Source organism: Elgaria multicarinata, chromosome 13 (assembly GCF_023053635.1).
Source record: "Elgaria multicarinata webbii isolate HBS135686 ecotype San Diego chromosome 13, rElgMul1.1.pri, whole genome shotgun sequence".
NCBI lineage: Eukaryota > Metazoa > Chordata > Lepidosauria > Squamata > Anguidae > Elgaria > Elgaria multicarinata.
Window position 1 is genome coordinate 2,970,492 of NC_086183.1, and position 144,179 is coordinate 3,114,670.

Below are 144,179 nucleotides of genomic sequence, written 5' to 3' on the forward strand. Positions count from 1 at the left end.
CTTGGCCCCATTTGCAGAGCTTGAAACCGGCGCCTGGGACAAGAGGCATTTCAGTTATCTTTGAGGGTGCTGCTGGCGAAGGGAAACCTACTGGAGTCCTCTTGCTCCAATCACCTGGTGGCCCCCATCTCTCCCCATTCAAGCGGCAAGAGGCATTTTGGGGCTGCAAAAGCATCACGGCTGGCTGATTAGTGAGCTGTGCTACATTTCACCCCCAAAGAACTGCACATCCTCACCCCAAGTGCAAAAGAGGGGAGGTGGTTTTGGCCCTGACCTCCCTCGCCGCATGGGTCAAAAATTCAACCCAGACTTGGCTTGCATCCTTATTTAGTTCTTCTTCGTGGCCTCTGTGCATCACACTATGGGCTCTGCGCTTGCGCCGAGCCTGTGCCTCGGAAAGGTTTGTAGCTGAGAAAAAGCGTTATTTAGGCGGGAACCCCTCCCCCACCATCCACTGCGCATGCGTAGCGTGTTCCCGCCTTACCCTCAGTTCCTTTGCGACCGCCTTACCTAGCGCCTCGTCGAAAGGTTTCCTCCTCGATTTTTTGCAGTAGCTGAGTTTTTTCCTTCCAATCTTACTCCTTTTTCCTACTCCAATCTTCTTCTATATTCTCACGCCTTTTTTCTCCTAAAAAAAAAAAAAAAAAAAAAAAAAAGAAAAAAAGTTAGTTAGTTATTCATTCTCTTTCTATCCCTCTACTAAATCCTACTTTGTATGGCCCTTAAGGCCCCTTTTCGTAAATGCGTCCGCTGTAGCAGTAAGCTACCTGCAGCAGACGGACATTCTCTTTGTCTCCTTTGTCTCGGAGAGACACACATCGTAGAAACCTGCCATCATTGTCAGGCTTTCTCCAAACAAACCAGACGCCATCGCTCAGACCGCTTAAAAGCGCAACTTTGGAAGCAAACCCTCCAACCCGTAAAAATGGCGTCCCCTACAACTTCGATACCTAAGGCTTCGACATCGACCACCACGTCAATACCGACAACAGTTCCACCGTCAGCATCGACCTCGCGATCTCTTACTGTATCTACAGCAAAGAAGATTTCCAAAAAGGCGAAGAAAGCCAAATCTCCTCCAGAACCTCGTCCAAAGAAACAAAAGAAAGCATCACAACCTCAATTACCAGCAGTAACAGAGAGTTCAAACCTGGCTAAACGCCCGACCATTGAACTTCTCTCTTCCACGTCCGACGGCGAGATGAGGGAACCTCTGTCTACAGCAGAACCCCTCCCGCCATCTCCCGCCTCTCAACACGATAAGCAAGGCGAGGCAATACCTCCCTCCTTTACGTCGGCACATCGTGGACACCAACGCTCTCCAACTCGACAACTATCGAACAGAGAAGCACCACATTCAGACAATCTCGTACCCATACAACGAGACCACGACTTATACTATCGTGATCGATACTCTCCTAGATCGACTTCACGCCAACGCTCCCCACCTCACTATAGGGAGCATTACAGCCGGTACTACCATGTACCACATCGCAGTCGGTCTAGATCCCCTCATGATTGGGATAGATATTCTGACTACTATTATGCACACAAAGACTACTCTCCCCACTATAGGAGAGAAAGATACCATGACCCATATCCGGATACACATCACCGGCAACATTACGTTCATGAGGTTGGACAAGATACACAACTACCTCCAGTTCCACCACGCTCAACTTCGCTCATGGTTTCCTCCCAACGGCTTCCTCAGCTTCCGGCGGCTACGACACCAAGACCTATACTTCAACCTTCCATTGAAGATTATGACTCGGACGCATCTTCCGCACCCACTTCTCCCCCGTCGATGCCGTCCCCAGACGACGCAGTCGGAACTAAAGACCACCCATCTCCATCGGAGGAAATGGGGTCTTTTGCGGAACAAATTCTCCACATGGCTACAGCATTGGGAGTCGATGCTCAACAGCAACAGGAACAGATCCAGGACCCCTTTTTCGATGCGATATACCCGGAATCGGCAACCCCAGTGGAGATTCCTTTTTCACCCATCTTACTTCAAACAATAAAACAAACTTGGACGTCACCCTCAACGATGGCACCGACTTCACGTAAGTTAGAATCTATGTACAAAGTTCAAACTAAAGATGTAGAATTCTTATTCTCACATCCAAAGCCAAACTCAATTATCGTGGAATCCTCCCACTCTAAGTCCCAGAAGACACATACTGCCCCAATAGATAAAGAGGGGAGACGCTTAGACTTTATGGGACGCCGCGCCTACTCAGCCGCAGCTCTTGGTCTTAGAGTTACCAATTATCAAGCATTAATGTCCCGTTACCAACTGTTTCTGTGGGATAAAATCGGGTCGCTTTGCGATTATCTACCCGAGGACCAGCGAGAACTTGCCCGCGCGTTCCAGGCTCAAGCCTCTCGACTGTCTAAACTCCAGACTAATTCTACCCGCCACCAAGCAGACTGCTATTCTAAACTGATGACTGGATCAATAGCTTTGCGCCGCCATGCCTGGCTTCGCTCAGCTACCCTTACTCCAGAGACTCGCTCTCGCATCGAAGACCTTCCGTTCGATGCCGAGGGACTCTTCAATTCTAAAACAGATGAACAACTCGACACCGTCCAAAAAGCACGGAATACGGCAAAAAGAATGGGCTTAACCCCTTCTCAACAACAACACCAGCCCCATAGACCAAGGCGCTGGCTTCGCCCGCAACAACAGTACAATCAAAGACCTACCTTTGATAGGACGCCAAAATATCAACCCTCTCAACAGTTTCAAAGAAAACCAGCCAACTCCTCATCAAAATTCCGTACTCAAAAGAAAACGGATACTTTTACCAAACGCCGTCTTTGACGCCATACCTCCTCAACCTCACATTTTCCAGGACCGCCTTGCCTCTTACTTCCACACATGGGAAAACATCACTTCCGATTCATGGGTCTTAAACATCATCCTTACAGGATATCGCATCGAATTCGACACCATACCACCACTCGGCGTCGTAAAACACACCACCCCATCGCAGACAATATTACAAGAAACCCTTACTCTACTACACAAGGGTGCAATCGAAAAAGTCCTCCAACATCTTTACAAAGGATTCTTCTCTCGGTACTTCACAGTACCCAAAAGGGATGGGGGCCTTCGACCCATATTGGACTTAAGAGGCATCAACAAATTCATCCGTCCCAAGAAATTCAAAATGATCACTCTCCAATCCATCCTCCCGCTCCTAAGAAGAAACGCCTGGTTTGCAGTCATAGACCTCAAAGACGCATATTTTCACATTGCCATCAACAAATCCTTCCGTCATTTTCTACGTTTCGCCATAGGAGACGACGTCTACCAATTCAGAGTCCTCCCGTTCGGCCTCTCGACAGCCCCGAGAGTCTTTACCAAATGCATGGCAGTAGTATGCGCACATCTCCGTTTACAAGGCATCGAGGTATACCCTTACCTCGACGATTGGTTGATCGTATCGGATTCCAAAAACGACCTCCACAACAACATATCATACACACTCACCCTCCTCAACAACCTGGGTCTCTGTATCAACCAAGAAAAGTCGGTCTTGCAACCAACCCAATCAGTACAATTCATCGGAGCCCACCTCCATGCACCTACAGCCAAGGCATATCTCCCTCGGGACCGAGCACGCATTCTCACACACAAAGCACTTTCTGTGATGACTGCTCCATGCTCCTCTGCCCACTCCATCCAACAACTCTTAGGCCACATGGCCTCTACAGTAGCCGTAGTCGAATGGGCCAGATTCCATATGAGACCACTACAGTTGTGGTTCATCCTACATTTCAACAAAGACTGCAACGCAAGGCGTGTTTACCTCACGCCACCTCCCGACATCGCTCACTCCTTACACTGGTGGACCATCATAACACACCTGCTGAAGGGCATCCCCTTCCAGCGGCCACCACCGACGAGAGTTCTCACGACAGACGCCTCCACCATAGGCTGGGGAGCACACTGCGACACCCTCCAGATCCAAGGCCGCTGGTCCCTGCAAGATTCAATGAAACACATCAATTTTCTCGAACTTCAAGCTGTCAAAAAAGCACTATCAGCCTTCGAGAATTATCTTTCTCACCAACATGTGCAGATCCTCACAGACAACACTACTGTACTTTGGCACATCAACAAAGAAGGAGGCACTCGCTCACCCGACCTCATCAATCTTACTCTCCGCCTACTCAAATGGACCATCCCTCGAGGCATTCGCCTCACCGCTCTCCATATTGCGGGATCAAACAACACCCTGGCAGACTCATTAAGCCGTCAGTTCCATCTCCATTACGAATGGAACCTCGCACAGCAAGTACTAGACACCCTCTTTCACACCTGGGGTCACCCATCCATCGACCTCTTTGCATCAGAAGAGAACAACGTATGTCCAGCATATTGCTCCAGAGCAGGAATAGGCAACAATTCTATGGGAGATGCCTTTCTCCACACTTGGCAAGGCACCCTCTTCTACATATTTCCACCATTCCCACTACTTCACAAGGTAGTCACGAAGATAATCCGGGACGATACAGACTGCATACTCATCGCTCCTCGATGGCCCAGACAAACTTGGTTCTCCCCCCTCCTCAAAGCAGCGAAGGGAGTATTCTACCCTCTACCTCTAACACCAGACCTGCTGTCGTGCAACCAAGGCCTCATTCACCACCCGGATATCCAAACTCTCCATCTAACAGCATGGAGAATCCATCCTCAGAGAACCATCCTTCCTTAACACATCTCTCATCACAGATAAGAACCGTACTGTCTGCAGCCATAAAGCCATCAACCAGAAAGTCATACCAAAGAAAATGGGAATATTTTACACAATTCGCAGAACACAACTCCTTTTTACCAAACACCTGCTCTATCAACCACATCCTAACATTCTTACATCACCTCTATGATAAAGGTCTCAAATACACTTCCATCAGAGTGTACCTTGCTGCCCTATCCGCCTTCAGAGGAGAGATTAACAACAGGACTCTTTTTTCCACATCTATAATCAAACGGTTCATGAAAGGATTGAAAAATCTCATTCCACCCATAAAACCAATAACTCCGAGTTGGAGTCTCTCCGTGGTTCTGAACATACTCACCACAAAACCTTTCGAGCCTCTCGCTACAGCTCCCTTACACCTCCTAACATGGAAAACAGCCTTTCTAACAGCCATATCATCTGGAAGGAGGGCTAGCGAACTCTGTGCCTTACGCATCGACCCTCCCTTCACTATCTTTCACAAAGATAAGGTGGTTCTCCGACCAGATTTAACGTTCCTTCCCAAAGTGGTTACTGATTTCCACATTAATCAACCAATAGTTCTACCCACCTTTTTTCCATCTCCATCTTCCGACTTGGAGAAAAGACTTCACTGCCTGGATGTACGTCGCTCTTTAGCATTCTACAAAGAAAGAACACAACAGTTTAGAAAGTCACAAAGACTCTTTATTTGTTATGGGGGAAAAGAAAAAGGTCAAAATGTTTCCACTCAACGCTTTTCAGCTTGGATAACACATGTCATCAAACTGGCATACCAATTGTCCAAGCTCGAACTCCCACACGGAGTCAGAGCGCATTCGACTCGAAGCCTAGCCACGTCCACAGCATTCGCCAAGGGAATCCCTCTCATCGACATCTGCAAGGCTGCCACATGGTCACGACCACTGACCTTTGCCAGACACTACAATGTTGATACCAGGTCTCGCAATGATTCTTCCTTCGGCAGAGCAGTCCTCTCGGCAGTCCTACAGTGACACCAACCCTCCACCGTTAAGTCACTAGCTTTGTACTCGCCCATAGTGTGATGCACAGAGACCACGAAGAAGAAGAACAGGTTGCTTACCTGTAACCATGGTTCTTCGAGTGGTCATCTGTGCAGTCACACAACCCACCCACCATCCCCTCTTCGGTGTCCCTGATGCAGAAGAGGCCTGCCTTTCTCTCGGTTCATAACTATGTCGCAAAGGAACTGAGGGTAAGGCGGGAACACGCTACGCATGCGCAGTGGATGGTGGGGGAGGGGTTCCCGCCTAAATAACGCTTTTTCTCAGCTACAAACCTTTCCGAGGCACAGGCTCGGCGCAAGCGCAGAGCCCATAGTGTGACTGCACAGATGACCACTCGAAGAACCATGGTTACAGGTAAGCAACCTGTTCTTATTTATTCCATTTATATCCCACCTTTATTTTCCTCCAAGAAACCCAAGACAGTGCATACAATCCTCCTCCTCTCCATTTTATCCTCACCACAACAACCCTGTGAGGTAGAATCATAGAATAGCAGAGTTGGAAGGGGCCTACAAGGCCATCGAGTCCAACCCCCTGCTCAATGCAGGAGGTAGGCTGGGCTGAGAGTCTGTGACTGGCCCAAAGCCCCCCAGTGGGTTTCCATGGCCGAATGGGGGTCAGAACCCGGATCTCCCGACTCCCAGTCCAACACTTCAGCCACTACGCTCCTTACGTGCCTGGAGCTCCTTGGTTTGCATTGTTCTGGATGGTGCTGGGCTGTTTAGCATCATTCCCTTTCGGAGCTCTGGCTGCTTTGCTGCTATTTCAAAGCCGCTGGTATTCTGGAGAGAGTCAGGACAGGCGGAAAGGCGAAGGGAAGTAGGCTGGGAGACACAAGGGTGCAGGGGAAGCGGAGGCAGGGGAATGGGAGAAAGAAAATGGTGGGGTGACTGGGCCAAGAGGAGACCCCAGGGGAATGGGAAAACGAAGAGCAGCGGGACGGAAAAGAAAAAGGGGGTGACAATAGGCGGAGAGGAAAGGTTCCCATAGCCAGAGGTGAGGAAGGTTGATGTGATATTGATTTGAAATAATCAGCTCAGTGTTTGGCTACAGGCCTCTGGTAATCATTTGTGAATAGAGACGGATTCCTCGAGTGGCAAGGCCTCATGTTATGGCTTGTAGCAATCCCACCGATCTATTGAGGGCCATTTTTAAATCTGTGACTGAAGATTTAGCCAGTGGAGGCTGGTGGCTCTGATGTCCATGGGGTAGTGAATCTGCACCGGGTTTCACTCAGAACCCATCAGAACTTTAAAGGATGAATCCACTGACATTGGAGCCACCAGCCTCCATTGGATTTAGCTGACGAAGGATGCCCCTTAGTCACTTAGGGTGGCCGTCCTTTATCCCACTGATCCGGAAGTAAGACCAATTTCGGACTTCCTTCTGAGAACACCTGCCTAGTGCACCTGCCTGGCAAATCTTCTCTCATTCGGCCTCCCCTCCATGGGCAGCTTCAAACCCTCTCTGGAGCAGGAAACAGCTGGAGACATTTTGTCCATGAACGGCTTTTTTGTCCACTGTGCTGGAGAGTTTATGGGGTTGTTAAAGGAGGCAGCTGGTCTGGTTTACAGCTGAGAGTCCTGCTCGGTTTACCTGGGGGGAGGGAGGGTAAGATTCTGCGGCAGGCCGTTCATGCGGCGATCCTACAGGGGGAAGAATATCCTGTCCCTCTTCTACTGTTCCTTTAGGCTCCTTGAAACGAACCTTCCAAAATGGTGTGGGGGTTGCGGGGCTGTAAGGGTACTATTTTGTCAGATTGGTTTGAGCTGATCTCCTCCAAACAGCTCTTCTTAAACGTAATAGTTTCTCTCCCTTTGTTCTCGAATAGCAGAAATCCAGAATACTTTTTATTGATACATTTATTTATTTTTATTTATTTATTTATTACATTTTTATACCGCCCAATAGCCGAAGCTCTCTGGGCGGTTCACAAATGAATTTGTTAGAGGCATTTCTATTAAAGGTATTCAGAGCTATTTACAATTGATGGATCAAACGCTGGATCGTAAAACCCAAATTAAAACCCCAATTTTTTAAAAACACCACTTAAAAGCTAAAGGGGACAACATAACACCAGCTGATGGCCATCGCCAGGGGTGGGGGTGGGGCTTGGAATCAAGGGAGTCTCCACTTCTAGGCAAAAGCCTAGCAAGGAGCTAACCTAGGGGCTCTCTTTGGGCAGAGGGGTCCTGTAATTGGGCTACCTGAAAGAAGGCCCTGCTCTGCTCTCTCCCCCTTGCAAAGAAGAATAGAGGGAGAAGGACTAACAGCAAGGTGTGCTCTGGGTAGCTGTTCTTCAGCACCCCCAATCCCCAAAGATCAGTCGCTGGAATTGGAGGAACTTGAGCCTGATGGGCAGAAGGCAGGAGGTCTGGCTCTGGTGTCCAAGTTCCTGGTATCTATGCCAGGCCCGGCTAATGCAGAGGCTTCACACGGCCTCTGAATCACACACCCCTGTGCCCTATTGGGCCCAGTGCATGCTCGCGGGCCTCAGCCCATAGGGCCGCGTCTAACACCCCAGACTCCGCCCCTCTGCTGCTCACAATGGTGAGAGGACAGTGCAGGGACAGCACCAAGAGCAATGCACATTGTCCGCCTCAGAGTCCAAGAAGGGCCTAACTGCATCCTGAGGGCAAGGGTCGATGGCCATCTCCCTGAGGGTCCAGGATCCCTCCTGATCAGCCTCAAAGTCCCCTAGACTAGGAAGCTCCTCTGTGATGTTTGGTTCAGGGGGCTCCAGGTCATCCTCCAAAGAGGAGTCTTCCATTGGGGGAGGGGCATGATAGCCCCTTGAGATTCAATAGTCATATTCAGACTTTGGATTGACCTGTTCTGGTGCAAGTCAATGGTGGGCGCTTGACCTTCTGCCCTGGCCTGGTCAACATGGCAGGATGCACAAGGGCTTCTGCCATCTGCTTCACTAAGTCTGCTACTCCATGGCCAATGTTAGGCTCAGTCACCTTGCCCTGGAGGATGCCTGTCCTCGGCATCCAGCTTTGCTGTTGTCCCTTGCAGCCTTGGCATCATGACATGGGGCTATTCAGGGCAAAGCTCAGCTCACTGCCACGTCTTTTTATATCTGATACAGGCGAATGGAATGAAGATGGCACCCTGCCCCCAGCTACAATGGGCCCTGCAGCGAATTGCTGGACTGGGAACTTTGAGAGGGGTCCCTTCTGTAGACTAGATGGCTTTATCTTTTTTTTTTTTTTAAATGTGTTGAGAGAGTAGGGTAAACGAAAGCGAAGAACCCAGTGCCCCCCTCCCCGGCCGCCTCCCTCCCTCCCCCTTCGTGATTTGCAGCTGAGTACGCATCTTTGTCGGGCCCTTACACGTTCCTGTTAATTTCACGCAAAGTGCCCTTGATAGATCTCTTGTTATTTTTCGTGAGCTGAGCCATAAATTTGTGACATCTCACTGTAGCAATCTGTTAAGTGCATGTTGGGGGTGGGGAGGACAAAGAAGTGGGGGGGTGGGGGGGGGAGAGAGAGAGAGAGAGAGAGAGAAGGGGTTAGCAGGAGAGACATGCCTTCCTTTGGAACAGCTTTCTCTAGAAGTTTCAGGTTATGACTCCCAGCATTCCTGACCACTAGTCATGCCAACTGGGCTGATAGGAGTTGAAATCTAATACATCTGGATCCTGCCTTGGACTTGAATTGCTTTTAGAACCATGGGCAACAGCCCTGGAGCTGTAGTGCGGACAAGGTGCCCCAGTGCCACACAATGTGAATGTAAGGTATAGCGTTGCTGATCAGAATTCATTGTGTTTCATAGGAGTGCTATTCCTAATTATCTGTATATATTGACTGTAAGTGGCGAACTCACAGATGTGGTGAGTTCTGTGTGTCTTCTGAGATAACTATGAGTAATATAATGTATTCTTAGAATTGAAGGTCGGGTTCTGCCACCAGTGGGTAGGTTGGGTGCTGGAAGCAGCACGTAGTTTAGCTTAGCAGAGATACCTTCATCAGGGTGATACTGGTGTCAGTGGCAGACCTCGTTACATTGAGAGAAAGAGAGGAATAGTGGAGGACTACCTCTAAGATGAGGTCATCCACAACAGAGTTATAAAAGGCAAGAGTTAGATCTGGTGGCCCAAAGAAATCCTGGGAGAACGAGACGCCTACCCAACAGGATGACCTAAGCTCTGCAAACCGTGTTTGCCAGATGGGTAACTATAAGATCTTAATGATGGCTGTTTTGTTGGTTGAGAGGAAGAGAACTTTAATTTTACCAAGGAATGTGCTAGCCAGGATTTCTATGATGCTCCTAATCATCCTAACTGCATTGGATGTAGTAATGTGTTTTGCTGGTTTGATCGCTGCATAATTTTGTTATTCTCTAATACCGTTTGAGCAATAAATGTATATTTTGGCTTGAGAGATGTTTCAGGGACCACGAGCCCATATAAATTAATTCTTGATGCCCAGAACAGTCAGCTGGGGTCTGTCCTTTAAAGCTGTTGTATTCTCTCTTCATCTGGTGAATCTCAGATGTACCTGTTCAAGTCTGGGAAACAAGCTAGTCAGTTGGAGTGCAAAGGAGTTACCTGTCTCACCAGCACTGGCTGGGAGCAACAGGCAGGGATTCATGGTCAGGCCAGGAGAGTTTTTTGGAAGCTCCACCCCCTCAGATGCTGCATCCAGCTTTTAAAGGGCCAGCAGACTTGTGTTGCAGGCAATTGTTTTTCCTGGGGAGTGGAGGAGTGAGGAGTGAATTAGGGGCTGCTCCTCAGGGTCTCCCTACTCTCTGGAGGAACCCAAGGCCCACTTCTCAGAATCAGGGGGCAGTGGCACCTCATGAGGGCCGTGTGGGTAGGACCCAAGAGCTGAGGCAGTGGACCCCAGTTCAGCAAGACCGGGGACTGGGACGGCTGCCTCCTTGGAGTCACTGTCTCTGGAGGCTCCAGTCTCCGAGGGCTCCCAGTTCTGGGCCATTACACTTGGCCGCAGAATGATGTCTTTGTCCTCAGCTGCTACCGGAGTCTTTCAAAGCTGGAGATGGCAGGGACTAGATGTGAGGCCTTCTGTCTGAAAAGCACATGCTCTAGCCTCAGAACTCTTCAAACTGTGTTCTGGTCTCCAGGGAGCTCTGGGATGCTTTTGAAGCTCATTAGGCCTGCTCCCCTGAAAGACCACCTTCTGCAAGGATATTGGTCTTCCCTAGCAATGTGCAGCCGCAGGGCTCGTAGGATGTGTTCAGCGTAGGGTTCTGTCAACTTCTGTTTCTCTCTATTTCTTACCTTTTGAATCTTAAATTCAATTCACATTCCAAACCTTTGAATTCGTATGAAAATTCACTTTCAAAGGGATATTTATTTGGATATTAAATCACTTTTGTTGAAGCCTATGTATAGTTGCCAGGAAGTAGGATACATTTCATACAAATCATATATATATAGTGCCCATAGGCATGCTGATGGGGACCCTGTTGCAGGTGTCATTGGGGCTGCCCACAGGCTGTGCTCAGAATGCCCCGTAACACTGAGAGCACCCATGGCTGGGCATAGCCAGGCAAGTTGACGTCGGAAGGGTTCCCTTGAGGCAGGGCAGTTTGGAAGCCACTCTTCCCAGGGGCACCTTTGCATTGCTGGAAGGGGAAGTAGATAACATTCTGCACAGAGTAGCAATGGGCCAAAACAGTCACCCCATTTGCAGCTGGGGGGTGGCTGCTTCCTGGGTTTTGGGTGCAGACTCTGCACTTAAAAATAAATAAAAAAGGAAATAAGACCCGTGTGACAAGGCGATATAGATTCTGTGCCTTGTCTAAACTATGCCAATGGGGTGAATCGGCACCATTTCTCTTTGTGTGATGTCTCCTGCATTTCTTCGCACACTGTCTAGATCGGGTTGTCATGGGGGAGGAGCCCTGCTGGGAGACCCCTTGCCTCTCATAGAATCATAGAATAGCAGAGTTGGAAGGGGCCTACAAGGCCATCGAGTCCAACCCCCTGCTCAATGCAGGAATCCACCCTAAAGCATCCCTGACAGAGGGTTGTCCAGCTGCCTCTTGAAGGCCTCTGGACGTGGATGTGCCATTTGGGGCCGCTGGCCAGAGCTGTCCCTCTCCACCCGTTTGTCTCACCTCTTCTCAAAACCCACACAGCTCCTGTAGGCTGATTGTACATCATGCGAAGAAGTAGTTCTTTTTGTTTTGTGCTTCAGATTAGTTCTGAGACCATGTCCCTTCGGGTGCCGTTATTTCAGTGAAAAGTGTGGCTTATAAACACTGAAATAAATGGCAGTGCCTCCCTCCTAATCCTAGTGAAAGTTAGTTTCATTGGAAAGCTCAAGAGTCTGAGGGCCTTGCTAGACCTACCTTTAAATCCAGGCATGTGGAGGGGCCAGCCCACGCTAGAAGTAGCGCAGGCTGTCGCTCCTGTCTACACAGTATGCGACGGGGTAAAGGAAAGCCCCATCGCGTTGGCCATTTTTTTTCACTTTAAAGGGGCCATGTGCACAGGAGCGCACCAACGATAAAGGTAGGCTTTTAAAAAAAGGGGGGGGAAAGGGTTCCCCACTCCCCCTGCCCCGATTCCCCACCGCAGTCTGATGCCCCCCGACTGCCCTGTCCGATGCCCCCCCCCACCCACCCGCCATGTCCAATGCCCACCCGCCCGTGATCTCCAATGCCCCCCATCGTCCCTGGGCCGCGATCCCCCCCGATGTCCCCTGGGCTTGCGATTTCCCCCCCCCCCATCTTCCCTGGCCTCCGTTTCCCACCCTCCATGTCCTGTAGGCCACGATTCCCCCCCCCCCCCCCCGGTCCCCACCATAGCCCTGATGAGCACTGTGGCCCGTCCGCCACTTTTCCCAGCTACTCAGGAGTAAAAGCAGTAGCCGGGAAAAGCGGCGGACCTGGCTACATGCCTGTGGTCTCGGGCTCAGGCCAGAAGCGGAGCCGGTTACCCCGGGCCCAGGGAGGGTTCACCCAGGATCCCCTGTGCGTCATCTGGATGCTAAAGCCTCGTCTAGCAAGGCCCTGAGAGTTCAATCCTTTATCTGTAATTTGTGTTTCTGTCATTTCTGGAACTTCTCTGTTCTTCCCCTCCTCCTTTTTCTTTTTTTAAAGATATGTGGGTGGGTGGGTGGAGCTGCCTAGAGAAGCTTACAGCTGGAGCTTCCTCCTAGAACACTTGAGAGGTGGCATTTATCTCCACATCTGTTCAGAAAAGAATTCCCCAGGCCTTCTGCTATGCTGAAACTAACCCTAAATACAGGTCACTAAAGTAATACATTCCTATGCTTCCAGTGTTTTATTTATTTATTTACAATATTTATACATCACCCCACATCCAAGAGATTTCGGAGTGGTGAAAAACAGATAGAATATCCAGGTTATCTGAAAGATCATATTCTCCCTTACAAGCCTGCCCATGCTTTCAGGGGAAGCCCTTCTCTCAGTCCCACCACCATCACAGGCGTGCCTGGTGGGAACGTGGGAGAGGGCCTTCTCGGTGGCTGCTCCAGTGCTCTGGAACTCTCTTCCCGGGGAAGCTAGACTGGTTCCCTCCTTGATGGGCAGGCAAAGACGTTTTCGTTCCGGCAGGCCTTTGGTGAATGATCTGGACCTCCATCTGTGCCAAGGAGTTTTAAAATTGGGATATGTTTTATATACTTTTAACTTTTGTATATCTTTATTTATAGGTTTTAAATGTATGTGTTTTAAATTTTGTAATGCTGCCTTGAGGCCCAGCATTGGACAAAAGGCAGGATATAAATAAATATAATAATAATTTATTTATTTATTTATTATTTATTACATTTTTATACCGCCCAATAGCCAAAGCTCTCTGGGCGGTTCACAAAAATTAAAACCATTAGGAACATAATAAAACATCCAACAAGCTAAAAACCCAAATACAATATAAAAAGCACAACCAGGATAAAACCACACAGCAGAAATTGATATAGGATTAAAATACAGAATTAAAACAGCAAAGTTTAAATTTAGATGTTAAAATACTGAGAAAATAAAAAGGTCTTCAGCTGGCGACGAAAAGAATACAGTGTAGGCGCCAGACGGACCTCTCTGGGGAGCTCGTTATAATAATAGAATAATGGAATAAAGATTAAAAACACCATATTAAAATTACTGTTTTTAAAAGAACAGAGTTCTAATAAAACCCAAGTTCTGGTAAATCTACTGCCAGTCATTCACGGAAAGATTCCTGAAACAACATTTTCAGAGAAGTGGCAGCAAAACAACGTTAGCACCTGCCTGACTTCTAAATGCAGGGAATTCAATAGGAAGGGGGCCACCACACTGAAGGCTCCTGGAACCACCAGGAACATGACCTCAGTGACCAGGCAGGTTGGTAAGGGAGAAGGCCCTCTCTCAAGTATCCTGGACTCAAATTGTTTAGGGCTTTGTACACCAGTCCTCGAGGCTTAAAGCTGGCCTGGTAGTGAGTAGTTATATCCTCAGTGTCCTCTTTCTATCCTCCTTCTATGGTTCTTCCTGGTTTGAGATTTAGATTGCAGATGTTTTATTTAATATCAGAAGAGAAGAGTGTTCTGCACAGTACACACAAGCCTACTGAGTTGTATCACTAGTGTGCTCTGCTCATTCACCCAGGCCAGAGGTCCCTACAGCTATTTCATGGTTTCTTCCATCTTTCAGGTGATGCAGGTGTGCAAGAGGATCAGAAGGTGAAAACACAGTGGCCCAGGTCAGCCGATGAACCAGGAGTGTACATGGCACAAACAGGTAACAACAACTTTTGTGGACACATGATGGGGAGATGTTGGAAGTCATCAGGACTTTTTAAGGCATTCCTTTCTTACAGGCAGTTTCATTCTTCAGGATTTAATGTTTTGTGTTTGATTTTTAGTTGCAAATGTTTAAATAATGGGGTGGGAGGGGGCAGGAGAGACACAAAAATATTACCATAAAGGAATTGCAAAGTGTTTCAGATACAAATATACAGATTCCATATTATAGAATCATAGAATAGCAGAGTTGGAAGGGACCTACAAGGCCATCGAGTCCAACCCCTTGCTCAATGCAGGAATCCACCCTAAAGCATAGAAACATTGTATAGAAGCATTAGAAACATTACAGCTTAGCTTTAGGTCTCTATTTAGGACCAAGACTTGATAGCAAGATGAAACTTACCAGGCATTTTGAGGAAAACTAGGATTTATGATATTTCTTAGGGTGGGAGCTAGTGGTGGGGAAATGCACATTCCTAGGTTTTTACCAAATTTCTCCAAAAATGAATTTTGAAGCAAATTTGGGGGGTTCTTCCTCAGATTGAAAACATCTGAAGATTTTTGAAGGAAACTTAGGCCGTAGCTAGACCTAAGGTTTATCCCAGGATCATCCCGGGTTCGTTCCTGCCTGAGCGCTGGATGCCCTGTGTGGCACTTAGATGAACAGGTTTGACACCAGGACAAACCTGGCCTAAATGTTTTAATGACTGAACTCCCCTCAGCTCAGCTTGGAGCTGGATCAGGAATTACGACAGCCCAGGCCATAGCTAGACCTCAGGTTTATCCCTGGATCGTCCAGGGGTCAAACCTGTTCATCTAGGTGACACACAGGGGATTCAGTGCTCAGGCAGGGGCGAACCCTGGATGATCCCGGGATAAACCTTAGGTCTAGCTGTGGCCCCAGATAGAGCAATCCAATCCACCACTACCCCTCCAAGAATCCAAAACTGTCTTGTAATGGCAGGCTGGTGCTTCAGGTGTAGATGGACAGGCTCACCACTGGCCGGTTTTGCCAAGATCTCGCTGAACCGCTGCCATTGGTCCTTGCTCACCGTGCCACACAAGCTGCCGGATGGCATGGCAAGTGCACAACGAGCACTGCAGGGCCGCCCGTCCCCTCAGTGAGCCTCCATTCTGCATAAAAATGGTGGCTTGGGATTTCCAGAAATGTAAGGTTATGTAAATAGTGGGTGTAAAGGGACAATTTACGCATTGGAAATCCCTGAGCTGCCATTCTGACGCGAAATGGCGCGTGCAGACCATGCGCGTGCCCAGCAAACAGTGGCTGAGGCTCATTGAGCGGAGGCTGGAGGCTGAATGTGGGGAGAGGCCACCGGACGCCACCCCCACCCCCTCTCGGACTCCCCTGACATTTTAGCTCCAGCTGCTTTTTTTGTCCAAGCTATCTGCACTACAGTCTGCTACCCAGACAGAGCCAAACCCAAGCCCTGAAGGTCCATTAAATTGTGGGCAAAACTCAGGAAACTCCAGAGCTTTGGGGGAAATGAGCCCTGCAGTTGCTGAGCTTGTCCGACCAAGAGCTAAGAGGTTTCTCAAGATGGACGGATCCGTCGGCTTCGCTTTCTCTTTCATTCATTTTTTAAAAAAACAAAAACAAATCTCAAGTTCTTTCCATTCTAAATGTGAAGAACTTTGCAAATGTTGGTAAATCCTTATCAAAAATGAATCTAAACTAAATTCTCACCCATCAGCAACAGCCAGATTCAATAGGTACAATGAATCCTAGCATGGAGGGACCATGATGCACCTGCATTCCCATGTAGCTCTGAAACATGAAGAGCCTGCCAGAAAAAAGAGGTGGCAGCCCTAATTCAGCACTAATAGGCTCAAATACAGAAGGAGTCAAACCCAGATTTTAAGAGCAAACCCACTCAAAACCTTGAGCTTGGATGTAAAAATGCAGGAGTTTCAGTTTCTCCCAGGTTCCAATTTGTTAAATTTCAAGTTATTTCCTTCCCATTTATGGGGCGGTGGGTTTTTTGCAGATTTTGATATGAACCAAACAAAATCCTCACCCCTATCTAGCAGGTCTCTTGTCCAATCGCCCTGTAACTTTTCCAGAGGCCTTTTCTACGTTCTCTTGTCAGCCATCCCGCTAGCTCATGATGAGGCCTAAAAGAACCTTACATTGTGGAAGCCAAAGTGTTGTGAAATGCAAATTACAACATTTGCATCACTGGCTTAATGGGTTTCTGAACCAGGTAATTATGCAGTCTGGCGACATCACTAATTTTGATGAAGACAAGCAACATTTTTCAGATAGCTTCTGCAACTGCCAATTTGATGATAAATTTGAATGCCCGCTTTAGCATTCTCAGGACAGCTCCCTGAACATTCTCAGGACAGCTCCAAGGCTTCTCGGTTGAGATACGGCTCATGAGAGATGGCTGTTTATTAGGCCTAGGCTGAAAGTCTGATATCCCAAATGTCCATCTCAATAGCCTTGGCATGCGAGGAATTGGGGTATGCATGCAATTCTGGATGCTGAAATTCATCAAAATGTTTCAGGGGTGGCATTTGCCATCGTAGTGAGTGTTAACAGCCCCTCTCTTTTTTCTTGAAACACGCACGCACGCGCACACTCTTTGAGAAGTACACCTTTGCAGTCTGCTAGCAGCAGCAGAACGGTTCTCAGTGGCCAGCAGCAGGGAGGTGGGAGAAATATGAAACAGATTCAAATTCCTTCAGATTTCTTTGACTCAGCCTTGCAGTTTCCACAGTAGACCAGCGCCTTCTGAGTCACACGGATTCTGCAGGCCTGCAGATAATTTTTTAAATTTCCAGAATTGTCTGCACATTTAGTTATACAGTGGTTCGAAAGTTACGGGGAAATGCACTCATATATTCACCATGAAAAATGTACACAACATTTTATATGTCTCTGATCTATCGTCAACCTCCCCTGTGAAGCACTCTTTACGAGGGGTGCTTTCCTCATTAGCTAAGAAAAATATGCAAAATGTGACACGCCACCGCAAGTTACGTAAATCACAGCTGGATTTTTTTAATGTAATTTTCCAAAGCGGGAGGGGAATCCAATTCTGTCAATGATCAGACGACGGAGCAAATGACACCCGATAACCCACGAAACACACATGAAACAGAGTAGACAAGATCCATACATCTATACAAGATCCATACATCCGTACTCAGCGGCCACCCTCCCCCCACCCACCCCAGAATGCATGGGAATGATGAACCATAGCTTCGTTCTGAGGCAGGCTTCTGGAAAAAGGTGGCAGCCAGTGGCTCGATGCTACAGAGAATAACTTTAACACCATCAGAGAGGGGGGCAGAATGCCTTTTAAAAATATATATTCTTAACCATAGGGTGGGGGGGTGGGAGAGAGGAACCACCTGTCACTCACAACCAAGGTACGTTCCCCCACCACCACCCGCCAAACGTTTTTTCAACAAATGTTGCCCCTTACTAATATAAGTATTTCTGTATTTTAAATTTGAAAACCTGTCCAGGAATCATTTCAGATGAAGGGTAGCATAAAAATAACAAGTGAGAAAATGGCCTCCAAAATTTGTCACCTGCAGATGGGGTGGAGAATTTTTTGGGAGAGGGGGCATCTTGTAGTAAACTTTCTTTTGATACATTTCTCCATGTGCAGCAACATTCAAAGTGATCGAGTTAAGGGCTGAACTCAGAGACACCATTGGGCTAACCCTGCCTTGCACTCCAGATACCGGAGTCAGCAAGGAAAGTTGCCCCCCAGCCTCGCATATACCCTAGAATGTAGCTCATTTACATTGTCTTACAGAACCCAACTGCAGCCATTGCAAACTGAGCCAGCCTCACATCTGTCAAAACGCACTATTTTATTTGGATAGATTCCCCTATTTAATTGACTTTGGTGGGGAGCACACATTCACGTATGACAGAACGCAGGGAGAAGCTTATTCCGTGGTTTTGCCAAGAACATCACCAGCACCAGGTTTTTGAGGACCCTTAGAACAGGCAGGTTGCAATGGTGGAGAAGGAACTCCTGGGAGTGGGCCCTCAGCACGGGCCCAAACATGCTTACCCCTGGTCAAGGTGGCAGTTTTTGACAACGGCCCCAACAATCTTGTATAATTCAATGATAGCCAGTTTTGGGGCGAAGGAGCCTGCCAGATGTTAGCTGGGTCCTAGCTGGGACATGCCATTCATCATCTGCTTCTCCTCCAGCTCTAATAATCACATGGAATTTAATTAAGATGCAGCCTCCAATGACCGAGGCGCGTGCGTCTCATCTTCAATCCCCGCCCGTCCCCTGAGCACCATCATTTTCATGGCGACAGCGGATTGAGAGGACGCACGCTTCCCTCCTTCTTCTTCTTCTGCCTCCCTTCCTGGTGTAACTGAGTTTAATTTGCTCCATTTATGCGTTCTCTTAGCACCTTCCTTGGAGACCAATAAAGAAAACAAATGTATTAATTGTTTAGCTCCTATGTATTTATTTAGCAAATTCGTCTGGGTAATATGAACGCCATTCCCTTTCCCTTTCCACCACTCTTCTCCTTGTCTTTGATTTATACTCTCTGGGCCGTTGTGTGCATTGGCATGGGAAGACAAATGGAGCAAAAATCTAGGAGTGTTTAGAGGGACTGGCTCAGCCAGTTGTGCAAATATAGATACCGGTGGGTGTTTAGACCTTGCCATTTAAGCTGGCTTGATGCAAGAGCAGTAGCGTTTGGTTGGGGCATAAAAGACCCAGCTCAAATGTCAAATTCTTGCTTGGCCATGTTGCTTGCAAAGTGGGTTTGGACAAGTTAGTAGTGCTGAGCCTCACTTCCCCCATTTGTAAAATGCAAGTAAAGAGTGCTTTCTTCCATACGGGAGTTTCAACAACAGCAGCAGCTACAACGATAACAATACACTAGAATTCAGTTTTCTGAGCTTTCGAGTGGGGCAGAAAGTGATACTGAACAATTAAGGGCACAATCTGATTCAGTTTTAGACAAAAAGAAGCCCTACAACTTCCAGCAATCCAGAAGTTTTTTCCTGGGTTGGGCCAGCATGGCCCCCAGGAATAACAAGACATTGGTTAATTTCCCCCAATTCCTTCCCTTTGACTCTCCCACCCATCTTACAGAATCAGGATTTATGTTTTTTTCCCTTTAGAAAAAGTGCCAGCATGATGTTGGAAGTTTCCCCTCCCCCATTGTGACCTTGAGGACTAGAAGTCTGTTTTTAAAAGGAAGGAAGGAAGGAAGGAAGGAAGGAAGGAAGGAAGGAAGGAAGGAAGACAGCTGCACTTCTCAAGATCCTGCTGAAGCCATTGGTTTCTGGTCCAGGGTCCTATTTCATAGAATCATAGGATAGCAGAGCTGGAAGGGGCCTACAAGGCCATCGAGTCCAACCCCCTGCTCAATGCAGGAATCCACCCTAAAGCATCCCTGACAGATGCTTGTCCAGCTGCCTCTTGAAGGCCTATAGTGTGGGAGAGACCACAACCTCCCTAGGTAACTGGTTCCATTGTCATACTGCTCTGTCAGGAAGTTTTTCCTGATGTCCAGCTGGAATCTGGCTTCCAGTTCAGACTTCATGATGAATGCAGCTCTCTTGATGTCCTTGGGATTTCACCCACTGCATTTCACCCGCAGTCACTTGGGCCTGTGATTCTCTAGTGGAGCCATCCCTCTTTTTGCTTTTCTCCGCTACAGCCTGGGAACAGACGGGGCTCCACATCTCCGTACTCCTTTTGCCCTCTATTTGAAGGTCAGCCTTCTGCAGGGTGAGCTTCTCACATAGACGCCCATTTCAGCTAATATTTGTTTTCTCTTTCTATCTTCCACTTTGGAAAATGGGAGCCCCCCCCCCTTGACCTCCTCCTCCATCTGTTCCTCCATAATTTAAATGGATGTCCTTTACTACAGGCCTGTCCAATAATTTCAGAGAGATCATCAAGTCTAATCAAGAACCAGATTGTTACAAATGCCAGTGTCTTGCTTCTTTGGGGCAGAGGGAAAGAGGGGCTGTCTATCTGAGCCAGGCCTCCGCTTGATAGGGCTTCAGAGCACAGGAAGGGTGGGTCTCGGTGTTACCTCCACAGGCCAAACATGGCTTTTGGCGGAGGGGGAGACAACTGCATGTCTGAAAATGCAGGAAGCCTTCAGGGGCAGAGGACAGGCGCCCCAGTGATGCAGAAAATACGCAGTTGTCTGATGAAGGAAACAGAGGGGCAGGGATGGGCCGTCTCTGCCGGGCCCTGTTTGTGCTCTGAGTGCCAGACTCCTGTCATTTGCCCCACCCCGGCGTGCATGTGGGGCAAGCCTCCAAATGGTCTGCAGGAATGCAGCAAGAGTCCACGGCTTCTTCTTTTTTGTCCACGTGCTGTGATTTGCACAAATTCACAGCCAGGGCTATTTATAGAAATTTCAATTTGTGCAAAATCAAGGCCATAAATAGCACAATTTGCATAAAAATGCAGGCGCAAAGCACCATTTATGTCTGCAATTTTGAACAAATTGTGCTATTTTTGGCTGCAATTTGCACAAATTGCAATTTCTATAAATAGCCCCAGCTGCAAATTTCTGCAAAACAGGATTTGCACACACCCCCAAAGTGGGAAAATGTGAGCTTCCCTGACTCTGCATGCGCCACCAAGCTGGTAAAAAAATCACTGAACTCCACCCCTGAAATGGATTCCTCCAATATTCCTCCCTCTCCAGGGGCAAGGAAAGGCTGAACAGGGGAAACCTCTCTTCACATCACCATCTTTTGGGTGGGGCTGGTGGCTTTGCTGAGAAATCTCTAGATGTTTTCCCCAACTGGGACCTCCGAAGGAAGATGTAGGAAAATTTTGTTCCTGTTGACAAATCAGACATGTCCTGTTCGCAATCCTGAACGTGAACACGAGTAGGGGTGGAATTCCCCATTCCTGCTCTAACATTCGTGTCCAAAAGTGCCCAGTTGCGCAATTGTGCACTTCCAAAAATGTGCATTCCCTCACCCCCTCCAAACTGCATTTTTACACTTTAACCTATGGGAGTGGGAGTGCAATTTTGGGGTGCACGCTTAGAAAGTATGCATTTTTTACGTTTGAAAATGCACATTTTTCCTGTCCGAAAGCAGATATTTACGTTCGTGACGGTGAACCAGGCAAGACGAGCATCGAGTTGGGAAATGGAAAACCTAAATGTGCGCAAACATCCCTTTCATTTGTTGAGAAATATGGAGCCAACCTAGGGATTTGCAGAACTCCTGAGAGATTTCACTAGCTGCATTTAATCTCTTTTTTCAGGGAGAAGCAACCTTCCTCCCAAAATTCCTCCGAATCCTTTGCCCGAGGAGCCTGCAAATAGGTGACAGATCTATTAGAATATGGGAGGGGCATCTTTTCAGTCAGATACAGTGGAGGCTGATGGCACCAATGTCAGTGGGGCAGTGGATCGCTCCTTTCGAGTTCCGACTGGTTCTGCCTGAAACCCAGAGTGGATTCACCACCCCACTGGAATAGGAGCTGCCAGCCTCCTCTGGTCAGGTATGTCCTCCCTTCACGGTGCCGTTCAGCAGGACAGAGCTCGAACTTGCTTTCCTTACCTAGTTAGGGTTATCCTAAATTCCCAAGGGCCAAACTAAATGTTAAATGCATTTTTGCATTGCAATGCAAATAGCAGCATTGGAGGAGGAGCCATTTTTCTCAGGAGTGTGTGTGTGTGTGTGTGTGTGTGTGTGTGTGTGTGAAAATTCCCTCTCCCTACATGCCACGATTCTACTTGGGCATATACATTAAATGCAAAATTGCATTTGATGTCATATTCATGTACTGCAATTTTTTTTAAAAAAAAAAAATACATAAGAAGTCCCCAGAATTTGGGAAAAATGTGTTTCAGCCCACAAAAGAAAGTTGAGTTTAGTGTGTTGCAGAAGCTCATCAAGCCCCCAAAGGGCTGGGTTTCCCAGCGATGAATATCCCTAGCCAGAAGAGGTCAGGAAGAGTGGAAAGGGAGTGTGCTCTTGGGCAGGGGGAGAAGCGTGGGCACGGAAGTTTCAGAAACATCTCTATCATCTAGGGATGTTGTGAAAGTCCATGTGGGTGTTGGAGCCTGACAGACGCCCCCTGCACTCTCCCTTCCTGACCCTGCTCACCGCCCCATGGGGCACTCACGGACCTGCTTGTTGAGCACCCGGCAGCCACCTGCCCCCGTAGTCAGCTGCCATTTTGCGCAACAAGTGCGGCTCAGGGTTTTCCAGGAAGGTAATGTTACAAAAATGGCTGCTATAATGAGGCCATTTATGCAACATTACAGGTCTGAATAGAGCTTTTACACCTGTAATGTTGCGTAAATAGCTCCTTTACAGTGGCCGTTTTCATAACATTACATTCCCAGAAAAGACCGAGCCGCCATTGTTGTGCAAAATGGTGGTTCGCTAAGAGGACAGACGCCCCTGTGGCTTCATCAGATGCTCACCGAGCCATCCAGAAGCTCACACGGTGCTGCGAGCAGGGGCCAACGGCAGTCGGCATGCACCCGGCAAAGCCTGGTGCGAGTGAGTCCATCCATCCCTGCCGCCACCTGTCACCCATCCACTGGAAGGTTGGGGAGCAGGATGGGCCGAGAGGCCTGTCTAGCTCGAGACAACCACATTGGAGGAATGGGTGGCTGTCAAAACCTCCATCCGCCTCCTGCCCTGCATGGCTCGTTCAGCAGGGCTTCAAATAGAGAGGCGGATCCAATCTTGGAGCCCTGCACCTATGGACAGAGCAATCCCTAGGACTGTGGACTTAGTGGCGAACTTTCAGCCTGTCTTTCCTCATGGTTGTATTGTGGGGATAAAATAGCAGAGCTGATGCTAAGAGACTTGTGTCTGCCAGCCTGGGATCTCTAGAAGAACGGGGGGTGGGGGGGTGGGGAGGGGGGGGATAAAAAACTCATCTATAGTCATAAAACTGGGTAAAGTTATGCCAACAGTCTGAAGATGGGATAAACACTCTGGAAGTTACTCCAAGCCACATAACGGGGTGCGGGGTAGAAGGTGCTCTTCTGCCTCAGGCATGCTGGAAAATATCTGTTGGAGAAGCAGTTTGCTTTTCCTGTGTTGAGACTTGATCCAGTTGGGTTTAGCGGGACCAGAGTCGGGGTGGTCGCTTATACCTCTTGTGCTTCCTGAAGCCTCCCCCCTTCATTCCCGCCCAATCTACCGGGCCGTAAATAAGTCGCTTCTTCCAAAAATGCCACTGCCTTTGCTGGTGTTCTCTCCTCCTGAGACCCGTGACTCTGCAAAGGTGGCCTCTGAACGTCCTGCTGCTTAAAAACGATGCACAGCAGAACCCCTGCCCAAAGATGGCATCCTGAAGGGCCTCGGCAGACTGCCAGGGGCACCTTTGGTCAGTTCCGCTCCAGGAGCCTTTGCCTTTGGGGTTCCAAGCTGCCCACCTGGGTCACGGGGCCGAGTCACACACTCAGCTCTCCTCTTTTGCTTACTCACTCGGCGGCTGGCAGAACGAGGCAGTAGAATTCTGCACTGTACCACTTCATGTGGCAGGTGAGGTGGGGATCGGACTGGGGCATAAACGTTTTGCACATAGTAAACTAGCATATTGTGGGAAGGGGATTTTAGCATAATCCGTCCCCGATGTACTAGTTTGTTTTCATGCAGCATGCTTTATATATGAGGAACAATACAGAAAATGACCCCAGACCTGAAGTGGTACCGTCTAGAATCCATCCTGTGTCATTTGCAAAGCAAACCTATGTCTTTGAGGTGATTCGCAAGGTGCGGCTGTTCCGTCAGTGGGGCGTAACCTGTGCTGTTTTCCACAGTTCGATGTTTGCAGCTGCACTTTTCAGAATAAATGTCCGTGTATGAAACAGTCAATGCCTAATTAGTCCACCCTCCTCTTTGATAAGTATAGACAACCAAGAGCATAAGCAGAGTGGAGGTTACAGTTCCTTGAGGTATGCAGTCTTTGCAGATTCCAGTATGAATTTACCTCATCCACACACCTCATAATCACATGTGGATCCCAATTTAGTTATCCACTATCTTTTGCACATTCTGACAATTCTTTTAAAAAATGTAGCACAATACATTTAAAATGCATATTTGGAGGGGGAAATCTGTTGAGAGAAAATATATTTAGAAATGCATATTTTGAGAGAGAAAATGTGTTTTAAAATATGTATTTAAATGAAAATTTCCATGCAAATTCTAGAACATTAAGGGTGCAATCCTATGCATGTTTAGACAGAAAGAAGTCCTAGAACTCCCAGCATGGCTGGCTGGAGAACGCTGGGAGTTGTGGGACTTTTTTCAGTCTAAATACGCACGGGGTTGTGCCTTAAATGACAAATTATAACAAATACTGGATGGAATTGGCTTGTGGGTGAATCCATGTGAGTGGTATGGAGAAAACCTATTCATCCAAATCTTAATGCTTCATCATAGGGATAGGGGGGAAATTTGCTCAGTTCGCATTTTAATTTTAATGCCAACTTACCTAATTGGGCACTTTCAAACCAAAATGCAATCTCCAAATGCAGCTCTCCTTTGATATTTGCTCTTCTCCAAGTTTTGCAATGCAGTTTCCCACTCAAAACATGTTTACAAAACATGGACGTTAGGGCAAAATGCAGATGAAAATTGATTCTATTAGAAAAGCAGCACACAAAAATGCATTCTACTCAGAAATATTCCTTGCAAAAAAGCATAGGTTAGGCAAAGTTGTGTTTCAAATAGGCATCCCAGAAATGCATGTGCATATTATTACTTTTTAAAATCTCCAATGTACGTGGAAAAGGGGCTACCCGAACATAAGACTGGAAAAATGAGGCCATGAGCTGGGTGGGTGCCGGCATTCCTAGAGCATCCACGTGGCAAGCAGCTCTTGGCCCGTTGCCTGTCAGTCTGTTTTGGAGATGGCTGAACCACTGTTTCCCTGTGTCTGTGTGCTTGTGTGTGTCTCTTTCTCCCACAGGAGACCCTGCGGCCGAGGAATGGTCCCAGTGGAGCGTCTGCTCCCTGACCTGTGGGCAGGGTACCCAGGTGCGAACTCGCTCCTGCGTCTCATCGCCTTACGGGACTCTGTGTAGCGGGTTGTTGCGGGAGACCAGGATATGCAATAATACCGCCACCTGCCCAGGTAGACCGGAAGCACGGGGGGAGGGCGGGTGGGGCTCCTCCTCCCTTCTACCCCCTTTCTGCTCTTGCCTTCGATGTCCTAGGCTGTTTTTACCAGCGATACTCTGTTGGTTTTTATCTCACCTCCCCAACCTGCATGATTAACATTCACACGTTAACACTTCCGCACTCATAGGAGCAGGAAATCGCCTGAAGTATTCGGTTCTGTTTTGGTTTGAGCTTTGCTTTGTCTGCATTTCCGTTGGTTTTAGCCCCCGTTCAAGACTATTAAGATTTAGTAACCCATCCAGCCCCCACCACCCGGAGACTGTTGGTTCATGAAGGGAAGCAAGTTAATAGATCTAATTTGTTCTAAGGGACTTTCATCCATAATCCGTAAGTACTGTGAAGAATTAACGAAATAAAAATAACCAGAACGGTTCATAGCAAATTAGCAATATGTCTTTAATGTGCACTATTTAATTAAAGAGTATTTTACCCTTAGTACAAGAGGCCTTTTCCCCCTGCCTCCGGATGTCCGCTATGATAATTTAGGCACCAGGCAAAAACAGTTCTGTTTACCCAGGCTTTCAAAAACTGTCAGCCTTGGCATTTTTAACTTAGAGCAGTTCGATTTGGCCATCAGTTTTGAACGGTCTGTGGCTGCCACCGCTTACTTTGTATGCTTTATTCCTTAGATCATTCTTTTAATTATACTTTTATTGTTTCTTACTACTTTGCTAGGATCTGGGGTAACAAATTTATGCTGAAGCTGTGGGATATAAATTATGTAAATAAATGAATAAATACATAAAATGTATAAAAATCCTCCCAAATGTTGCTTTGACATGCCCTGAATCTGTTCTGATTGGGGCCAAATAACACTTTGAGGGCCAAATAACACCTTATGCAGGAGAACCACGTTTGCCGCTCCTGACATCTATTTCTTTTGACCTGCAGGGCAGCACAACCTTATTTGTGTTTACTCAGAAGTAAGTCCCATTGTGTTTCCTAGGGCTTACTCCTAGGTACGTACACATAGGATTGCAGCCTTAAAAAACAGGTGGAGGGTGTATTGAAGCAGTGGTGCTTAACTAGGGTGACCCTATGGAAAGGAGGACCGGGCTCCTGTATCTTTAACAGTTGCATAGAAAAGGGAATTTCAGCTGGTGTCATTTGTATGCATGTCGCACCTGGTGAAATCCCCTCTTCATCACAACAGCTAAAGCTGCAGGTGCCCTGCCCCCTTTTAAATCTGGTCACAGTATAGCTGCAGTATAGCTCCTGCAGCTTTAGCTGTTGTGATGGAGAGGAAATTTCACCAGGTGCGACATGCATACAAATGACACCAGGTGAAATTCCCTTTTCTATGCAACTGTTAAAGATACAGGAGCCCCCTGTCCTCCTTTCCATATGGTCACCCTAGCTTAACCCTTTCCCCACACTGTTTTCCTTATCTCTCCTCTCCCTTTTTGAGGGGGAAATCAAGGTAAATCCCCTTGGACCCTTAGGCCATCTTCAGAGGCTCTCCATTGGGTGTCCCTGCCAAAGGAAGCTAGGTGGATGGCTACAAGACACAGGGCCTTCTCAGTGGTAGCAGCCCTTATGGAATTAACTCCCCAAAGAGATTTGCCTGGCACCGACATTGATGCCTTTTGGCGCCAGGCAGAGACCTTTCTTACCTCTCAGGCATTTTAGAGACGTAGTTCTAGGTTATTACTGCTGCTTTACCAATTCCTGTGCTGTTTATTGCTTTGCATTATATTGTATTTTATTCTTTTAAGTATTTGTATTACATTTTATATTTTTATCTGTTTTATGGCATTTTAGTATTTAAATTGTTTGTAATCCACCCAGAGAATATTGGTTATTGGGTGGATTAGAAATGTAATAAATAAACAAACAAACCAGAGCTGGGGGGGATTTGAGATTGGGGAAAATGCTACAAGCGCAAGATTCAAACCCCTGTCTCCAGCACTGCCATCCGCCCCCTCGCCAGAACTTCCCACCCACTTTCATCTTATTGAACAGTAAACACACTCAGATGTCCTGTGGTGAATCTCCTGCATAAAGTCCAATTTGGCCTTCACTTGGCAGCCTGCAACCCTATGCACGTTTCTTTGGGTTAAGTCCTGTTGAACTCTGGGACTTACATCGGAATATAATGGCATAGGGTTGTGCTGTTAAAATTGGAGTTCAGTTCAGGATCAAGAGAGACTTTCAAGGAAGTGTTTTGGTTTTCTTAAGCTGGAGAGGCCATGTCCCTGGCAGGGAAACCTGGATCCTGAAAATGACAACTGATGGCACTTGCCTTTAGCATGGCAACTTAGCATGAGATGTCCTGTGTCACGGGCTACAGGTTTCAGACTTGCAGTGGGGCATATATACTTAATTCACACGTTCAGGTTCAAAAAGGTGCTTTAGGCTGCAATCCTATACCCACTGGTGTGGGAGCAAGCCCTGTTGAATGCAGTGGAACTTACTTCAGAGCAGATTTGTATAGAATGGTCTGTTAAGCATCACTTGTGAAGGTGTCCTTGGTCTCTCTGCTTTTTGTAAAGTCATACTGGCTTCCGCAGGCCCTGAAAAGCTGAGGAGCTTGTACAATCTTTGCTTTAAAGGAGGTTGAAGAGTTTACGCATTAATTAGTATTCAGAGCCCACGACAGCTAATCGATGGCAGATCATCATCAGCTTGAAAAATCTGTTTTTTGTCGGAAAACATTGAATGCAGTTGAATTAAGAGAACGCAGGAGGTCAAAAACAAAATCTCCCCCCCCCAACCCCTTGGAAAAGAAGATTTGGATTCATCACAGGCTAGATTCCCTGAATTTCTCATGAGCGTGTCGTGATTGAAGACCCTTAGCCAGACCAGCTTCTAGGTTTCATTATCTGTGTTGTTGAATGGATAAACAATGCTTGTTTGGATAGATATTTTCTGGAGATTGTTGAGCAAATAAAACTGTACAATTGGCATGTAAGGAAAGAGAGCAAGAAATATTACAGCTTGAAAAATTTACACAGGACCAGTGGAGACTGGTGGCTCTGATGCCAGTGGGGTGGTGAATCTGCTCCGCATTTCAGTCAAAATGCTAAAGGGGCTGGTTTGGCCTGAAACCCCATGGATTCACCACCCCACTGACATTGGAGCCATCAGCTGCCACTGCACAGGACTAGTAACATTATTTATTTATTTATTTATTTATTTATTTATTTATTTATTTATTTCATTGCTGTACCGCTCAATAGCCAAAGCCCTCTGGGTGGTTCACAAAAATTAAAACAGTAAGTACAGCTTAAAGTATAAAATATAGAAACCTAAACCATAACGTAATACTTTTCAGAGTAACTGAAAACCACAACGTAGCAAAGTGGTTTCTTGAGTTTCGCCACTGCAAAGCCCCTTGGCTAAGCCCCTCTAGCGTTCTGACTGAAACCCGGAGCTCATTCACCGCCCCACTGACATTGGAGCCACCAGTCTCCACTGGGTGTGTGTGTGTTTGAGAGAGAGAGAGAGAGAGAGAGAGAGAGAGAGAGAGAGGCAGCTGGACAGCCATCTGTCAGGGATGCTGTAGGGTGGATTCCTGCATTGAGCAGGGGGTTGGACTCGATGGCCTTGTAGGCCCCTTCCAACTCTACTATTCTATGATTGTATGAATAAGTGTGGTGTGTGTATGTGCATGTGTCTTTATGAGAGAGAGAGAGGCCATGGCTAGACAAGGGCTTATCCCAGGAATCGCCCCGGGATCATCCCTGTGCATCCAGATGATACACAGGGGATCCTGGGGGCAGAGAGGAATGATCCCTCCATTTCCCTGGGATTTTGCCCTACCCTTCTAGCCCAGTTTTTCTGCGGTCCCAGGCTGATCCAGAGACCGCGGAATGTGTGGCCGGGCATCACAGTTTGTCTTGGCTCTTTGCGAGGAACCGCACGGAGCCAGGCACAGGGCACAGAGCTCCTCAGGACCAATGTGCCCATCGGGGGTGGGGTGGGGGAAGAGGGGAAATTATTTTTTAAAAAAACCTTACTGTTTCACAGAGGAGTGCTTGTGCGCTCCTTCTCCTTTAAAATCTAAAACAAAATGGCGGAGAGAGAGAGAGAGAGAGAGAATGAACGCATGTGAATTGACTGCAGAGAAGTGTGTCAGCACCGTATTCCAGCAGTGGGGTTGGCCCTCGTCCACTCTGGACTTGCCTCATCCAATTCTTGTTTGTGGCACCCAACTTCCTTGTCCGCAACCAGTTTGACACGCCTTGACTACAGGGTGTGCCACTAATGCTGACGCATTGACACTTGGCCACCAATATCTGACCCTTATTTTGGTAGATATTTCTGCTTTCCCACATGTGTAGCATTGCACATTTAGGGATGTCAGAGGAAACCATCTTGGGGGAGGGGAGCCCACCCAGCTTTCATCTGCTCAACATCCCAGAGTTCAGCTCTTTTCCCTGTGAGCTGGCCCAACTCAGGGCTCAGCTAGACCTAGCGGTCTAGCATGATGGAGGGGTGACGATCCCGTGATATTTTTATCGCAAGATCTCCTCCTCTGTTCACACATGGTGTGTGACGACCTCAGAGGGAGAGGCGTCGTGCCTGCCATTTTTTTTTTAAAGAGACAGGAGTGCACGAGTGGTCGTGCGCAAAAGGCAAGTCCTTTTTTAAAAAACAACACCATTTTCCCTGCTCCACCCACCCCACCCCCAATGGGTGCAGAGCTCCTGAGGACCTCTGCGCCCCGTGCACAGGTCCCGGCTCCTCGCAAGGAACTGTGAAGCGTCGGGCCAAATCGCGATGCCCGACCACACGTTCCGCAGTTTTGGACTCAGCTCGAGACCGTGGAAAAACTGGGCCTAAAGTGGAGGGTGAGATCCCGGGGCAGGGGAGGAATCATCCCTCCCTGTTCCCGGGATCCCTTGTGCGTCATGTGGACACACAGAGACGACCCCGGGGATAGCCCCTGATAAAGCCCCGTCTAGCTATGGCCTCAGTCGGCATTGTCTCGAGCCAGCTCACGGTTTTTTTCCCAATTTTTAAAAGTTTACTTAAATAGAAATATACACAAATTGTGGGGCACAATTTGCATGATTTACACAAATTTAAGCTGTAATTTGCATAAAATGTGACTGCAATTTGTGTAAATTATGGAATTGGCCATCACAAATTTGCATACTATCCCTGTGCACATCTGGGATACTTATCTGCGAAAGGGAATGTCCCACTTTTTGGAGACCATGTACAAATGGCATCACGCTGTCCATTGGAGAGCAAGAGCAGAGTAGGAATCTGAATCCTTGTCACGTGCTACGTGCACAGTTAGGAACACCGGCAGCTGGTCTAAGTCAGACCATGGGTCCACATGTTAACTGGGAGCCTCTCTTCAGGGTCTCTGGTAGAGAGCTCTATCTGGTAGGGTGACCCTGTGGAAAGGAGGGCAGGGCCCCTGGGTCTTTAACAGTAGCATAGAAAAGGGAATTTCAGCAGGTGCCATTTGTATGCATGCAGCACCTGGTGAAATTCCCTCTTCGTCTCAACAGTTAAAGCTGCAGGAGCCCTGCCCTCTTGACCGGATAAAAAAAGGGGGTGCCAGGGATTGAACCTGGGTCCTTCTGCATGCAGAGCAGGGGCTCCAGTGCTGAGCTCCAGCCCCATTTTGGACCAAGTTCCCTCATTCATAAGCTCCCAACAGGAGTATAAACAAATGCAGATGTGAACAATTCTTGTGTTTTGCATGTGCAACTGACTTAATTTCACATCATGTTCATCTTCATTCAAAAAACACTGCCTGCAATATACACTTATGCAGATCCAGATAATTGTTGCACATTTGCATGCACAATTGGCTTAATTGTACAACAATCTAGCCTGCCGCAGAAGTGGAGAAAGTTTCATTTTCTGGTACATTTCTTGTTGTCATGCTTCACCTAATTATACTTGAACAAGATTTAATTTTGCTATCTTAAAATCACTAAAAAAAAAAAAAAAAAAAGCTTCAATGTTTCTGTGAATGTTGCAGTATTCGTACTCCTGAAAAGTAAAACACTTCAGGTCATGTTTCTGGTTTAAATTTTTAAAGTGAAGAGTTTTCAGCCAGCTCTCAGTGAAAGCTCAACCCATGACTAGGGTGCCACTCTCTCATGCATGCTGGCCATTTGATTTGTCTATTTATTCCGCCCTCCACCAATAACATTCCTAAACAGGGCCTGAGCAAGCTGTCATGTTTGAAATGTGCATTCATGCTGATGTATGTTTTCATAGCCGAGGGAGTGGGACAAGCAAGGGAAGAGGAGGAGGAAAGTGCATTGGGTTGTTCAACAGCTTTGTCAGGGGGCTGGAGGGGCCGCCATGGGACAGAGGAGGTAAACAAATCTACTTCTGCCAGCGGAGTTGATCCCGCTTAAATCTGGATTCTACCTGTAGTTCATAATTTTGGAACGTTGGTTTTATGCGCTTTGATTTTCTTGTAGTTTTGTGATGTTGTTGTGACAGTGGTGGGTGGTGGTGGTGGAGTTCCTGCTGAACAAGCAGCCAGGTGATGTTGATGACTATCTTCTGGCATTTTATTTTCCTGAATATGGTGCTGTGGATTATGTTAGGCTGGGTTCCAGATTTAAGCCCAGATGAGCCGTGGATTTGCATGGCGGGTCTGTCCGATGAATATTGCTCATTGAGGGGTGAAGATGGTGATGGAGAAGGAAAAAGAGTCAAGGCTTCCACCTTTGGAAGGGAGAAGAGAGAAGAGAGAAGAGTGAAATCTCTAGGGACGATTGCTGCAGGTTTGGTGTTTGGAGTGAAATTCCTTGGATTCTCATGAATGGTTTAGGTAGGGTGACCCTATGAAAAGGAGGACAGGACTCCTGTATCTTTAACAGTTGTATAGACAAGGGAATTTTAGCAGGTGTCATTTGTATATATGGAGAAGAAAAAAGGAAAGGAACCTCTCGTGCAAGCACTGAGTCATTGCTGACTCTTGGAGGGACGCCAGCTTTCGCTGACGTTTTCTTGGCAGGCCTTATAGCGGGGTGGTTTGCCGTTGCCTTCCCCGGCCGTTATTACCTTTCCCCCAGCTAACTGGGTACTCATTTTACCGACCTCGGGAGGATGGAAGGTGGAGTCGACCCGAGCCAGCTGCCTGAAACCAGCTTCCACTGGGATCGAACTCAGGCCGTGGGGAGAGTTTCAGCTGCAGAAACTGCTGCTTTACCGCTCTGCGCCATACAAGGCTCATATTTCAAGAACCTGGTGAAATTCCCTCTTTATCACACCAGTTAAAGCTGCAGGTGCCCTGCCCTCTTTTAAAACTGGTCACTCTAGTATAGTTCCTGCACTTTAACTGTTGTGATGAAGAGGGAATTTCCCCAGGTTCTCCATATATACAAATGATACCTAATGAAATTCTCTTTTCTATGCAACTGTTAAAGAGACAGGAGCCCTGTCCTCCTTTTCATAGGGTCCCCCTAGTTTAGGGCAACCTTCCCCAATCCACCACTCTCACATATATTGGCCTAAAACTCCCATCATCCCCAACCCACATAGCCAAATGCCCTGCAGGCTGTGGTGATGGGAGTTGTAGTCCAATGCATCTGGAAGGCACCAGGTTGGGGAAGGCTGATTGAGTGCACATTTACGCTGCAGTGAAAATACATGGTCACCCCACCACCACCACCCCGCCAATCCATGTCTCTTCATTGCATCTCCTGGTAACAGCTAGTTGCGCTCAAGGCTGCTTCTGTAGGGATGGGTGAGAAATCCATTTAGTTGGCATTTTAATGTGAACGTACCTAATTTTGCACTTTTGAACCCATTTGTGAAACCCAATCGTTTCAAATCCTCACTTCTCCAAATTTTGCAGTCTCCAATAAAAAATAACTTATAAATCTGTTTATTGGGGGAAACGCACACAAAATGCATATATTTGTGAAGAAAATGTTCAAAAATGTGTTTTGTTAGGAAAAGTGCTTGCAAAACCTTTGCATATTAGGAAAAATTGCAAACAAAGCAACTAAAATTGCCAGATTCGTCCATCCCTATGCTTCAGTGGCAAGGCCGGAGAAGGGGCCAGGCAGAATCTTGAATGGCAATATCACATCATAAATCTACTTTAATAGATGTTACTGAGAGATGTGAACCAGTTGTTTTAAGCAGCCTGTATGAACATATGAAGAGCCCTGCTGGATCAGACCATGTGGCTACCTAGTCCAGTGTTCCGTTTCCAACCGTGGCTGCTGAAATGTGTCCAGCAAGTCCATTCGTCAGGCCCAATCCCTCTCTGTCCGTCCGTCCCCCGCCACTCTACTAACTGGTATTCAGAGGTGTTCCCATTCTCCTTTGGCCATCACAACTAATAGCTGCTGATAGACTTGTCCTCTGTAAATTTATTTCTCCCTTTTAAAAGCTGTTGCCGTTAACGGCTATCATTACATCTTACGGCAGTGAGTAGGGCATGCTGAATTCAAGTTCTAGTGCGACGAGAAAGGACGAAATGTTTCCTCATATTATTCTTAATTTTATAAGACGTTTATCATGACCCACACACGCCATGTCTCCTCTCTTTAAGACTTGCCTGATGTGTGTCCCAACTCATTGATGCTTTTGGCTGACCCTTCCTGTACCTTTTCTGGCCTACTTGGACAGGAGCATCCAGCATTACGTGCAGGACTCCAAGTGTGGCCACCCCACGGATGTACATCAAAGGCATCATGACAATGACTTCGATTTCCAGGCCTTGCTTTAATCATCTTTCACATGGAATTTGCCAGCATGCACCCTGCACTCATCTGACCAGTGTCTAAAAATACTGAACCAGACTAGCAAATACAGACCATCATCTACTGGCCATTGTCAACATTAACTAGGGTTTTAGCTGAATATGTTTCAGAGATTCCCCAGATATGCTTGGGATCAATAATATTCCTTGGACTGTGACGATTGGGAGTGGCGGAGGATGCAGTGAAAGTCTCCGACGGGAACACTGGAGAATTGCACCCTACTTGCTCAGACCAATAAGTTAGCTAGCTTGAGCTGGAGGATCAAGCACACATGATCTGCTGTGGCTAATTGTTTTCGAGTGGCTGGTCTAGCCTGTCTCCTTGCAGTTTGCTCCTTTGACCAGAGATGGATGGCTGCTAACAATGTCACAAGAGTCCAGGGAGAGGGTGCAGCTTGGCAATCTCCCCCTCGCTTGCACCTTCCAGACCCACTCACTGAGCAGCCCCATGCCCGGTGAGCGGGTCCAGCAGCCACCAGGTCCCTTATCGAGTTGCTGGGAGTCGTCGTCACCACCCTCCAACAGCGCGTTCTCTTCTCCTTGCAAGGAGCAGAGAGCAAAGGGTTGGGGGGGGTTCCTGCAGCCTCTCAGGACTTGACAGGTGGAGGAGACAGGAGTTGCCCATTAAAGCCCTTGGACTCCCCTCCTTGCAAGGGGTGGAGAACAAGGCGTCCACAGGGAGTCTGTCAGCTGCCATTGTGTGCAGCATTGAAAATACAGAAGTTCCAGAGCCACCATTGTTATGCACAATGGCAGTTTGCTACGAGGGTGAGTCACCATCGGGTGCTTGCCAGGCTGTCTAGAAGCACCACGAACAGGGCGGGGCAGCGGCAGCAACTTGGAAAGCAACATCTGACGAATCCGGCGCAGGTGAGCCTGTCTGTACCTAGTGGCTGCGCTATGGAACATGGGGAGCTTATACCATAGAATCATAGAATAGCAGAGTTGGAAGGGGTCTACAAGGCCATCGAGTCCAACCCCCTGCTCAATGCAGGAATCCACCCTAAAGCATCCCTGACAGGTGGTTGTCCAGCTGCCTTTTGAAGGCTTCTAGTGTGGGAGAGCCCAGTTCAGATCATTGGTCCTTCTGGGCCAATATTGTCGATACTGACTGGCAGCAGTTGAACCTGGGACCCTTTGCATTCAAATCTGCTGCTCCCCCACTGAGCTAAGGCCCTTTCCCTCACTGAACCCACTCCTGAATTCCATCAAGCCCCAGGTCCACTTCCTGGCAGCATTTCGGATGCTCACTGTGATGGTTTGAGAGAGAGAGAGAGAGAGATCTGTTGGATCATCTAATCCACCATCCCTGCCCCAAGGCAATTTATAAACAGGAAGTTCTTCATAATATTTACCCTAAATCCCCATTACCACCTCCTTCCTCTTAAACCCATGGCTTCTTGTTCTATCGTCAAAAGATAGAGCAAACGGTTATTCATTTTGGGCAAACCATTGTTCACCCTCTTCTCTATATCACTCTTCCCTCCGCCACCCCCACCCCCCAGTACTGTAGCCTACCCCGCCACACACAATACTTTTCCTGTTCTTCTCCCCCCAAGCACACACCCAGTGGGAAGGTAAACCCAGGCATGATTGCTGTGTGGTGTGTTGCAGTTCGTGGCCTGTGGGAGGATTGGTCCCCCTGGAGTCTATGCTCGATGTCTTGCGGGCGAGGGTCCCGGACCAGAATGCGCCATTGCCTTGCTCCACAACGCAGCAGGAAGGCCTGCGAGGGGCCCGAGGTGCAGACTAAGTCCTGCAATATCGCACTCTGCCCTGGTTAGTAACCAGCTCCTTGGACTTCCCCCCCCCGTCGATCCCCCTCCCACCTCCAACCCCATGCAATTTCCCCCAGTCCCTCAAAGTTGATGCATCTTTTGGCCCCCAACTGTATCAATAGCTACAAACAGGCCAATTCACACGGCCATTTCTGAGCATGCTGAAACAGGTCTTATGGAAGCACAGACGTTGTGATACAGCCTCCAAACATGCTCTTCTGACATTTTGTAGGACGGAGTTCATTTGTGATTTTTCAATACCTGTAGAGGGGAGATGTCATGAGCAAGCCTTTTCCACTTAGTGTGGGGGAAGGAGTTTCAGGCTATCAATCGGAATCAGATTCTGAAGCAGAGGAGACAGGACTAGAAATATACCAGCCTACACAGGAAGTGGGGGCGGAGATTCTCCCAGGCTCTTCTGCAGCTAGGGATGAATCTTCACCAGACCTTATCAGTGAAAACGCTAACCACTCAGAGTCTGTGGAAGCTCCGCAGTCCTCAGAGGGGGAAGGGACTTCAGAGTTGGCCGATCCCAGAGTCTCCCACAGATTCAAACGGGCGGAACTAAAATAAGGCGAGAGGCAATCAGCTTGGCTAGCTTCTTGCCAAAGGCTTCCTCAGAGGAATCCTCCCTGAAGTTAAGGGACCCAGGGGAAAAACCCTCCCTTTTGTTGAAAGGAGAATTGTCTTGCTTAGTTAGCCAAGTTTTAACCCAGAGGAAAGTTCTTAGTGTTTAAGCTCTCTTCAGGTGCAAAGAGATGTTTATTTGCTGAATAAAGTTTTGTGGATTACTTGGCAGACCTCTTTATTGCCTTGCACTGTAGCAGGAGGGCTTGAAAACATGACAGCAGAGAGGGAAAACTAACTACGGGTAATTTTTCGCCTAAAAATGGTATTTGGGGTGGATGGGCAGGGGAGAAGTAGTCAAGTTCTTCCTAGACATGAGGAAAAGTGCATGGTTGAATGTCCCACACAGACATGAGGAATCCGCTCCATTGGAATTAGTTAGTTGAACACACCTTCCAATCTCCTCGCTACTGGGCCAGAGGAGGAGACTGGGACGGGGGTATGTGAGCCCATGTCTCAACCAGGTTGTCCCTCTAGCATTTAAACGGGGGCAGAACTTCAGCCTCAAATCCAGCTTGCCTGGGGTCCAAATCCAGCCTTCTGAGGTTCAACACACACACACACAAAACCATAGGTTAGCATCAAGTCTAAACTTTGCTCCTTTCTTCCATTGGCTCCGATGTCAGTGGGATGGTGAATCCGCTCAGGGTTTCAGTCAGAACTGGTTCACATCTTGCATATCTCCTTTAGAGTTCTGACTGGTGGAGCCACCAGCCTCCACTGCCTTTATCTATGATTAAATCATGGCTAGCAGAGGTCATATTATGGACTGATCTGGCATTCAAAAGCAGCCCCGCCAGACCAGAGGGCAAGTTGACAGGGCAGGCCCTGGTCGAGGGTGGCACCGGAAGAGGGATGCCTCTGAGATGCCCCAGCCCACTTCGCCTCTGCTGGCTTAGCGGACCCCCCTTCCCCACACCTCCTTCTCCTGCCTGTGACCACTGAAAGAGGTGCAGCCCGACCTTTCCCCAAATACCTCACTGCCCAGGCACATACTGCTACTGAAATAAGTGCACAGACAGAAGAGCAGAATAAAATGCAGCGTCCCAGAATACTAAAAGCAGTTCGAGCTTAAAACACCACTGAACAGAAGGTAAGCCAAAGTGCGATCAGCTAGAACCCTAAAACGCAGAGTCAATAAAAGTGACGCCTCAGTGCAATACTCTGGCAATGAAATGCTGAAACAAGGCCGCAATAAAGAGCGAGAGCAATGCTGCCGGAGTAATAAAGTGCAGATTTCGAGCAGTCGGAACTGTCCTAATATGATGCTCAAACCTGATACACTGGCACCTCACGACAATAACCATGAGACCCTTTCTCCACTTCCTCCGGTCTCTGACCCAGGAGGCGGCCACCTGTTTAGCACAGGTAAAGTCAATTCGAAATCAGCCTTCCAGCTCCCGTTGAACAAGCCACAGAAAGTGCTGCCCTCAGGCACGTCCAAAGGGGCCGTCCTTGGGTATCGCCCTCTTCACAGTCATCCCTGCTGGCAACGACTGGGCTTTGACAGGCCCTGTAGACGTGCTCCCTGCCCCAGAAGTATGGACCAAGAGATTCCTCTCAGCTGAAAACAGGCCACAATCCTGGGGCAGTCAAAGATCTTAGAGGACAGTAAATAATTAGCAGAAACGGTATTCCCAGCTCACACAGGTATTTCTAATCTGCTCAGTTCTAATCTGCTACGCATTCTATACATGACACAGCAGCAAATACTGGAGAGGGCTAGTTGTCAAAAGCAACAACACTCACCATTGTTTCAGTCCCTGCGTTTCCTCTCTGAAAATCCAAATAATTAAATTCAACAGAGATAAATGTAACGACTTGCACAAATATAGAATGGGAGAAACCTGGGTTGGCAGTAGTACATGTGAAAAGGGCCTCGGTGTCCCTAGGGGCTCACAATTGGAATATGGGCCCGCAGTGTGATGTAGCTGCTAAAAGAGCCAATGCACTCTTAGGCTGCATTGACAGAAGCATCATGCCCAGATCAAGGGAAGTAATCATTCCCCTCTGTTCTGTACTGGTCAGCCTACATCTGGGGTGCTGCACCCTGTTCTAGTAAGGAGGACGTTGAGGACTGGAATGTGAACAAAGGAGGTTGATCAGGATGGTGCAGGGTCCAGGAACCAAGACCTCTGGGCAAAGGAAGAGCCATGTGTGTCTAACTTGGGAAGACATGATAGCAGCCTTGAAATGTCGGGAGGGCTGTCACACTGAAAGTGGAGCAGAGTTGTTCTCAGTTGCTCCGGCGGACAGGACTAGAATCAACCTGAAGAAATTGCAGGAAACCATTTTTCAGCTAAACATTCGGAGACACTTCCTAATAGTAAGAGCCGTTCAGGAGTGGAACAGATCTCCTTCATTGACAGCAGTTAAACAGAGGCTGGAAGATCATCTCCCAGAGATGCTGCAGGTGCATCCTGCATTCCGTTGAGCAGGAGGCTGGACTAGAAGACCTCCCAAGATCCCTTCCAAATCTATCGTTCTATGATAAATCTTCATTGGATTCCTGGCAGTGGAGTCTGCGAAACAGATTGGATCGCTCCTTTAGTGTTCTGACTAAAACCCAGAGCAAATTCACCACCCCACTGGCATCGGAACCACCAGCCTTCACTGATTCCTGGTATTTCCGTGTGTCATTCCCCCCACCCCACCCCACCCCACGCCACACACATTTTTCTGCCCGCTTTAGCAGACCCAAACATTGGCAGACTGCGGCCTATTTCTGACTCCACTGAGGAGGGCCATGTCTCTCACTGATCGCTGTAAATTTCCCCTGGAAACCGAGGCTGCTTCCTGTTCTGTTTTTCCTTGTTTTTTTCCTATGCCTCTCCTGTCCATTGGGTACCGTGTGCTTTTCAGAGCAAGTTTGTAGGCCAGGCTTGTACAACATGCAGCCCCTTGGGCCATATGCTGCACACCGGCCATTTATGGTGGGCTGCCAAGGTGCTTCAGGCCACAGAAACAGAAAGGGCGGCGGGGGCGAGCGGCGTCACGTGGCCTTGTTGGGAACGACACCTGCCTCGCTGGATCGGTTCCTGTGCTAAAGAGGCCTTCTGAGCGATTGATTTTGTACGTGCTCCTGTCGGCCCTCCGTGCTGTGCGAGGCTTCTTGGAAATACAGCCATGTGTCAGGCGCAGTGGGGTCTCTGGCTGTTGGCAGGACCAGTTCCTGGCAACGGAGAAGGATTTCTGGCTAGCTAGGTACAGGCAGAGGCAAGTGTGAAGTCTCTGAATGCAAGTGAGGAGTCCAAAAGTGGAGAGGTGGCCTGCAGGGTAATGAGGGCAGGGTAAGGCAAGGTAGGCGGACAAGAAAGCAGACAGGTGGCCTTTGTTCGTTGGTTTTTAAGCTAGGGCAGAGATGTAGCCGGTGGCTTATTCCGGCCCAAACTGAGGAGCGGAAGCAGAGCAGAAGAGCACACTCACAACACAGAGCTGCTGCCGCTACCGCTGCCGCTGCCCCCTCCCTGCTAGCCCTCTGCCGTAGCCAGCATTTGCCGAAGCCTGGCTGTTGGCAAGGGCCCCCTGTCTCCACAGAGCCACCATTGCCCCTTTGCACTAGGCACTGTCCAGTCATGGTTTGGACAGAACCCACGGATGGGTGGGGAGGAGGTCAACAGGCTGGCAAGGGCAAGGCAGAAGATGATGAGTAAGGGAGTTGGGTACAACGCTTCCAGGACCGCGGGCAGACCACAGTGACTGCCAACCTTCAGTAGTGACTGCCAACCTTTTATATAGTGCCTGGCCTGCCAGGCTCCACCCCCTTTCTTAGGAGCGGAGCGCCTTAAAGGGGCAGGCCTCTGGCCTGGAACCTCACCCTCCTACCCACTGTCTCCCCCCAGGCATGCTGCTTGCATCCGTGAGTGGACTTTGTGGGGCATGGTGGAATTTGGCTCAATGGTTACGACCTAGGAGGAGGGGGCAGCTGGGAGTCTCTGGCTTGGGAGATCCCTGTTTGCTGGGCTATGGCTCAGGGCCCTGATCCAGCACCTCGGCGGTCGATACGATTAGGCCTCCTGCCTGAGCTGCCAGCATGAGGGGGCTCTCATTTCTCGCCACCCCGCCCTTTCCATGGTCCCAGGCTCACACAGGGCGCCTTTCCTGGGATGCCCCCTCCACCCCCCAGTCCTGCTCAGGCCCCCTGAGATGCCCTCCCAGCAGTGGTTTGTGAAACTTTCTCCAAACCCAAATCTGCATTTCCTACCTCAGTTCTCTGTTTCCAGGTCATGAAGGCCAAGAATCACAGGCCATAGCTAGACCTCAGGTTTATCCCTGGATCGTCCAGGGGTCAAACCTGTTCATCTAGGTGACACACAGGGGATCCAGTGCTCAGGCAGGGGCGAACCCAGGATGATCCCAGGATAAACCTTAGGTCTAGCTGTGGCCATAGAGTCTCGGGAGGAGACGTGGCTAGTGGGGACAAATGTGACAGAAGCCACAAGCAAGGCCCCCCCTCCCCCGAGCAAAGGCTGGTCATGGCAGCAGGGCCTCCAAGGTGCAGCTCTGTGAGACGCCTCTTGAGCACCTTCCCTGGGGTCACCATCTTTCACAGACACACCCACTCCTGTCCAGATGTTTCCCTGCAAACATCAGGGAGAGAGACCTGCTTTTTCCCTTTGTCCCTAGTAGGCTTACCAGTTAGGAGTTGTAGAGGCCGTGCCACAGAGAGTCGCCACTTGGCTCTGGCCAAGGAACGGAAATGTCCGTGAGCGTGTTTTGGTTCACGCATCGGCTGGAACGTCTTGTCACGTTGAGGGTGCGGCTGCTGCTGGCGAAGATGGCACGCGGGCGTCTGATTCTCCCCTTCATCTCTGTAACGTCAAGGACTGGAGTTCCTAGAGGGCCAGTTTAACTGTGGAGTCTGTGGCGGGGGGGGGGGCAGGGCAGCAGCCTTTGAGCCTCAAAAACCTGTTGCCACAGAGGCGTGTTGCTCTGCACCCCTCTTGTGTGCCTCGGGTGTCAGCTAAGGGGCCAGAGAAGCAGTTAGATTTGGCCCATGGGGCTCTCATTGCTAAGCCCCAATCTGTGACAATGCAGCCATGCTCCGGTGCCCTAATTTATTCATTTATTTATTTATTACATTTTTATACCGCCCAATAGCCGAAGCTCTCTGGGCGGTTCACAAAAATGGTTTTGTGTTTCCCTACCTCTCACCAGTAACTGCCGCTGGTGATGGGTGTGGAATACACAATGCTGTTGCATCAGGCTACAGGCAAGTAATTGCCCGAGACGTGCCGGAGAGGGACCGAGGCACGCGGTTGCCTTTCGGCAGCAGCTGCCCATTGAACTGAATGGGTAGTTCCAGCCTTGGAATCCAAACAAGCACCCAAGTTTTGTCGAAATCACGTTGGCCTTTTGACTTGCCTCCCTTTCCCTTTGACTGCCTTTTCTATTTCCCCCCTCCCTCTCCCCCTCTCTGCCCATGGTGCACGGCTTGGCTTGCTTGCAGGAGCCGCCTTTGTGGCGTTGCTGGGCTGTTCCGTGCCAGCAGGTCACTTCTCACAAGGGGAACCTGGCTGAGCATTGCAGCTGGGAGAGGGTGGGCTGGTGTTTGGAGGATCCTGCTGTAGCGTAGGGAGCCGGATGGGATGCTACAAGGGGGGGGGGTTGGGTTAAAAGGGGGAGGGGCCGCTCCTCGCAGCTCCCCCACCCACTCTCTGCTGCCCCACCATGGACTGATGGGTCTTTCCCCCTGTGCTTCTCCATCACAGTGGAAGGCCAGTGGCTGGACTGGGGGTCCTGGAGCCGCTGCTCCGTGTCGTGTTCCAACGGGACTCAGCAGCGCAGCCGCAAGTGCAGCGTCTCGGCTCACGGCTGGGCGGAGTGCAAAGGAGCTCACGCCGACGCCCGGGAGTGCTACAACGCAGAATGCCCAGGTAAGGGACCCGCACGAGGCCTCCATCCAGAGGGGAAGAGGAAACAGAGGAAGGCCCACTCAGGGCGCCCGAGGAACGACAGGCCCTACAGCCCTACAGGAGTGAGCAGGCTGGTTGGGCGCCGGGCGAGTTTTCTTGTGGGTGGGGCTCTGTTGCTTTCCGGGCAGTTCTTGGGGGAGTAGAGAAGAAGCATGTTGCTGCGGGTCCAGCTACTGCAGAGAGCTGCAGACCCAGTGTGGTGTAGTGGTTAGAGTGTTGGGCTGAGGCTCAGGAGATCCGGGTTCCGGTCCTCACTCAGCCATGAAGCTCACTTGGGTGACTCTGGGCCAGTCTCCGACTCTCAACCTAGCCTACCTCACAGGGTTGTGATGAGTTTACAGTTATAATGATGATATATGCATTTACGTTTATGATGATGATAGACTTGCGTATGCGCGAAGGCCTCAGCGCCCTCTTCAGGCAGGAAAGGGAATAAGTGGGTGCAGTAGCAGCTCCTGCAATTGCCAGACAGGTGCAGTGTGGCGTCTCTGGATCAAGGTCTCGTTTCAGGTCCAGCTGCCCATGCTCAGAGCAAGCCGGAACTTTTCCTTACTTTAAAAATGGGCACGCTGCCCTATCGGCTTCGCTCTCAGATTGGCTCCCAGTTGGCTCAAAATCTTTAAAACAATCATGAAAAAGTTTAAAAAGCAAAATTAACAGCAGGAGCGTAGTTAAAATGGCCAAGTTACAACTGCAGAAATGCAGCCCATCCAGTAAAACCAACTGAGCTCGCATTTTGAAGGCTGGGCTGGGGGCGGGGGCGGGGGTGGGGGTGGATAAAGTTTTCAACTGGTGGCAGTGCAGGCTGGTGGCTCTGATGTCAGTGAGGTGGAGAATCCGCTTCTGGTTTCGGTCAGGACCAGTCAGAACTCAGCTGCGCACCTTGGATCGCTCCTTTAGAGCTCACAGCCCGCTGTCATCAGAGCCACCATCCTGTCACAACCTAAAAGGTCTCATCCCAAGGGCCCTTATCTAACCTCCAATGGCAGGAGCACTTGGAGAAGCATCACCAAAGAGGCTTTTCTAACAGGTTTTCTAAAAGGTTTACATCTACACTATGTTGAATTGAAGCCGTTATGCTCTTAGATTTTTGCAATCCGCATCTGTACAGCACAGCATCTGTTATTGGGCAGATTAAACTTATCACACACACATATATATATATATCTCCTACAATCAGAGCTGGAGTTTTTTTCCCCCAACCCTGGAGCCTTTCCTTGAACGAGAGGTGCATCTTTCTTAGCATTTGGTCCCCGATTTGAAACTGGGCTGGAAACTCTTGGCTCGCTCCTGCCCCGTTCTCGGGTTGTCATCTTTGAGCTTGGCAAGGCATGCCTTGACGTAAGCACCCCGCTCTGCCAATCTGTCTGGAGCGACAGCTGCTCTCCATAAAGTCACCACCGCTCCTAATACGGAGGGTTCGGAGACGCCAGTCATCCGGCAGCAGTGACAGATGGCCCCCGGCTGCTGCCTTTCCCCCTACAGCATCAATTTTCATTTGCCAGTTTTTATAGAAGAGTGACAGCTGGGGCCTGAGGCCTGAGGTGGCTATCCAGGAGCGGGATGCTCCCAGGCCTGGTTGTTGGGGTGCTGGACCCTCCAGCTCTTTCTCTCAAGCGATCAGAGTGATTTCTGCTTTTCTCGGTTGTCCCTTTCTCTCTTTGCAAAAATGTGGTGGGTGTGGGTGTGTTCTTGCATTGACCCTGCAGGGTGGGGTGCTGCTGCTCCTGGTTTGCAATGGATGAGTGTTCAGCTTGCTTCGGCAGCCACATGGCAAATCTGTAATGTGGGACTTGAACCCAGATCTCCTAATCTGATCTGACCTGGCTGGTGATTAGATTAGTCCTGTGGCAGCCTTACAGCTATGTTAGAAGATGTTTCCCCTCCCAGTTCATCGCTTCAGAGTAGAGATGTCTGTCGCTAGGAAATGTGGTTGGTTTTGGGGTTGACCGAGTGTGTATGACCCAATTTGTGCCTGCAAGTCGAGCTGCAGGCTGTTTCCCAAACTCCAGGAACTTTGCATATCTTTTAAGATTCTGCAATTGGTACAAATTATAACCAGATTTACGCAAATTGCAACCCAATTGCACAAAATTGCCTGTAATCTGCGCAAATTTGGCTGTAATTTGCACAAGTTGCTAAGAAATTTGTGCAAATTGCACAGCTTTTTTTAAAAATGCGAAATTTCTGGAAAAATCCGCAAACTGACCTGAATCACTGCAGATCAAGTTGAGCATGGCAGCGAGAACCAAAATGAAGTCCTGTGGGCCGAGCCGAGGAAAACCAAACCCGCCCCCCACAAACAGTTTTCTCCAACATGCCAAATTCAAAATAATATTGTAACTCGAAATGCCTGTTGGCTGGTTAGTCAAAACTGTGCTGAGACCCACTGCCCTGCAGTGTGATCATTAGAGCAGTGTTCCCCAACCTGGTGCCTCCCAGTTGCATTGGATTGCAGCATAGCTGGCTGGAGGATTATGGGAGTTGTAGTCCAGTGAATCCAGAGGGTACCAAGTTGGGGACGGGTGGATTAGAGTGTTGGACTAAGACTAAGACTAAGACTGGGGAGAGTCGAGTTCAAATCTCCACTCAACCACGAAGCTTGCTGGTTAGCCTTGCTCCACTCACTATCTCCCTCAGCCTAGTCTACTTCACAGGGTTGCTGTGAGGATAAAATGGGGGAATGTCAACCACATACACTATGCTCCAGGTGGAGCTCCTTGGGGGAAAGGTAAAATATAATGCCATATACTAAGGAGGACATGTGAGAACTTCAGGGCCCCCATATCCTGCCAGGGCCTGTTCCCGGTGACCCCTTTGCTTCCTGACCTACAGAGCTGCCGTTCTCGGCTTGGCTTGCCTCTTGACTTCCTTTCCTCCCCAGAGTGCTTCCTATCCTAAGGTCCTAAAAATGCAAGCTTCTGCGCCAGCCCTTCTTTCTTCAACTCCATGCCTCCAATACTTATTCTTTCTTCGAATCCCTTCTTTATCGCCCACCACCTTCTTTAACCCACTTCTTTTTCACTCCCGGCCTCTTAGCCGACCCCCTAGTACTCCCCTCGCCCGTATCCTGCCCGCCTCCACCGTCCACCTATCCAGACATAAGCATTACAAGTTTCCTTCAGAGCTGCCCTCTCTCGTTAGTCCTTTCGCTCATCCCCTTCTCCTCGGCACCACCCTTCCCTCAGGACCTCCTTCTCCGCCCATTGCCTGCCCTGCACCCTTTCTGCAGCCACCTGTCCTCTGAGCTTCCTCGGCCATTAGGTCTCCTAACTTCTAGGACTTCTGCCCAAAGTCTGGGTTATGTGAGGTGTCAGTCCCAGCCAAACGGACAACCTTCCCTTCCCTCATGGAAACCAGACTGCAAACATTCCACCAGCAGAGCGTTCAGGATACTGGAGCATTTGTGAACATTCAGTGCTTTCACACCAGCCCAGCCTATCAGTATGTCAGAGGCTTCTACTGCCACAAGCACAATCCCGTATAGATCACAAGAGCAATATCTTTGGTTCTGACGGAGAGTGTCCCTGGGGCTGGAGAACTGAAGGGAAGCACACGCTGGCTTTTGCCATTAACCAGAGGACAGGGGGCCATTCGGAGGCTGCACCGCCCCCCTGCTTTCCCGTAGGCACAGCGTGACGCCAAGAGGGAGACCAGAGAAGACGCAACTGCAGAGAGCTGGCTGCTCCCTCCCCGCTAGGATGGACACCCAGCTCCAGCTGGCAGTTGCCCTGCTGGGACCGCGGAAGGAGGGGGCATGGATGAACGCTCTGGCCCCATCCATCGGCCGAAAGAATGAGAGCTACCAGTTGCTCTTCGTGCAAGAGCGCCAGCAAGGGGAGAACAGCCCTGGGCCAGAGTGCACTGAAACAGCCACTTGTAGCTCCCCGTCTTGCTTCTGGCCTGGGAATGCTGATGCCTCCCCCGCTGCCTTGTCCCTCTGCTCCGCTTCCCCTGTGTACGTCTTGTCATTTCGGTTTGGGAGGCTCGCAGCAGGGCGCGTCACTCCTTTTGATTGATGCGAGTCGCTTTGGGTGAAAAGCAGGATAAAAATGCCGTAAATAAATAGATAGCCTTCACAGAACGCCTCCCACTGCCGCCCTGGGCTTTCGCTTCCAGCCATCCTCCCCTTGCTCACACTGGCTCTGCCTTCCAATTCCGAGGGCTTCACTGACCGTTAGGTGTGTTGATCTTTAGGTGTTCAAAGCCAACAGAAAGGGAAAAGCCCACAAGGACTGCCAAAAAAGCCGAGGGCAAAGAGGAAGAAAAACATCCTTTTTTCCTACCCCTTTATCCTTGGATTTTTGGGGCAGATCTTTAGATGTTGCCTCTTGGCTGGCCGGGTGGTAGGAGTGGAGCAGAACCCTGGCATGGGAGATGCCTGGGTGCTTTGGTCTATAGCAGCCTTCCACAATGTGCTGCCCTCCTGGTCTTTTGGTCTGTAGGTCCTATCGTCTCTGACTGCTGGCTTAGGCTGGCTGGTGTTGATGGGAGTTGCAGCTCAAAAACATCTGGAGAGCACCACACCGGACAGGCTGGTCTCTGTCAGTTGCTTCTTTGAGGCCTTCGACCCTAGTTGTTCTCAGTGGAGGGCTGTTGCTCATATTCATGTTTACGGATGGCAGCAAAATTAAACCCTCTTCCTCCAGCTGGTTGAGATCTGCAGAATTCAGAGCCTTGAGAGGAAGACCCCTCCTGAGGAAAGGAAATGAATCCCATTTGTTAAGGGCACCCTTGCGGTCACGGCCTGGTTGGGAAGGGGAGAGGGGGCATTTTAGCTTAAATGAGATCTGGATTATTGATAAATGGGTTTAATCATCTATGGAATATTTGATTAAAGTCATTATCAGCCGGCACAGTTGCAACCCAGTGATAAAGAAGGGATTCTTCTATCTCCCTGGCATTCTCTTTGGTCTTCCAGCTAATATGAATCTAAATTGGGAGTGTGCGTAAAAGTATGAGAAACGGAACGTGTGTGTATGTGTGTGTGTGCTGTAATTGTGCTCCCTTTCTCCTTCTCTGAACCAAAGCTGACAGCAAATGGGGCCCGTGGAACCACTGGAGTTTGTGCTCCAAGACGTGTGACACAGGCTGGCAGCGACGCTTCCGTATGTGCCAGGGGACAGGCGTGCAAGGCTACCCATGTGAGGGCAGTGGGGAGGAAGTCAAGACGTGCAACGAGAAGAAATGCCCAGGTGTGTGTCCTGACCTTTGAGCGGGTCCCCTCCAAGGCACAGTGCTCTACCGGGTCACCCTGGAAGGAGATGACCCAAGGGGTTCTCTCCCTGCCTCTGATAAGAAGATGCTTTGCAATGGGGCCCATGAGCTCAAAGCACCCAGCATCAGCCGAGATGCCCCTCCCTCCGCCAGTCCATCTCCCCGTGCTTCAGAACTCTCTGCTGGTCCCTCAGCTGGGCAGTTGCCGGCCTGTGTGTTTGCATCTCTGCAAACCACCTCCGTTTGTTTCAGGGTCCATCTTTCACTTCCCCTCCCATCCTCAAGCTCAATTTATTCATCCACGAGACCAATTTGCTTTTCCCCTTTCAGCCCAAGGGCTGGATTCAATTTCAAAGAAGCTTTGGGGGGTTCCTGCAGCTTCAACTGTTGTGATGAAGAGGGAATTTCACCAGGCGCTGCATGCATACAAATGACACCAGCTGAAATTCCCTTTCCAATACAACCATTAAAGTTCCAAGAGCCGTGTCCTCCTTTCCATAGGGTCACCCTAGCATAAAGCCATGCCCACTTCCTCTGGTCTCTCCGCCAGCCATCAATCACTGCGTACTTTACCAGCTTTGGAGCCATATTTTCCCCATTGTAATAGGCTGAAATGCCTCTGCTAAGGCTTAGTTCCTGGCAGCCAGAGCTTTAGGCTAAAATATGCAGGCAGTTTTGGCCCCGCCCTCTTTTGCCTCTGGCCCCGCCCACCATTGGAATGCGGCCCCCAAGAGCTTCTCTGACATGTAATTTGGCCCTTGGACTGAAAGCAGTTCTGCACCCCTGATACATACGCACGCCCAGTTGCCAACACGCCTGCTTTCTTCCCGTATCAGCCCATTCACATTTCACACTCACACCCACCCACCCACACATACACTCTCCAGGCCCGGGCCCGGCCTTTCCTCATGGCCGTGTGCTCTGGGGGCCCTGCACTGCCCCACTGCCCCAGCCAGGCTTGTCAGCCATTCCCTTCTTCTCCTCCCTCAGCCTACCATGAGATGTGCAAAGATGAGTATGTCTCCTTGATGACTTGGAAGAAAGCTGCTGCCGGTGAGATCGTCTACAATAAATGCCCATCCAATGCCACAGGTAGGCGGCTGCAGGGGCGGCGACCCACATTTTACAAGCCCCAAACGGGAGTCTAGACGACTGCAGCAGAAAGGAGGCGGGAGAGGGGAGGAGGAGGAGAACAGGGTGAGATGAATGCCGGGCCCCCGAGGGATCTGCACGCCCACAGGAGTTTCCCACTGGAAGCGGAAGGCCACTTCCTGACACTTCACAGGGTTGGTCTCCACCAGTCACTTATGTTCCAGGTCATTGCACAGCCCTGTTCCAATTTGCATTGCAGGACGGCTGGCTTCTTCAGTCTCAAAAGTAACACACACACACACACACACACACACACACAGAGAGAGAGAGAGAGAGAGAGAGAGAGATGAAAGGTGCCCTGTGATAGCTGCCAGTTTGCATGGATTAACGCCTGCAACTTCACACACCACAGGTGGGCGCTACCATGCCTTCCACCCCTTTTTTAAAAGCAAAATCTGATTGCACACACATTCATCTACACATTTTTTTTAAAAAAAAATCTCTGCAACTCTTATTTCCAAATTTGCACAGAGCCACGTATTTTAGACGTCTCCTACAAAGACACTTTTGGGAGCATTCCCTATGCTCCCCGCTCCGCCATGCTGACTTTGAATATTTTGCACATGCTTGCACATTTAGCAGTGTTGAAAGAGGCACACATCTGGCCGCATGCAGCTTTGGCACATTATGGGTTGTTGTTTTTAAAATAACAACACTGAATCCACACCCCGGAATAAAAGAAGAGCTCAGTTGCTCTGGGAGGAAGAAGCCCATATCTAAGCAGAATACAGTGTCCCAGGCTAGTGAAGGATGCGGCACGTAGGGAACCAGGGCCATTGCGTTACGGAAGAACATGAATCGGCACTAGAAGCAGGACCGCGCTGTGTTTGGCTTAAACCCATGTGCGTCCTTCCAGGGAGCATATCTACTAAAGCCGCTTTCCCTAACCCAGTACCACCCCCATGATGTGTCAGACTGCAAATCCCATCACCCCACCCAGCATTGGGTGTGCTGGCTGGGGATGATGGGGTTTGTAGTCTGACACATCTGAGGAGCGGCAGGTTGAGGAAGCTATATTAAAGGTACCAGCTGGATATTGTTTAAGCTCTCTCTAGTGCAGTCTCCAGAGTAAGCACGTTTAAAAACAAATTTGGAAGGGCGGTTAGTGAACAGATCAATATTTGTGCTTTAAAAACAAGAGAGAGATAACACTGGTTAATAGGTGTGGGAGGGAAACTGTCAAGCATGCAAAGAGTTGCAAAATGTTCATCCAAATAAAGTCAGATTAAGCAGCGTCCCAGTGAGATTAGTCCCGCTAGCATAGAGGTCCTTCCAGCGGAGACCGGTGGCTCTGAGGTCAGTGGGGCAGTGAATCCGCTCTGGGGTTCGGCGTGAACCTGCCTGAACTCTAAAGGGGTTCTCCAGGGTGCGGCGTTGGGGCCACCAGCTTCCCACATGTCCTTCTTGCACAATTCCCATTCATTTCAATGTGGTTTGGGCTGGAGAACTGTACTCCAACATTTAATTTTATTTATCTTAATGGAAACCTTTTTATACGACCCTTGAATTCAAGACTTGCAGCACGGTTTATGCCAAAGCGGCAATAAAACTGTTTGCAACAGTAAAACGCAGCATTAAAACAATTCACGGCAAGAACAGAAAATGCATCGGAGGTCACAAGCTCCGGAAGGGACATGCTAAAGGCTCCCCCTGGCACCTAAAAGACCGCGTTGCCCGCGCCAGGCGAGCCTCCTTGGGGAGGGACACCCACAGGCGCAGTGCCGTCCAGGAGGCACGACCCTCCGCTGCTGCCACCTTCCTGACAGGGCAGCTTGTTGTGGCTCTGGAGGGGGGCAGTTCAACCCCCTTTGCTTGCCCTCTCCTCTGCTCGGTTGGCTTCTTATTTATTTATATTAATTTATTTATTACACTTATATACCGCCCCCATAGCCAGGGCTCTCTGGGCGGTTTACAGAAATTCTAAAATTGAGATAAAAACAAGTACCGTATTTCTTCGATTGTAAGACGCCGTCGATTGTAAGACGCACACTCATTTCAGCACCACCAACAGAAAAAAAAACCCTAAGACACACCCGCGATTCTAAGAAGCACCCCATTTTTAGAGAAGTTTATATGGGGAAAAAAGTGTGTCTTAGAATCGAAGAAATAGGGTACACAAAATTTAAAATGTTAAAACACAGAACGTACACACATAAAGCATTAAAAACCGTTCAAAAAACTGAACATGTGGGCGATTAAGATGTGCTGCCATATGCCTGGGCAAAGCGTTGCTCTCGAGGCCTCGCTCAGTGGCCCTCTGGGGCCCGGGCCAGTGTGGTGGGCCTCTTGAGCCGTGAGTGCCATTTGGTTGTTTGCCTTCTCTCTTAGGGTCTGCCAGTCGCCGGTGCCTGCTCAACTCCCACGGTGTGGCTTACTGGGGCACGCCCAGCTTCGCACGCTGCATTTCTCACGAGTACCGATACTTACATCTCTCAGTAGGTGCAGCCTTGGCACGCAAACAGGCCGTCTCAATCTCCCCGAGGGAGGGACCCGCCTGTGCCCGCCCTGCCTGCCGCTCGTCAAGCCTCCGCCACCTCCCCGACCCCAGTGAGCAGGGCGAGGCGGACGGCTGAGTGGGTCACGGGAGCTCAGCAGGAAGGTGTTGGAGCCCGCTCCCTTTCTGCAGACATGGCGGCTCATTCCTGGCAACCTTGAAGAGGCAATGCACACAACAGTACAGGTGTTCATGCCTGTAATGTTGCATACATCACCCCTTTAAGGCCAGCATTTACACAAATGGGATATTACAGACAAGAACAAGCCCAGATTTCTGCAGAAAATAGTGCTGCGGGCAAGTGCTGGGGTCCGTGGACTGCCATCGGGGGGCGTGGGGGAGCAGCTAGCTGTTTCTTGCTGGGCTTTGAGCCCAACCGGACTCCCACGCCATCCCTAGTCAGTGCCCCTGATCATCGTCTTGAGAAAAAGAGCCACCATGCTGCACTGCATAGGGTACAATTCAGAGGCAGGATCTACATGACTGCTTTAAAACAGTTCATAACAGTTTTGACAACTGTTGGGGCCCAGGACACACTCCGTATACAGTTTTCAAAACGTTTTCAAAGTGTCTTATCTTGCTTGGTGTAGATCTAGCCAGAGAAAGCAACCTCCTGAGTCCTGCCAGTTCCAGAGGCTTCAAATACATTTAAGTCTCTCCCCCCCCCCCCCCGATCAGTGGGCCTCCCTAGCTCTGTGCAGCCTGCTCCGACTAGCAGCAGCTGACCAGGGTCTCCGCAGAGAGGGTTCCTTCCGCAGCGCTGTTACGCAGCCTCCTTTCTAACTGGAGATGCCAGGAATTAAACCTGGGCGTTTGTGCCTGCAGAGCAGGGCCCTCCTCTGGGGCTGGGTTCGGATGGGCCCTGGCCAAACCCCCTCCGCTCACAGTCCCCCATGATAACCTCAAGGGTGCCCAGGTGCTTTTCCCATCAGTAAGCCTTAGCCTGCCCCCTGTCTCTCTTTCTCTGTCCCCAACTGAAGCTCCGCGAGCACCTTGCTAAGGGGCAGCGCATGCTGGCAGGCGAGGGCATGTCTCAGGTGGTCCGTGCCCTGCTGGAGCTCGTAGCTCGCAAAACGTACTACAGCGGGGACCTGCTTTTCTCGGTGGAGATCCTGCGCAATGTCACGGACACGTACAAGAGAGCTACCTACATCCCTTCCTCAGATGATGTGCAGGTACCGTCCGTTCCCCCTTCTAAGGCTCATGGTGCTCACGGCCACAATGGAAGAGGCCAGGCCAGGGGTGTTGAATGTCTTTCATTCTGAGGGCCGGGTTCCATTTTGGGAAAGCTGAGAAACCCCAGAGGGCTAGATCCAGACGCCGAGCTGAGGCTCTGCATCCCTGCATTACCTCCTGACTGTTAGAGCAGTAAGACAATGGAACCAGTTACCTAGGGAGGTTGTGGGCTCTCCCACACTAGAGGCATTCAAGAGGCAGCTGGACAGTCATCCGTCAGGTAGATGCTTTAAGGTTGATTCCTGCACTGTGCAGGGGGTTGGACTCGATGGCCTTGTAGGCCCCTTCCAACTCTGCTATTCTATGATTCTAAGATGATACGGGATAGCAGTGGTGAGAAGTCCTGGATGGGGTCAGAGGACTTCCAAGCAACATCCAAATTCTACCTCCAGAAAAGCCGTCGCTGTATATGGGATAAATTGTGCAAATCAAACAAGCTTATTTGCTTATTTTGCATAAGTCATTCTGCTGACCCTTGGCGGAGGCGGGGGGGGGAGGTACTGGACACGACAGTAGAGCTCTACTCCTTATCATTGGAAGCTCTGCACAGCTGCTCCCAGAGTCTTGAGGTATTACACTGCCTGCAGAGTAGTTTCATGAGCATCTCTGCATGCTAAGGACTAGAAACTTGTTTTAAAAAGAAAAGTGTTCTTGCACATTCCTAATTTTTGAGCCAGATAAATGGGCAATTGTTCATGAAGGTTGTAATAAAGAGGTGGGCAACTGCAGGAGATGCAGCAGCCATTTCCGCTCCCTATAACCTCCCCCCCCCCCCCCGCTTGCAGGGGGCCAGGCGGAAAAGCTTGTTTATTTATTTTTAAAAAATCTTTAATTTTTTTTATAAACTTTATTTATTTTTAAATTGTAACCAAAATGTTATCAGTCCCCTAACAATTGATGTCTAAACAGCTGTAATATTTTTTAAGGGTGTGTGTGGACAATACAAAGAAGGAGAGGAAAGAGAAAAAGGAAAGGAAAGCAAGAGAAGGAAAAAAATAGAAATTACTAAATAAACAAATATACTAATTAATAAGTGTGCTGTCTGATCTTCATTTGTTGTTATAATGTCCAAATGCTCAAAGCTGAAGTGGGCAGATATTGTTTAAGGCCAGTTGTGATGTATGTTAAATAAATCTCCACTGTATAGCATAAAAAGATAGTGGGTCTGTTTTTCCATGGATTAGAAGCAAATCATGAGGTTTTTCCTTCTTCTTATATTGCCACAGATCATATATTTCGGGACCATGCTGATGAGTTCAAATTGTGCATTTTTTTCCACTGTAGCACCTGGTGAAATACCCTCTTCATCACAACATTTAAAGTTGCAGGAGCCCTGCCCTCTTTTCTATCTGGTCACTATGAAGAACAGGGAATTCCACCAGGTGCTGCATGTCTACAAGGGACACCTGCTCAAGTTCCCTGTTCTATACAACTGTTAAAGATACAGGAGCCCGGTCCTCCTTTCCATAGGGTCACCCCACCCAACCTCTTCCCTTCTTCCACAGCGATTCTTCCAAGTTGTCAGTCACATGGTGGATGCTGAAAACAGGGACAAGTGGGAGGATGCTCAGCAGGTGAGCTGGCGTGCGTTGGCTGCGGGGCCAGGCTGTGGGAAGACCATCCGTCGCTAACCCCTCCCCTGTTCCTCTTCCTGTGCTGCACAGGTCTTGCCTGGCTCCGTTCTCCTCATGAAGGTGGTTGAGGATTTCATCCACCTGGTAGGGGACGCCCTCAAGGCCTTCCAGAGCTCCCTCATTGTCACGGACAACTTAGGTGAGTGGTTGGAGGAAGGACGGGGAATGGCTTCCTTTCTGGTAGGCGTGGGGAGGGAGGAAGTGTCAAGGCAGGAGCATGCCTGCAGACCCGGAGGGTGTGTGTTCTCCAACGCAGGGTCCTTGTGGCCAGCTCAAAGGAATCAGGTTAGAGAGCAGCAGGCTGAAGGCATTGTTCTCTTGGCCAGCAGGCAAGGGCTGCTTCCAGAGGCGTCGTGCCACCTTCCCACCCAGACCCTTCACACTGCCTGCCAATCCCAGGTGCTGACGTTTCAGCCTCCTGTTTCCTTCCGGGTCTGAAGGGCTAAGAGGCCTGAGCACCCAACAACCTCTGGTAGTTAGGAAGGGACGAATCTGTCCGTTTTTATTTCTCCGGCAATCCAGATTTTTTACCGTTTCAAATTCTTCCCATCCTATACATGAGGAAATGTGCAAAAGTCAGTAAGTACTTACGAAAAGCAAACCGGAACAAACTTCTCACCCATGTGCACTGGATAAGTTGAACAGGTCCAACTATTCCCAGCATGGAGAGGGCCACGTTGTACCTGCCTGCCATGGCGCTATTAAAGATAAGGAGCCTGTCAGCAGAAGCAAAGAAAAAGATGGCAACCCTTCATTCTAACATGTTTGAATACACAGAGATTCTGCCCTAGATATTTAAGAACTAAGCTTCCAAAGCCTGGGTGGACAAATCTGTCTGTTTTGATTCTTTCGCTATTTTTTTTTAAAAAAATTAATCTCATGAACTTTCCATGCTGTTTAGGAAGAAAGTTGTGGATTTTGACAAGTACTGCTCAAAAATGAATTGAACAAGTTTATCACCCATCCCTACTGGTGGCTTGGTCCCTCACCTCTGGTCATGGGATTCATGGCTTAAGTCCTAGAAGTCTGTGATGTTGAGCAAGGGCTCAAAAGGGGAGCATGGCCCACTCATATGTATTTCCCCCTTCCTCCTTATCACCCCCCCCACCCTTGGCAGTAATCAGCATCCAGAGAGAGCCGGTTTCTGCTGTCTCCAGTGACATCAACTTCCCCATGAAAGGCCGGCGGGGAATGAAAGACTGGGCCCGCCACTCTGAAGACAAAATCTTCATTCCGAAAGAAGTCCTCAGCCTCTCCTCTTCTGGTATGTGGTCTGTGCGTGTGAAGCTGGCTGCCCATGGGGGTGGGTGGGGAGGAAGGGGTGGTGTGAAATGCAGTTGGAGTGGTCCCCTCCCTATGCATCCATATTTGAAGAATGGGAAGGAGACGAAGGAGAAGCAGCGCCCAGCCTGGGAGCCCCTGATGCTGTCGCTTTGTTGAAGCTAAGCAGGGGTGACGGTGGACGTGACTGATGAGAACAGCCCTGTGGGAGACATGTGCAAAGGGATGCAAACTCCTCCAGGGAAGAGCAAGATAAGAAAAGGATAACAAATCAATGCTGTGTTTTCTTAAAACAACCACCACCCTGAAATGGTTTCCGAAACTCAATTTTTTAAACATTCATAATACTTACATTTGAAAGAATTCTGCAACTTTTCCATATATTTTACCATCCTGTCAAAAAGTACTTTTAAAAAACAGAATGTTAGATTTTTGATATTTCAGTTTGCCATGCTATTTCAGAAGTCAATTGTCTTTTTCAAATTTGAAATTGGAATTTGACATTTGAGAAATTGGATTCAGATTTTTATAAGGCAATTTGTGTCGGTTCACCAAACAGTGTGTGCAAGCAGGCAGCCATGTGATGGTGTGAGTAGGTGCAAGAAGTCCTGCCTGCCCCTGCCTGCATAGGTTATAAAGTTGGGGTGACTACAGATGGCCAACTTGCCACAGGCTTAATTTCAGGAAATTTGGCCTCTTCCAAATGTGTGCTAAAGTGCAGTGAAACAGACAGCCGTGGCTTTGGAGGATGATCTGGTTGCATTTGCTCTACCCCTAGTTACTAATTTGTTCTGTTGCTATGGAGTGAAGAGCTCTTCCTCCATGCAGTGTTTTGTCACTACTTCCTGGTTATAGGGAGGAAATAGTTAGCTTATTCATTCTGACAAGTGTGTCATTTCGAAGAGGGTAAAAAAAACCACTGTGTTTCCCTCCCTTTGAAGTTACTCTCTTTGGCTGGATTCGGACACGGTCTGGGCTCCCATACACAGCCGTTTGGCTACCACTTTGCGCCTCCTTTCTCACAAATAGCATAACAAACCAGGAAGCAGTAGTTAAGCATAGCTTCCCAATACATGCAGAGGAGGAGCTATGGTTACTGGTTCTCAAACAAGCCAGGATTTGGAAGTTGAGGTCTCTTTTGTTGATTTTATAGTGCCCCACACAGGTCTGCCTGAGGACTATTATTCCTTCTGCAAAGGCAGGGGTGCAGAATGTTGTGTGAGACACAGATGAAGTAATTTGGCAAACACACACACATGAGGCCTGGGAACAAGGGGTTAAAGGCACCGCCACCTTTCCCAGAGGCACTCTGAGAAGGAGCAGCAGGGCCGGGCAGGGCCGGTCTGGTGCCCTCTCTGGGCATAGGCATAATCAATACCTTCTTATTTATTTACAATGTTTATATACTCCACCATATCTAAATAGATTCTGGAGCAGCGAACGCAGGAATACAACAGTGAAAAGCGTTAATATTGTTCTTTCCCCTCCTGGCACTTCTGTGCAGAAACCGATGAATCATCGTATTTCGTCATTGGCGCCATCTTGTATCGCACATTGGGACTAATCCTGCCTCCTCCTAGGTGAGTAGTTGTAGTTGTGGGGAATAAGGTGATCAATGGCTGCCAGTCAGGGTGGCAATATATTATCAGAGGTGGTGTGCTTGGACACACGAGTGGAAAGGTGCTATTACATTCAGGTTTCTCATTGGGGCATCTGTTAAGCCACAGTGGGAACAGAATGCTGGAGTGGACCGGGATTTTGCCTGATCCACCATGGTTCTTCTTATGTTCTTACGTGGTGGCATGTGGAAAGTGAGTTTGAGTTAGCACACTCAAATGCTCAAGGGTATGTGTCAAAACAGATGTGTGTGTGTGTGTGTGTGTGTGTGCGTATTTATATTCAAAATGCATTCACATTAAGGTGAAACAAAGGACATGCTGAGCATCACAAGTGCAAGGGTGATAGGCAAATGTACGCACACACACAGTATCTTGGACTCCGGAGGTTGAACCAGAGAATTCATGAGGCTGGTATCCAATCTAGCTAGCTCTCTGGGACTAGGTATGCTTAGGCTCAGAGCCTTTTTCAAGCACAGAAGGCGCAACAGGAGTGTGCAGATTCATCCGTCTGATTTAGGGTGACCATATGGAAAGGAGGACATGGCTCCTGTATCTTTAACAGTTATATTGAAAAGGGAATTTCAACAGGTGTCATTTGTATGCATGCAGCACATGGCGAAATTCCCTGTTCATCACAACAGTTAAACCTGCAGGAGTCCTGCCCTCTTTTTTGTAGAGGGACCAGATACAAAAGAGGGCAGGGCTCCTGCAGCTTTAACTGTTGTGTTGAAGAGGGGATTTCACCAGGTGCTGCATGCCTACAAACGACACCTGCTGAAATACCCTTTTCTATGTGACTGTTAAAGAGACAGGAGCCCTGTCCTCCTTTCCATATGGTCACCCTATCATAGAGATTGCAACAATGTGTAATTGGGTTGGGGTTGGGAGTGTAAAATAGCACCCGTAGTTGGCATCTCTCACCTACTTCCTTGAAACTTGCAAGGATCGCATTGCAGGGGAGTTAAAGAAGTATAGGCAATGACCGGGTTGCTTTCCTCCACTCTGCCTCGAACCATTTGGCTTTTGCAAACTCACGAGATGGTTCAAGAAATACCAGTGTTTGAGCAGAGAAGCCAACCAGTTTCCCTTCCATCCACAGAAGTCCCCTAGCTGTCATGTCCAAAGTTCTCACAGTGACGGTGAAGCCACCAACCAAGGCTGTGGAACCCTTGATCATCGTGGAGCTGTCCCATATCATCAACGTAAGTGCGCAAAGGACCACCACCTGCCGTCTCTGCCATGGGTGCAGCCGTTCCTTGCTGAGGAGGGAACTAAGCTCCCCGGACCCTTGCCGCCCGTCTGGCACGGCTCGCCCTGTGCTGTGTGCTGGCGGGCGGTGCAGGGACGCCCGGCGAGAGGCCTGCCATTTACTTGCCCAGCCACCATTTGGTGGGAAGTGGCAGCTCCTTCTTTTATGTAACGGGGTCTTTTACGCAAATGGTGGCCATAAATAAGCCCATTTACGCAAATTTATAGACAATTTATGCCTGTAATTTTACATAAATAGGCTTATCTAGGGCCGCTATTTAAGTAAAAGTCCCCTTTATGTAGCACAACAAGCCACCATTTTCTGCAAAATGGCACCCTGGCGAACTTGCCCAACTTGGTGCACGCTAAGCTAGGCAGGCGGGGCGGCCCCCAACCCCCCTCCCAGTCTCCGATATCCCTCGTGGAGACTGAAATGAGAAAAAACATTTCCCTGCATCCACAACATGCAGTTTAGCACCTTGCACCAATTAACGGCTCTCCCTCTCCGCCTTTCCCCAAGGGCACCTCGCATCCTCGGTGTGTGACCTGGGAGTACGCCAAAGTGTGAGTACATTTCGCCTTGCTATAGCCCGGGTACAGATGAGCACACGCATGTAGCTTCTGGGCTGGTCTGTAGTGTGTGTGTGAGAGTAAAACTGAGGAGGAGGAAATGGATGGGCTGTCCAAATGGCCCACCTCAGCCTTCCAAAATCTCCTTTTTAACCTTGCGTATTCTGCTTCTCTGCCCACTCCCTCCCAGAGACTAGGACGTCTCCCTCTGCCTAGAAGGAGCATGGCCTGGCCTGGACGCATTATGGGAGCCAGGAGGAGGCAGCACCGTTGCTGTTCTCTCCAGGGGAATAGGCAAGTGGCCGATGCCATTCCTGAGTTGCAGCCAACACGTTCTAGGAGAGCCCCAGGTGGGGGAGGCAAGTTGACTCCTGGAGAAGAGGTTCGGCCAGTGGAGGCTGGTGGCTCCAATGTTGGCAGGGCAGTGAATCTGCTCCGGGTTTCAACCAGAACCAGTCACAACTCCGAAGGAGCTATCCAAGGTGATTGAATAACTCCTTTAGAGTTCTGACTGAAACCTGGAGCAGATTCACTGCCCTACTGACATAGAAGCTACCAGCCGTCACTGGGTTCAGTTAACACTTTCCAGTAGGGGTGTGCACGGACCCCCCGCTCCGCTTCACTTGCAGATCCGCCATATTCGGAGTGGGCCGCTTCGCCCCGCCCCCGCTCCGCCCATTTCCGCTCCGCTCCGCTCGGAGCTCCGGATCCGGATCGGAGCTCCGTTTTCCCCCCCCATAGGGTTGCATTGAAAGCTAAAAAAGTAAACAACTTTTTTTCTGTTCAAGTTAGAAACCTCACGTTTGGCACCATGACACCTCATGGGGGTATACACACGCACGCCAAGTTTCAAGCCAATCCCATCATCCCCTGATTTTTGGGGAATTTTTGAAAATTGGGCACCCCATTCAGACCCCTTTCCATAGCTCCGTCAATTTGCACGTTAGAAACCTCAAATTCGCCACCATGATAGCTTATCCATGTGTCCACACGCACGCCAAGTTTCAAGGCAATCCCATCATCCCCTGATTTTTGGGGAATTTTTGAAAATCAGGCACCCCATTCACACCCCTTTCCATAGCTCCGTCAATTTGCACGTTAGAAACCTCAAACTCACCACCATGACAGCTTATCCAGGGATACACATACGCCGCACGCCGAGACTCAAGGCAGTCCCATCATCCCCTGTTTTTTGGCGGGGCTTAAACCTACAGACCTCTCAATGGGGCCATTTCAAAGGAAATCCCAACATGCCATGAATTGGGGAGTAGAGATCAACCTATATGAATCTTCTTCCACACTTGAAAAATGGATTTGGAACTTGAGCACAGGAAGGACTTCTCCCCTGAGTCAAAGCCACACACACACAACATCCCTGCAAGGCGGGCAAGGGAGGAGAGAGGGAAGGCAGGCAGGCAGGCAGCAGACATTTCTGGGGGCATAAGGAAGTGAGCCAAGGATAAGCCAGTAATGCATATAAAATGGAATAAATAAATAAATAAATAAATAAACGAAGGAGGGGTGGAATTAAAAGCAGCAGTGTTGCTGAATAAACAACAAGAAGAACTTTTTAAAAAAGGCTATATCTGTCTTTTACCAGTAATAGGGGGACGTGCCCGGGGGAGAGGGAAGCAGCTGCCAGTTCAGCTCAAGAAAGCCATTGCTTCACCACGAGAGCTCTGAGAAGTAAACGCTCACTTCAACTCATAATAGGCATCGCTCCACCACTAAGAAGTAAACGCTCACTTCGACTCATGATAGGCATTGCTCCACCGTTTTACTCTCTTTGGAAGGCTCCGATGGCCTTCCAGTGCAGGAGAGAGTGGGGGCACGTCCACGATGAGATGCCCTAGGGGAGCTCATCCCCTTGCACCACATCTTTTCAGTTGTTCCCCAAAGTTAGGGTGGGTAGCAGTGCTGTGTTTCTATCTCTTATTCTTGGCTTAGTATATGATTTCAGGTTGTGTTTGTGCATTTGGTGGGGCTACTGTGTTAAAAAACACTGGGAAAAGTCCGTTCAGATTAAGAAAGAGAAGTTTCCCAGAATCCCAAGTTACCCGTTTTGCCTATGCCCTCCTCTAACTTTGGGATCATGTGATCATGACCGGGAGCTGACTCTGCCCCTCAGCCCTTTGAAAAAGGTATTTTTCCCGCCGATTTTTTAATAAATTCTAGCGCGCGACCCGCACCACGCAGAGAGGTGAGAGTAGTCTCAAAATGACCCCCATCCACGACTCTCTATGCACAAGAATTTCCAGAACGATAGCTTAAAAATCAACCCAGTTATCCCCGATTCTTTCCCGCAATGCAATCCTATGGGCGAAAAGCCGAAAACTGCCGTTTGAGCCACGCTGTCCCTGTTTGTTGACCCGATTTTTAAAAAAATATAGCACGCGACCCGCACGACGCAGAGAGGTGAGAGTAGTCTCAAAATGACCCCCATCCACGACTCTCTGTGCACAAGAATTTCCAGAACGATAGCTTCAAAAACAACCTAGTTATGCGCGATTATTTCCCGCAATGCAATCCTATGGCAAAATGTTTTCAAGATGGCGACCAGAGCGCTCCGCCTGAACTAGGAGCTCCGAAAAATGGTCGCTTCTCTTCGCCTTGCTTCTAGGGGTCCGCGGTCCGCTTCTACTCCGCCTCTGGGTAAGGCGGAGCAGGCCAATCCGCTACTGCTTCTCCGCTCCTAATCGGAGCGGAGCACATGCCTACTTTCCAGCGTAGCTTTTCTGTGACTGTGTGCTGAAGGGATGACTTCTTTAAAAGCCTTCTTGCAGCTGTCGGGTCAGAATCGCTTTTGTCTCCATGTTATGGAATGGAGGGATTACGTGGACTTCGGGGGTGGAAAGATGGGTGGATGGGGGCCGCCTTTGTGTTGTTGGGGTGTGTGTGTGGATACTGTGACGGGAGTTATGCAGACTGCAAGAGGCGACGGCCTTTGCCTCTCTGCTGCTCCTCACTGGCTTAAGGCATTTGGGGTTTCAAGACTGCTCGGCTCTTCACTTTAGATCTTGCAGTAAATACCACGTCTGCTAACAGGGTTTAATTCTGGCCGCAACTTCTGTATCAAATGGATCTTTCATGAACTTGCTATAATATTACCCCCGAATGGAGGAACATCCGAATTGCCTGCTTGCGTAGGTGTGGAATGGCAGCCAAGTAGGCTGGCTCTGTGAAATTATGCAGTAGATGCCCGGCCCAATATGGAATGTGTGTTACCAGAGGCCTAGAATCGTTTAGGGATTCTGTTGGTATACCATCCTGCATGCTGTCTAAAAGAACTCCTGAGTGAATCCACCTTGGGGGGCGGTTTCCTGCTCATCTCTGGTTTTCACAGGGTGCCCTTTGTCAAATTGCAATTCTAGCTCTAAAATAGGAATAACACTGTAAATCATCTTAAAGAAATGATGACGAAATAACTTAAGAACAAAATGTTGGTACCTACTTTGAATGATGGGACTGCTTTAGGAAAGAAAAGGAATTTATATATTTCAATGAATTAATATAGTAGGTTCGTTGATTTAACACGTGACTTGTAGAGACTTGGTTTCATTTGGCAGAGAACGGCCACCAACTTCATCTGTTCGGACATCCTAACGCTCACACCCACACGAAATTGAGAGCCTTGCCTCATGGAATCTTTCTGTATAAATAAGAACATTCCTTTCCCTTTGTTCCATGTTGTTTTTGTTTAATTGTACGTGAACCAGCTCTTCCGTCATTCCACGCTCTTTTCTCCAAAAACATAAGGCCCGGAAGTCGGTGTCTTGAGAAAAACGGTCTCCCCAAGTTTGCGGTGTTCGAGTCTTTAGCAAAGCGGTGGCGAGCAAGCACTCGCTACCCTGACCAGAGCTACCTGGAGAGATACCTGGAGCTGGGTGGGAGCGCTGTCCACTCCTCCAGTGCTGAACTCTCTTTCTGCATTGTGTTGGCGTCTCATTATACATCAGAAAGGGACCCAGCAATACCTCTTCTCAATCGTCACCTGTGCTGAGCGAGAGTCTCCCTTAATGAGGCCAATCTCTCCCCACCCACTGTGGGTTAACTTTGTTAATAACGGCTATTGATTAGCAGGCGCTTTGTGATGGAGGCCTCCTGCCTGCCAGATGTAATTCATTATCAGCTGGCCGGGAGGGAGGATATAGTGGCAGAGGGTAAAATAGGACAGATCACCCTCCGAACGTGTGAGGAAAGTAGCTGCAGTGGCATCCCTTGCTTCCCACTTAAGCCCTTAGTTGGGCTTCAGAACCACCCAGAGCATCACAAGCCTGGAAATGCATGGATTTCCGATTGCAACTTGTGTCCAGTCCAGGGTCCATTTCTGCCTGACGCAGAGTGGAGAAATCCACCAAATCTCATCCAGCCATACTGATGAACGGGGCCCTCTTATGAGTAACTAACAAGCTAGTAAAACCCTCTGCAGCATATAGATGCGCAGCAGGCTCAAAAAGCAAAGAAAAGTGGAGCCCTCTCTTCCCCTTTCACCAGTCCACTGTGTCCCTTTGCTGGCCGTGGAGGAAGGCCAGCTGAGCAGGCTGGTGAAGGAGACAGAAATCCCTCTTCGCCGGGCCTTTCAGTACACACCTGGGGAGATTCTATGCACTCACTTGTGTCAGCCAGTGGTTAAAGACAAGACTGATTTAGGGCACAATGCCATGGCTTTACACGCAGGAAGGCCCCGGGTTCGATCCCTGGCAGCATCTCCATGCAAGGCAGGAAAAACTCCTGCCTGAAACCCTGATGAGCTGCTGCCAGTCAGTGTCGACAATACTAGGCTAGATGGACCAATGGACCAGTGTCCTGTGTTCCTTCAACTCCTGGCCGTGCTCACTGTGTAGTGCTGGGAGTGGGAGGACGTTCTGTTCTGTCTAAACATGCATTGGGCTGCATGGTTGCTGGATGAGAGCAACTCTCTCTTCTTCCAAGACACTTAGTACACCAGGGCAAGAACCCCACTGGCCTTTGGGAAGTGTTGCTTTCCCATGGGCTACTGGATGGGCTGGGGGCATAAGCTGGGAATTCTTCTGCTGAGATGTTGATCTGAGCCAGAGAAGAATGGGGGGGGGGGTGCTCCTGAGGACCATTAGCAAGACCCTGCACTGAAGCTTGTTCCTAGGGCCTGATAGGATTTGCTGGCATCTGTACTTCCCCAAACAGCAAAAGCAGCCAGATGCCGGGAGAAGAAGTAACTGTGTTTTGCACTTGATTGGCTGACTCCTCTTTAGAGTAGTGGCCAATGAACTGTGCGACCCGACAAGGCGGAAGCTGTGTATCACATAAATGTGGCCCTACATCCTGTCTTAAGGAGACCTGTTTCTCATTTGAACCCCTTTTATTAGCTACCCTTACTAAACCAATAGGAAGAGAGAATACATATCCATGTGCTGATCAGTTTCTACATACTTGGGCACTCCCAAACCATGCAGTTGGCTTTTTTGCCCAAAGGACCTCTCCTATTGGTCTCTCCTGTGCAGCTGCCTCTCTTAGTTTCTTTAAGCAAAGCTCTGTCAGCACGATTGTGAGTTTCAAAGAAATCAGACCGTCTCCTGACACTGAAGTTATCTTCCACAAATGATGGATTTGTTCCTGCAGCAGGTAACCCTTTAAAACCCTTTGATCTCCACCTGCGTTGCGTGCAATGCAATGCAAAGAAGATCTCTCCCTTCCTTTGAAGTGTGGCCTCCCTTCAGATCAAAGGACATAGACGAGAGGCGGAATTTCCACACCTTTTGAGGTTAGTTCATAGCCAGTGGATGGACACTCAGTTTGGAGAGGACCACGGAGACACAGCTACAGAATTTCTATCACCAGAGCCCCATATCCACTTGAGTTGCTGCCTGCTAGTATAGTTTTATTTTCATGCTTTAATTTGTCTCTGAATTACAAAGTAGACCTTGACATCTTGGGTGACAAAAGAGATATTTACGTGTTTTAAGTCCTGTCTCTGTAGGGCATTGGGTTTTATATCTCAACCAATGTGTGAGAACCATTGGGTAGAAGTTACATGGCTTGGGAAGATTACCTTTCCTGTCCAGAGATGTTTTAGACTTTCACTCCCATCAGCCCCAGCAAGCATGGCCAGTAGTCAGGAATGCTGGGAGTTGTGATCCAAAACATCTGGAGGGAAGGGCTGCCCTGTTCCTTTGCATTTTGTTTTGTTTCAGAAGAGGTGTTTATGCTTTGCATTCCCCAATATGATGCCTTCTAGATGCATTGGTCTACAACTCCCATCATCCCCACATCTAATCCAACACACATGGAGGGCACCAAGTTAAGAAGACTGGCCTAGGGAATAGGAGCCTTCTCCGAGCTCCAGATCAGGCAGGAGCACCAACCTAATACTATCAGCATGTTGTTGTTTATTCGTTCAGTCGCTTCCAACTCTTCGTGACTTCATGGACCAGCCCACGCCAGAGCTTTCTGTCGGCTGTTGCCACCCCGAGCTCCCCCAAGGTCAAGTCTGTCACCTCCAGAATATCATCCATCCATCTTGCCCTTGGTCGGCCCCACTTCCTTTTGCCTTCCACTTTCCCTAGCATCAGCCTCTTCTCCAGGGTCTCCTGTCTTCTCATTATGTGGCCAGAGTACTTCAGTTTTGCCTTTAATACCATTCCCTCAAGTGAGCAGTCTGGCTTTATTTCCTGGAGTATGGACTGGTTTGATCTTCTCGCAGTCCAAGGCACTCTCAGCATTTTCCTCCAACACCACAGTTCAAAAGCATCTATCTTCCTTCTCTCAGCTTTCCTTATGGTCCAGCTCTCGCAGCCATAGGTTACTACGGGGAATACCATTGCTTTAACTATGCGGACCTTTATCATCTCATTTTGCTTGCAGAGTGTCTCTATGTGTGTGTGTGTGTGTGTGTGCACGCACACATGCACACACACACACACACACACAGAGAGAGCACCTATTAAACAGCATTTGATAAATTGCTCCTCGTTTTGCTCAGGAATTCAAGTGTTCTGGCTTCGTCATTGGGAGTCTTGCCTGTCTTCTAGTGCTGCTGCACTGCTTAGTTACAGAATAATTGAGGAGTTGGAAGATCCCTGCTTAGAGGTGCAGCCCTACGCGCGTTGAGACAGAAAAACGTCCTAGAATTCCCAGCGTTCCGCAGCCAGCTTAGACTCAGTTCCTGGCAGTAAGAGCTCTAAGCTAAAACTGGCTGGGATTTTTGCCCCCTGCTTTTGCCTTCCCTCAAGCCCCATTTGCTATCAGCCCTGCACATGACTGGAATGCAGCCTCCGAGGGATTCTCTGAATTTGAACTTGTCCCTTGGGGTGAAAGAGCCCTGCCCAGACGCCTTCTCCTATCCCTACTTTGTCCCGTTAGAGTGGATGGCTCTGGGCTACATCCGTCCTAGGCTCTGTGCAGCATTTGGCTGCAGAATTGCACCCTGCAGAATTGCCACAGCAGTAGCACCCTGCTTCAGGGGTTCTTCAGCTTTTGGGCTTCAGGGCAGCTCTATTGTTAAGGCACCCCTGCATATCAGACTCCCCAGGCCTGGGATTGTACGTGGGGTTTTATTCAGGCAGAGCTTGTCCTCTGACCCTGAACTGTGCCCCACTTGTCCCAAGTCAGCTCCTGCTTCCCTAGCTGGGATGGCATCAGGGCTGGAGCTCCGGAGCCTCGTGGCTCCAGTGTCAGCGGGGTGAGGAATCTGCTCCGGGTTTCAGTCAGAACCTGTCAGAAGTCTAAAGACCCATGGTGCTTCAGACCTCAGATAGCTTCTTTAGAGTTCTGACTGGTTCTGACAGAAATCCAGAGTGGATTCACCACCCCACTGACATCGGAGCCACCAGACTGCACGGTTGTGGAGATACCCTTCATTTAGGCTTACCACAATGTGTGAAGTTTAGTGCTTCTGTAGCAGTGATTGAAATGGGGGGAGAAAACAGGAATGCCAAAGGGGATCAAACTGAGAATGTGCTGGAGCAAATGTTGGTTTTATTTATTACATTTAGATCCCGCCTTTTTTCCTCCAAAGAACCTAAGGCGGCATACATAATCCTCCTCCTCTCCATTTTATTGGTTACTTTTGAGGAAATATTTTTAGACACTCAAAAATGCCCAGGACTACAGAAAAGCTAGGAAGAGAGAAGCAAACAGTGGCACCTTCACTGCCTTCATTTCCTGATATTCTTTTCCAAAACGGAGCCCCATGGCGGCTGCCTGACCTAGATCCCCTTCTCCATCCAAACAAGCCAGGTTATTATGGGGTGTGTGTCTTAATGGGGTGGGTGTTGACAGGACCGGTGCTGCCATAGAGGCAACTCAGGCGGCCGCCTAGAGCGCCAAGCAAACGAGGGTGCCGAACAGCGTACCCGGAAGCTGCTCTCCTAGAGCGGCTTCCGGGTGTGCTGTTCCAAAGCCGCCGCCCCAGCCTCCGCCCAACCCCAGCGTCCTGGCTCCTTCGAAGCCAGGACACTGGGGTTGGAGGCGGAGGCTTCAGTACGGCACGCCAGGAAGCCACTTCCAGGCGCGCCGCTTCAAAGCCTCTGCCCCGCCCCCCAACCCCAGTGTCCTGGCTTCGAAGCCGGGAGCGGGAGGGAGTGGGTGAGCAAGGGGGGCGCCGTAGCGGTGAGCGAGCGAGTGGGGGCGGCGGGCGAGCGATAGTGGGCGGGCGGGCGATGGGGGGCGGGCGAGCGGGCGGGGGGAGCAGTGGGGGAGCAGTGAGTGAGCGAGCGGGCGGGTAGGCAGGCGAGTGAGGGGCAGTGAGTGAGCCGGGGGGGGGGGGGGCGGCTTCAGAACGCGTCTGCGCAATATAGTCTGGCGCTGGCCCTGGGTGTTGTTCCTTCCCCAAAAAACTAATCCTTCCTCTTCTGATTATGGTACGATGCCACAGTGTGGCCTTGCGCCAGTCAGATAGTTGTCCATCCACCTCTGGGGAGCCAGGCTGAATTCACTTGAATTGTTTCCAAGGGGTTGGTTTGCGGCCAAAACTCCACTCTTGAACGGAAAGGGCGATCTGTGCATTTCAGGGTGTGGCCTCCTGTTTTATTGTTTAAGCAAAAACTCATATTTACATGCAATACACAGATGAGTTCACTCTAGGGAGGTATGAGAATTTCGTTTGTGTTTGCAAATCATGCAAACATGCTCCGTTCAGATTCATGAATGTGAGCAGGAGAGCGTGTTGTCCCAAAATGCTCACAAATCCCCGAGTTTGCACACGTGCTAATAAATGTGAGCATTTTTTGCATTTTACTCTATGGGGGAAATTTTGCATTTTCAGAGTGCTTTTTTAAAAATACGTTTTTTCTGTTAGAAATGTGTATTTTCCCTTTTGACTGAAATAAATAATAATTTTAAAAAACTACATGAATGAATGTGAAAACCATAGCTATCCGGGCTTCAGTTTAATGTTCGGAGAATCTTGGCAATCATAAAATTCGCTTGTCTGTCCATCCCTACTCTCTCTCTCTCTCTCTCTCTCTCTCTCTCTCTCTCTCTCTCTCTCTCTCTCTCTCTCTCACTCTCTCTCTCTCACACACACACACACAGAGAGAGAGAGAGAGAGAGAGAGAGAGAGAGAGAGAGAGAGACAGAGAGAGAGCACCTCAGTATATGCAGATGTGTTCAGAACTGCCTGAAGCTATTCTTTTCCCTATAGCTTTTAAACATTGAGTTTGTTCTGACTCTATACTGTTAGCTTCACCCTACCCGGTGCCTGTTTACACTTCCCTGTGCCTGTTTGCATTCTCTTTCCCTCTTTATTGTTTACTACAACTTTATTAGATTGTAAGCCTATGCGGCAGGGTCTTGCTATTTACTGTGTGGTCTGTGCAGCACCATGTACATCGATGGTGCTATATAAATAAATAATAATAGATAATTTGGGAAAGAGAAAGTAGCTTTACACCACTTTGGGTTGTCTGTTGCTGGGAAACCCAGCCCTTTTTGGAACTGACAGATCCTTGCGATGGACCTGCGGGGTTTGCCTTAGAGCCGAGCCCCACAATACTTCCTGAAACCCAGGAACTTTACTGGGGCAGAGGGAGGAGGGTTGTGCAAAATCATGGACCATGTTGCACAAAATGTCAGCTGTAAATATAGCAATTTGCACAAAATGGGGGCTGTAAATGATCTAATTTTTGCAAGCTAGACCATTTACGGCAGCACTGTTTACAGATGCTATTTTGCACAAATCATGATTTGTGCAAAATCCCCCTCTCCAAAAAACCCTCACGTTGGCCTGACTTGGCACATGACAAGTCAGGCCAACTTGTGGATGATTGAGCCATAGTCTGGGGGGGGATGAGCCGCGAAAACCCACTGAGCTCCACCCACCCACCCCAAATGGATTCCTCTGACATCCCCAACCTCACTACAGGAGTGACCCCCCTCAGTGGCAGGCAGCCATGTCCTCCTTCAGGATACTCCATTCAATTCCCCCTTGCCCCCAGTTTCCCGTATCTCTTTGCATGACGTGGGCTGTTGAGCAAGCTCAGTCCTCATTGGGCTGCTGTTTGGTGGTGGTTGTTTTTTGACACACCCTTGAACTTTTTTTCCTCTTTTTGGAACTTCTGCAAACCTCAAGGTTTATTATCAGAAGGAGGCTGCACCTAGGAGCAAGCCAAGTTTAGCACTGCACTGTGGATGGGGCAAATTCAGCATATGCCCTGCACATGGAACGCTTTCATAGGCTGTCCACTCATGCTAGAGTAGAGCATCATCTAAGTTCTGTTTTTGCACTTTTGAGGCCAACATGTCGTGCTCCTTCGCATTGAAAACAAGGGGTCACGTTATCTCGGCCTGGGAACCTCTGGGTTGGAGGCTGCAGCCAGTCCTCATCCGCTCTGCGTTTGCTTAGGCCTCAGAGCCTTCCCTCTCAATTCTGTGATGGCCCCTTTTACTACCAGGCACACTTGCCAAACCTAAAACCACCAGGGAGCCCATATAAACCCCTGGCTGTTTGTTGAGCAGACCAGAAAACTAGCTAGCTTCCAACCCCAGGGGAACCCAGCCTGACCCTCTTTTTGTCGCAGGCGGCTTGCCCATCTCAATCTCTCCCAGAGCCCTGCCGGCATCAGCCTTCAAATCCAATCAATGCTTAGTGCAGCCACAACACACACACACACACACACACACACCCCTGCAAGCCCCTAGACCTTCCCCACCGGGGAGAGGAGTCTGCGAGCAACACTGGGCTATGCCAGCAGCCGAGAGGGGGCTGGAGCGTTGAGCTCTCTGCCCAAGGATGGGGAGGGAGGGAAGGAGGGAGGGGAGACTTTTTACCCCAGCAACTGGGTCAGAAGATAAAGCAAACAGCTCAGGCAGAACCCCGGCGCTTGCCGTGCGCACACGGGCAGCCCGCCACGCCGCGTGCAACGCAATCCATCAGCAGGACGGTGCCCTGGGAAGGGTTAATGCAGGCAGTGAGCCGACGGGATGCGGGCTGTGTGAGCGTGTGGCGTGTTTGATCATTGAAATCTCTCTCCCCCCCACACCCCTCTGCCCTTTCTCCTTCGCATTCCATCCATCAGGGAGCTTGGCGCCGGGAACTGGAACACCGAGAACTGCCAGGCCGTGGAAACTCTCTCGGCTCATACCAAGTGCCAGTGCAGCCAGCTGTCCACCTTCGCCGTGGTCGCCCAGCTGCCCAAAGACCTGGTAAGTGTTGGCTGAGTGAGGACGGAAGGGAGAGCCAGCCGGCTGTTCGCTGCCCTCGGAGGCCGCCCAGCCCGAGGCAGGTGGGGTGAGGTGGACAAGCTTGGGGCGCCATTAAAGTTGGCAGGGTGGGGAACAGGATGAGGCAGCGCTGACCTTGGGGGCCCGAGGGCCCAACTCAGGGGGACGTGCTCCTGAGGAAGCGCTGGGCCAATGGGCGGGAGCCGCCAGCTTCAATGGGGCTTGACCCAGGAGAAGCTCCTCCCGGATTTGTGTCCCGTGGCACTTAGCCAGGGGGAGAGGCGGAATGCCTCCTGGATTCTCTCACCCAGTCCCCAGCTGTCTTTAGGTGTCTCTGCTCACCATTTATCTCAACGGGGCAGGGAGGGGAGCCAGGAGAGAGGGGATGGGCAGACGCTTTCCTTGGCAAGGTCTGTTCTCGTTACGAGACCAGAAATCCCCCCCAATAAAAACTCTCTTCGATTTGGGCCCAGAAGGAGTTTGGCAGGTTGCATCTCTGCCATGCCGTTGTGTTCCTTTGCGCCGACCTCCTCATGTACAAGCCCACGTCTTCGTTTCCTATGAGCCTATTCATCCAGCACGGCCTTTTCTCTTGTAGAGCTGGAAGCGCCTCTGGGCCGGGACTCACCTCAGCCCCTTGTGAACTCGCTTGGTAGCCTTGGGCCAGCAGCCAGCAGCCAGCAGCCTCTTGGCCTCCATCCCCAGTCTGTGATCAGCAGATAATAATTATGACCTACCTTATCAGCTGAGGCTGGTGGCTCCGATGCCAGTGGGGCGGTGAATCCACTCTGGGTTTCAGTCAGAACCAGTCAGAATTCTCAAGGAGCCAACCAGGGCGTGAAGCACCTTGGATATACTTTAGCTCCTTTGAGTTCTGGCTGAAACCTGGGTGCAGATTCACTGCCCCACTGATGCCAGAGCCACCAGCCTGCACTGTACCTTATAATGTTGTTGTAAGAGTTACTGAGATTATATTATATGTGGAGCATTTTGCACAGTCTGGAGTCCTAATATGAATACTAAATATTTATTTTAATATTAAGTGGAGGAGGAGGAGGAGGAGGAGGAGGAGGAGCCACCTGTTTGTTCTAGGGGTGGTTGAATTTGTCTATTTCCAGCCACTTGTACTTGTGCTCACTGATCAATGTATTCTGCCAACGATGAGCTTAGATGGAGTAACGTTGGCTATGAACGCCAACAGGGCGCATAAATATTGATGCTCTATTTGGAGGGAGACTCTAGTACTTTGATGTCTCTGCCCCCCACCACACATGCTGGCCCCTCCTGCCCCCCCACCCAGAGCTGAATCCTGTATGCAGAGCGTCGACAAAAGAAAGCAAGGGCTTGTGCTTGAGTGGAAAGGGAAGGCGGTGGCCTCTCAGGGAATGCCAGAGGTTCTCCTTCCAAGCTTTCTCCCCTCCCCACCCCCGCAGGCATCTCAGGGTCCCGTATTTTTCCTAGCAGCCACTGCCTGCCATGCCTCCCTTTCTTCCTGCTCTTAAGCCCCACTCATCTCCCTTTTTCAGAGATTGGAACAGAACCTCTCCCCATTGAACCTAGGAGATGTGAAATAATAGTCTCAAAGAGTGTGATAATTGCTTTTAAAGATTGTTCCTATACATGTGTGTAGTGCAGACAACCTTTTCTGGGCCACAGGATGTGGCATCTGGGAAGACTAGATTCCCCAGATCTTCCCATTTTAGCAATTTAATCAGTAGCTGTTCTAGTAGCTCCCCGCCCAAAATCTGCTCCCTTTTTCTCCTCTCAGTGTCTACTTCCTCTGCTCTCCTCCTTCCTCCAGTCCTCCCATTGTTTCTACCCTCCTTCTCCCTCCCTCCCTCCCTCTGAACTCTTCCCATTTCCAGATGCCTTTAAGTACTGCAGCAGATAATATAGATGTGTTCTCTGCAGCATTCCTCACCCCCCACACTCACAGCTCGGGCTGTTGAAATTTATAAGGGTTATTAACAGGTCTTCGTGGCATTAATATGCTTAGCGATGGGGAGGAGAGCCAGGGCCAGAAGCAAATGGGCGACCATCTTGGGGGTGTGCAGGGGAAGCCTGGCTTGCTGCCGCAGCTGCTGCTGCCGACATTGGCATTGACGGACCGAGAGAAGCGCTCTCCGTGTTCTTTGCCCACAACCGCTTGATCTCTTTCATGCTTCCTTAGTCAGGCTGGGTCATTGGTATTCCAAAAGCATGCTGTGTTGGCAAGGAGATGGAGAGCCACCCCCAAGAAATGCAGAGAAGCTGCAACCGAGTCTCTTCCACCACCACACGGGCCCAAAGGCATGTGCCACGGGACCCAGAACAGAAGCGGACGAGTTCCAGATTTGGCTCTTCCGAGCGAGCATCCTTTTAAGAAGAAGAAACGCTGCTCGGCCCACAAATCTTCTAAAACGCCCACCCCTTCCGATCAGTATAGAGCCTGTCTTGACGTTGTAAGGAAGGCAGGCGTACAATGGCTTCATAGCAAGGCTTCCTGCTTGCCCATCTGTACCCCTGCGCTGGATCCAAGGGGTTGTATTTTGGAGGATCAAAGCTACCAGAATCCTCAGGACAATCAGCAAAGTGTAATTCACAGGATTCATTGAGGGGAGGTGTGACAGCTAGAATGGCCTGAAACTGAGGTGGCTGCGGGGCCCATTCTCCCCCTCCCTATCTCTGTGTCTGTACACACCCACACCCACACTCAGATCCATATAGATATATATTTAGGATACTCTGTGTGAAATTTCAGCCTCAAGCTCTTATGGAGGCAGGTGGGAAGAATCTCAGAGCCAGATCTTGAGTTGAGCCAGCTTTGCCCTTTCCGGCCAATTGGCGGATCTTTCCTCACTTCCTAACAGAAGAGGAAGGTGTTGCATCGCGTGCGGCATTTCCTGTTGCGGCTGTGGCTCCTTCCTTCGGTCGTGGAGCTCCTCCACCAAAGTTCTGCTCCCTGAACCGGAAGCATCTCAGCTGTGCAACCACCTTGTCTGTCCCTTTCTCTCCTTGCAGGCCATGGACTCTGGTGGTTCCCCCTCAGTCCCCCTCATGATTGGTTGTGCTGTATCCTGTATGGCTCTGCTGACCTTACTAGTGATCTATGCCGCATTCTGGAGGTAAGTTGGACCAGCCATCCCTGGTTGGAAGTGGGTTCACAGCAGGGTGTCCAACATCTTTCAGGGCAAGGAAGGAGTTCCATTTTGGAGAAAGTCTCAGGGGCCTCATCCCACTGGTGGGTAGGGCCAAAAATACCAGCATATTTTTGCTTAATGTGAGTAACTAAGCTTCAGGGGAGGTGTTTCACCCTTTTAGGATGGGGGGGAAACTACAAATGCTGGGGGAAACTACCAAGGGGGCAAGGCTGTCTGGGAAACCCAGGAAGGCCAGATTGGGACCTGAGGCAGGCTGGATTTGAACCCTGGGCCTGAGCTTTTGCACCTCTGGTTTACATCTTGCTCTTTGAGCTAACTGTGGTCAAGGTTGACTGAAGAGATTTTTCTGCCTGAGGCAGATGCCCCTCCCCCCAGCATGTCACTTGAGGTAGTTGCCACACTCTGCCTAATGGTAGAGCCAGACCTGATCATGTTTAACCAAAATGCCACGCTGCCCTGCCAGAGGTAGTGCTGGAAGTTGGGGTGGAGGGCAGGAATGGTCTTCCGTATGTGAGCTGAAATAAAATTTTGCATGAATTGAAAACTCGGGCCATTTATCATTCAGGTTTTAGACACTTTTTACTTGTTTTAAAAAATTCTTTAATGCCAAATTGAACGCTTTATTACATCCTCAAATTCATCGTTTTACCCCGTTGCTTTTCAGCATCATACTTAAAGGGGAATATTATAAAACAAAAAGGCTCTAATTGGCAAAATATACAATTTGAACTTTGAACACCAATTTGAGTGAATATTTGCTCAAAATAAATTTAATTACAGCCACAAAGACTGTTATCCTTTTCCCCACTCATTCAGTTCAGCTCCTGCATGAGGAATGGGTGAGGCTATGCCATGATATTCGCCCTGTCCTGGACAAGGTTGCACTCCCCCAAAAGGTTCGGGTCCGTAGTTTGGGGGTGCTCTTGGATCCAGAACTGTCACTTGAGGCACAGGTGAACTCAGTGGCAAACCTTTTATCAGCTTAGGCTGATATACCAACTGCGCCCTTATCTGGACAGTGATAGCCTAGCTACAGTGATCCATGCTCTGATAACCTCTCGCTTGGATTACTGCAATGCGTTATACGAGGGGCTACCTTTGAAAATGGTCCGGAAACTTCAACTGGTACAAAACAGGGCAGCACGGTTACTAACAGGGACTGGCCGACGAGACCACATCACGCCAGTCCTTTTCCAGCTTCATTGGCTGCCAGTCCAGGTCCGGGCCCGATTCAAAGTGCTGGTACAAACATTTAAAGCCCTAAACGGCTTGGGGCCAGGCTATCTGAAGGAACGCCTCCTCCCATATGTACCTGCCTCAGGGGTCATCCTCAGGGGTCCTTCTCCGTGAGCCCGTGCCAAAGGAAGTGAGGCAGGTGGCTACCAGGAGGAGGGCCTTCTCTGCTGTGGCACCCCGGCTGTGGAACAAGCTCCCTAAGGAGGTTCGCCTGGCACCTGCACTGTATTCCTTCAGATGCCATGTGAAGATCTTTTTATTCTCTCAACATTTTAACAGTCTATAAATTTAATTTTAACTTTGCTGTTTTAAATTTGCATTTTATATTTCTATTTCTGCACTGCCGCTGATTTTATCCTGGTTGTGCGTTTATATTGTATTTTATATCATGTTTTATACTGTTTGTTTTTATACTTGGAATGGTTTTAATTTTTGTGAACTGCCCAGGGAGCTTCAGCTATTGGGAGGTACAAAAATGCAAGAAAGAAAGAAAGGAAGGAAGGAAGGAAGGAAGGAAGAGACTGAAGAGATGCAGCCAGTGGGTGGCAGTTATGGCTGGTTAAATAAGCACTTTGGGAGCATCCCTTAAGCCTTACTTTAGCTGTGTGGGAAGAGCTTTTCTATGGATTCATCGCTTGACATCAGTGCAGCATCTAAAAGCCAGCAACAAAATGGGAGTGCTTGTAGGGCAGCCCTCCAACTGCAGTAGCATCACCACCCTGAGTGGTGGGCGAGGAGGGTGTGTGTGTTGCTGATCGTGGTAAAGAAAGAGCTGTGCAATCGGCCACACCCTCGGGTTGTGGGCTGCGTAGGGCTCAGTCATGTGCATGTTTTGGGATGTGGGAGGAATCCGTTTGAGAGGTGAAGCTCGATTGGTTTTTGTCAGCTTCCCCCCCCCCCCAAAAAAAAAACACTTTGATCTGTTTTCTGCTAACTGGCCTGACTCTGCCTGCAGCGAGTCAGGCCAGTTAGCTGATTTCCCATGGGTTATTATTATTATTATTATTATTATTATTATTATTATTACTATTACTACTATTATTATTATTATTATTATTATTATTATTATTATTATTATTATTAGCACAAATTATGGCCATACTTTGCACAACTTGCACTAAGTACAGATGGCAATCCGTTCAAATCTCAGCCACAATTTGTGCTAAGTCATGCAAATCTCAGCAACATTTGCGCAAATAGTTAATTGTGACTAACACCAAAAGAAAAATGGGAAGAAGTCCCCAGAGCTCGAGAAAAACCTGTATCTTGGCTCACAAATGCAAGCTGAGTGGGCACCGGAAGTCCACTGAGCCCCAAAAGGGGCAAATTTCTAAGTGACAGACATTCCTATGCATGTTTAGGCGGGAAAAAGAAAAGCCCCACAACTCCCACGGCTGACAGGGGGGTGCTGGGAGCCGAAGGGCTTTTTTCTGTCTCAACACGCCGTAGGATTGCACTCCTGCCATTGTGCCCCAGTCATATTTGACTAGCCTCCTAGTCAACACCAATAGCCAGACTGAAGCTCCAGATAATCTCTCAAAGGGACCTCTCCCCACCCTGCCTTTTTATTCTGCAGGTTCATCAAGTCAGAACGCTCCATCATTCTTCTGAATTTTTGCGTCTCCATTTTGGCCTCCAACGTGTTGATCTTGGTGGGGCAGTCCCAGATGCTTAGTAAGGTGAGAAAACTGTGCATGCTATACACTTCTCTTCTGTCTCAGGAGGCCTCGGTTCGTTCTGCTTTTGCCCTGCATTTCTAGCTGGTCATGTTCCACTTTCACCCCTCTTTTATTTAATGCCTCTTTTCTGCAGACCCGGAAGGGAACGTGTCAATTTCCAAAGCTTGGGCCCAATTTGAATCTGAAAGGTCACCTTTCAAAATGTGCAATGTTTTGATTTTATAATTTGGTTTTGATGGACATTTTTAAATTAAAAGGAAGAGGAAAATTGTTGCCGGGAGTTGGGGTGGGGGGATTGATCTTATTTTCCAGGTCACTAGTTGATTTTCCAAGCTGCTTTCCTGTCTAACAAGAATTCATTTGGGAGGTGGGGGTGGGGTGAGGGGATTTCCCTTTCTCTGGGGCATTGTGAAAAAACTACTCATGAGTTTTGTTGTTGCTGTTGATGATGGAGATCATAGAATAGTAGAGTTGGAAGGGGCCTATAAGGCCATCGTGTCCAAACCAATGCTCAATGCAGGAATCCACCCTAAAGCATCCCTGGCAGATGGTTGTCCAGCTGCCTCTTGAAGGCCTCTTGTGTGGGAGAGGCCACAACCTCCCTAGGTCATTGGTTCCATTGTTGTGCTGCTCTAACGGTCAGGAAGTTTCTCCTGATGTCCAGCCTCAATCTAGCTTCCTGTAACTTGAACACATTAGTCCATGTCCTGCACTCTGGGATGATCGAGAAGAAATCCTGACCTTCCTCTGTGTGACAACCTTTCAAGCCCTTGAAGGCACTATCATGTCTCCCCTCCATCTTCTCTTCTCCAGGCTAAACATGCCCAGTTCTTTCAGTCTGTCCTTATAGGGCTTTGTTTCCAGACCCTTGATCATCCTTGTTGCCCTCCTCTAAACAGACTCCAGCTTGTCTGTTTGTACTTTGTCTTCAAAGTACATGACTCATTCATTTAAAACATTTAGATACCTTCCTTACATCAAAACATTTCAAGATGGTTTCACACAGTAACAGAAGCAGAAAAGAAGAGTTGGTATCTGCCCCAAAGAGCTTACAATCTAAGTTTCACCTGTGTATGGTGGTGGGAAGGAAGACAGAGGGAACGGAGGCAAAGTTAATCCGGGACCAGTGATGTTTGCTGGTGGTGACCCTCCAGATGTTGAACTCCCAATTCCCCAACCAACATAGCTGGTCAGGGAACTCCCAATTCCAGCCCTGGTTTCTGCCAAATTGAACATGCCTTGAGAGGGAGAAAGAAGTGCCATGTGCGCACTACCTTTTTGCATCATGCCAAACAGTCACAGTATTCTGTTTCCTATCCAGATGTGTCTGGAAGCATGACTGCAACAACTCTCCTCCCTTATTTGTCTCTGGCATCTGATATTTGTGGGGCCTAGAATCTCTATCCCAGAGGCAAGTTGGGTGCAGTTGCAAACTGAACGCTGGGCTAGAGAAGCCCCTTGACTGACCCTGCAGGACTCTTCTCATCTCCAGGCGCTGCAGAGTTTGAGAAGCGTTCCCAGAAGCGCTTCTTCGCTTCTCTCTCCCTCGCTCTCTCTGTCTCTCTGGGGCTAAGTCCCTGAGGGTGACAGAGCCAAACAGCAGCTGTTTGGAGATGACTCATACTTAGTGAGAGAGTCTGTCCTTGTCTGCAATGCATGGGGAAATTGAAATATTTGCTTATCTGCAGCCTGTACATCCAGGAAGAAAACTTAGGGGGGGGGGGGATGCTGAGGAGCAGAGAAAAGCCAGGAGCAGGGGTGTGCTGGAAATGCCTTCGTTTATGAGAAACAGAGAGAGAGAGAGAGCGCAAAGCAGTGTTTGGCAAGGTTCTCTGTTTTTCAGGATCCGTTATTCTTGGTTTTGGTCCTTCTGGATGCAGACATGGGCTTGAAAAGAACTGGGCATCAGCTCCTGGGTTTTTGCAGGTCCAGAAGAGGAGAGAGCTGAGGCACCTGAGCACCCCCTCCCTCCGATGTGCCCCTCCCTCTCACAGCACTAACAAAAGCTATTTAGAGGCAGTGTGGTGCATTGGTTAGACTAGGATTGGGGAGATCCGGGTCCTAGTCCCCACTCAGCCATGAAGTTCACTGGGTGACTTTGGGCCAGTCGCTGACTCTCCACTCAACCTACCTCACAGGGTTGTTGTGAGGGTAAATGGAGAGGAGGAGAATCACGTAAGCTGTCTTGGGCTGCTTGGAGGAAAAGTGGAATATAAACGTAACAAATAAATAAATACATTTAGCAGCAGCTGCTCCTGGTGCCACACCTTTCTACCACACCCCTTCCTCCATCCCACAGTGAGGATTTGTCTCAGAGCAGGCATAGTCGTCCCTCCTGGCCTGGTCCCTGTGGGGGAGTATTTTGGAAACAGAGCCAGGGTCTCTTGGACCCCTGATCATCCTGGTTGCCCTCCTCTGAACAAGCTCCAGCTTGTCTGCGTCCTTCTTGACATGTGGAGCCCAGAACTGGATGCAGTACTGTAGATGAGGCCTAACCAGGGCCGAATAGAGGGGTACCAGTACCTCGTCAGATTTGGAAGCTATACCTCTATTAATGCAGCCCCAATATAGCATTTGCTTTTTTTGCAGCTACATCACACTGTTGGTTCATATTCAGCCTGTGATCTACAACAATTCCAAGATCCTTCTTGTTTGTAGTTGTGGGGGATGAGTGTTTTCACTAAGAACAGGAATGGCTCTGTCATCTCACGTTGGACTCCCTTGGGTGGGGAAGCCCATCTCCGTTCCTCCTTCCATTTGTTGTGATCTAATCTGGGGGTGAGCACTTCCATGCTTCTCAGTTCTTGGGTGTGAATCCTCCACTTCAGTGCATTAACTTGGTCCAGAGAGATCAAAGGCTGCGGCGACGCTCTTTCAACGCCCCCAGGCAGCCCAGGCCAACCATTGCTGCAGAGCTCACTGGCAGGCGGCCTTGTGCATAATAGATCACTGCCCTGTGGCATTTTCCCTTGATGTACCAGAGACATCAAGAGCTTGGAGAGGATGTTACAGGCATGAGGGGAACATGGAGGGGCATGTGTACGCCAGAGGAGCCGTCCATGTCTCCGTGCATTGCCGGGTGTATCTTGCCCGACAAAATGCTTGTAAGTGAAATGGGCAGGGATTTGTTGCTTCTGGGCTATGACTGGAGTCAGGAAGTAGGTTTTTGGTTTCGGTGTTTTTCCATAGAGGTGACAGGAGTATGATAGGACCGCCATTGCCCCAGGTGTGCACGTTTACCTTCTGTCATTGTGCATGTTTTGCATATTTTCTCCTTCAAAAAACCCTGCAAAATCTGTTTGACCAAAGAGAGAGACAGGAGGGGGCAGGGGAAGAGAGCAAAGTCACCCACATACCTGAATATCGTGCTGATTAAGATGGACTTTTGGGGCAGACCTGCCCACCACCTTCCTATGCCACCTGAATGAACTACTGTAGCACCGTTTGGGAAATCAGGGAAAGCTGAAATGGATCCAAATGACTTCAGGTTCCTGTGCATTCAACCTGCGGATTCCCCAGTGGATCAGCATCATCCGAGTTGTGTGGATTTTCTGGCCATTTTTGTACTTTCTGGAATTACAGAAATATGAAAGTTACTGGAAAATATATGAATATACATGGAATACACACACACATAATGTTTTATACATCTCTGATTTCTGTTCAGCCTTTGCTGTGTAGCACTTTTTTTGTGCGCTTTGCTCATTGATCATACGCTGAGCTAAGAAAAATATGCAAAATGTTACGTGCCAGCGTAAGTTACATAAATTACTTTTTTGCACACTTTTCTGAAGTGGGGGGGGGGAATCCACTTTCATTCCAATCAGATGATGGAATGGAAGACACCTGACAATCTGCAAAACACTCCTGGAAGAGATTAAACAAAATCCATGTGTCCCTAAGCGCAGTGGCTAAGAATAAGAGCTGAAGGCCAGAGGCTTCCAGTTCAAATCCCACCTCAGCCACCCACACATCTTTCTAGAAATATCTTTGAACGAAGGACATCGCCCGCCTAGGCACCCAAATGTAAGAGTCTGTAAATTCCAAGCTGATTCTCCACCTTTATCTCCCACTCCCCCATAACTCAGTTTACGTTAAAGACGTACTGAAGAAATCACCTGGAGGATGTGTGACCAGGCCCTCCCAGGCTATTGATTTGTCAGTTTGAATTTCCCTCCCAGTAAACTGTCCAGGCCCATAGAAATAATTCCGGTCTTTTGACATTTTCCATTGCCTTTTTGGGGTGGGGGCAAAGAGCCTACGCTCCACACTCTGGAGTTCCAAGACACACACAAACACACCAGGTAATCTGCTTTGGTGAGTTCCCAAAGGGGGAATCTGGCCCCTTCTAGGCTCACTGGGTTTCTCCAAAGCCCCCTGGCTCAGCTTGCATTTGCAAGCCAAGCTGTGTCCCAAAATGTGTCCCAGAATCCAGGAACCCTTCTCAGATATTTTTTCTTCAAATGACATTTACATTAATTGCAGCCCTAATTTGCACAAATTTCGGCCCTAATTTGCTTGTTTTGAGCAAATCACAATTTGTGCAAATTAAGCATGTTATGGCCAAAATTTGCACAAATCACGAAAACGCAACTGCAATTTGCATGAATCTCTCTCTAAGGGGACACCCCTGCCTCAAAGCTGGCCTCCCTGGAGCTGCTTCAAGTCAGGCCAGCTCCCCAGTGAATGAGACGAAGTCGAGGGGGAGGGGCAGCTGAGGAAAGGTCAGTGAATATCACACCCCGAGCAAGTTCCTCCAAAATCCCTGGTTAAACAATTAGTGAGCAAGGTTCCTTTTATTTTTAAAAGCAACTATTTCTCAATTTATCTCTGCTCGGTTCTTGAATAAATACATTGGACTGGAAACTGGAGTTCATTTGCTTCCTCTTTCCTAGCCTGGGAAGATAACCAGATTGTTTAAAGGGGGCTCTGAAATAGGGGCATCTCCTCCTCTATATCTAAAAAGCCATAAGCCTGCCTTTCGCTGTGGGCTGCGAAATGGATATTACAAAAAGACACAGTGTGGCGGCGGCCCTATGCCTGAGGAAGGTCACTTGTTTTGGCTTATGTCCTACCTCGCAGGGTGGAGGTGCAGAGATAAGTTTCTCATATGGCACCTATGCACATTGGTAGCCCACCAACCATGTCTGGTGTCTCAGCAGGATCTACAGAAACGGGGTGGGGTGGGGGTGGGGCTGTCGACCAAGCACCCGTAAGGCATCAAGATATGGTTAGTGAGCTTCGTTCATGTTTATGGACTAGAGGTTGTGGAGATCTCTCTTAGGCTAACTGCAGAACCAATCAGTTGATGTTACTGGTCGGCCATTCTGTGCTCGCTGTGGCAACACTGGAAATCTTTGGTTTCTCATATCCTGAGCCACAGTTGTGTGGTGCAGGGTTTTGTGTGTCCCTTGTGTGTGCAGTAATAGAGAGAGCTCAACTCCTTTTCTAGCCCACCTTGTCTGTTTGATAAAATTAGGGTGAGCCCTGGTTAGGCCTCATCTAGAGTATTGCGTCCAGTTCTGGGCTCCACAATTCAAGAAGGACGCAGACAAGCTGGAGCGTGTTCAGAGGAGGGCGACCAGGATGATCAGGGGTCTGGAAACAAAGCCCTATGAAGAGAGACTGAAAGAACTGGGCATGTTTAGCCTGGAGAAGAGAAGATGGAGGGGAGACATGATAGCACTCTTCAAATACTTAAAAGGTTGTCACACAGAGGAGGGCCAGGATCTCTTCCCGATCCTCCCAGAGTGCAGGACACGGAATAACGGGCTCAAGTTAAAGGAAGCCAGATTCCAGCTGGACAACAGGAAAAACTTCCTGACTGTTAGAGCAGTACAACAATGGAATCAGTTACCTAGGGAGGTTGTGGGCTCTCCCACACTAGAGGCCTTCAAGAGGCAGCTGGACAAGCATCTGTCAGGGATGCTTTAGGGTGGATTCCTGCATTGAGCGGGGAGTTGGACTCAATGGCCTTGTAGGCCCCTTCCAACTCTGCTATTCTATGATTCTATGAAAAGGAGGACAGGGCTCCTGTATCTTTAACAGTTGTATTGAAAAAGGAATTTCAGCAGGCCTCATCTGTATGCATGCAGCACCTGGTGAAATGTCCTCTTCATCACAACAGTTAAAGCTGCAGGAGCCCTGCCCTCTTTTGTATCTGTCACTCTAGGTAGGGCTCCTGCAGGTTTCTGCAGGAGAATCTCAGTTCGGCTCATTTCCGTTTCCGACGTGCTTTTCAGTTCATTCAAACAGGAAGATTGTGCACTTTGAACAGGAAAAATATGTCTGTGCGCATTTTTCAAGAGTGTACTTTTCCCATTTTTTGAAAAATGCACATTTCAAAAAACACATGTATTTTAACATGATGGCAAGTTCGGGAATGTGCAGAAATCTCAAAAAATGTGCTTCTGTTTGCATTCACATTTGGGGTTGTGAATGGGGCTAGTTCAGGTGATTTCTGAATTGAAACAAAATTCTCAGACATTCCTAATGTGCACATGTGTACATCCATGTGCCATCTGCCTGAGCAATACGGCTTGCAACTAGGGCAGAATCAAAATAACCCCCCCTTGTTTGCTAGGATTTTAAGGGGCGTAAAACAACATCTCCCATGGTGCGCACAGGTGTTGCAGGCACCTTCACTGTGTTTCCATGCTGCTCGCCTCAGCCACACTCTCCTTCCACAGCCATCAGTTCCCTTTGCGCACACTGCTGGTTGAATTCAGTTGGCTGCCATGGTAACTGACACGGTTCCGTTGATGACATCACGGCACTGCATCTGAGATGATGATGTCATGAAAAAACAAAACCACACACAAGGCTAAGATTGAAATGGTTTCGAGGTTGTACCCTGGCTGTGGACTCACTAAGGCAGCCTTTACCAAGCTAGGGCCCTCCAGAGGTTATGGACTACAACTCCCAGAACCCCCCAGCCAACTATGCTACACTAGAGGACCTTCCGTAGCCTCATCTCCCATCACAGGGCTGTCACAAGGATTACTATGGTGACGCGTGTTTTCTTCCTTCTGCTCCTCCTGCTCCTCCTGCTCCTCCCCCTCCCCCCTTTCCAGGGCGTCTGCACCATGACAGCTGCATTCCTCCATTTCTTCTTCCTCTCCTCCTTCTGCTGGGTGCTGACAGAGGCTTGGCAGTCCTACTTGGCTGTGATTGGTAGGATCCGGACACGCCTCGTTCGTAAACGCTTCCTCTGCCTTGGATGGGGTAGGAGAGCATGTTCTCTTCTTGGGTCAGAGTGCCACATCCCTAGTGGTGGAGGGTCAGGGAGGCACGACGCGGGGGGCGAGAGATGTGGACACGCAGATCCCCTGGCCGCTGCAGAGTCCAGGAGTGACTGGCACATGCTAAGGCCACCTTCCCCATCCGGTCACTTCAGAGATTCTAGACTTCACTCCCAACAGCCCCAGCCGCTGTGGCGAACGGTCAGGAATGCAAAGCACCTTGGAGAGCTCCTTTAGAGTTCTGGCTGGTCCTGCCTGAAACCTGGAGCGGATTCACCGCCCCACTGGCATCGGAGCCAACCAGCCTCCATTGGCACCAGGTTGGGGGAAGCTGTGTTCATGCATCATGGCAGAGCTGTAGCTATCTGATCCAACCCCCTGCTCGATGTAGAGAATCCCAAACAGGTGTCTGCACAGCCCCTCTGTGAATACTTCCAACTTGCCAACTCCCCCAACACTGAGGTAATGGCTTCCATTGTCAAGCTGCTTTTACCCTTAAGAAATTTATCCTAATGTTCAACCAAAATCTGCCCTCCTGTAGCTTATGCCCATTAGATCTAGCCCTGGCCTACGGAGGCAGCCGAGAACAAGCCTTTGCCCTCGGTGATGGGACAGCCCTTCAGGTATTTGAAAAATGCTATCGTATTCCCCCTCGGTCTTGACTTCTCCAGGCTGAACATCCCAGTTCCTTCAACCTTTCCTTTTCCACAACTCTGTTGCCATCTCCGTGGCCAGATCCAATGCTACAGAGAGGCCTTTCAATGAGGCCTTCCATCAAAGATCAAAGTACCCAAGGAATACACATGAATGTACAAAGCAGTGCTTATTCTTGGGGCAAATGCAGTGCGTACCTCTTGCTTCCGGACCAAGTAGTTTCACATACAGGGGAAGGTAAGGCGAGTGGAAGCTTCCCTCAAAGGCCTCTTCTGGTGAGAATAAAAAATAGGCCTAGGAATGGCATGACATTTCAGAATTGGGAGTGTTCAGAAACCAAGCTCCCCCAGGTTGCAAAAACCAGACCAACGTATGCAAAGGTTTGCATGGCTCTGTTCGTCATTAGCCTTCCTCCTCCCTTCTCCCAAACTTCCTTGTGTGTGGGGAAGGAGACCAGAGGCAGATAAGACTGGGAACGCTGCAGGGCTCTCCCAAGCTTTTTGGGTTTTTTTGCTCTATAAGCCACCCAGAGAATAATTCTTTGTGGGTTCCTCAATACATCTATATCAATATTCTTATCTATTTCTTTCCCACCCAGGATTGCCGGCCTTGGTAGTTGCAGTCTCTGTTGGCTTTACCCGGACCAAAGGATATGGAACATCCACCTAGTACGTTTTTCTGGGGTTGGGTGGTGATGATGACGCTGCGCTCCTCACATTACTGAAATAAAACCAGGGGAGAAGGAAAGGGCTGGTGTTCAAAGGGAGCCTGTGTCCCCCTGATGTGTTCAGTCCTGCAGCCTCCAGAAGAAAGCTGTGAGGCTCCAGGAAGAGGGGCCGAACAAATCCTTGTAAAGGACTTGACTGCCACCCCTGAATGCTGTGGCGGAGCACAGGGCCAACCCTGATGGACAGCTGCCCTGCGCCCAACCACCCCCTGCCCCATCATGCCAGATACCTGTGGCAGGGATCTCTGGGCGTTTTTAGCAGAGATGCCAGCTGACAAACCCTACTCCAGTCTACCGTGGAGAAGAGGCTTCTGGAGGAGCAAGGGCAAAGAGGAAGCAAAAGCATGGAGTTGGGTAGCTGGATGTGGCCTTTGGGGCCGGGTTAAAGGAGCCCACCCGGTTAGTTTCCACTAGTGGTGGGCAGACAAACAATGGTCGAGAGAGCTGGGATTTTCCGAACGTCGTCTCAACTCTTGCCTTGTGCCCAATTCCTGCTTGAGTTTGCGATCGCTGCTGCGCTCTGCACAAACAGGAAAAGTGCACAATTCGAGCAGCAGTGAAACGTAAACTTTGCACAGCTTTCCTAATTCCTCCATAGACTAGAGTGGGGGTTGATTCAGTCTGCAGGAGAAATTTGTGCAAATCAGGAAAATTGTGCTCAATCAAACTGGGAAGTTGTGCAAATTGAATATGAGCACGTGCCTGGCAATATGGGAACATTTTTGGCAGACGCGCTCATGCTAACAGTTTTGAACCGGGCATGCTTGCCTGTTTTTGTGAGCAAAAATGACGTGATCATACACCTCTAGTTTTAGCTCAGTGTTGCTGAAGAAAATCCAGGTGTCACCCAGAAGTGGAGCCAGCCCTGGACCTCTACGTGTGGGCTGGCCCTTTGGAGCTAGGAACTGGGGCCAGTAAAAGAATCACACTTCATCTTTAACCTTCTGGAACAGCCTTCCCCAACCTGGTGTCATCCAGATGTGTTGGAATGCAACTCTCATCATTCCTAGCTAGCATGGCCAATGAGGAAAGTTGTAGTCCTCACACATTTTTTATTTATTTATTTATTTATTTAAGGATTTTTATGCTGCCATTCAGCCAAAAAAGGCTCTCACGGCGGCTTACAAAAGTATTTCTTGACATCTGGAGAGGACCAGGTTACGGAAGGCTCTTATAGACGGAGATGGGAATTTGAAAGGATCTCTGCGTTAGAAAACCAAACCAAGGCGTTTAGAAGCCTCAGTTCCATTTCCAGGCAAGAAGGGCCTTGAAACTGGGACCTCTTTGGGTTCTTCCTGCTCTTCTTCAGCTTGGAGACAATGTCATCCTTCTCTCCGCAGCTGCTGGCTGTCCCTTGAAGGAGGATTGCTCTATGCTTTTGTTGGTCCCGCTGCTGTGATTGTTCTGGTAGGTGACCAGAGGCGCATTATCAGGCTCAGTGACTTGTTTTTTGTGGTCCCACTCCATTGTCCCTCGTGCTGATGTACAAGAGGCTTGCAAGGACACATCTAAAAATCATCCCCCCACCAGAGAATTACATATGCTCATGCAACTAGACTTGCTTCATTATAAGCCCTCCCCCAACTTTGCCACCCCACATAGGCTACAAATGTGAATGGCGGGATCTTTGCCCCATTTAACGGTGATAGGATTCACTTTCCTCATTGCTGCTGAGTCCCGTTGTCCCACCACCCACCCCAAATCTCCTTCCATTTCTACTCTGATAGGAAGCATTTGTTTCACATTTTTGCCTTCACTCTGCCTTGGCTTCACAATGGCATCCTCAGAGTAAGGGCAGAAACAGGACATAATTGGCTCCGATCTGGTTAGGAACAGAAGGAACTTTTGGACAGTGTGTGGGAGATCAGTCGCTGTCAGGATCACATAGAAAGTGTGGTCACACCATGAATCTGCCCAAATCCTCCATTCTTCTTCTGAGCCGCCTTCCCAGGTTCCCCACCTCACCCTCTGAAGTGAGGCAGGGGGTGACTGGGGAAAAGACCCTCGGGGTTTCGGGGGGCCCATCTGTGGAATGTCCTCCCCAGGGAAGCTTACCTTCCTGTGTTAGGTGAAGACATTATCTTGGCCAGGCATGTCAGCCACTTTTATGACTGGTTTTAGTTTTACGGTATAACTCTGCTGGATTTTATTGGTTTTGTGGCTGCGTATCCTATGCTTTTGTCCTCAGGTTTTAAAATATCTTTTTGCTGTCATTTTATTAATAGCTGTTGTTTGCGACCCTTGGAGGTTTACACTGAACGGCGGCTGAGCGTAGTAGGCAGGCCCCGTGGGTTCTGCTTACCACGGATCTCTTTACAGATGGGTGAACATGCAATGTTCAGACTCATTGAAATTCCCCAAATTCCTCCTGCTGAATGCAAATGTCTTTTTCTTTCCTTTTTTCAATTGGGAAAAAATGTTCATTTTTAAAATGCAGATTATCCCCATTGAAGAAATGCACGTTTTCCAAAATGTGCATTTTACCTCATAAAAATGTGCATTCTCCTTCGCGGTCTCTGTGCATCACACATATGGGCTCTGCGCCTGCACTGAGCTAACAATCGAAACTTCTAAAGCTGAGAACGTTCAGTTTGGGCGGGAACCCCTCCCCCACCGTCGTGTGCGCATGCACTGCAGGTTCCCGCCCATCTCCTCAGTTTCTCTTCAACCGCCTTGCTGGTAACACGCTCAGGACTTCGCTCCAGTTTTACTTACCAGTGTTGTTTGAGAACGTTCGTAGTCTTCTTGTTAGTTCTTGTTAGTTCTTTCCTTCTTCTTCTTCCCTTTTCTATCCTAATTTATATAGTTAAAAATTATTTCTATCTTTATTATAATCACAACGCATGGCACCAAAGGCCCCGTTCAGAAAGTGCGTTAAGTGCCGCAGCAAGCTTCCCCCAGCAGACGGCCATTCCCTCTGCCTTCTATGCCTGGGCGAGTCTCACATAACTGAGTCTTGTGCCCACTGCATGAGTTTTTCAAAGCAAACTCGCCGAAATCGCTCCAACCGCCTTAAGGCAATTTTGTGGAAGAACGCCTTGCTTGCAGTCGACAAACCGAAAACTATGTCCACCGAAAAGCCTACCACTCCACCCACACACCGAGAAGGAACCAGTGGGTGAGACCTAACAAGGCAAGACAGACCGCAAAAAAAGCTGAAAGATAAGCATTCTTCTCTAGAAAAGCCACAGGCAAAAAAGAGAAAGCCTGATCTAGCCAAGCACGAGGCAAAAAAGGCAAAAAAATCGGGGGTCGCTCACACATCCCCAACGCCTATCGTTTCTCCACCGCGCCCGTCGACACCACTTCTTTTGCCTCCGCAAACAAATGACCCACAGACAGCGTCGATGTCGAGGTTCAATCACGGCAGTACACAAGGCTCTCGACACGGAAGTGCCTCTCGACACGAAAGAGAGTCCACTCCAGCCCACAGCCGCTGCTCCGTCTCCAGACACGACGCCCCACTGTCGACATCGAGAATCAGCCGACCTAACACCGCGTCCCTCTCTGAAGGAGAGATTCAAGATTCTTCCTCTCCACGGCCGATCATTGTGATAGACCTTCCACAGCAGCCATCTCCCAGATCATAGAATCATAGAATCATAGAATAGCAGAGTTGGAAGGGGCCTACAAGGCCATCGAGTCCAACCCCCTGCTCAATGCAGGAATCCACCCTAAAGCATCCCTGACAGATGCTTGTCCAGCTGCCTCTTGAATGCCTCTAGTGTGGGAGAGCCCACAACCTCCCTAGGTAGCTGATTCCATTGTCGCACTGCTCTAACAGTCAGGAAGTTTTTCCTGATGTCCAGCCGGAATCTGGCTTCCTTTAACTTGAGCCCGTTATTCCGTGTCCTGCACTCTGGGAGGATCAAGAAGAGATCCTGGCCCTCCTCTGTGTGACAACCTTTTAAGTATTTGAAGAGTGCTATCATGTCTCCCCTCAATCTTCTCTTCTCCAGGCTAAACATGCCCAGTTCTTTCAGTCTCTCTTCATAGGGCTTTGTTTCTAGACCTCTGATCATCCTGGTTGCCCTCTTCTGAACACGCTCCAGCTTGTCTGCATCCTTCTTGAATTGTGGAGCCCAGAACTGGACGCAATACTCTAGATGAGGCCTAACCAGGGCCGAATAGAGAGGAACCAGTACCTCACGTGATTTGGAAGCTATACTTCTATTAATGCAGCCCAAAATAGCATTTGCCTTTCTTGCAGCCATATCGCACTGTTGGCTCATATTCAGCTTGTGATCTACAACAATTCCAAGATCTTTCTCGTTTGTAGTATTGCTGAGCCAAGTGTCCCCCATCTTGTAACTGTGCAATTGGTTTCTATTCCCTAAATGTAGAACTTGGCATTTATCCCTATTAAATTTCATTCTGTTGTTTTCAGCCCAGCACTCCAGCCTATCAAGATCACTTTGAAGTTTGTTTCTGTCTTCCAGGGTATTAGCTATCCCACTCAATTTTGTGTCATCTGCAAATTTGATCAGCGTTCCCTGCACCTCCTCGTCCAAATTATTAATAAAAATGTTGAAGAGCACTGGGCCCAGGACTGAGCCCTGCGGCACCCCACTCGTTGCCTCTCCCCAGTTTGAGAAGGTTCCATTGATAAGTACTCTTTGAGTCCGATTCTGTAGCCAACTGTGGATCCACCTAATAGTTGTTCCATCTAGCCCACTTTTAGCTAGTTTGTTAATCAGAATGTCATGTGGTACTTTGTCAAAAGCTTTGCTGAAGTCAAGATATATGACGTCCACAGCATTCCCACAGTCCACAAGGGAGGTTATCCTATCAAAAAATGAGATCAAATTAGTCTGACAGGATTTGTTCCTGACAAATCCATGTTGGCTTCTAGTAATCACTGCATTGGTTTCAAGGTGTTTACAGATTGACTTCTTTATAATCTGCTCCAGAATTTTCCCAGGGATGGATGTCAGACTGACTGGTCTGTAGTTCCCAGGTTCCTCCTTTTTGCCCTTTTTGAAGATAGGGACAACGTTAGCCCTCCTCCAGTCATCCGGCACCTCACCCATCTTCCATGATTTTGCAAAGATAATAGACAAAGGTTCTGAGAGTTCTTCCGCTAGCTCCTTCATTACTCTTGGATGCAGTTCATCGGGCCCTGGAGATTTGAACTCATTCAAGGAAATTAGGTGTTCTTTGACCATTTGTTTATCAATCTCAAACTGCAATCCTGCCCCCTCAACTTCTGCTTCTGCTTATAGCCCTTCTGCTGTTTGGGCTATAAGATGTTTGGCTTATAGCCCAAACCCTTCTACAATATCTAACAGGTCCCGACACGATTCTTATAATTCGAGATCAAGATCTCCCGCAAGGGATAGAAGCTGGAACCAGTTCTCAGCATGGTCGATACCGTCCAATCAACAAGGGCTTCAAGGCTCCTATCATGATATTGAACACAACCGGGAAAGCCGTTCGCGCTCTTCAACACCTCGCCGGCTCCCTTCCGCTACTATTTCCAAACCACCTGAGCAACCTCCACTGGTCCCAACCTCCGTGGGATCTCGCTAACACAGACCACTTCTCTCCAACAGTGGCACAAACCTACGGCCATAGCATCTATATCACCATCTTTCAAAGACCGCCCACTTCCACCCCCACCACCCACCCATACTAGGAAGTATGACGTTCGTATCTCTCTGTCTTCAAAGTCCGATGATGATTACATCTCTGACGCAACATCAACATCGTCCTTACAACCATCTCTATACCATCACCTGTTGAGGCCGTCGAGAGGGCTCTTCGCCTTCACAAGACACGTTCCACTTCACTGATCAAATTTTGAGGATGGCACAATCCCTAGGAATCCAAACCCATCAACTCATTGAAAGGATTGAAGACCCTGTATTTGATGCGATTTATACCGAGACTACAGCACCGGTATCTATTCCTTTTCTTCCCACTCTGCTGCAGACAGCCAAATTATCTTGGAAGACCCCCGCTACAATGGCGCCTACATCAAGAAAACTAGAACCTCTATACCGTATACAAGACAAGGATGTAGGATTCCTTTTCATGCACCCCAAACCGAATTCCATTATCGTGGAATCCTCTCAGGGCAAATCTCAAAGAGCTCATGCCTCTCCATCAGATAAGGAGGGAAGACACCTAGACCTTATGGGCCAGAGAATTTATTCTTCCGCAGCACTAGGATTTAAGGTAGCCAACTATCAGGCCACCATGGCCCGCTATCAGGTTTTCCTTTGGGAGAAAATGGGCTCCCTTTGCGATTATCTTCCCGAGGAGAAGAGAGAACTCGCCCATGTATTTCAAGACGAAGCCAAACACCTTTCCAAATTACAAATTAGCACCACCAGACATCAGGTCGACTGTGATGCCAAAGCCATGGTAGCAGCAATAGCCCGTCGCCATGCTTGGCTTCGCTCGGCATCAATAACACCAGAAGCCAGATCCCGCATCGAAGATCTCCCCTTCGATGGCGAAGGACTGTTTAACACGAGCACAGATGAAACGATGGACTCGATACAGAAGACCAGGGCAACAGCAAAAAAGATGGGTAAGGCTAGGGCAACAGCAAAAAAGATGACCAACCCTCAACTTTCAAAACCAGACACTGGAATAGACCTTTCCCTCAAAACAGGCAATACTCAGATAGATTCCAGCGCGCACTACCACAACAACGCCAAAAGAAGCAAACATACCCGCGATACAGACAGTCCCGCAGCAAACCGGATACTGCCTCCAAACATAGACTTTGACTCTGACTCCCCCGTCGTCCAACCCAGCTCATCATACGACTTCAGCCACCGACTTCGACCATTCATTACCAATTGGGAACACATAACATCGGACATCTGGGTCCTGAACATTGTTCAGGACGGATACAAAGTAGAATTCGAAGCACTCCCTCTCGTCGGTACCGTAAGAAGAACATCACCTTCTCTACCCCTTGCAAGGGAAATATCCATCCTCCTAAAGAAAGGAGCAATCACAAGAGTGAATCCCGATATAAGGAACAGCTTCCTCTCAAGGTATTTTACGGTACCGAAGGCAGACGGAGGTCTTCGTCCCATCCTAGACCTCAGAAATCTCAACCGCTTCATAAAAGTCAGAAAATTCTGCATGATTACCCTACCTACTATCCTACCTCTTCTACAGCAACACATGTGGTTCGCGTCCATAGACCTCAAGGACGCATACTTTCATATAACAATTCATCCTGTACATCGTCACTTTCTTCGATTCCTCGTGGGAACACAGATGTTCCAATTCCACGTCCTTCCCTTCGGCTTGTCAACGGCACTGAGAGTTTTCACAAAGTGTGTCGCTGTCGTCTGTGCCTATCTCAGAAAAAAGGGAATAGAAATCTCTCCCTATCTCGACGATTGGTTGATAGCAGCCTCGACCCGCCCTTCCCTCCTGGAAGCACTGAAGGAAGTCACTCAAACAGTGAAAGCTTTGGGCCTCGACATAAACCTAGAGAAGTCCCAACTGTTTCCAACCCAAAGAATACAGTTTATTGGAGCAGTCCTCGCCTCCACGACTGCCAGAGCCTACCTTCCCCCCAACAGAACAGACACACTCGTCGCCTTGGCACGTCGACTATCCAAGGACAAACCGACAACAGCCTTCCAAGTCCAACGTCTTCTTGGCCACATGGCAGCTACCGTGTCGGTAGTACGATGGGCAAGACTCCGTATGAGAACCCTACAGAATTGGTTCATCAGGTCATTTCCGAATATAACAAATGCCAGAAAACTTTATCTCAACATTCCATCAACAGTGTGGATGTCCCTCTCTTGGTGGCAAGACAAAAACGATCTCACTCTCGGAATGCCATTCACACAGGCACCACCGACTCACACCCTCACTACCGACGCATCGATGCTCGGTTGGGGTGCCCACTGTGCACACCTCCAAACTCAGGGAAGATGGAACAGTGCAGAGCACAGGAAACACATCAACTTCCTAGAGATGCTCGCTATCCAGAAAGCCCTCCTCACCTTCGAGGATCTATTAACAAACAACCATATAGAGCTCCTCACCGACAATACCGCCGTACTATGGCATCGGAACAAGGAAGGGGGAACCCACTCGTCTGCACTGATTCGGAAAACAGTGGAAATTCTCGATTGGTGTATTCCATGGGGGATACACATAACAGCGATCCACATTCCAGGACAGGACAACATTCTTGCCGACTCACTCAACAGGAAGATAACGATCTCACACGAGTGGGAAATGGATCCAACCACTCTCTCACAACTCTTCCAAAAATGGGGACAACCGTCCATAGACTTGTTCGCCACCCCTCACAATGCAGTCCTCCACCAGTACTGCTCCAGAGGAGGCATAGGCCAAAACTCCAGGGGAGATACATTCCAGATTGATTGGAGTCACCTACCCTTTTACGCGTTCCCCCCAATACCGCTAATAGCTCGAACGTTACACAAGATAACGACGGACCGAGCCAAGGGAATACTGATAACCCCATGGTGGCCCAGGCAGGCCTGGTTTGCCCCTCTCCTCAACCTATCGAACAACCGTTTCATCCACCTACCAACCTCGATGCCGCTCCTAACCCAGCACAAGGGGAAAATTTGACATCCAGACCTACAGTCACTGCGACTCACGGCATGGAAGATCGGGCACGACCGGCAGGTCTACCATCAGACATAGCACTAGTCTTGGAAGCAGCCAGAAAACCATTGACACGGAAGGCGTACATGGCTAAATGGAATAGCTTCCTTCGCTTCACCTCCGAACACCAGATGAACCCCCACGACGATTCAATTCTGGGAGTTCTCGCATTCCTTAACTCCCTCTTTCAGAAAGGCCTCAGACTAGCATCACTTAAAGTTTACCTAGTGGCAATCTCAGCAAATAAACCTACGACTGACGGTTATTCAGCATTTTCGAACGTCTCGTAAGACAATTCCTAAGGGGAGTTAACAATCTAGCTCCACCGATAAAAGACTTCACTCTACAATGGAGTTTGTCAGTAGTCCTTAAAGCTCTTCTCAACAAACCATTCGAGCCCTTAGCCACTGTAGACTTAAGGCTCCTCACTTGGAAGGTAGCCTTCTTAATTGCTATTACAACTGCACGAAGAGCCAGCGAGCTCGCAGCCCTCCGTATTGACCCACCTTTCCTTATATTCCACAATGATAAGGTAGTCCTCTGTACAGATCCCGCTTTCCATCCTGAAGTGGTCTCTGAATTCCATGTCAACCAGGACATTATTTTACCTACTTTCTTCCCATCACCGACTTCACCCTTAGAGAAGACATTACACACCCTTGACGTTCGGAGAGCCTTAGCCTTCTATAAAGGGAGGACGGCTCCATTCCAAAAAACACAACGACTCTTTGTCTGCTACGGAGGCCCTAAGAAAGGTCTACCGGTATCGACCCAAAGACTCGCTGCCTGGGTCGTACACACCATTAAATTGGCGTATGAGCTCCAAGACCTTCGCTTGTCGCAACCAGTAAGGGCACATTCAACCAGGGGAATGTCTGCGTCGACAGCTTTCGCTAGGGGTGTCTCTATCCCAGAAATTTGTCAGGCAGCGACATGGTCCAAACCGGCAACGTTTGTCACTCACTATAGACTCGATACCAGAGCCAGGAGTGACTCCAACTTCAGCAGAGCCGTTCTTTCTGCGATCCTTCAGTAATGACAGCCGACACCGACCCACCTCCGGTAAGTCAGCTTGGTAATCTCCCATATGTGTGATGCACAGAGACCACGAAAGAGAAAGACAGGTTGCCTACCTGTAACCGTAGTTCTCTGAGTGGTCATCTGTGCAGTCACACAACCCTTCCACCGTCCCCTCTTCGGTGTCGATATACTTCGGCATCGATAGAGGTACTATCTCCTAGAATCTGGGACCAGCAAGTCGGTCTCGGAAACTGAGGAGATGGGCGGGAACCTGCAGTGCATGCGCACACGACGGTGGGGGAGGGGTTCCCGCCCAAACTGAACGTTCTCAGCTTTAGAAGTTCCGATTGTTAGCTCAGCGCAGCCGCAGAGCCCATATGTGTGATGCACAGAGACCACGAAGGAGAACTACGGTTACAGGTAAGCAACCTGTCTTTCCCCACCAAAGGAATGAAGTCTGAAAATGCAGATTCCTGAGGGGAGAAGAAACACTCCTGTGCATACTTTCAAATGCAAATGCAAGTTTCGGAAATTGAAAAAAATGTCTTGAAAATTGTGTTTTCATTCAGAGTTTCGAATGGGACATGTTCACAAGAGTTGCAATCGGGGAGGGGGGAGGGAATACTTGTACACCATTAGATCTCGATCTCTCTCTCTCTCTCTCTCTCTCTCTCTCTCTCTCTCTCCCTCTCCCTCTCCCTCCCTCAACCCCCTCTTGGCTTTTCCAGGTCAACATGCTAATCGGAATCATAGTCTTCAACAAGCTTATGTCTCGAGATGGCATCTCAGATAAGTCCAAAAAGCAGCGAGCTGGGTAAGTCCTCCCTCCCATCCCTAGACACGCGCGCACACACACACACACACACTCCCCTCGCAGCACCCACCCATCCCTCGAGCTTATTCTGGCGAAGCAGAAGCTGCCATGCCTGCCAAGAGAAACCTCTCACTGCCTCTTCCCGTCCTGGACAATGATATTGGGAGAGGGGGCACAGTAAAAATACAAAGATTTGCAAAACATCCCCTGAAAGATCTCACTCATCTGATTCTTTTAGCGTATCTTCAAGAAATAATTTACACAGGCCCCTTCAAAGCACCTTAAATTTCACATTAGTTGAAATGTCTGGTGACTCCTAGATACCCAAGAAAATATTATTATACATCCTGCCTCCACCCATCCCTCTGGTATTTTGGGATGCATTAATAGAAGTATAGCTTCCAAATCACATGAGGTACTGGTTCCTCTCTATTCGGCCCTGGTTAGGCCTCATCTAGCGTATTGCGTCCAGTTCTAGGCTCCACAATTCAAGAAGGATGCAGACAAGCTGGAGCGTGTTCAGAGGAGGGCAACCAGGATGATCAGGGGTCTGGAAACAAAGCCCTATGAAGAGAGGCTGAAAGAACTGGGCATGTTTAGCCTGGAGAAGCGAAGGCTGAGGGGAGACATGATAGCACTCTTCAAATACTTAAAAGGTTGTCACACAGAGGAGGGCCAGGATCTCTTCTTGATCCTCCCAGAGTGCAGGACACGGAATAATGGGCTCAAGTTAAAGGAAGCCAGATTCCAGCTGGACATCAGGAAAAACTTCCTGATTGTTAGAGCAGTACGACAATGGAACCAATGACCTAGGGAGGCTGTGGGTTCTCCCACATTAGAGGCAGCTGGATGGCCTCTAATGTCAGGTATTCTTTAAGATGGATACCTGCATTGAGCAGGGGGTTGGACTCGATGGCCTTAGAGGCCCCTTCTAACTCTACTATTCTATGATTCTATGATTTTTCCTAATTTAATTAAAATAGTTTTCAACTTCCTAAGGAATTATTTGCCCTGATAGAATCCTTGCAATCTGTATTTTTATTGAGGTTAAATTCAGGGCAGATCTACACCAAGCAGGATATAGCACTATGAAGCAGTATGAAAGCGGTATATGGAGGCAGGAGCCACAGTACTGCCTTATAGTGGTATTGAAGTACACTGACAACTGTTGGGGCCCACGACACAGGCCATATACCACTTCCATACCACTTTCATGGCGCAATATCCTGCTTGGTGTAGATGTGTCAAAGGGCCCCAACAGTTGCCAGTGCATTTCAATGCCTATAAAGCAGTCGTGTGGCTCCTGCCTCAGTGGTGGCTCTAGAGTTGATCTATGGCTGGCATTGGAACATGAATGTGCTTAGACCTTCCCAGCCCCACCTGTGCACACCCTTCTGAGTCCAATGTAACTAACTCCTGTATTATATACCTGCATCAGAACCTCTGATGTATCCTTACATTCACTTTTGCCATCTAAGAAAAGCCAGGTCTAAGCACCAGGCACAGGACCTGTGGAGCTCCTGAAGCACCTTTGCCTGACTCCTGCCTAATCGTTCAGACGTGTCAAACAGACCCGGCTTCTGCATCTTAAAGGCACCTGTTAGAGAAAAGGAGCGTTGTACCTTTACAAACTCCGTTTCTTACCAGAGCTTGTAAACATACATTTGTGTGGTGTGAAGCTTCTCAGTGACTGTAGCAGCTTGCAGTTCCAACGCTGCTCCCCCCACCCCCACCTGCTGAGGCCCCTCTGGTTCTTTGCTGCTGCCTTGAATCCCACCACAAGACAGGCACTGCGGGAGGCAGGCTGAGCAAGCAGGCAGGCGGCAGCACTGCTCTGGGAAAGGGTTGGGAGGGGTTGCAACGGTTGTCAGAACCCTCCCTGCTACGGCCCAGAGCTGCGGGGTTGAGTTAAGAAAGGGACTCCTGTAAAAGCAGGCAGCTCAAGGCACCCCATGGCCTCAGGCATCGTCTGTAGCTAGTTACAACGTTGACGTGGATGGGCGGGTGGATGCATAGGACCTGTGGAGCAGGCATGGCTCTATGTGAAATTCGAGAGGGGGTGAGTGTTTGAAATGGGGGAAGCTTGAAAATGGAACACGAGTACACCCCACGCTCAAACCAAGTCCCCATTTGAGTTGTCCGCAGACCCACTTCCAGTAGTGTCAGACTGGGGCTTGTACCCCACCCCCACAATTCCCTGCCCCCACCTTCCTCAAGAAAAACAGCCACTTTACCTTGGGGAAGGGGAAGAGAGTAGCATGTGATGGAGGCCTCCCATGAACTGAGGCCCTCTTTGGTGGTAAACAACCTCCGGAGAGCCATTTCATGGTCAAAACCAGGAGGGTTGTAGCCGGTCCAGCAAGCCCACCCCCTCAGACCCAGCCGGGTGCCCATCGCAGGCTCACAGAGTCATGCTCTGAGTGACTGTCCACGTCCAGAGCCTCCATTGTGCCACACAGTGGAGGCTCCAGAAATTACATGTATCCCCCGCCCCATTGCATAAATGGCGGCAGGACAGGCCCCATTTTTGCAGCAGGGGGAAATGCGTAATTTCCGGAGCGAGGGCGGACGCCTGGTGAGCGCTTGTTGGGCCTTGCTGAGCCTCAAAAGAAGCTCACGTGGACCAACGAGGAGGGCGGACCACAGCGAGCGTCCAGCGAATCAGATGCGGGGGAGCCCACCCATCCCTTGAGCGCTGAGTGTTCACGTTGAGCTGTCGAAACGCGTTATGAGTTATGAACGCTTGAAAACCCCAATGTATTGGTTTATTTTGGTGTCTGTGAAGGTGGGGCGAGCAGTTCCCCTAAAACCAGTGCTTCCAGTTCCTTGGGACACAGTTGCATGAGCCAGTGTCGCAGGGCTTGGTTTCCCAAAGCGGATGGCAGCAGTGGAGGCTGGTGACTCCGATGACCATGGAGCTTTGAATCCACTCCAGGTTTCAGTCCTAACCAGTCAGAACGCCATCGGAGCTATCCAGGGTGTGAACTCATTTACACCCCATCCTGGGGAACTCTATGCGAAGCACCTTGGAGGACTCCTTTAGAGGCTGCACCCCTCCTACAGCTTTGGCTTCAGCTCTGTAGGCTTCCCCGGAAACCCACAAGCGGCTTCTGCTGCTTTTGCAGACGGGGACAGGAGAAGTGTCCAACCCAACGTTCTTGGGAAAGACGGCAACATCTCAGTTGATGGAGGGGGGAGGCGGGGGGGGGGACTCAGCCACTACTTGGTGGTGGGGCGGAGCTTCCCCCTTTCTGCAGGGGAAAGAGCTTGGGAAAGGGTCGTCCGTCCTTTGGTGCTCAGCCCAGGAGAGAAGGGGGAACAGCCACCCCCAGAGGTGGTGCCCTCCCTCCTCTCCAGCACCAGATGAACGGCGCCTGCCCTGCCCTTGAGCCAATGCCGACCCCCCCGCTCCACGCTAACCATTGAACGAGCGCCGCTTCCTGCAACTAACCCAGCTCTCTTTTTCTTTCTCTTGTTGTCGTATCCCTCATCTGCTTCCTCCCCATGACCCCCACCCCTCCTGCCTCCCGCCTGTCTCTCTCGTTGCCTTGCCGTTCCTTTGCTTCTGGCTGCTTTATCTCCTCGTGGTGCCTCGTTCCTTTCACCCCTTGGTGGGGGTGGCCGGGGGCGCTGTGGCACAATGCTTGTTGCGGGGACGGGGGCCACCCTCAGCTTCAAGGATCCCCCGTGCGGGAGCCTGCTCTTGAAATGCACCAAGTGCGGTGTGGTCTCCAGCACTGCGCTACACTCAGCCACTGCCAGCAGCGTGATGTGAGTCCCCGTTGGTGCTCACGTGCTTGTTCCATTGGCTCCCTCTCTCTCTCTCCCTCCCTCCCCCTCCCTCTCTCTGCCTATTTAGTTGACGATGCCCGTTGACGAACGCTACTTTTCAGATGGCCCCACCGCCTTATGCTTTAAAATGTCGGCTGTGCTCAGTGGGAATTGCCAGCATTCACTGAGTGGGCTTCCTTAGCTTGCAAAACTGGGTTGCCTTTTATTTTTGAACATCAGAAGCTGTTCTATAATGTCAGAGGATTGATCCACAGAGTTCTGTCTCCTCTGAAGAGCAGCGCATTTCCAGGCTGCCAAACAGCAGTTCTTGCCAGCCTTGCAAACTAAGATCTGTGAGTTGCCACGGACTGACCTTGCAAATCGCATTCTTTACTCCTGAACTGCCACCTCTCCCCTTTCTTTACCCATCAAAGGCTGCATACAAGAGTAAAATCCCACTTAAGCCCTATGTAGAGTAGACCCATTGAAATGCATGGGACTTCAGTTGGCCATAACTAACTTAAATCTCATTCATTTCAATGGGTCTACTCTAAGTAGGGCTTAAGTTGGATTTTACCGCCGGCTGAACCTGGCCATTTCAGTAGGGTGGGAAATTCTTCCCCGAAACACCAAGAATCTGCAACAACCTTCCCCAGACTGGTGCTTGTCAGATGCATTATACTACATCCCCTATCATCCTTGCCAACATGGTCAATGCCCATACTGGTTGGGCGATAGGAGCTGTAGTACAACACATCTGGAGGGCACCAGGTCAGTAGAAAGGCATCTTGTCTTATCCGGTTTGGTGCCACAGTTTCCTCGCTTAGGGTGCTGCTGTTTGTTCTCTCTTTGCCACTTTCCCCCACCTACTGCTGCTTCCTCATTCCTGGATTCATCATCTGGATCATGGATGGGCTGAGGTCATGAGGCTAACCCAGGCAATGAGGTTTAGCTACAGGGTGTCAGGCAGGTTGTTTGCGAGTTGTGCAAATGGCAGCCATAAAAATCCCCATTTGCTCAAGAATAAGGTGCAGACATTCCGTTCGCACCTTGGCTATTGTGTAAATAGGGCTTTTACGGCTCCATTTACACAAGGGGGGAAATCAAGTGGGTGCCGAGTGCCCATGCCTTGCTGAGCCTCAGAGGAGGCTCGTGGAGCTCTGTGAGCAGGCGTGGGGGGTGGGGGTCTGACCTTTCGGGCGCAGGTGAGTTTGCCCATCCCTACTGAGCGAGGGCAGTTTAAAGAACTAAGCAAACTGTCTTTCGAGGGAGGCTGACAGATTATCCAATAAAGAACAGCTGAACATATTCCCAGAAAGCTGTGAGCGGGCCTGGCCCCAGCCCAAGCAGGGTTCTGGAGGGACGGTTGCACACTTGAAATGTTCATCTCAGCAGCTCCTCTCCACTGAACTGTCAAAAACTGCTTCAACTTTTTTAAAAACACACTTTTTAAACTTTTTTTAAAAAAAAGTTAATTAAAGAACTACTAACTAGGGACGTGCGAATCAGCAGTACTCCTGCTCGACGAGATGAATTCCATCTCAAAACTTGTTCTAGCTGGAATGGACGCATCCGTCGTGTGCAGACGCTCCAGTCTGCCTTCTCCTCCAATTGGTTAGCGTAGAGTTGTGCGCAGGTGTTGTTTCTTTTTTTCATGTGCACATTTCAAATATACACATGCTGCCAAGCACTACTGTTGTTGTTGTTGTTGTTTAGTCTGTCAATCCCATTGCAAGTTCGGAAATGGCATCTGAATCCGTGTTCGGCTCAGAAGGTGTGAACTGGGTAAATCCTGCTCAAGAGAAGGAACTGATACGACCCCCCCATCCGCCCCTACTGCCGGGGGATTGCCCTTTCTGGATGCTCGTCATCTGATCCCTGACGTTGCCTCTTGTGTTGGGGGCAGACCCTGCCCTTTGCTCGGAGGTCGGCTGTGTTCCCGCCTGGAAGGCTGCTCTTCTCTGCTCTGGGCTGTCAGGGGACGGGCAGCCTCCGGCTCCACTCTGCAGGAGGTGTTCGGTACCTGCAAGCCCCTCGGGCTGTGCTGCCCGTCCCCCGTCCCCCCGGCCATCAATTACGATTCCACTCTTGGGTCTGTTGCCAGCGGCATCTGGGGCTGCTCTGGGGAGAAGGGCAGCAAAACAAGACCACTGTGGCTTAAGGGTTTTAATTTTTAAAGACACTAAAAACCTCCTTGCTGAAGAAGCACTTAAAACACACACACACAAACACCCTCCACCTCATACATGTGAATTGCTCAAGATGGAAATAACTATTTTGGCAACGAGCCGAAAACATGTAGCAGCTTCCCCGAGCCACCCAGGGGGCAGGGGGCAAATCCATTCCCTCTTGCCCATTGATTACTGTTATCAGCCTCCAAAATTAGGCCTGGCTCACACCCGCTGAGTCTGCCATCTATAGTGACAGTCCAGAGCGCCACTCCCGTGCCCTGGTGCAGCTCCTGTTCGTTTTCCTGGGGTTCGTGTGCAGGAGACCTTCCAAGTGGATTGTGTTTGCTTGCGAAAACAAAACTGGGATCCTCTACATATTGACACAAACATCCTCAACCGTACTAATGAGACAAACCAACCTTTGGATTCCGTTTGGCCCATTGGCAAGCGCTCCCAGTTTGATCACATGATCTTTCCCGCCACGGTGCCTTCTCGTGCTTAAACTGCCGGAAACATTCTCTCCATTTGCTTGCATTTTCTTTAACGAGCCTTTAACAGCCAAGCGTAGCACGAGAGGAGATGTAGAATTAAAACATAGTTAGATCTAATTAATAGCATGCATGAGCGGCCGCCTGTCTCTCTCTCCTTCTGCCTGCACAGGACAGAGGAGGGGAGAAATAAAGCAAATACATCACAGAGAAGAAGATTTATTTATTTATTGATCTGTTGCCGCCTTTAATTTTGCCTACACTTTGTAGGACGATTCCTGCTTAACCATTAGTGGACCCAGTTGGTGCAGGACTATACCACTTCACAATGCTGGGTGGGGTGTTCTGGACAACAAGGGATGCAGAGTTGTTATTTCGCCTCCTCCTCCCTTACCCTCTCTGTCCCCAGTCCCTTTCTGGGCCTCCATGAAACTAGGGATGTATGATAATTTCATTTTTGGCAATGAGCCAGATACGTCTCATTCACAATCTTGAACATGAATGTTGCAGGAGTGCTTTTTTTCAAGAAATATGAGCAAATTCCGAATTTGCAATCAAATTCGAAAAGTGCATTTTTTTCAGTGCACACTTTGAAATGCAATTTGAAAAAGTATTTTTACACTTTAGTCAATGGGGGGGAGTGTACAAACTTTGAAAAATATACACAGAAATCTGCATTTTTCCCTTTTGAAATATGCACTTTTCCAATTTGAATGAGCCCACAAAACAAGTCGGAAACGGGAGTGAGCCAAAACCAGCTCTGAGGTTCTTTTCAGAGAATTTAGGTGAGCTCAGAAATTGCTGGTTCTCCCTTTCCCATGTGAAGCCCAACCCCCTTTTTTAAAAAAAACCCAAAAACCAAAAACATCTGATTATGGATCTCTCTCTCTCCATCTTGTCTAATTTGGCCCTCTGCAAACCTGCACCAGCGGTGTAGCTGAGAAAACCAACGCCCAAATCTTCAGCCTCCTTAAACCCAATTCATGATGAGCAACTTCTACTGTGACTGAAGGCTTATTTCTTCCCCAGCACTCACAAGGAGCAGTGCAGAATGCCATAGTAGCCCAGTCCTTTGCTTGGGCAGGAGATGATCTGCTTTAGATAGGCTAGGAAGGGTGAGTTGGAGGAGTGAGGCAAGCGAGTTGCAAAGCAGCTAAGGCTGATTTGGCATGGTTCTGAAAAGGGCTGGCTCCCCAGTAAAATGGACTTAAAGAAGGGAAGGGAAGGGAAGAGTAGCAGGGAGTGGTGGATCTCTTCCTTAAATGCACCCAGAATCCACGAAACATGGAGGACCACCCAGAGAGCTTTTGTGAAGCACGCAGAGAGCTTTGGCTATTGAGCGGTATAGAAATGCAGTACATAAATAAATAAAATGGAGCCGGACTTGTTTCATGCCAGGGCTCAGACCTAGATGAAAATGCCTCTGAGCTGGTACAAAATGCATTTTTTTACCAACTACAAAGAGCCCCCAGATTTTTCAGTGCCTTCTCACAGATTTGAACCACAGCATCTCTATAAAGAAGAATTGTCGGGAGGGGGCAACACTGATCTGTGTCCCTGATACGCTCGCCCTGTGCTGTTTGCTTAACCTACGCTCATTCACCACCAACACTGAACAGTTGCTTGCCATCACCTGCTAACCATCCTAATCCCTTTGGGAACCAATCATTTGGTCGCAAAGGGCCCTTCTGGGGCGGCATGGGAGGACCAGCCTGTGTGCCTTCTCCATCTCCCCACCCCCTTACCCTCTGTGATTGGCTCCTGCGCCTGTCTCTCTCACCTTCTCACTCCCACCCCCTCCCAGGGCATCGCTATGGAGCTCCTGTGTGGTCCTGCCCCTGCTGGCGCTCACCTGGATGTCGGCCGTGCTCGCCATGACCGACCGGCGCTCCATCCTCTTCCAGGTCCTCTTTGCCGTCTTCAACTCAGTCCAGGGCTTCGTCATCATCACCGTCCACTGCTTTCTGCGCAGAGAGGTGGGCACCATGCACTGCCAGCTGGCTGGGTTTTTTTTTGCTTTGCTTCTCTCTCTTTCTCTCTCTCTCGCGTGTTTTGGTGTACTCATCATATGCCGCTTCCATACCTCCTGGGTTGTACATTAGCAGACAAATCCAGAGCATGTGAAGTAGCCAGGGGTGTCCCTCTCCAATCCGTCCAGTTTGTAATTTATCCCTCAAAATGCATATTTGTTTAAGAGACAGCTGAAAACACAGCTTTCTTTTTTTTCTCAGCACAATCACCCCCACACCTGAAAAATGTGTCTCCACTCGGAAAAAATCACCAAAATGCCCCCACCTCCATTTTGCTGCCCACAAATGGGATGGAAGATGGGAGAGAGCATTTTGGCTCAGGGCTAAATATTGTTTTAATTATGTATTTTAAGATTTTATTGATTTTCCAAAACAAAATTAAACAGACCAACAGAAAAGGAAAATCAATCAATCAAAAGAAATACGTTAGATTTAAATCTAATTATTGACACCGAATATTAGATTTAACATATGTGTATATTTCCCCCCTTTACTTTACCAACCAAGATTTAGTTGGAATTCATAGGCTGTTTGGGGGATTTCTTTATAATTCTTCTCCATAACAGATTATATTTTCCTTTGAGGAAAAGCTTTGACAAATACTGCTGTGTATGTCCCTGATTAGTATATAAAATAAAAACCTGCCATATTTTATAAAAGTCAGATGTCTTGACTTTGGCTAGTTTCAATTGGTACGTCAATTTTTCTGCCGTAGCTATTTGCCACAGTTCCATATACCAAAAGTTAATGTTTTTCAACTCTAAAGATAGCAAGTACTTCCGCTTTTAATCCAGAAAATAAGTGCATCTTCGGGGAAATTGCCCTACCCGGGGGGGGGGGGGGGGCAGATCCATTTAGGGTGCCCAGTGAGCCTCAGCCACAGCAGACAGGGAAGGAGGCGGCCACTCAGGCGTTCATGCCCCAAGCTGTTTAAAGAGGCATCCTGCAGCCTGAGCTGCCACTGTTTGCTTAAGTTCTCAATCAATCCGTCTAATTAATGGCTGTCTGGTATGTGGGTGGAGATCTGGCCACATTTCCTTCCATCCAGCTGGGGAAAGCCTTCTTCCAATTTCCTCTGTTTCTGCTCTGAAGGCCGGAGTCCTGCCCCTCCTGCCCCTCCTTCCCCCCTCTCCCAAACGCCCCCATTTATCTTGGTGCAATGGGCAGTGAGCAACTGCTCCATAAGCATAAAAGACGGGCGCACGGAAGTGGCGCACGCGGGGCCCGTTGCTGCCGCCAGCTGCTGCCCGCATCCCTCACTCCCCTGTCAGAAAGAGGGAGATTATAACGGCTGCGTCCTTGCAACCAAATCGTTAGCTTAGAGACATTACAGCTGACGTTCGGGTGCTAAGAAGGTCATTCAGAACGGCAAAGCGTCTTTGGGGCCTGAAAGCTGAGAGAGTCAGAATTTTTACAGGGTAATAAACAAACATCTTGGGCCGGGGGAGGGAGGCGTAAGGCGACCTCATAAATACGCTCAAGGTAAGAGCGCAGGCACCGGGGTGGGTGGGGGGAGATGTGTTCTTGCAAGATTGGAGGCCGATGAACTTGGTGCTTGTCAGGGTAGAGCACCGAGTCGCTGCCCCATTTGGCAGGGATTCACCCACTGGACAGATGGAACATGTTCTTTAAACTTTTGATACTGTATAACAATATTGTAAAAATTTAAGTTTGTATGTGTTGCAATGATCTGTGGATTGAGCAATAAACGTTTGGAGGACTCTTTAAACCCAGAAATGAAAAGGGAGAGTGGGGGGGAATGATAGAGCCTGGAGGGGCGGGGAGGGGGGTAGAGCGAGGGAGAGGGTGAAGACCGAGAACAAATGAATTGCCTGCCTCTTCTCCCAGGTCCAAGATGTGGTGAAGTGCCAGATTGGAGTGTGCAAGAGTGATGAGAATGAGAACTCGCCCGACTCCTGTAAGAACGGGCAAGTGCAGATCATGGTGAGTGAACATGGGGCCTGTGTCATGGAGGGAGGCAGTGGAGAGCAGGTTGCAGGTGCCCACGGTGTGGGGTGTTGCGCAATCAGACCATGGGGTGGGACCAAGCGATGGCATCTTATCCAAGTCAGCCGTCACATCCTCCTTTGGACTGCGTCTCTGTGTATGGGGACTGCTGATGGTTCTGCAGTTGCTGATGCTGTCTTGAACATTTCTTGGCATGCTCAGTAATAAATGCTTACTCTGGCTGGGTATTATGAGACTTGTGGTCCCAACACAACTGGAGCGCATCAGGTTGGGGGGAGGCTGGTTTCTTGTGCGCTCTACGCAAATCAGTCCCCCCCATCCTGTTGCCCTTCAGATGTGTTGGACTGCAACTCCATCATTCCCAGTGGTTTTGCATCCTACACATCTGGAAACCACCAAGTCAGGGAAGGCTGTCCTAAGCGTTCACATGGCTCCACATCCATTATCTCATAAGAACATAAAAAGAGCCCTGAGGCTGGATCAGATCAAAGGTCCATCTAGTCCAACGTTCTGTTCACACAGTGGCCAACGAGTTGTTGATCAGGGAACCACAAGCAGGACATGGTGCAATAGCACCCTCCCGCCCATGGTCCCCAACTAATAGTGTATCTAGGCTTACTGCCTCTGATACTGGAGCTAGCACATAGCCATCAGGACTAGAAGCAATTAATAGCCTTTTCCTCTGGGAATTTATCCAACCCCCTTTTAAAGCCATCCAAATTGGTGGCCAAGATTACATCTTGTGGTAACGAATTCCATAGTTTAACCATCCACTGTGGGAAGGAGTACTTCCTTTCTCTGTGATCCCTACAACTACTGAGTTCAAGGTTGTTGATATTTATACTGGGGACGTCCTGCTCATACTGTTGGTTAGCGGGCTATACATGGAAGTGTTGAGTGTATCCAAGATGGTGATGCTCATGCCATGATGGTGGTGCTCCCATTTTGGAAATGGTCATGGCCATCTTTGACAGTGCACCATTTTAGAGGTGGCCAAGATGGTCATTGGAGTTTAGCACTGGCACGTTGGATAGGGCCAAGCATGAGCAATGCAGCCGTTTGAGCTCAGGCTGGTTGGTTTGCTTCAGCCTTCCCCAATATGGCACCCTCCCGGTGTGTTGGACCACAACTCCCATAATTCCCAAGTTGGAATTATGGGAGGTCATCTGGTTGGGGAAAAAAGGTTCATTTGTTTTATTTATTTATATACGTCATCAACAACAACAAAAATGTTTGGAAAGAATGCTCCCCACCCACAACATAACATTAGTCAATATGGCTGAGCAATATAATTGAACCCCATTTGCTACCCACGATGCATTCATTTCTCCACTCCCACCTTCTCTCTTTCTGTTCCTCTCTCTCTCTTTCTTCTCTCTCTCTCTCTCTCTCTCCCTTTCTCCCCCTCTTTCTGTGTTTTTATAGACAGATTTTGAAAAGGATGTTGACCTGGCGTGTCAGACAGGTGAGATCTTCTCCCTCTGTTCCTGGCACGCATCTGGGCTAGCGCAGGAGGATTTGACTGTGGGTGGGGGGCATATTGTTGAATGGGGAAGGGGCAGTTAAAGTTCTTTCCCAGGACCTAGCGGAACCCTGATGTCCCTGAGGGACATCAAAGCATTGTATCGGGTGAGGGTGGTACCATGCCCAGCGATCGGCTCCCGAGAGCAGCACGTGCCAGCGTGAAAACAGAAGCAGGGGTTGGTGGCCCCTCTCTTCTTACAGTATTGAGTGGCACTCTGCTCTTCCTTCTTGGCTAATGGGGGCTCCCAGGCAGGGCTAGCTGCGAATGAATCACCAACCCCCAATCATCACCACTGGCCCCCTCTGCTCCCTTCTGTCCTGTCTTGTCCTCTTGGCCTCCCAGCCTTGCCCATTGCTGGAATGCAGCCCCTGAGACCTTCTCTGAAACTGAATTCAGCCCTGAGAAACGCTCTCCACCCCTAGCTTAAAGACTGAGACGGAGTCCCCCTAAAGGGGTTTTTCCTCCTTCCCACCCCCAACCCCACGGAGTGAGGAATTCCCAAAGAGCAGGGACTCCCCCTATATCATCCGAGGGCTGCTACGGCACGTTCTCTTCCCTCCCAGTCCTCTTCAAAGAGGTTAACACGTGCAACCCGGCCACCATCACGAGCACCTTGTCGCGCATCTCCTTGGACGGGGACGAGGATCCAAAGCTCAACACCAGCTCCGAGGGCGGCCTGGGCTTCTCCACCCTCCCTGGCAACATACCGCCCACTTCCATACTGGTGCAGGTGCCCAAAATGACCCACAACGTGGTGAAAGGGCTGAACGAGCTCAATGACCCGCCTGCCAAGAAGGACGTCAACCTGGACGCGGCGCGGGGGCCAGTCTACCTGTGTGGCGAGAGCACCTTGAGGCAACTGGACTACGGCTGGCTGCGGCCGCAGGAGGCCGCCATCGAGAGCAACTACATGGTGCTGCCCCGGCGGACAGTGAGCCTTAAGCCCTTCGCCAGGGAGGAGGGCAAGCTCAACATCAAGCTGGATGAGGCCCCGGGCCTGGGCAAGGGCCGCCACGTGATGGAGGCCGAGGCCTACCCCAGCTTTGCCTCAGTGGACCACATCAATGTGAACTTGAACCAGCCCTATGGGACGGTCAAGCACCCGTACGGCCTCCAGTTCAAGCAGCACCCCACGGTGCGGCAGATCCTGGCTTCGGAGCTGTCGGAGCGCAGCCGCACCATGCCGCGGACCGTGCCTGGCTCTGCCATGAAGGTGGGCTCCTTGGAGGTAAGAGGGGCGGTGGCAGGGGACGTGCGCAGGCTTTGGGCCGATTGGACCCTGAGCGGAGGCCGCTTATGACTCACCGAAAAGGAGAAAACGCCTCTCCCAAAGAGAGTGGTGCTTTGCACTTGCTCATGTCTAGGTATAGAGGCAAATTCAGAAATAATTATTATAGTTTAAATAGAAATACAGTAGCCCATCTCGCCTCCTTGTTTGGTCTGCAGTCGAGGTGCTAACTGTGGATGGGCAATGGTCCATGTTCGAACCAGAATTTGACAGGACGGTCCTTCCAATAGAGGACCGTCCTCTGTCAAAGAGGACAAATGGCCAACCCCACCTTCATACATAACACCTCACAAATTGCAAAGTGCAATTCCCCAGTACACCATTAGCGTGTCCAAGGGAAATGCACACTTTCCAGAGGCCCCAGAAAGTGTGGTTGCCCCCGCTCCCCGCCAATCCAAGTCTTTAAGAGGGCCTTTAAGGCCATGATTGGCACAGGTGTGGCCCTATCGCTAATAGGGAGGAACATGTGTAAAGGCCATCGAGTCCAACCCCCTGCTCAATGCAGGAATCCACCCTAAAGCATCCCTGACAGATGGTTGTCCAGCATACGTTTTTAGCATAGGAGTTGGCAGTGGTACGAGGGTTGAGGGGGGTCAGGGGAGAAGGTTTGCCACTTGGATTCTGTCCCCAACCCCAGGGCAAAGGGGGGCTTTAACCTGGTATCCCCTCCCCCGAAGGTGGGGGCACGGAAATGGAAGTACGGTGCTGGCAGGCAGGGCCCACTCCTTGTGCTGCCCTCCTTCCACTCCCAGAACGCTTTAGGTACTGAGGGAGGGAAGCAGAGCGAGTCGCCGCCTGCTCTTCCAGGATCCATTTCGGAGGCTGCAGCGAGTGCATCACCTTCACCTCCCTCTGTGGGGCAAGTCCCACTTGGTTGACATGTAAATGGCCACCGTCGATTGGAAACAGAAGGTGCCAATCAAACGGCATTAGAGTTGCTCCCGTTGTGCTGCTTGCCTCATGCTTCCATCCCTTCCTCCTCCTCATTCCCTTGAAGTACTTTGGGCAGAATTTTCCTCCCACCACCTTTCATATCCACGTGCTCTTAGGCTCCTTTTACATGCACATACATGCATGTATTCTCCAAAACTTCGTCTCTGTCTAAGTGCTTGAACAGACTAGTAAAGGTCTTTTTCTTTTCTTCTTGTATTTTTGGCTTCTCTGTTCCTTTTATGGCGCGCCTGCTACTCGCCTTTCCTCAGAGGAAAAGACTGCGGTACTCTGACCTGGATTTTGAGGTGAGTGGTCCTCCTTCCTCAGTGTTGGCTTCCTGGTGTTGTACAATGACACCCTTTGCTTGTAAGAGATTTTTCTCAACCTCTGCCTGGCCGGAATTGACATGGTATAGATCACCCTTGATTTCTAAACTACAGGCTTAAACTGCCCACCCCGGAAAGTCTAAATATTTCCAAGTACCCTCAACCTATTACAATTCCCAGGATTCTTGGGGCAGGGAGGGGGGAGTTGTTTGTCAGTGAAACTACTACATAAAATTGATACTTCAAGATTTATTATTATTATTAATAATAATAATAATAATATTAATAATAATATTTATATGGAACACAGATTCCAGAGTGGTGAACATAGGCATAAACAGGTATAAACAGTAAAAGAAAGAAGATTTAAAAAGCAAATTAAAATTGGTCAATTTAAAAACAAAGGAACCAGAAAACCAGCAGCTAGCCAGTTGGGGAAGGCTTCTCGAAACAGAATTGTTTTCAGGAGGCACCAGAAGCAGGCCAGTGTTGGTGTCTGCCTGACCTCCAGGGGCCGGGAGTTCCGCAGAGAAGGGGCCACCACACTCAAGGCTCTTCTCCTGGTGGATTCCTCTCAGGCCGTAGGTCCACATGGAACCACCAGGAGCAGGCCCTCCGACGGCCTCAGTGATTCGGTAGCGTGGTAAGGGACCTACAACTCCCATAATTCCCAGCCAAACATGGTCAGAAACGACATTGTTGTGGCCAAAGCACCTTCCTCAACCTAGTGCCAGGGAATTATGGTCGTTGTAGTCCAACACGTGAGGTGCTCCATGTTGGGGAAGGAGAATCTAGCTATTGGCTTGAGTTGAAATGCTCCAACCTCTCAGCTGCAACATGAAGCCCAGCTTTCATTTTATCACTAATGTTTGTCTCCTTTCTGCTCTTCATGTTTTACTCTCCCCCCCCCCCCCCACCGCCCATTTCCAATTCCTCTTTCCCCTTGGGAAAAAACAAAACAAAACTTGGAGGCCACTTCTAAACTTACTGCTCCTGCAGTGTTGGGCAGATGCGGAACAGAGCGAGGGTTTGCTTGTTCTAACCTCCCTCAGTGCCCATCCTCAGTGCGCCAGCCTCATCCTTCCACGGTGGGAGGACACGTCCAAAGTTAACGTGCACAAAATCTCGAAAGCACGGAAGCATCATTTACGTGGTATTCTCCCAGGAATCAGCAGGGCGAGTGAGGCCTACATGGGCTGGATTTTCCGTGGCTGGGCTGTCTCTGGATGTGCTGTCCCTGGCTGGATGACAGGGTGGTCAGGATTGCCCACAAAGTGGGCCAGAGAGGCCGGAAGATCCCATCTGAACCAGGCTTGAATCATCCAGCCAGATGGTTAAATAATTTTTTCATGCTACTTCCTCTTGATTCCAGACAGCCGTGAGAAAATTTACATGCCCTGGTGGCAGGCACAGCAAAGTCACAGCTGCCCCACAGTTCTGTGCAGCCAAAATATTGTTAAATATTGGTCCCAGGGCATGGTCCGAAGACAAGTGAGGCAGCCATCTCGCTGAAGCTAAGCAGGTCTGGGTCTGGTCAGTGTTTGGAGGGGGGACTCCTGGGAGCCACATGCAGCCACCTTGAGTTCTGCAATGGAAGAAAGGTGGGCCATAAATGTAATGAATAAATGAATACCCATCTGTTGCCAGCTATGGCCTGACAGATTTGGGGCTGAGGTAAGCTTGGACTGAAATGTGGCCAGTTAGGGCTCAATCCTATGCCTGTTTAGACAGAGGAAAGTCCTACAACTCCCAGGCATTCTTTTTCGGCGTAAACCTGTATAGGGTTGTGCCCTTAAAGAAGCTTTGGGGGAAGGGATGGCGCAAGGAGACAGGCAGGAGTGGGACGAGAATAGTGGTGGACGGACTCCCCTGCCCCCGGCTTTGTCAGGGGCTTGCCGAACCGCCAGCCACTCCCACTTGCTGTGCTGTGGGAACTTCTGGACAACCCAGGCTAAATGGCCCGTTTATGGCCACCACTTATGTGACATGAACTTTCTGGAACCACATCCCACCCCGATCAGCCATTGTTGCACAACAATATGGCCGCTCACTAGGAGGACAGGCAGCTGCCGGGCTCTTGCTGAATCCCAGGGTTTGGGAGCGCCCTGAGGCTTGGCAAACGGGGCCTGGGAGGCCGGGCGTGAGGGAGACCGTCAGGGAGACTCCCTGGGCTGCCCCTCCCCCCCTTTTGCCTAAGATTCCATCTTGTCAGAATTCCAGTTCGTCTTTGGGCTCTCAAGAGACTCATAGGGGGGAGGGTCTGGCAGAGCAACCCAACCCCCCCCCCCGCCCTTCCGAAATCACTCCCATGTTCCTGTGTCCCCTCTCAAACCACTTTCCTGGCTGTGATTTAAGCATAATTGGATGAAATAAACCCCCAGGTTTTATAATGGGCGATAAAGAGCGTTCACTGTTGGTTAAGAGACTGGAGCCAGGGATGGGAATATTTTAGCTGGGTTTATGGGAAAGAGGTCGTATCTTTCCAGTTATCAGGAAAGATTTGATGGGAGGGGGTGGGGTGGGGTGTAGTTCCAAGAGGGATTAAAGGCTCTCCATCAGTCAGTCTCTGCCTGTAAATGTTGACCTGACAAAAAACAACAACGAGGAGAAACATTCTAGATCATCCCATCGCCCACTTGATGTCTAGCAGGACCAAGCGATCGCTTTGCAGAGCGTTGAAAGTGGGGGTGACGCTCAACAGGCGTTTCAACTACTCGGCTCTTTTGTTTTGCTTTTTCTCTGCTGTTAAAAATCTGGATTTTTAATTTAATTATATTTTTTAGCTGGCTGCCATTTTTATCCCTTCTTACCTGATGTTACTGATATATTTACTTGTTTGTGGATTAACTTTTATTATGGATTGCATTAATATGCCTTGGGCATCTCTTATTAGTTTTAATTTATTTTAATGCATTTATTCTTCCCCACCCACCCTGCTCTTCAACAAGATAGGCTCCCAGAGCAGGTGACAGACCAGTAAAACACAGGGGAATCCCTTCCCTGAGGCTTACACAGCTAAAAAGACACGACCCAAAAGAAAAAGGATCGGAAGGGAAGAGGGAAATAAGGCACCCAGTCCGAACGTTGTACGGTTCTTACAATGAGCAGCTGCAATGTTTCTCATGGCTGTAATGCAGCCAAAGATGGTTTGTCTTCATGCCATGATCAGCAGGAATGGGAACAGTCCATACAGAGGAGGAACCCCAAATCGTGTCCTCTCGGATGAGCTGATGGGGTGGGCCGTTGTCTCTTCCTCTTCTACGGCATGATGGAAGATGCAACTACGCATGAAGCATTGTTGCACCGCCATCCCAAGCTCAGGCCAGTCCACAGTTTTTGCTCGGTTTTGCAGTAGTTCAAACGTGGCAAAACCTATTTTACCTGAGACCACAGCAGGACAAAATGAATGTGAAGGAACAACGCCTCTATTAGCCCACCTGCAGCTCACTTCAAAACTGCTATCTGCCATCAGCCAGATCTGGTTCCTCATCAGTGTCACCCAGGGCCAGCCCATTAGACTTTGTAGCCCTGTAAAACTTGCCTTTGGAAAACTAAATGGATTTAGTTCAACAGCTTCCCTGATGTTAAACAATTTTCTGCATGTGCCACACTGTGATTGGGATTTCTACAACCTTCACAACAGCCCTATGTGTTGGCCAGTATTGATTATCCCTATACTCTAACAAAGAAGGAAACTGAGGAGTTTGCTTAAGGCCACCTAGTGAGTTAATGGCTGAGGTGAGATTTCAACTAGGTTCCAACCATGGGGGTCGCGTGGCGATGGACCGTGAGATGCCGTGCATGAATAAGCTCCGCTGACCTCTCTCTTTCCCTTCCCTACCCTTCCTCGCCTATTGGGAATCGATGCTTTAAACATTTGCAGAAAGTTATGCATACAAGGAAACGCCACTCAGAACTTTACCATGAGTTGAATCAGAAATTTCACACATTGGACCGGTATCGGGCTCCAGCTACTAACGCCACAAAGGTAAGGATGGGCCCAAAGGGGCAGAATTAAATCCTTCCTCACCAAGACAAATGTGTGGCAATTAAGGCTGTCACTGGAATCTGTAGTGGGGATGGAGCCTCACGGTCCCACACACCGAGCAGTTGCACGCCCAACAAGTGGGTCCTTCAGCCCCCCCACCCTCATCGGGAGCTGCCATTTTGTATAGAAATGGCAGCTTGGGGATTTCCGGAAATCTAGTGCTGTGTAAATGGCAGGAATAAAGGGCCCAGTTATACAACATTAGATTTCCAGAAATCCCGAGCTGTCATTTCTATGCAAAATGGCAACTCCCTGTAGGACTAGGCAATTGCTGGACCTGCTTGTAGGGCGTGCAGCTACTCAGCGAGCATGGGGAGGGGGGAGCAAGCAGCTGTGGGGCAAGGGCCCAGAGAAACCAGACGGCAATGAGTAAGTGACAATAATATTGAGTAGAGCTTAATCTGAGGCAGAACTCAGTCCTAGAACCTGTTTTGGTTCTCCTGAAACATGGGATATCCAGTGGAGTGTGGTGTTCAGTCAGAACTCTGAAAGAGCTCTCCAAGGTGTTCTGAAGACTAATATGGAATCAGGACAGAACGGATTGATAGTTGAACATATGAGGCAATGATGCGGACACGAAATTGACTTGAGTTAGCTGTCCCTAGTATAACCTGTGGTGAAGAATCTGATTTCCACAGCAAGAAATGGCAAACGTTGTGACCAAAACTGGGTTGGGCTACGAGGTGGTGGGCAGGGTGGGAAGTCCTTGCCTGGGAATAATGATGGCTGTTCTCATGCAGAGGGAGAAGCGATGGAGCGTCTCTTCAGGGAGCGGAGAGAAGAACCTGGCTGGCGTGAGTCCTCTTTCATACTTGAAGAGAGAGGAGAGAGAGGTGCATTGTGGGAGAGAGGTTTTTGGCATTGGTCTTCCTGATTACTTGCCAACTAATATAATACGTAGGAGATCAACCAAGACCACCAGAAAAAAAACATGTGTGGCTTCTTAGGATAATCCCAATACACACAGTTCCCTTTTGAGACCCTTACCGAAGGGTATCACAGCATGTAGAATATGCCTAGGTCATATTTGAAATGTTTAACATCACAATCCTATCCATGTCTACTGGGAGGTAAATCTCATTGAGTGCAATGAGGCTTGCTCCCAAGTAAATGGCTATGGGATGGCAGCCTAAATAGTTTTAAAGTTTTAATTTGTAAGTCACTTTGGGAGGCCTTTCTGGCCCAAAAGATGACACGGAAATGGTTTTATAAATGTAGGGAAGGAAGTCATTGATTGGACTGAGCGAGGCCTGCTCTCTTGCATCTGTCCCTCCAGGCTGCTGTAGGTTGCTCACAGGCGGCGCTACCCAGGACTCTCACAGGGTTGCCCAAGCGTGAGCATGTGTCTGCCCAAAATGTTTGCTCACGTTCAACTTGTGCAACTTTCCCAGTTTGATTTTGCACAATTTTCCCCCTGTGGACCAAAAGCTCCACTTTAGTCTATGGAGGAAAGTAGCACAAATTTGGAGAACTTTGCGCAAATTTCATTGCCACCGCGTTTGCGCAGTTTTCCTGGTCATTCAGAGTGAGCAGCGATCGCAAACCAGGACACGAAGCGGGCACAAGCAAGACCATGTTCAAAGAGTCTGAGTGATCTCCAACATCGCTCATTCGCCCATGCCTAGTTTAAACTGTCTGCAGCTTATTGTTACATCTGAACTGGGAATTACGGCTAGTTTAACCTATATTATTATTATTATTATTATTATTATTATTATTATTATTATTATTATTATTATTATTATTCCAACTTATACCCTGCTCCTCAGTCAAAAAAAGGCTCTCGGAGCGTCTTACAATTAGTTAGCAAACCTATAGTTTATTGAAAGAGGCCAAGATGATAAATAAGTGTTTATGTCTTGTTCTAATAAACTGTAGTTTAAACTAATGACAGCTTGGTCCCATTCGGACATTGCTGTGGTAGTTTCATCCAGGAAGTGGGTATTTCTGCATTCAATTTCTGGCATACAAAACACCTTTGCTGGTTACCACAAAGATGCCTCTAACAACAATTATAAGAAGCCAAAGTGAAAATATATCTGTTCTGCAAACGTCTCTGTCTTTTGTTCTTGTTTTAATGATCATTGTTGTGCTTCATTTATAATTTTATTGCTATAACTAATGACAATTATTAATAAAGTATCAGCATGCTGTGTGCATTGACCATCTTGCCGGTGGAGCTCATGTCATGGAGAGAAGGGGGGTGGGGGGACGGGACATATTGCCATGACATCAGCAAACTGACTTCAGGGATAGGGAAGGGGGGATTCGGCAGGGATGGCACGGGCACCCGATCAGAGCTTGAAGCCTGGTGTGTAACGTTACCTGTAACGTTGCGGAAATGGCCCCTTTAAGTCCTCCATTGGCGCAAATGGGGTCGTTACAGAAAAGAACCAGCAGCCGTCTTTGTGGGGAGCGGTGGCTTGCTGAGGGAGCGGGTGCCTCCGCACCGCTGCTGAGTGCCCGGCAAACTGCCCAGTGGCTCCTCCTGCTCCGCTCACCAGGTCGGCTAAGTGGTAGGGCTCCAGCTGGGTCAGGGCGGGATGGTCTGTCCTACGGTGACCCTATGGAAAGGAGGACAGGGCTCCTGTAGCTTTAACAGTTGTATTGAAAAGGGAATTTCAGCACGTGTCATTTGTATATATGGAAAACCTGGTGAATTTTCCTCTTCATCACACCAGTTAAAGCTGCAGGAGCCCTGCCCTCTTTTAAATCTGGTCACAGTATAGCTGCAGTATATATCCTGCAGCTTTAACTGTTGTGATGAAGAGGGAATTTATTTATTATTTATTGCATTTTTAATTTCACCAGGTTCTCACTATATACAAAGGACACCTGCTGAAATCCCCTTTTCTATGCAACTGTTAAAGATACAGGAGCCCTGTCCTCCTTTTCATATGGCCACCCTATCTGCCCATTCCTAGAAATCATTAAAATAGAATAGGAAACTGCCTGTTACTGGGTCACAGACTGTTTCTCCTCCTGAGCAAGTGTTGTCTACAGACGGAGCAGCATTGGCTCTCCAGAATTCCAGACTGCCGTCTCTCCAAGCCATACTTGGGGATGCCAGGGATCAAAGTGGGAGCTTTTCGTGCAAAGTGTGCACTCTGCCACTGAGCTCCACCCCTTTCTGGGCCTGCCATTTTCAGCGGCAGCCCTGTGTTTCTGGGAAGTGGCAGTTCTATGTTTCTTGTACAGTTTATTTCCACCCTGAGTTGCCTTTGTCTCCTCTTTCCCCAGCAGGACGTAACCAGCCCAGAGAACCGGCAGCAGAAACAGAAGTCTTGGAGCACCTTCAAGGCCATGACGCTGAGCTCTCTGCCCTCCAAGCACCGGGAGAAACTGGAGCTGCATTCGGCTGACTGGGAAAAGCATTGCATGAGCCTGGATCTATCCGAGGGGGACTTCCAGACGGAGGTGTGAGCCTCAGGGACGCTGTGATTTAGCAATCTATATATATATATATATATATATATATATATATATACACACACACACACACATATATATATATATATATATATATATATATATATATATATATTTTCACACTGACACTTTGGACAAAGAAGCAAAACAAGGCAAGGAGACAAGCGCCTTCCCCTTCCGGTGCTTTTGTTGGAGGAGGCTTTGTGTGTGCGTGTGCGTGGAAACAGTGGCCTCCCAGGCAGGGGGGAAAGGGGGTCGCAGGAGATGCTGTTCCCCTTCCCCAGCTGTCATGTAGGCACGGCCCTCCGCAGCCACCTGCGCCACTGGGAGATCTGGAGGGGAGGTGCTCTCGTCCCCCACCACGACCGACCGACCGACCGCCACTCCGCCAGCCGCCCCCACTTCCCTCACAGTGATTCACCGTCGCCGGGACACAAAAGCGCGCACACCATCACGCCAGCCCTCCTCCCACCCGCAGGACCTGGCACGGAGGCCTCTTCCCTCTTGGGGACGAGAGGACTGACCGGGAACCTTTCCTTTTTTTCTTTTTTCTCTTCTGTCTGGATATTTCCTCACGCCCTGCACCGTGTGCACGGCCAGCAGTCTGGGATAGGAGTTGCCGCCGCGCGTCTCCCGTTTGAGACCCGGCTCCTTGCACCGTTCTTCCTCCAGCTCCAGATCTTCCTGCCTGGGCAGCCGGGGGGGGGGGGGGAGAAGACCCCCTCCCCCTCCTCCACCCCGCTCCACCCCAGGCGCCCTCCCTCCCTCCCTCCCTCTGGGGCGCCCTGCCCATGTCTCTCTTCCCCATCCTCTCTATCCCAGGCTAGGCGAGCACTGTTGTTTGTTGGAAATAAAAACTCACTCTGTGGACCTTCGCTGCTGTCTGCTTCTCGCTTTGGTTGGTGACAGTGACCAGCAACGCTGCTGTAGCCTCCCCAGGACAGAAGGCCGGGGATGCGAAACCTGCATTGGGTGGGGCTTTTTTGCCCAGAGCAAACTTCAAGGTGAGTTTGCAGAGGGCCTGTTGCAAGCTGGTACTCGAAAGGTGGGTTGGGATACAATGCCCAGCATCCCTCAAACAGCATGCTGGGAGTTGTAGTCCAACACATCTGGAGGGCACCATCTTGGAGAAGGGTGCCCTGTTGTCTCTAAAACATTTGCAAGCATTTTTAAACAGCTTAAGAAGGTTTGGGGAAGATATATCTTAATTCACAGAAGGCTGCTTAGCAACGACGTCCGTAGGAACTTTGAGGGAAGTGTTTTTTAAAGAAAAGAAAAAGGTCAATGCATCGTTTCTGAGGAGGGAGGGGACACGTGACCCTAGATTTACTCAGAAGTAAGACTCGCTGTGTTCGATAGGGGCACTCAAGAAGGGGTGCCTGAATGTGCCAGTACCGTTGCTTGAATTCCTGCAGTGAGCAGTGAGGTGGGCATCGTGCCTCAGATCTACGCACCCCCCCACCCACCCCACTCCATCCACCATCTGCTACCCCCATCCTTCAAGGAGGAAAAAAAGCTGAGCTTGGGGAAGGGGCTCAAAGTGGCCAGGGGCGTATTAGATTTGGTCCCATGAAAGTATTAGGTGTTAGCTCTGCTTTTGATCTTGCACTGCTGAACACGTAAGAAAAATCCTCTTATGTTAGTCCTCCAACACCATATAACTGATATCCCTTGAACTTTAAAAATTCCTAAAAATCAAGGTCTGCTTCAAACTTGGCATGGCTAAATCCCTACTTAAGAACTACCATGGTGCCAAGTTTCATCTCTTTAGCTTTAATTTCACTTTTTTAAACTTGTACTGCTCAAGGTCCTAAACCCCCCAAAAGGAGATTTGAGTTTGAACTTTAAGAGAAATACTAAAAATTAAGGCATGCACGGATCTGCTTCAAACTTGCCATGGCTAAATCCCTACTTAAGAGCTATCATGCTGCCAAGTTTCATCTCTTTATCTTTAAAAATGATGGAGCTATAAGCATTTTGGTTAATTTCCATAGGCTATAATGGGCTGTTTATTCCAACTTTAAAAGTCCCATTGTCTTCAGTGGGCCTTACTCCCAAGTAAATGTGCTGAGAGTCTTATGTCTCCCCAGAAGTAAGTTGTCTTCAATGGGGCTTACTCCCAAGTAAGTGTGCTGAGGACCTTATGTCTACACAGAGTAATTCCTGGCTTTCCTGGGGGCTGCAAGGAAACAGTACAGCAGACGTCCCCTCCCATCCTTTACACACCTGCCAGGGAAGGAGGGAAGCACTTAGGGACACTCTATGTCTTTTGAAATTGGTAGGACTTGCCTCTGAGTAAGCATTGCATTATTAGCCCAGCACTAAACCCTTAGCAATGCATTCTAAACCAACAGAAGTGTCCCATTCTTTATGAGGAGGATCCTGCACCCAAGCATTGGATTACAGATTTTTACAAAAGAAAAAGTGTTGGTGGAGGCTTTCTTTCCATGGGATGGAAATAATGCAGAGGATAGATTAGCTTTCCCTTTGCATTCAGCACTGGTGCAGAGGGGGGGGGGGGCGGGGGGAACGGGACGACACACCTTACTTAACTACAATCAACCCCAGGCAGTCAAAAAGCAAGTGGCTACCTCCTACATCTTGACAAAACTACATATCCTAGCCATAGCAAAGTAGAAGACCACTGTTTGGTGCTCAAGTGCTTTCCCAACTTTTTTTTTTAAATGGTAATGCTTTTATTTCATGGTAAGACTCCCCAGCCCCAAACCTCTCCCTACGCACACAAACACCTGTCTTCCTCCCCAGTTATCAACATTAAAACCCAGCATAGCTAATTAGAGCTTGAGCAGTATGTAACCTTATTGGAAATATTCCTCCTTCCCACCCACTTTCCCAGTGCAATGGGTCTCTTCTCCTGCACCCCCCTCCCTCTCCCCTCCCTTCTGATCATCTCTGAGGCTCCATAAGAGGCTGCATCACAATATGAAGTCAGATAGGGACTCAAGGAATAAAAATTCTTTAAAAATCAAATACGTGGAATTAAAAAAAAAGAAATTGCAGGTGGGGGAGGAAGTTTGATCAAGCAGCAGCAATGATGAATAAAAGAACACACACACAAACACACACACACACACACACAGTAAGCAAGTTGTTAATTGTAGGATTATCATGCTGGAAAGGAGAGGAAATTCTCAGTCACATCTCTCACTCTCCCCCTTCCAAGGTTCCAGGCAGTTTTTAAAAAGGCTACAATCCCCTACACACTTACCTGGGAGTAAGACCATTACACTCAATGGAACTTACTTCTGAGAAGACACTGATGATTCCACTAAGCAAATGTCTGTGCTAGAGGAAGCAGGTGGTCATTTTCTTTTCAACATGCATCTAGCTGAGGCGGGGGGGGGGGGGGCGAGAGCGGTGCTACTGACCGTTCTGTTTTTATTTTCATTTCATCTTGTATACCGCTCCAAAATGTTCAATGAGGAGCAGTACCTAAATATTATTAATAAATACATACATCTCTGAAGAAGGCCTCTTTTTAATGAATAAATATTAATTAAAAATCAACCAAAGGGAATTTTAAAAAAGAAAGAAAAGCCATTCCACAAATTAGAAGGAAGGAGGAGGAAGGCCCCACCACTGGATTAGTGGGTATGGGGCTGAATACTCCAAATTTTATGGATAAAAGAATTGCCAGCCTATGTTATAAGAACCATTTTGATTCAGAGAGGGTTCCCCCCCCCCTTTTGTACTCTAAACCGCCCTCCTTCCCTCAGTCTTTCACCAATCTTCTTGAAATGTTGAGGGTATGTAAAACCAACATTTCTTTCTGGCACACATAAATTTCAGCAAGTTTGGTGAAACATTTTCGATTTCATGAACATTAGAATGACACACACACAACAATTACCCCTTTATAATGTTAGAATGCTTACTCTCTGCCCTTAACCACAGGGACATGGTAGTGTCCCTGTAAATAAATAAATAAATATATATATATATATATATATATATATATATATATATATATATATATATATTGTGTGTGTGTGTGTGTAAAATAAATGTAGAAACACCAATTTAGTCATTAATCAGGAAATGCTTGCCTGAAAAGCAGCAAATGTCAGGAATGTAGCAATGTGGATGCGTGATCTCGGTTACAAGGGCACTCCATGGGGTGGGAGCTGACCCACTGAAGGCCCTGCTCATGGTGGTGTCCAAGTGGATCTCCAACCTATGTGGGACCAGCAGGAGTGCCTCCTCAGAAAACTTGTGATCAGGCAATATGATAAGGGAGAAGGATATTCAGACAAATGGCTTCTGTGCTCTGCATATCTTACATCTGTACAGCCTCCAATTTATCCAGCAGAAGGCATTTTGTCTAGCCCATATTGTGGCCACCTGGCTGATGCTTAACCCCTTCTGTATTCCTCTTCTTGCAGTGGCAGCCAGGTAGCAAAAACTAGTGGTTTATCAATACCCCTGGATACAATTGGGCAGCCTTCAGTCTGGTGGGTCGCAGACGTTGGGTAGATAGGCCTGGTTTCCATTAAGAAGAGAAAGAGGAGATCATTTAGACCCAGTCTATGCAATGTGTGATCCACCAAACCAAACCCGGCACACCCACACACACACCAAGGCAGTTATTGTGGCTTGCCAGGTGCTGCAAAGACACACATGGGCACATATGAAGTTTGTGGAGTCTCAACAATTTAGCAAACTGAAGAGGTTTATTGAATCATAGCTGGGCTGTCATACAAAATTAGGGAAGCTTCGAAAATTCTTCTAAATTTCTTTCTGGATTTTGACATTCCAGATTTCCTTCTCTTGATGCTAAATTGGAACCAATGCATAAGGAATTCTCAACTGTTCATTCTTGTTTTCCCTGAATTTTTATGAGTTTTGTATAGCGATTGTACTTAGGTTTCTGGGCTAGTTACTTTTCTATTAGCCTCACCAATTTCCCTCCTGGAAAATGAGTGTTTCGTGACTGACTACACCTGCCATGGCAGCCATTTTATGACTGAACAAGCCCCTCCATGGCAGCCATTTTGTGAGAGCACCTGCAACACTTTCAACATTACAAATGTGCCCGTTCACCTAATATGGTTAGGGATCCCTGCTCTAAATGGAGAAAACTTTTATTTTATATAGTTTATATAGTTTTTCTCTCAAGGTCTTCTTACCCATCTCCTCGTCTTTCACACTTATTTTTTACCCTGCCTATCCCCAACAGCCAGTTCTTTTCCTCTCTCCCTCTTTCCGCTTTTACCTTCATTTCCTCCTTAAACAGACCCGCTCTCTTAGCCCTTTCCTCTTGTATTCCCAGTTCTTATAATCAGCATCAGCATCATCTCTGCTGTCTAGCCAGCTTCTGCCGCCACTCCTGCCTATGCTGTGTGCATGGCGCGGCCATGGTACAGGAGAGTCAAGCAAAGAGGTGCTGGGCAGCCTGAAGCATTCAGGCCCACCTGAAAGTGGGCAGAGACTCACAGGTGGTTACAGATCTACAGTTTGAGGAACACTGACCTGGGTCAGTATTAAAGCACACAAGAAGAGCCCTGAGGCTGGATCAGACCACGGGTCCACCTTGTCCACCGTTCTGTTCACACAGGAGCCAACCAGCAGTTGACCAGGGATCCACAAGCAGGACATGAGTGCGAAAGCACTCTCCTGCCCATATTCCCCAGCAACTGTTGTACAAAGGCTTACTGCCCACCTTTTAAAGCCATCCAAATTGGTGGCCATCAATAAATCTATAAGTATTGTACAGTGGAGGTTGGTGGGTCTGACGTCAGTAGGACAGGGAATCCAATGAATCCATTCAATGAAAACCAGTCAGAACTCTAAAGGAGCTACCCAAGCCGTGAAGCGTTCTGAGTTCTGTGCACGGGTGAATCCACTCCAGGTTTCAGTGAAATCCAGCCAGACGTCCAAAGGGGCTGTCCACGGTGCTCCACAATCGGCAGGCCTGCCCCTTGCCTGGCTTCTTTAGAGCTCTGACTGGTTCTGACTGAGACCCAGAGCAGATTCACAACCCCACAGACATCACAGCCACCAGCCTCCACTGGTATTGTCTTCACTGTGATCAGCAACATCTCTCCAGGATTGTGGGCACAGGTCTTTCCAGCCCCACTTGTAGAATCCAGGGCTTGAACCTGGGACCTGCACCAAGTACTGATCTGCACATTTTCTTTAAGTGGCTTAGTGCAAAATCTGGATCCCTGGACGGCAGGGAATTGCCAGGCACATGCTGTGTCCAATGGTGGCTATGCCATGGAACATGAGTGAGGGTATTTTGCCCATCATTGCTCTGGGTTGTATCTCTTCAGCTGCTCTGCGTTTCCAGAGGCAGCAGGGAAAAGGATAGAGCTGTTGACAATAAATGCAGCTGGGGGTGGGGGTGGTGGGTTGGCGAACACGTTGAGCCTGAGTCACCTTGTTAGAACAGATGGGAAGCAGCCACATCAATAAGGCGCCATGGACGGGCCTGGCTGCTGGTGCTGCCTTTGGCTGGCAGCTGTTTCATCACAACTCAAGAGGAAGAACCAAAGAGAGACAATTACTGATCCTGTGGAGACCGGGGGGGGGGGGGTGCAGGGCTGCTGCTGTGTTCCAAATCAACTGCAATTTGAAGTTTTTCAGGGCTCCCAGCTGGGAAAGGATGTTTTCCTGAAGCAGGGGTGGACAAAGGCATTTAGTGGGATCTGTGGCACGGTTGGCAAGTCCCAGTAATCCCAGCTCGTCGCCCGAGTCCTTTGGCAAGGCCTTTCAACTAGGGCTAGGATTGGGGGCACCTCACACATTCCGCTAACTACTTCCTCCCACACACACCCTCCCATAAATTCTCCAGCCACAAATTGATTGGGCCCTTGCATCTCAGCCCTAGTAGTTATTTTCTTAAGTGGAGGGAATTCTGCTTGGGGAAGTTACTGGATGTATCTGAACTACAAAAACAGTTTCAGTTCTATACTGCTTAGCCATCATCCCTTCCAGCAAAGAACCTGGGAAGTGTGGTCTGGTAGTGGAGGTGCTGTGAATAATAGAACTCTAGGGCTCCCCATTTCCGTAGGGAACAATTCCCTGGAATGTGGTGGTTTCTGCCCCACAGAAAAAAGATAATCCCTCCGAGTAACTAACAGGGAAACCATGCATGGATTCCTAGCCCAAAAGTATGTAAAATGAGTTTTGCTGGATCAGACCAAAGGCCTCTCTAGTCCAGCATTCTGTTTGCCCAGTGGCCAACCAGAAGCCCCACGGGGGAAACCCACAACCAGGAGATGTCACAACAGCATCCCCCCACTCACGTGCTCTGGCAACTGGCATAGAGAGGCATTCTGTCCTTGATAGAGAAGCTAATATATAGCCATCATGACTAGTAGCCATGGATAGCCTCATCCTCCATTAGATTCACTGGATTCCACAATAAGACTGCCTGTGCCTGCTTGCCTTTCTATCAAAACTCTGGAATTGAAAGAGTGAAGGGGTCAAAGAAAGTAATGATCCTGAAACTACCTCCCAACCTCCCCACAAATGCATGACATCAATGGATGGAGGATCCTGCCTGGCTCTGGCTCTGATGATCTTCTGCTTTTGTCATGGACCAGGACCCCTCATCTTCAAAGGACTCCAGCCCCCTTTCCCTCTGAAAAGGAGGGCCCAGAGATAATGGTTCAGGGAGAGACTTTGGTCATGGAAAGGCATCATGAGGCTTCCACCTCCCCAGAATACAATTTGCCAGAAAGATCCCAGGGGTTGGGCCTCCTGTGTCCAGAAGAGGTTGCCTTGCCATCTTCAGACTCTGAGAACTTCATCCATGAGGATACTAGAATGCCACAGCCACTCCCACATCATCACAACTTGAGACTGCTAAACCAGGCCAGGCACCTGTAAAAAAGAAAGCCTCAGTCAGTATGGAGATGGAGACAACCAGTCCAAAGGAAGGCAAACTCTTATTTAAGGCACAGTCTTGCTCTGCTCCTTGTTGGAGCAACATATTGACAATCTGGTCTGTTTTCAGCCCCATTTGGAATGTTCTGTGGTGCTGATCTGTTCTTGTCTGGTTTCCTTGTGAAACCTGACCCACTCAAGATCTGATCCATAGCAGAACACTACAACCCAAGCTACAGTGATGTGAAGCCCTCAGCACAAATGAGGGAATACAGGACATCAACTGGACCCATGGCCTGAAATGACACAGCTTTATGAGACCACAAACAAACAGAAGGTCACAAGATCCAGCCATCAGCCCTGGTGTAGTATCTTCCACAAATCAATCTAGCTAGTTTTGTTCCTATAATCCAAGCCATTGTGTGCCTCTTCGCTCATCCTAGATGCTGCCCATTTGCAGGCTCCTGAAATAGCCACCTCCCACCTGGGTGCCTGGTGTGAAAGCATCTGGCTGAGTTTCTATGAGCAAGTTCTAATAGTCTCATTAAGTTATTGGTTTCTGAGAAATGCTGCATTTTTTAAAAAAATAATAGGTCCAGTGTGGGAGAGTGAGATTTTTTTTATAATAGGAGGCCAGCTCAGTAATAATAATGAATCACTGACAGCAGAAGTTTGCACAAAGGAAGAGAGCCCTCCTTGCCTTGTTGCTTTTCATCTATTTCTCTGCCGGGAGGTTCCTATGCAGGAATTTTGTATTTTTTTTTTTATTTATTTCATTTATATCCTGCCTTTTTTCCTCCAAGGAACCCAAGGCAGCATACATAATCCTCCTCCTCTCAATTTTATCTTCCCAACAACAACAACCCTGTGAGGTAGGCTGGGCTGAGAATCTGTGAGTAGCCCAAAGTCAACCAGTGGGTTTCCATGGCTGAGTGGGAACTAGAACCCGGCTATCCCAACTCCCAGTCAAACACTCCAGCCGCTACACCACACTGGCTCTCAAATCATTCCCATATGCATGGGGAGCAAAGCTGGTGGTATTTGGATTTGCCAATCAGGCATGGTCTCCTGGTTCTTGGCACCTCTGGGCCTCTGGGCTGGATGAGGGAGACACTGCAGGCTACCCAAGCTGGGATATTCCACAGCCTGGAACAATCCTCCTGGGCCCAGGAATCAGGTGGTCTGTCATGATCAGGCCTGTTCCCCTTAATATGTGGGAAGGAGTTTCAAGGTATCAATCAGAATCAGATTCTGGACCAGAAGAAACAGGACTAGAAACATACCAGCCTACACAGGAAGCGGGGTGGAGATTCTCCCAGGCTCTTCACCTATCAGGGATGAATCTTCACCGGACCTTATCAATGAAAACATTAACAACTCAGAATCTGTGGGAACTCAGCAATCCTCAGAGGGGGAAGGGACTTCAGAGTTGGCCGATCCCAGAGTCCGCCATAGGCTCAAATGGGTGGAGCTAAAAGTAATGGAGAGGCAATCAGCTCAGCTAGCTTCTCGCCAAAGACTTCTTCAAAGGAATCCTCCTTGTAGTGAAAGGGACTCAGGAAAAAGACCCTCCCTTTTGTTAAAAGGAGAATTATCTAGCTCAGTTAGCCAAGTTTTAGCCTAGAGGGCAGTTCCTAGTGTTTAAGCTCTCTTCAGGTGCGAAGAGATATTTATTTGCTGAATAAAGCTTTGTGGATTACTTGGCAAACCTCTTTATTGTCTCATATGGCAGCAGGAGGGCTTGGGAACATGACAGGACCCCTGAAAGTCAGACCCATGGTGCGTCTTGCTGCTATCCGGCTGTCAGGCCTGCTGTGCTCACTCTGGGCACAGAGTTGCCGCTGAGGGAGGCTTCCAGGTTCTCCCTCCGTGTTGCCAGCCTGCCAGTAGCTCCAGTGATTTGCTAGCCGTTGGACACCAAGCCCAGCAGCTCCATGGTGATCACCTCATGCGGCCATTTCATGTGCATCTCCTTTCCTGCTGCATGTAACATACACATGCCAAGAAATTTCAGCCAGTAACAGGGATGTGCGAACCAGCAAACCCCAAACTTGTCAAAGTTCTCTGAATTCCACCTTGATTCTCGTTCCAACTTCTGTCCACATCAGACCGCTCGCTTACCTCTTCTTTTTTCCACGCACAAAAATTGGTGCATATTTTCATGGCATTTTCCCTAATGCATGCATCAGTTGTGCATTTTCGAATTGTATGCATCCCCCCCCCCCCCGTTGTTTAAAGCACGTTTGTGGGCATTTTTCAAACATACACATTTTAACGGACATTTTCCAAATGTGAGCATCTTTGAATGCACATTTCATTGTTGTTCTGCACGTTGCATCACAAGCTCAGGAACAGACCAATTTCAGCTGCAATTCTGGGGGGAGCAAACTCAGTAAATTTGGGTAAAAAACAATCTGGGGAAAAAATCTTATACATTCCTAGACAGTAGCTGATTCCTGATCCATGTAACTCAGAGAAATTGGGTTCTTCCACATTCAATTTTTTTAAAAAAAATAATCTCAAGGTTTTTTTGTCTGTAATAGGGAGGACTTTGCAAATTTTGGTAAGTGCTTTCAAAATCAAAAAGAATTCTCACCTGACCCTACTGTGCGTTCCCTCAAAAAGCAATAACTTCCAATGGCATCTGTCCATGCCATCAACCCCCAGTGTAGACAGCTAGGTTGTCACAGCAGGGGTGGTGGGGCTGATAAACTTGGAGGCGTGGAGACCTGCTCAGCCGTGATCCTCCCTGGGCGAGGCCCTATTCCTTTACAAGCCCATCTTGATAGCTACTTGTGGATACCATCGAAGAAGCTGTGGGAATCAATGCACTAAATAACTCATCAAGCAATACGTCTTTGTGTGGGAAAGTGCTCGTGGCTCCCAGCGACTCTGGAATGTGCAGCCCTCTTAGTAACCCTCCTCTCTTCCAGACCTTCTGTTTGGTTTGTTAGTTTCTCCTCTCTGCCTTTCTCTTCGCATCACACACACCGAGAGACTGAGTTGGTGTGGCAGAAAGGTTGCACGGCTTCTCTTCCATCCAGTTGGCAGCATCCTTCACCCCTGTGGATTTGGGCAAATGCATTTTTGTTTCCTCCTGGAAGATGGAATGGTGGACCATTACCTGGGGAGGGAACTGACCCCTTTTCAGGAGGGAAAAAGGCTTCCATCACTCAGCCACATAATGGATGGCTTGGCTGTAGGGCCAGAGTGTGGTCACAGCTCTTAGCTGAGCATTCACGCAAGCACACAAGCACACGCAAGTGTGCCTTTGTGCCTTAAGTTACAATCTAATGGTTTAATATCTCAAACAGCTCAGAAACAGAAAGGAACAAATCACCCACACAGGGAGCCACGGCACTGGCATTTCCTTTCCTTTCCTTTCAATAAAGCGATTGCCCTTGAACATGAAGAGGGGTGTACCCGAGTGTGCGTCTGTGCACACCATTGGAAACATTGGGAAATTAGTTCTTCGAGGTTGGTTTTGCAGTGCAGTCAAGCCAAGAGGCACTGGGCAGATTGAAGCATCCAGTCCACAGCGTGAGAAACACTGATGCAGCTTAGTATTGTCCAGTGGAGGCTGGTGATCTGTGGGGTGGTGAATCTGCTCCAGGTTTCAGTGAAAACCAGTCAGAACTTTTAAGGGGTTATCCAAGGTTCTCTGTAATTGGCAGGCTTTGCACCTTGGACAGCTCCTTTGGAGTTCTGGCTGGCTTTGACTGAAACCCAGGGCAGATTTATCCCCCCACTGGCATTGGAGCCACCAGCCTCCACTGGTATTGTCTTCACCGTGATCAGCAACATCTCTCCAGGGCTGTGGGCATGGCTCGTTCCAGCCCCACTTGGAGAACCCAGGGCTTGAGGCTGGGCTCACCTTGCCTGGCTGCCAAGGCCTGTGGGTTCTGCCGCTGAGCCCAGCACAAGAACCCTGGAAGTAAGCATGTGCCGTAGGTGACCAGTAGGCCAAAGGCAGCACTGCAGCCATGCACAGCAGACCGCTAGAGCAGGGAAGCTTTCTGGGAGTTGTAGTATCAACCTCCCTCCACCCCCACCCTATTTCCCCTCTCTCCGTGCCAAGGAGAGGCCTGGGGTCCTGCACCTCTGCTCTGCATGGAGAAAGCAGTGAGTGCTGGCTGGTGCCGGGAGAAGCACTGGCTCCTCACAGTGTGAGCTGAGTCCCCAGGTTCAGGCGATGAGGACGGCAAATGACGCCCAAAGGAAGATTCTGCTGGCCATGGGATGCGTAGGGGTGCATGGGGAATCCGTTTTGGTTCATTTTTGATCAGGATTCGACTCAGCTCACACCTTCCGGACCAAACATGGGCTCAGGTACTATCTGTGATAAAAGTCCGCACGTTTGTAGACAAAAATAAAAATAAAAATGTGTTTGACAGCAAGTGTACATTTCAAAAAATGTGCACAATTGATGCACACAGTTGGGAAAATAGGCACAGAAATGCACACACAGGTGTTCATGGGAAAGGATCAGGGGAGCAAAGCTCATCTATACCAAGCGGGATATTGCACCGAAAAAGCGGTATGAAAGCGGTATGTAAAAGGCAGGAGCCACACGGCTGCTTTGTAGTGGTACTGAAGTGCCCTGACGACAATTGGGGCCCGTGACACATCTCCACCAAGCAGGATATAGCGCTATGAAAGTGGTATGAAAGCAGTCTGTGGTCTGTGTCATGCTTGGTGTAGATGAGCCTATAATCTGTTAGGGATGCGAATTGGAAAGAGCTTCAAGATGGAATTTGGAGGACCTTGGCAAGCTCCCTTCTGGCTGATCCACACAGCTGCTGTAGGGATGAGCAGCGCCCCTCCTCCATGCACCACTCAGCGCGCCATCAGGGACGCCCTTCCCAGCACCTCCTGAGTCCGTGCTGACCCCTTTGTCCCACTCATACTAGGTCAGACTGAGCATCAAGGTAACCGAGGGCAAGTCCAAAGGCAGGTCGATAAACAGACAAAAGTCAAAGTCATCGTTTTGCCGGGCAAGCAAGTCGTTCCCCCCAAACAAGGGACTTGGTGGAGTCTGACTTGCCAGTTCCTCCCATCCCTACATCACCAGCTGGGCACCAGCTCAGGAGGCTGGGGACAAGGGGGTGCAGCTGGGAGGCACTGCCCCACTGCCCCTCCACCCCCCAGCGTTGAGCGCCAGACATGCCTCGCTTTGCTTCATGGCGAACAACACGGCGTCTCCTTCCTGCCTGCCGCCTGCCGCCTGCCTGCCTGCCTGCCTGCCTGCCTGCCTGCCTGCCTGCCTGCCTGCCTGCCTGCCTGCCTCCCCTCTCTCCTTTCCCCTACCTCTGCTGCCTTCCCTTTTCTACCTTTTATTCTCTTCCACTGATAGTTTATTCATTTCAGCCCCATTAGGGATCCGTAAAGCAAAATCAGGAAACACCACCTGACTGCAAATGGCCTCATTCTTTTAAAGGTGAGAGATGCTGGTCTAATTGCTCTCAGATGCAGAAGGAGATGAGTTTGGAATGCAGGAGAAGCAGAGCAGGAGCAAAAAGCGCCTGAGTCAGAGCAACTCTCATTTGGAGCAATTTCTGAGGCTGGAGTTGCCGGGGTCTCTCCCTTCCTCCCCTCCCCGCACCCCACATCTACAAGAGGCGGTTTGGGGAAAACAGGTTGCATCTTTTAGAGGTATGCAGAATGGCCGTTGGTAACCCCACCCACAGCCCTTCACAATTCCTACAGATTATTTGACCATCCAAATCCACCTTGAATTTCAGTTTCGGTGAAATTTCATGGCAAGCTAGAGTTGTGTGACACACACACACACACACACACACACATGAGCCAGAGGTCTGGAAAGAAAGTCCTATGAGGAACAGTGGGAAGAGCTAGGTGTGTTTAACCTGGAGAGAATTAAGAAAATTAGGGATTAACATGTGCTAGTGGTCTTATTTGTTATTATTATTTATTTATTACATTTTTATACTGCCCAATAGCCGAAGCTCTCTGGGTGGTTCACAAAAATTAAAACCATAATAAAACAACCAACAGGTTAAAACAGGTTCAAAATCGAATGGGTTATAATGCAGAAGATGTCAAAGATGCATTTTCTGTTGCTCCACAGGACAAGTCTACAACTAAGGGGTGGGAATTGCAGGGAAGCAGATTTTAGTTAAACATTATTAGAAACTTTGTAATCAAAAGAGTTGTTTGTCAGTGGGACAGAATGTGCTCAAAAAGGTGGGCTCTCCTTTGTAGGATGGCCATCTGTCAGGGATGCAGTAATTGCATCCTGCATTGTCAATCCTGCCTCAAAGGTACCTTCGAAACTCATGGGGTTGGAACTGTATTTAGGTACATACAACTGAGCTGGAGTAACTGGATTTCCCCAATTCATCCTCTCTATTGCACCCCTTCTAGCCCCCTGAAAATGCTACACCGAGAGCCAGGTGACCCTGTTGAACGGGGTGAGTCATGGTGAGGGGGTGGAGGGGAATCCCTGAAAAACTGGTGGATTCGCCTTCCATGAGCAGAGCCCTTTTACCCATGGAAGGCAGATCCTGGGTCCAATCATTTGTTCCCATGACACCTCCTCCCAAAACAAAACTCTTCATATCAACAGAACTACTCATATTAACCTCACATTTTGCAGTAAGCAGTATTCATGGGCAAATTCTAATTGCAAATATCAACACATAACCCTTTAAAATATTTAACATGGCTTTCTTCAAACAAACAAAAAGGCCCAAATTAAGCCTTCCCCAACTGGAATAATCATGCTGGCTGAGGATGCTGGGAGTTGAAGTCCAACCCCAAGTTTGGGAAGACTGCCCTCATTGCTCCAACATTTCAGAGTTGTCACTGCCAAGGCTGCAGGTCCTTTAACCCAAGTGATTCTTAGGACAGTGTTGTGTAAACAATAGCTCTAACCTTTCGAGAAAATGGCTAGGCAATGCACTACAATATATATTAGTTTTCTGCAACTAAATGTAACAGACTCTAAATGCTTTCACATTCATGTCCTTGCTGAAGGAACTCCACTGGCTGCTGTTGGGCAAGGTTTAAGGTTCTGGAACTTCTTTGCAAAGCTCCATGATGGCTCAGAATATTATTATTATTATTATTATTATTATTATTATTATTATTATTATTATTATTATTATTAATTTATTTATATAGCACCATCAGTGTACATGGTGCTGTACAGAGTAAAACAGTAAATAGCAAGACCCTGCCGCATAGGCTTAAAATCTAATAAAATCATAGTAAAACAATAAGGAGGGGAAGAGAATGCAAACAGGTACAGGGTAGGGTAAGCAGGCACAAGGTAGGGTAAAACTAACAGTAGAAAGTAACAGTAGAAGTCTGCACAACATCAAGTTTTAAAAGCTTTAGGACTTCAGTATTTTAAAAGCTTTAAAAGCTTTAGGACTTCAGAATAGGGACTTCAGTATCATAGAACCCAATCTGTGGAACTCCCCACGTCTACGGTTTAGACAGACACCAACTAGGGGTGTAGGTGTAATCTACAATTGATTCAAATGAGTTCAGATTTCTATGAATCCACAACAGAGCAGCTTTTTCTAAGTCACATAGGCCGTAGCTAGACCTAAGGTTTATCCCAGGATCATCCCGGGTTCGTTCCTGCCTGAGCGCTGGATGCCCTGTGTGGCACTTAGATGAACAGGTTTGACCCCAGGACAATCCTGGGATAAACCTTAGGTCTAGCTATGGCCATGGACTCTGCGAACTTGCAGACCATTTTTTTTCCAGGGGGCGGAGGGGATTGCACAAATTCACACTTGCACCAATACACGCTTTAGCTGATGCACATTATTGCTAATGTGGATTAGTGCAAGTGCGTATTAGCACTAAAGCGTGTTAACACACATGGAATGAAATATATCTCTCTAAAAAATCTGATTCTGTCAATTAGTGGCTCATGGAACAAAAGATGCCAGACTGAGAAACAAAGGTAGAACAATTATTTACCAAATCCATACATCCTTAACACCGACCTGTCTAGCACCTTGTGAAAGCCTACTTTTTCCAATAAGCATTTACGGGAGGGAAGGTAATAACTTCTCCTGCATACACTAATAAAATACTATTCAATTATGATCTTACACTGTATTTTTGTACATCGCTAAGAAATTTCTTTTAATGTTAAGCAACTCATAAATATTAAATAAATAAATGGGGAAATAAGAGAAAATGTGTGATGTGCTTCTTCTTGTGGTTATGTTATTTTACTTAGGCCATGGCTAGACCAGGCCTATATTCTGGGATTGTTCCGGGATCATCCCTGTGCACCCAAATGACACACAGGAGCAGGCAGGGATGACCCCTCCATTTGCCTGAGATAATCCTTAGGTCTAGCTAAGGCCTTAATCTTATTGTGTGCTTATAGTTTCTTTTAGCTGCCATCTTTTAACAGCTAGTTAAAACACCCAGCTTTATTGGCTACCAGCACTAACACCCAACTAACACCCAACTAAAACAACTCCACTGGCTTCCAGACTGTTTTTGAACACAATTCAAGTACTGGTTATGACCTATAAAGCCTTATATGGCTGCAGTGCTCTGGAACTCCTGATGCTACATCAGGCCGTTGTGGGAACAGCAAAAATGGTGGATAGTTCAAAGGTGCCTACTGCAGATTGTGCTGCTGCTTCTAGCCAGTTTATGGGGGAACCAGTGACTGAATGTTCTCAGGAAGGCACCTAGATGTCCGTCACACACGGCACTAGACGTGCACAAATGGTGTCTCAAAAGCACTCCACTCTATTTCACAGAATTCCTCTAATGGAAACAAACCTTCCCCAACGGTTTCTGTGGGGTGAACCCACCAGTAGCAGTAGCAGCAACACCTCTTCCTTTCTCCGCCCACCCCCTCCACAGGGTTTTTGTTCATTGCTGCAGTAACTGCACATCAGTAGCTATGGTTGGTTGGCAGCCTGACCACCATTTTGCATCCTCCACGATTCCCTGGACCTATTCTTGTTCTGAGGCACTGTAAGCGGTAATGCTGGCAGCCCCTCAGAAATGATGGAGAACGTTCAGAGAAAATGGTTGAAGAGGCCTCCTCTTCCTTTGGGTGGGGAGGGTGAAAAAAGAAAGAAAAAGCAGACATTTTCTCAGAAAAATAGCTCAGTTCTACCTGGTGCTGGGCATGGTCTCATTTTTATGACAGGTCACTATAAACATTTTTAAGGAAAAGCAACATGTGAGTTTATAAATGCATTCTGGCATTGAACCAACAAGTCCTGGGGCTGAGCCCTCGGAAGCTCTGCGCACAGCCTCCTGAGCAGGGTGCCCTGGAATGTGGATGGCCGGGTGTTCGATTGCAAAGATCCTCCTGCCCTCTGCTGCCTTTGTCTTGCGGCGAGAGGCCCTCTGTCTTCGGCAGGTTCATTAGCTTCCCATTACAGCCGCGATCATCCCTCATTGCGTTGGGAAGCCGGTGCTGCGGGAAAAGCCAAACCCTCTAAATTATGCCTCCTTCTGCTGTAGTGCTGTTCACCTATTTCATCTGGATGGCTTGGGGTGGAGGGAGAGCAGGGGAAGAGGAGGGCAAGCAGCAAAAGTCCTCTTCTCCTTGCCTTGTGGGACGGGAGATCTGTCAGATGCCAGCGTTCTCTTTGAATGGGTGGCTCTGGAAACCCAGGCAGGCAGCCAACTTTTGAGGTCAAATATAAGGTCGACCAGGACGGGTGGAGGTGAAACCAGGAGGAATACGGAAGGCCAGGGTGGAACAAGGAGAGTGAGGGGTGGCTAACCGGGGTCCTGGCAGAGGGGAGGCAGAACATGGGGGCTGACAGGATAAGAGCTGTTGCGCATGGGAGAAATATTCCGTAAAGAGCAACCATTTTCCATTTTTCTCAGTGCCCCCCCCCCCCGTAAATAATAATAATAATAAACCTTCCCAAAGGAAGAGAAATTGCGTATGAAAGATTCAAAACCCAGGTTTTGAAGAATATCGGGATACTGTGGGTTTCCCTAGTTAGGGCATTGAAATGAGCCAGTGCAAGTATTGAGAAGGCCCTGTGCCAAGGCCCCGCTAATCTCACCTCTGAGAAATGAGGGTGCAAAGTACGGCTGGGGCCAGTCTATGGATCCCCGCCCTTGCCTGACTGGGCGTGTGCCGAATCCCTCACTGAACCACCACTGTGCATAAAAATGATGGCCTTTTCCATAAAGGCCCACTTGCGCAAATGGTAGCCTTAATGGGGCCATTTATTCAAGTTTATATCAATGGCCAATTTACAGCCACCATTTCCACAAGTGCAAATGGTACGGGAACGGCTGAACCACCAGTTTTATGCAAAATGGTGGCTTGGTAAGGAGGGAAAGGGCTTGGGCGATAGGGAAAGGAGGACCGGGCTCGTGTATCTTTAACAACTGTATTGAAAAGGGAATTCCAGCAGGTGTCATTTGTATGCATGCAGCACCTGGTGACATTCCCTCTTCATTGCACAACAGTTAAAGCTGCAGGAGCCCTGCCCTCTTTTGTATCTGGTCAGGATGGCAGGGCTCCTGCAGCTTTAACTGATGTGATGAAGAGGGAATTCCACCAGGTGCTGCCTGCATGTAAATGACACCTTCTGAAATACAACTGTTAAAGACCCAGGAGCCCTGTCCTCCTTTCCCTGTGGTCACCCTAGATCAGGCGGCCATGCACTGCTTCCTGGGCACCCGTGGGCTTCCCAGCAGCAGCTCATGACAAGCAGGAATCCAGCAAGTGGCGCACAGGTGAGCTTGCTCATCCTAGTCCAAAGTAGCATCTCCTCTATAGATAAGAAGAATTAGGAGAAGTGTGCTCAGTCTCCCCTCCCACACAGCTGCCTGCTGGCGGCCATTTACCAACCAGCCCCCTGAGCAAAGATAGGTGCAATGTGCTCCCTACGCCCCTTCTAGCTAAATCGAGGGCAGCTGAATCCTCAACAACAGCGCAGCTCCTGAGCCATCTTCAAGGGCAGCCCCACACAGAGGATAGACAGAAGCTGGTGAGTGGAAGCTGCTGGGCTGAAGTCAGCAGGTCAGGAATAGTAATGGATGAGGAATTAGTTCAGGTTGCTTTTTAATGTGAACTTACCAAATTTATTTATTTATTTATTTATTTATTGCACTTATATCTCACCTTTTTTTCCTCCAAGGAACCCAAGGCAGTGTACATAATCCTCCTCCACTTCATTTTTTGTTCACAACAACTACCCTGTGAGGGAGGTTGGGCTGAGAGTCTGTGATTGGCCCAAAGTCACCCAGTGGGATTCCATGGCTGAGTGGGGACTAGAACCCGGATCTCCCGATTCCCAGTTCAACACTCTAGCCACTACACCACACTGACTTCCATACTTTATTATTATTATTATTTATTTATATAGCACCATCAATGTAAAACCTATATGTCAACTGAACCACAATTGCCAACAAAATTCACAGCTCTCTGAATTTTGCTGTGAAGTTCTCCAATCACAGAATGTGTACAAAAATGTTCATATGACTGGACTTAGAAGCATTGCTTACCAAAAATAAGGAGGAGGAGGAGGAGGAGGAGGAGGAGGAGGAGGAGGAGGAGGAGGAACCAAATTTGAGATTGGAAAAATTCTGAAAGTTCAAGATGAACTCAAGACTAAGAAAATGAGAAATGGAGAGAAACTGAAACTGTCAGTTTCATCCATCTCTAGCCAGGAGGCGAGCAACCAAATAGAACCTGACTTTGACCCACTTTCCAAACCCTGGTACCCTTTAACTAACAGAACAGAGGTTTACTGGATGGAACAGTAAAATCCAGCCAACTCTCCGGCCATGCGACTTGCTGATCTCCGAGCTATATCATCATTCTCCTGATGCTGTAAAATGACGGCTCAGTGGTACCCCACTGAGGCCCGGAGGTCAGAAGCCAAACTCCCCCTTCTGCTTGTCTGATGCTGGTATCCAGAGGCTTGCCAGAAAGCAGTTCAAGGAAGTTTTATGGGTCCTGTCTCCTGCTGAGGCTGCCGGCAGATCTAGGGATGCTCAAGTCAATTACCCTCTTCGGCACTCGGCCAGGCTGCAGAGCGTGCAGGCCTCTTAGCATTTCGGAACGTTGCCATGTCTTCATTTAATGACCGCCCAGAGGTCAGGGCCTTGGCACTCACCCTCTTTGGAGCGGTGACTCTCTGAAGTTGGAGCATCATTACTATTTGTGGCTCCACAGAATGAGCTGCGCATGCGTGGAGGGGAAGGGGGAGAGAGCATTGCCAAAGAACTGCCAGCCCCTCCATTTAAGATTTATCCTTCAAATAAACTCCCAAGAAACAAACAGTAATGGATCAGAGGCTAAAGCACAGCACAGTGCTGTTTCCACAAGGGAAAAGGATTGATCGGGAATGATATTGTCGGAACATCCTGCTAAATCATCTCTCTGAATCCAGTTGCACAGAGACAGTGTGGTTCAGCGGTTTGAGCAACATTAATTAAATTGTCAGGCAGGTTTAGTTCCCTTATCTGTCATCCCAGGGCCAATGTTGGCCTGGTACACTTGCTGTTCCCCGTGGCCACAGCAGCCCAGTCTTATCTCTCTATCGCCTGTCTCTATTTTTGTGCACTGCTAAGTGATTTAGCCGTGATGGCGATGAAGCCACTGGAGGGGCTTGGCTGGACTCGCTCGATGGTACTGGGGTGGGGCAGGCAGAAGACTCTCAGGTTGTCACTAGCGGAGATGCTCTGATCCTAGAGGGGTGGGTGGGCCAGGCTGAAGGGCTTGTGCGGGGGGGGAGGGTGTAAACCAGGGAAGGGCCACATGGAGCCTGCGTGGCACCAATGCACTCCAGGACACCTTTCTTGGCACCCACTAAGGTGCCCTACTCTTCACAGTTTTGGGGAGAATTAACACATTTTCTGACTGGCAGCTGGGATTGCTGTGAAATTGCTTTCTGTTGGTGCTGAAAGCTGTGAGTTGAAAGGAGTATTTTTAGTCTGTTGGGTCTCAGACCTTGGATCCAGTCTTTTGGGCAAGTTATTTGTCCTTGCCTTGTCTCCCGTGGCAACAGTGGAGGCTGATGGCTCCGGTGTCAGTGGGACGGTAAATTGCTCCAGGTTGCAGTGAGGACTCTAAAGGAGCTATCCAAGGTGCAGAAGCACTTTAAATAGCTCTGATAGAGTTCTGGCTGGCTCTGACTGAAACCCGGAACGGATTCGCTGCCATTGGAGCCACCAGCCTCCACTGCATGGCAGCCATTTTGACAGTTTCTCAACTTGCCAAAGGTGCTGGTAGCCCCATAGTTTTGCCTGCCCCTGTTGTACACAAAGCCAGGGGAGCAGGCCAGGAGGAAGATGGGGCTGAAAGGGCAGCAAGCCAAGGTGAGCAATGGAAAAGAGGCAGGCGACCCAGAAGGAGGGGGGAAGTCCAGGGGAATTAGAGGAAGAAGAGGAGGAAACCAGAGGAAGGCCAAAGCGACAGATGTTTCTTTAAATCTGTGTATAGTAGCTACATTGTTTGTTTTCAAATATTTTTGCTCTAGGGCAGGTGCACCCCACCCCCAATCCAGACCTTAAAAACCCCCATATCCTTCACACTAGGCTCCCAATCCTGCAAAATAGTGACATAGCTGACAGAGAGTTTCAGCTATGGGGTTGTATAGAAATGCAATAAATAATACATAAATGATAACAACAACAAATAAATGAATGAATAAATGATACAGATTTAAAGCAATGTCTGTTTTGGCTGAAAAAGTGGAAGGAAACATGTGAGAAGAGAACAGGCCAAATGGAGGAGGGATTTGTGATTAGGAGGGCGCACAGGGGCACACTTGGAGCCGTAAACAGCCCTGGCAACTGGGTGTGGATGTCTGGGGAGACCCAGATGGCTGGATCGGATCCCCAGGCCTAGTATTCAACAGCCCTAGTATAAATCCTCAGTTGCGCCCTGAAAACTGAGAATGTGCCAGCCTTTATGAACTTGCTCCTGGCCTACTCCTGGACAATCCCTCTCCTGCGCAATCCTAGTTCCACTGAATGCTGAAACTGCTGGACAGCTCCCCTGCCAGGCGCAAGAGGTGGGATTGGGACAACAGCTCTTGGGTGAGACCTCCCGAAACTGAGAGTTAACTGAGAAGGTTACAGAACAGTTTTCCTGGTCAAACCAGTACATAGGAAGCTGCTTTGTACTCAGTCAGAGCAACGGCCCACCTACCTCAATGTTAACAGCACTGACTGGCCGTGGCTCTCCCAGGTTTCAGACAAGAGACTTTCCTAGCCCTACCTGGAGAGACCAGAGATTGAAGTCGTGGAGGCTGGAGGCTCCGATGTCATTGGGGCAGTGGGTCCCCCTGGGTTTCAGTCGGAACTCTGTAGGAGTTATCCAACCTCTCCTTCCTGCATTGAGCCTTATAGGCCCCTTCCAACTCTACTATCCTAAGATTCTATGATTCTATGAAGGTGCACAAACCTGGACTACATTCACCACCCCACTGATATTGGAGCCACCAGCCCTCACTGGATTGAACCCAGGACCCTTGCCTGCAAAGCATGTACTTAGGGATGTTGGGGGGAGTGACTGAGTCTGGGAGTCCAGCAGACGCCCCTGCTCCTGCCCACCCAGACCTAGCTCACTGGGCCACAGGGCATGCGTCAGCCCACTTTTTGATGGCTCCTCGGCTTGCCAAGCACCAAGACTGAAAGAACTGGGCATGTTTAGCCTGGAGAAGAGAAGATTGAGGGGAGACATGATAGCACTCTTCAAATACTTAAAAGGTTGTCACACAGAGGAGGGCCAGGATCTCTTCTTGATCCTCCCAGAGTGCAGGACATGGAATAACGGGCTCAAGTTAAAGGAAGCCAGATTCCGGCTGGACATCAGGAAAAACTTCCTGACTGTTAGAGCAGTGCGACAATGGAATCAGCTACCTAGGGAGTTTGTGGGCTCTCCCACACTAGAGGCCTTCAAGAGGCAGCTGGACAACCATCTGTCAGGGATGCTTTAGGGTGGATTCCTGCATTGAGCAGGGGGTTGGACTCAATGGCCTTGTAGGCCCCTTCCAACTCTGCTATTCTATGATTCTATGATTCTAAGCAGCCGCCCGCCCTCATCCGGACCCACCATTTTGCACACCAAAATTGCATCTTTCCAAAGCCGCAGAAATGGTGGCTGTAAAGGCCCCATTTACGCAACATGAAAGGCTTGAATGCTCCTGATGTTCCGGGCTGGCCATCTAATTCCCCCTGCTGAAGCGATCCATCTTCTCCCCCATGCCCTTTCCGACGGCTCTCGCTCTGGCCCTACCTTGCTACAAAAATGTTTAGTTGCAACCATCAGCAACTCGGGAAGCCGGGAGGAGAAAATCCCTGAACCTCGAAGGAGGCCAAAGAACAGGAATAAATGGAGAAGCTTATTCTAGCGAGAGGGAGATTTTTTAACAAGCGCCCGCTCTTCCCTGGTGGGCGGGCGGAGGGAGCGCTCACAAGGGGGGCGGGGAGAACCCGATTTACTTCCCAGCTCACGTTTTCACTTTGAGGGCCCAAGTAATTAGAATGTAACCAGTTAAATAATTTATGGCCATCTGGTGGGAATTCTGCTACCTGCGCATCTGTAAGCAGGGCTTTCTTTGTTGGCAGCAGTGCACGGTCCCCGGCTTCCACCCGCCTTCCGCTGGGGGCTTGCTTTGGAGGAAGGAAAAGTACAGCTTTCTACCATCAGTCCCCGCGAAAGGATTGCACTGCTCAGCTCTGCCAGATCCCCCGCACCTTAACTAGACAAAAATTAGAAATAAAAATGTCTAGGATTTGCATCACTCTAATCATGGATGTAATTCTTATGAAGAATGAGTGCCCAAATTTATTTGTTTTCCTATTCATCCATTTCCCCCTTTTGTATTATATCTGTTAAATGTAACTCTGCATGCAAGAACTGATTTGTTCTTTAATGTTTGTACAGTCTAAAAAACTTTAGGTGCTACATAAATAAATCAACACCATCATTTTTATTATTATGATCATCTCTTTTCTCACTCGTGGCGTTTTTTCTAGGCAGACATGACAAGCTTTGCCAAGTCATGCTGTCCTTTACTGACTCAGAAACTTTCTGACTATTGAACATATTTTGAGTATGGCTGCTTTCTCGATGTTGGTGTGGATGTAGGCCCAGTTTCTGAGGGTTTTCTGTATAGTTTTTTTATGTGATGCCAGTGGCTGATGTGACTAACAGGGTAATTGTGACCTTTTCCTGTTGCCATAGTTCTTTAACTTCCATGGCCAGTGGTGTATATTTTCCTCTCTTTTCTCTTCCTTTTTTTAAAACAACATTTTTGTCATAAGGTATTGCTATGTCAATGAGGTACATGTGTTTTTCTTTTTTTTGTCTATAATTGTTATGTGTGGTTGGTTGCAAGGTATTGTCCTGTCTGTATGAATTGTTCTGTCCCAGTATATTTTATGGTCTACATTTTCCAAGATTCTTTTGTGTGAGTATGTATAGTATGGTGTATTATTATTATTATTATTATTATTATTATTATTATTATTATTATTATTAGGTTACAGATACTAGGTGCTACACAGCAACAGTTAGAAATCATGGGATTACAGTGTAGATTTAGAGGTGGCATTTCATGGGTCCTAAACACTTCACAAAAATTGAATGGGTTCACACAACATGCTAATCCACAGTGGGCCTGTTCAGACAACATGCTAAGACATGATTAGGCTACTAAACCTTTTGCAGCAAATGGCTAGTGAGCGTGTTGAAACCATGGTTATTTACCATGGTTAGGAATGGTTCTCATGACACTCATGGGTTCATACGACACACAAAGCCATCATGTTTAGCTCAACTGTGGCTTAGCGTCTTGTCTGAACAAGGTCACTCAGTCGTTGGGTGCTGTTTGTTATTGAACCATGGATTACCGCATGTTTTTCACAGATAACACAGCATGTTTTTGCAGGGTGGGTTATTCTGTTGCCTGAATGCAGTGTGTTTTCTGCAGGGTGGCTTGCTAACCATGCAGGGTGGCTTGTGAACCACCTTGAACAACCTAACAACAAACCATGGGTTCTCAAGGTGGCTTGTTTAAGAAAAATAAGACACACTGCATGATTAACAATCCACCCAGTACTGCATTCAGACAACACAATAACCCACAGTTCAACAACAATCCATGGGTCAACAACAGCCCACACTCACCCACTGAATGTGGATTAACATGTTATGTGAACCAAGTCAATATCCCAGTAATCCTCACGGCAGCCCTGAGGTAGGCTTGTATTATTATATTGCCCATATTACAGAGTGCAGGACTGAGTCTGGGGGCCTTGCTAGACCTACTGGGGAATCCGTGTGGGAGGAGGGGCCAGCCCGCACTAAAAGTAGTGCAGGCCATCGCCCCTATCTACACATAAGACACGACGGGCTGCTAGAAGGACCCATTGCGTCCACCTTTTTTTTTCCAGTTTAAAGGAGCCGTGTGCACAGGAGCACACCACTGGAAAAGGTAGGTGGTTTTTTTAAAAAAAAATTGGGTTCCCTTCTCCCCTTTCCCCCGATTTCCCCTCCCCTTGATCTCCCCTGGCCTCCAATCCCCCTCGATCTCCCGATGTCCTCCATTTCCCACCCCCATGTCCCCAGCCTTCATTTCCCGCCACCCCCATGTCCCTTGGCCTCTGTTTCCTGCCCCCCATGTCCCCTGGCCTCTGTTTCCTGCCCCCCCATGTCCCCTGGCCTCTGTTTCCCGCCCCCATGTCCCCTGGCCTCTGTTTCCCGCCCCCCCCATGTCCCCTGGCCTCTGTTTCCTGCCCCCCATGTCCCCTGGCCTCTGTTTCCCGCCACCCCCCATGTCCCCTGGCCTGCGATCCTGCCGCCACCGTGTCCCCACCCTGTGTTGGCCTCTGCCGCCGTGACCCCAGCCTGTGATGCCTGGCACTGCCATGTCGCCGGCCTGTGATGCATGGCCAGGGGACATGGCAGTGCCGGGCATCACAAGCCAGGGACGCGGCGGTGGAGGCCAACACAGGGTGGGGACACGGCGGCGGTGGGAGCACTGCAGCCCGTCCGCCGCTTTTCCTGGCTACTCACGTGTAAATGCGGTAGCTGGGAAAAGTGGTGGAACGGTCCACACGCCCGCGGTCCCAGCCTCAGCCCGACCTGAGGCCGGGACTGCGGGAAAAACCGAGCTAAAAGGGGTTTCATTTACCCCGGGCCCAGGGAAATTTCACCCCGCCTGACCCCGGGATCCCCTGTGCGTCATCTGGACGCACAGGGGCGAGCCCGGGGCAAGCACCGGGCTAAACCTCCATCTAGCAAGGCCCTGGGAGACAGCTGGAGTGAGCTTCCAGCTGAGATTTGAACTGGAGTCTTACTAGCTCACAGTTCACACTCTGATATTTGGAGTAACCATCCAAACAACTGAAACAGTGCGTTGGTTTGGGGATGCCAGTGAGACAACATGTGTTCCAAAAGGTGCATCTCAGGAGCCTTTGCAAATCTTGCAGAAGATGGTAGAACTCTTGGATGTCATTTCTACTGTTCAGCA

The 144,179-nt window shown here is 49.0% G+C and overlaps 1 protein-coding gene across 1 annotated transcript; it reads left to right on the forward strand.

Moving 5' to 3' along the window:
• Positions 1–14,442: 14,442 nt before the first annotated feature.
• On the forward strand, positions 14,443–117,889 carry ADGRB2 (adhesion G protein-coupled receptor B2). The gene is made up of 28 exons (XM_063140528.1): positions 14,443–14,494; positions 25,434–25,598; positions 42,457–42,621; positions 47,691–47,855; positions 48,868–48,969; positions 51,358–51,464; positions 52,504–52,698; positions 54,265–54,333; positions 54,424–54,532; positions 55,511–55,657; positions 57,179–57,254; positions 58,393–58,495; positions 59,062–59,105; positions 70,604–70,730; positions 73,749–73,852; positions 76,701–76,803; positions 83,877–84,027; positions 85,297–85,366; positions 86,766–86,832; positions 95,793–95,878; positions 104,113–104,284; positions 106,187–106,282; positions 107,732–107,771; positions 108,395–109,059; positions 110,322–110,357; positions 114,262–114,366; positions 115,167–115,220; positions 117,670–117,889. The coding sequence occupies exons 1-28, from the start codon at positions 14,482–14,484 to the stop codon at positions 117,847–117,849; spliced, it is 3,516 nt and encodes a 1,171-aa protein (XP_062996598.1). The 5' UTR covers positions 14,443–14,481; the 3' UTR covers positions 117,850–117,889.
• The last annotated feature ends 26,290 nt before the right edge of the window (positions 117,890–144,179 follow it).

Bases quoted from the DNA above. Each gene is read 5' to 3' on its own strand.
- ADGRB2 (XM_063140528.1), top strand. The intron at 47,856-48,867 runs GTGTGTGTCCTG...CTCCTCCCTCAG, and splicing joins CAACGAGAAGAAATGCCCAG to CCTACCATGAGATGTGCAAA. The intron at 58,496-59,061 runs GTAAGTGCGCAA...CCTTTCCCCAAG, and splicing joins AGCTGTCCCATATCATCAAC to GGCACCTCGCATCCTCGGTG.